Here is a 144,179-nt window from a genome sequence, read left to right as displayed (position 1 = left end):
AGAAACTTCTGTCTTGATGACCCTACTCTCCGCCCCAAGTGGAACCTATGAATCCCTGTACTGGAACTGAGGCAGTAACCGTGGTCTATCATTCTGAAGTAACAGCACTGCTGTATGAGCAAGTTCTTGGAGGATAGTCTCTGTTTGCACGCCAAAACATGAAATATATGCCTTCTTTGTTAGTAATGGCTGACTGCTTATACCATTGCTATTGTTTGGTCTTGCCTGGAGCAAAGCATTCATAAGTGGAAAAGGTGGGAGCACCATCTTTTCAGTGGTAACACCCTAGAGCAACACTTCTATGACAAAAGCTTCTTGCTCCCCAACTCCAAATGAAACTCTGGAGGATAAGGGAAGCCTATCTCCTATCCATACTTGTCTGGAATAGAGCGTCTCTAACATTGGAAAAGAGGTGGCTTAGGAACAAGTTATGTCTCACTCCCACTGACTCCCACTGTTCTGAGCAGACTCCAGTAGATAGAGTTGACTAATCATTTCTCCACTTGCTGTGTGCCATTAGGACCATTTCAAGGGCCTTTCGTTAGATGGCCCTCCCCCCCCCCCCCCCCCCCCCCCCCCCCCCCCGCTTCTACTAGCTAAATGTTTGTTTCTCCGGAGTAAGGATTTACAAGCTCTCTGTGTCTCCATTCTCGAACTACTACCAGCAATAGTTTCTGGCCTGCAATTCTAAAGGTATAACTGACAAAACTACAAATAAACATTGGATGTCATAAAGCACTACATTTTTTGTACTTTAAAACCCACTATTAAAAACTGAAAAGATAGCCTAGTTTTATACCAATGATGTAATGAGTCGCCATAAACTTAATAGTTTATAACAATAAAATTATTTTACAATTGTGTAGATTAGAACTATGACATGATCTTAGTCCATTTCAACTGAATGCATCATGCCAGATAATGTAAAGAGAATGAAGGTTTATTCAGCTCATGCATCTGGAGTGTGGGAGGTCTCAGGTCAAGGAGTGGGGTTTCTGTGGAGTCATCACAGGGAGACAGTGTCAAAAGATTAGAGGGGTACAATGTAAGATGGAGCCAAACTGGCTTCTATAATAAATACACTCTTGATGTAACCTCTAAGCTATTAATCCATTCATGTTACCAAGCCTGATGACCTATAGAAAGTCCCACCTAGTCCTGTTGCTTAATATTTCACAGTAGACAGTGAATTTGTAACTGTTTTGGTGGAGACATTAAAATGATAACAGACTGAATATATAGCTCGACTAAATTCAGTGTCAGGAGTGCCGTACTTTTCCTGGAAACGCTAGAGGATTTACTTCCATTATCTTTTTCGGCTTTAGACATCCCACATTCCTTGGCTCCTTACTCGTCTCTTGACTCCTCTTGTGTGGTCACCTCTCTTTACCACAGCCTGAATAAACTCAGTAGTTTGAAGGATTCTTGTAGTTTAAGCATTCTCCTCAGTTCAGAATCGTTAACATAATCATATGTAGAAAGTTCTTTTGCCGTGTAAACGAGCATATTCACTTGTTCCAGGGATTAGAATGTGAGTGCCTTCAACCCTAATTATCTTGTTGATAACAACCTCTGTGCCAGGAGAAAATAGTTTCAAAATATCTAGCTACAAGGAATTTGTATTCAGAATATAAATAGTTTGTTTTATAACTCAATAATAAAAAGATAGCCTATTGAAAATGGGTATAGGATTTGAACAGATACCTCTCCCCAGGAAATGAACAAATAACCACTAAACACAGGAAAAGATGCTCAGCTTCACTGTTTATAAGGGAAATGGAATTAAGTCAAAATAGCACATCATTTTCACCCCCTATAGCAATTGTAGTCAAATATATAGATGATACAAGTATTAGTGAGGATGAGAAAAGGGGGACACCCATCCTTTCAGTGGTAGCTGTTTAGTATAGAGCATTTTTAAAACAATGGGGAAAAAGTGGGTTAGGGACAAGTTGAGTCTCAAATGCCACTGACCCCAACTGTTACCACAGTTTAGTAAATATAGTTTGTTAGCCGTTTCCCCACTTTCTATATGGCATTAGGACAATTTTGGTTGGCTTTTTCATAGTTTCCACTAGCCTAATATTTGTTAGAACCTTTCTAAATGATAATAATATAAAATGGAATAGACATGTTTGAAAACACTTTGGCAATTCCTTTGCTTCCTAACATACATTGACCTATGATGTAGATATCTTCCTAGATATCATTTAAAAGAAATGAGAACACTTCCATATAGAAATTTATACATGAATGTTTTTAGCAGTGTTATTTATAATAACGAAACACTGAGGTAACCAAATGTTCATTAACTGGTAAATAGAGGAACAAAGTGTGGTATGTCCCTGTAGTAGCATACCATTTGGCAATAGAGAAAATGGAAATACCGATCTTTTCCATGTCGTGCATGAATCTTGAAAACATTAAGCTAAGTAAAAGGAACTAGGACTCGGTAGATAGTGCAGTTGGTAAAGTACTTCCTGCATAAATATGAGGACCGGAGTTTGCTCCCCAGAGCCAAGTAACAGCTATGGATGCTATAGGTGCTTGTCATCCTACTGGGAAGGCAGCCAAGTGGCTTCCTCGGCCTTGCAGGCTGGCCAGCCTCCTACTGGGGGAGCTCTAGGCCAATCAACAAAAACTGTCTCAAAAAACAAGGTTGACAGCACCTGAAGAACAGCACCTGTTGTTGACCTCTGGGCGTTCATCTCTCTCTCTCTCTCTCTCTCTCTCTCTCTCTCTCTCTCTCTCACACACACACACACACACACACACACACACACACAAATGACCATATTCTTTATGATTCTATTTAAAGGAAAAGGCAAATTTATAGAGCCATGATTTGTGGAGGTGTCTTGGGGCTGGGTACAGTAACAAAGACAGGTTATATATAAGCTGAACGTTTCTTCTTGGATCATAATAATGTTCTAAAATGAGATTTTGGTGATCATTATCATGCCACTCTGCAAAAATAGTAACAGCCATTGCATTGCATTTAAAATGAATGAATCTTTATGTTATGGCAATTTATGGTATGTAAATTTTATCTAATAAAGCTATTAACTAAAAAAAGATCAAAGAATCTTTCTCAGTCTCTCTCTTCCTCTCTATCTCTGTCTCTCCCTCTCCCTCTGATGTGTGTGTGTGTGTGTGTGTGTGTGTGTGTGTGTGTGTGTGCGCGCGCGCGCGCGCGCGTGTGTGTTTATGTATACCTTAAGGGAAATGAATGACAGGAAGGAACTTTACTGTCTTCACTTTTTCTCTGCAAGTGAGATTTCAGGAATGAAATCATTCATTTGCTCATGTACATGAATCCAGACTGGGATGGATATATATGAAAAGTTTTTTCATCTGGGCTCATACATTATAACATACATTATAGTATATTACAGTATGGTATAGTATAATGTTCATATATAATAGATGAACAGGAAAGTCAGGTGATTATTTAGGTAGAGGAGGTGATAAGTTTGGGGTTGGTACAAGGATAGATAATAGAGGGCACATATCAGCAAAGCACAGTGATACACATGACTGAAAATGTAATGAAACCATTATTTTTGTGAGAAAAGAAATAGTAATAATAAATAAAGTTTCATGTAAAGATGTAAGCCTGGGAGGTTGTTGTTATGAACATCCTGTTCTATAGGCAGGCGGGTTTCCCATGATTTTTTGCTGACTGCCTTTATCCATGAAGTACGCATGACTCATTTGTACGCTTCCGTTTCCTGGGTTAGTGGAGAACATCCACACCTTGGGGTTATGCTAAGGCTATACCGACCAGAACAAAATCACCTCTGCATGCTGCTTGCAAATAAGCTGAGGACTCTGGCTGGCCTGACGATCAAACAGGTCATTTTGCCTGAATTCTGTACACTCATGCTAGCTGAGATTTCCTATCACCCCTCGTAGCCTTGGTAGCCTCATCTCCCTGGTCTTTTATGAACATTGCTGCAGTCATCCATGCTGGTTTTTCTTTCCTCCTCAGGACTTGTGCTAAAACATCTTTTCTGCATCGCTGTAAACCCTTTCCCTCTGCTATTATTTAACTCAAGGACAGCGGAAATAGCTATACCCCAGAACCACACTTAGAAAAGAAAAAAAGGAAAAAGAAAAAGAAGCCCCAAACTTATCCCAAATCTTTCACAAAACAATCTCGTAGGGTTTTACTGTGAATTGCCATGCAATGTGGGGAATGTGAAACATGTGCTAATCAAGGCCCTTTGTATTTGGAGCCTACCTGATTTCTCTCTGCCTGCCCCAGCCATCTGGGCTAGGCTGGGCCCAGGGGAGCCACAAAGCCTCCAGCTTAGAAAATGGAGACAAATGAGGAGGCCCCAAAGGACCAAACAAAACTTGTTAGTAGTTTGTAAGTCAAAGTCACATATGCAGTGTTTAAGGCGAGGCTGAGAGGGTAGATGCTGCAAAGCCTGCAGGCCCAGCTTTGAAATTAAATACCGAGGCCGATTCACAGGGCCTCTTCTGGAAGCAGCATTTTCAGAGCTGGGCCTCGGATTGACTGGTGCCATCCGTTTTTGTAGCTCTGCTCCACGTCCCTATGGTCAGTGCCTCCTTTGCTCCTTTGAACCATCTGTCCTCACTGCCACCATGCCTTTTCCCACCTAGAGACCCGTCTTCTGGTCTATCACATCTCTCGCAGAAGAAAATCTGCACTACTTAATGGGGGAGAGGAGCCTATTCACAGTCCTGTTCATCTGTTCCTGCCTCATGTTCTGTCGCCTCTCTCTCCCTAAGGGAACCTTCCAAAAGTATTCATCATTTCCTTGAATAGGGTCCTCCTTTCTTTGAATCTGTTCGTCCTCTGTCCAGGACTGAGTACCCCTGACCTCTTCTTTTTCTCTGTATGTAAAGCCAGGTGTGTGAGCATACTGGAAAGGCACAGCAATAGGAGAGACCTCTTGAGTTATAACTGTGGTAACAGAATTGACATCCCAGTCTCACCATTTGTGAAATGACGATACAAATCCCCATGGGACAAAAGAATGGATACTGTCACTCACCATACCTGGTAAATGATGTGTACTTGGGCAGTGCTGCATATTGTAAAAGAAATAGAAACAAATATTTCTTCATCCTTGGTTGGGACTATGAGTTACCAAATGGCCAAGAAGAGAATGATGTTCTTTGCATTCTATTTGCCTAGTTGGCTTCATTGACAACCCTCACTGCTAAAGGACGTTCTGCAAGTGTTCTGTCTTGTTAAGAACAAAATTTAGCTGCCTTCTCATTTATGACCCTCGGAAATTGGAGAGGAGACAGATACCATTATAGCACCTCATTGTTGCCTTTCCCATACCCTTGTCTTAACCAGACTTGCCTCAAGCTTCAATGAGATTGTTTATCAATCTCTCTTATGTTGGCCTACCTCCTTTTTGCAACTGATACCCTGGTGTCTGTGTGTGTGTGTGTGTGTGTGTGTGTGTGTGTGTGTGTATGTGTATATGTATGAGTGCACATTTCACTGGGAGTTTCAGAAATGAAACTGTCTATGAGCAGCAGTTGGCTGTTTGACTGTTCTTAGATTAGGATGGACATACACATGTGCTGGTTTCTCATCTGGACTCTATTTCAGAAATGTACACAAGATGTCAAAAATATACCACTTGGAACAAGAGAAATATTTATTTTGAAAAATTAGGGGTAAAAGTTTCCTTACTTCAATTCCTGGTGGAATGTAAAATAACTATGTGCTGATGCTGCATTTTGACAGCATTGAGTTAGTTACCCTCAGGGTCACTGGATGAGTGGCGAATGGATACAAATGCACATAGCCTGTAACCCCCCCCCCCCACGCCTATTTAGAGTGCATTCTTGACCTGGGAATCACAGACATTGGCTTTAATGAATCAAACCATCCACTAATAACACTTCAGTAAGTGATCTTTTTTTGTATCCAGTTTTGTGCTAGACAAGAATAAGAAAGAGGAAGCAAAGAAGTCAGAGACTAATTATCAGAACACACAATGGGATAGAATAAGGCACTAATGTAATAACACAAGGAGTAAACATTTAAAAGGCAATAGGCTGAGGCTATTGAATTGGTGTCAACAAGGGAAATTTCTTGGTTGGTGATGGTGAGATCTGAGTAGGACTTTAGGAATAGTTTTGGTGTCTCTGAGTCATCTGTGTATTTTAAGTGTTCTAATTATTCTTAGTATATATTCTTAACTAATATATCTAAGTATTATTGTAGAAGTAACTATTTAAAATGGGTAGAATAATTATTGGTTTATAGGAAGTGGGAACAAGAACAATTTGAAATTATGTCTGAAATAGACTTTATAGAAGGATGAGAGGAACATGAAACCAAGATTCAGAAGGAATTCAGTTCTAATACCACTACAGTTTCCTTGTAAGTGATCTTATGGAAGTCCCTTCTTTATGATGCTCAGTTTTCCTATCTATGTATTGGAGCTATATAGTGCCAACCTTATTGATCCCATTGGTCCATCAGGTAAGAGGAAAAAGCAAGATAATTATGTGACTGTGTTTGGAATAGTAGAGAGGTTTATTCAAAACATAGTATTATGAAAGCAGTTATCTACACCGAAAATCACTCTTTTACAGCTGGAAATATGATAGCTTCAGTATTTGAATGAAAGTTTCTTAGTAGGCCTGTTTCCTACCATACTTATAGCCTGACAGCTACTACTTGAGTATGTACATTGAAGCAAAATCTGTCAGACAAGTATACACTCCACCGCCAGTATCTATGCATGCATACATGTGGGAACATGTAAGTTTGCAATGGGATAGATGATCAGAACCAGAAGAGCAATAGGTCTGGACAACTCTTGAGAGCAAAGATTATATTTAGAATTGGGAATTTGTGGAAGCATCTTTGGGCTTGCATTTAAAAATATGTACTTGTTGCCACTGTGGTAATTCAGGCTAACATCCATCTTGTGCATTCAAAGCCTTATCTGTCTTCTTTATTGTATGCTGCTAATAATCCATTCCATGCTGAATATTGCCCACTAAGGATACTTTTCAATTTACATGACATTTCCATACTGCTGAATATCTACAAGGTAATGGTTATGCTCATTCCAACTGGCCCTGAAATGCTGCTGTATTCCACTGGGATGTAACTGTCAGGACCACGACTCTTGTAAAAATTGTGCAATGCCTACAGCTGCTCTTGTGAGTTCCTTATGCCTCCAGCTGCCTTCCTCCCTATTCTTGGGCCACCTCTAGTACCCAGCTCAATTTGGGGCCTGGAGGACATTGCTCCATATGTGGACTGGACTCATTCTGCTTGGTTGGTGCTCCTGTTGTGCTGGTTCTGTCTACCTTGTGTGGTCAGTATTTTGAATATTACCTCCACATTCATGATTCATCCCATCCACACTAAATTTTTCTGGATTCATTGCTTAATACTTCTGCTCACAGATGTTAGAAACACAGACATTTTCAGACCCCAAAGCTCAGCTTGGATCCCAGTCCACAGTGGCCACTCAGTATGTGTGTTTTGCTTAACATGGTGGATATTTGTTAAGTGGAACTGTCCTGTTCAGCCCTGTTCATAATCCTTTAAATAGCTCCAGGCTTGTGGCCTTATAGTGGTAAAAGGCACTTTTCCTATCTTTATACAGATCTAATGAATGTCTTTCATGGTTTACTTGGAGGGGAAAGGACCAGGCACTTCATATTCTATCTTTGGGGAAATAGACATTCCATGAGTGTCTTGGCCACACAATGAGTGTTGAATATAAATGAGATATAAAGTCATCTCAGTGGAACTTTTCCTTACAATGCTAGAAAGGCTTTGGGACTTGGAGGTGAAAACTTTCATACTAATGTGAGCAGTTCAAGATTGCTGCCTCCTAGACAGGAGTCAGCTTGATGCCACCTAAGGTGGAGTGAGGAATACTTGTTGGAAGTGATATGAACGTAAGTGCTCTTGCCTCCTCACCCCTAGCACTGACAGGAGGGACAAGAGATTGTGGCGTTGGCATGAAGAAGACAATATTTTTCTTCTGATCTGGTCCTCAGCTTCTGCTTGTATGGATTAGCATAGTTTTAATAAGTGGTGGTTATTAAGCAGTAACTTTTTCTTAGACAGGTCTCACTCTGTAGTTCAGGCTGACCTGGAACTTACTATGTAGCCCAGGCTATCCTCAAAGTTGTGATAATTCCCAGCCTTCCACTTTAGCCTTCCAAAGGCTGGGATTATAATATAAGCATGCACTACCACCCTCTACAACTTAACCTTCATTTCAGGAACTTCTTTGACTCCCTTCTTCTGAGATCTGCCTTTGCCACCATGGGAGGATAGCCCACAGTAGCAAGCCAAACTATTAGTACTATAGAGAAGGTGAGTCTCATAGAACTAAACCCCAGCTTCAAGACATGAGATCTTCTGAGGCAATTCTGCTGGCACAGACCTATAATCCCAGCCCCTTAGGAGGCTGAGGAAGGAAGATAACAATCACATGGCCTGCCTGGGCTACAGTGCGAATGCAAGGCCAGCCTGAACCACTTAGTGGGCTGCTGACTCAAAATAACAAGTGAAGACGGGGCTGAGGTGGGTGAGGATGTAACTTAGTTGAGTGCTTGCATAGAATGCACCAGGACCTTGGTTCTATCTCTAGTCGTGTCCCCCCCCCCCCCCCCCCCCCCCCGCCTCGCTCTCACACACATGCATACAGGCTTGCACATACAAAATTATTTTGTCTTCCTTGGAAAACACTCCACAATCTCCAGGCAGGTTTCAAGTAACTAACACATGACATCTAAAGGAAGGACAGATTGACTCACCTGATCATAATGATTGATAGGAACAAGTGGGTAAATTATTGTCGTATTGTTATTGAGCTTATAGAAAGGAAATCTAACAGCTACAAAGCCTAGGAAACTCCATAAGTATCAAGACTTCCTCAGATCTGTCTTAATAGATAGGTGAACAATATAGGCACCTGGGTACTCAGAATGCCTGAGTTCATATTCCCTGAGTTTATATTAGCTGTTTCGCCTTGAGAGACTCTGTTAACTGCTCTGAGCCAATTCAGTTCTTTTTGTCAGAAATTGTAGGTCTTATTACATCTAACTTGTTTCCTAGCAGGCTGGTAATAGGTGTCTTGTAAGATAATGGAAGAACACTTGATAACCCATATAAAATGTCTTACACGTTTGAGGCCTGTTTATTATACATTTTTTTGAGACAGGGTCTCACTTTGTTGACCACACCGGCCTCAAACTTGTAAACCCCCTAGTTCGTTCCCACAAGAAGCTGGGACACAGGCTACCATACCCAGCTTATTTAAAAATTTAAAACCTTATTTTTAATTGACAAGAAGTATAATTATGATATACAACTGAATGTTTTAAAATCTGTTCATGTTGTGGAATAGCTAAATTGATCTAATGAGCATATATAGGACCTAACATACTTAGCATTTTTTTGTGGTAGAATACATGAACTCTACTCTCTCAGTGCTTGACAAATGCACTATCATTCTTATTATTTTCTTCCTCCTAGCCATCTGTTTTGAACCTCCAAGGCTCCCTGCAGCTCCTAATCAGCAGTCTACAAACGAAGCCTCCTTGGTAACTGAAGTCTCAAAATATTGATGTGCTCTGACCCTTGCAGGCAGAACAGGTTCCTCTGAAGTCACCTCATGATTGTCTGTAGCGTGTATTTTAGAAACTGCACAGGCCCATGATAACTGGTTGGGGGGTCTCTGTACCAGTTTTTCAGAGAAGATCGTTTAGTGATAGTCTCAGAGCATATCATTAAAAATTACATCTATCTGATGATGGCTATCTTAACATACGGTATATTAAATCATATTTACAAACTGTTAAAGTACATTTAAAATGGTGAGTCATCCTTAAATATACAGCAACATGTTTGTGTTTTCAAGTGCGATATTCCTGAGTATTAAGAGTTCTGTATACTGTAAAAGGGCTGCTGGCGGTGATGGGAAGACAGGTCCAATTTGTAGCCTCTGACTCCTAAAGCAAACCTCAATTATATGTTGAGGCCCAGTGACGAAGCCTTTTTTGATAGTACTGCCTTATGTAGACCCCTTTGCTGTCTTCTGTGTCCTTAAATGCTTTACTCTTAGGCTAGTCAGATATGAACCATGGAAAAGTTGGTTGTACTTTGGGGGCATATTTGCCTGTGCTATCCAGCACTCTTTTGTACAGCAGTTTCATAAAGTGCTCCTTTGAACAGCTTCTTGGACTGTATGTATACTTTTGTTGGTTTCTGGGCTTTATAAAAGCCTGAGACTGGTTATCTTAATTAGGGGTTCTATTGCTGTGAAGAGACACCATGGCCATGGCAACTCTTAAAAAGGTAAAACATTTAATTGGGGCTGGCTTACATTTTGAGAGGTTTAGTCCATTATCATGGGGGGATGTGGTGGCATGCAGGCAGATGTGGTGCTGGAGAAGGAGCTGGGAGTTCTACATCTTTATCCACAGGCAACAGGAAGTGAACTGTGACACTAGGCATAGTTTGACCATATATGAGGCCCTAAATCCCACCCCCACAGTGACACACTTCCTCCAACAAGGCCACACCTACTCCAACAAAGCCACACCTCCTAATAGTGCCACTCCCTGAGTTTATGGGGGCCAATTACATTTAAACCACCACACTGATACTCACCTGACTATTGTTGAGTTGCTTCCTGGGCCCCAAATTTTGACCATGCCTTCTTGGAGGTTACAGCCCACCTCCCTGTTGCTTTAAGCCTGCCAGAGGACTCACTAAAGCCAGAGGTGACCATTTGCAGAGGAGCATAGGCTTAGCTAAAACAGTGGAATGGTTCACCTGTCTCATATTAATTAGTGACTAAGGGAATTTTCATTAAGGGAAAGAATGTAGGGAGAATCCTTGGAGAAAGTGAACCAATAAGGAAACCGACAAGGAATGAATATGTTTTCCAAATAACAGTGTCCCTTTCCATTGAGCACCATCCCTGAGCTGCAAATGGTACTGGAACTATGGAGAAAGTTAGTGAGAGATCAAGCTAAGGTATAGACATTTTGCCCATAGGATCAAATGATTGCAGGCAGAGCTACCTCAGACCATACTCGACCATCATTTTTTGTCTTAAAATTTGTTTGGTAGTTCTTTCCAAAAGTTTCCTCCATGGATTGCCTGTTTTTGGAAGAAGTTTGCAAGCCAAGTTTGATTGAATGTAAGTTTAATCATTTGGTTTGTGGTACATACACCATAATCCAAAGGCTTGGCCCCATCTGCAAACCATTTCTAAAAAACTAAAGGTATTCAATGTCAAGATGAGGTTGATACAAAAGGCATTCATTCCATGGTTGAGACCCAGTGGAACCCCCAAGAGATAAATAAGGAGCATTTTACTCAGAGTTCCCTACTCAACAGAGCACTCCCTCATTAAGTGGCCAGCAGTTTACATGCTATTCAAACTATAACTACTCTATGAGGTGTAGACCTCGTTCTTGCTATTTTTTTAAACAGATACTTTAATAGATAAATAAACAGGTTCCAGAGAGGTAAAGTGACTTGCCCAAGGTCACACTGTTGTACTATATGAGGGAGTCAGGATTTGAAGTAGTTAGTATGTGGCACATGGGACTGTTTCTAGTAATGAAAGGTCTGTTTTATAATTAAACCAAGTGGCCTTTCGCATATTTTGCATTCATTTCTGACATTTTGTAGTGGGAAATTTCAAATATACAAAAATGGGAAGGAATTTTACATAAAATACTCAGACACCTATCACCTAGATTCTACTGTTAACATCTTACTATACTTTCCTTTAAAATACAAAATATTTTTATTCTTTGAAAGTTTCATACAACATATTTTGATCATCTTTTTATTATTTTTTTTATCATGATCACAGTTTCCTTTCCCTCCACCCTCTCCTCCCAGTTTCTTCTCTCAACCTCCCCTCTTCAGCTCCTCCCCCATCCACACCTACTCCTTTCTCTTCAGAAAGGGGCAGGCTTCCCATGTATAGCAGCCAGCCCTGATATGTTAAGTTGCACTAGGACTAGGCACTTCCTTTCTTATTGAGGCTTGAGGAGGTAACACAGTAGGAGGTGGTCCTCTGGCTCTTACAATCTTTCTGCCCCCTGTTCCATAATGTTTTCTGAGCCTTATGTGTGGAAGTTGTATTCAGTGTGTTAATTGGGAATGGGCACGTCATGGTCAGTTGATCTCTTCTTCATTTTGATCAGTTATGGCTTTCTGTAATGGTCTCTGTCTTCTGCAAAAAGAAGCTTCCTTGATGAGGGAGTGAGAGCCTCACTTATCTGTGGCTATAAAGATATGCATTTACAATACAGTTAGAAACTGTACACTTTCCTGGTTTAGGAGTGACATTAGTAGGTTCTTCTTTAAGATTCATGACCTCAACCAGCCATGGACAGCTGGCTAAGTTTTTAGTGCCAGACGTAAATTTCCTTGTATTGAGTGTACTTTGGATCCAATTAAGTGGTTGTTGGTTACCTCTGGGATACAAGTACCACTACTGCACGTTTTGGAACATCTTTCTGTGCTGGTCATTGTTGTGGTCTGTAGACTTTACAGGTGGATAGAACTATTGATTGTTTTTCTCCCTTGGCAGCTTGCATAACTTCTTCTAATACTATGTGAGGGCTAGTCCTCAGAGAGGAGGTGCCCAGGCCAAGTCCAGATCAATTTCTCTGTCTTCATCAATAGGGACTTACTTTCAATATCTGGGAAGCAATTAAGGTCAGAGCAAAAGCATATATTGTTATGTAGGTCTTTTGAATTCCCTTGACCAACAACTCGAGAGGAGGTTTCTCTTGCCTGGCACTGGAGACTTACTTTCATTATCATAGATCTGTTTACCTGTTGATTTACTCCACTTAGTAGCTTTATTATTTTCTGACATATTTCTAAGTAAGTTAAGAACTGGTCCCCACAAAAACTCCTATGTGTATTATTTACCAGTGTTCAATGTTTAGAATTCTCTCTTTTTTTGAGGCAAAATTTATATATAATGAAATAACACAAATCATAAATGTATCAAAAGAGTGAGTTTTGATATACTATGTATATGTGTACCCTAAATCTCCATTAATACATAAAATGCTACCATCACCCCAGAAATTTTCATGTGTTGATTTTTTTTTTTTTTTTTTTTTTTTTGAGACAAGGTCTCACTGTGTAACCGTGGTTGGCCTGGTATTTGCTATGAAGACCAGGCTGGCCTCTGCCTTTCATGCATTGATTTGAATTAACTATGCTATGTGACTTTTCTAACAGAAACAGCAGTTTTACTGGCAGCCAGAAGTAGTTGATTAACTCTAAGGCTGTGCTTAGATCTCTTTTTCTGTCTTTACTAACTGATACTGTAGGGGAGAACCAGGTGGCATTTAATAAGATTTGGCACTCAGTGCCCTTCACTTTGATAATTAATTTGCCCAGAAGCATTTCTTTTTCCTATTTAAGTAGACATTATGATTAAATATATCAGTTTAGATCATGATGAAACAATAATTGTTTTATTTAATTGTAATTTAATGTTAGTAGGGTTTAAGGACCGGCATTAAGTGGTTGTCCTTTTATCTATGTATGTTTCAAAGTAAAACATAATGCTGCTAAACAGAAAATATTCCTGGCTCAGTTTGTAGGGTGAGCCTTAGTTAGTATGTTCAGATTCACATTGAGGCTAATGGCTAACATATTCACAGAATGTTCAAGAGTAGTGTGTGTATGTCTGAGTAGCATTTAGATGAGAAACCCTTTGGCTTATTTGAAAAAGGACTATAAGAGCAAACAAGCTGAGTTATCCACTTGAAACCTAGCCTCTGATTACAGTTGTTCTTTAGTATCCATGAAGGATCAGTTCCAGAAATCCTCCAAATACATACCAAAAGTCTCGGGATGCCCAAAGTACTTCATATATAAAGGCATACTGTTTGCATAGGACCTGCACGTCTCCTTCTGGATACTGAGAAGCATTTCTAGTTACCCAGGACACCTAATACACGGTACATGCTGTGTAAATGATTGTTATATTGTATTATTGGGGAATAATATAAGAGGAGACATTAAGAAGAATCTTCAAACCTGAGACAGTTCTTCACTCTTTGAATTACTTTTAGCCTACAAATGGTTGAATCTGCCAATGTGAACTTTATGGAGTTTCAAGTCCAACTACAATTTGGTAAGAGTCAAATGACTCTATGATCCTCGGATTTTGAGAGACATTATAGGCTAGATTAGCAGAGATAATTGGGGCTAATCCTCATCCTTAGTGAACATGCCTGTGGCTTTCATTTTCTTGGTTAATGGCATTGTTGCTGATTGTCACTAAGCATCCCCAGGAGAATGTCTAATCCATGGATTTTTCACACTTTAGCACTCATCAAAATCACCTAGAGGAATGAAAACACACATTACTGGCCCTACCCCAGAATTTGTGACTCAGTAGACATTGGGGAGGTTGATTTCCTTTTCCAACAAACATCCAGGAGACACTAACTCGGCTGTTCTAGAGATGACTCTTTGAGAACTACTGTTGTCAGGAAGGAATGAGTTAGTAAATGAATGAATTAATGGGACTTTTTATTCCAGGTCACATTTTTCCCTTCTATAATATCCTCCAGAGCTGTTTATGAAGAGAACAGGCAAGGCCCTTGGCTTTTGCAAAGTTTTGAGTGGGGGAGGACACAGAGTAATCTATACAGGAGGAATTTCAGTTTGTACTGGGCTTTTCACAGTCCTGATCTTGTTGTAGACAAAGAAAGAATCCAGGCCCACAAACAACACAGTACAGTTTTAATTAACTCTCTCCTGTGTCAGACCCCTCAGAAAGAGATAATATGTGGCTATGGAGACCATATATCCCACATTTCCCAGGACAGCTCTGATTTCACATACTCTGTCCTTTTGTCCCTATAAATATAATTGCTAGACCATGTCCTGCTTTGGGCTCAGCAAATATTGTTCCCATATGCATGGCCTAGGGGCCCTGACAAGTCAAAAGTAAGCCTTTTCTTTTTCTTTTTTTCCCCCTTTAGATTGTGGGGCCAGAGTACAGGCTTGGCTCACAGAAATGTCTGAAAAGTTGGGTGAATTTAAACATTTGGGAGGAGCAGTAAGCTTCTTGTTGCTCTTATTTTCCACTTACGTATGGTAGTGACCCTTCTCAAGATCTTGGAATGTTACAGAGAAGAAAAGTCTAGGTACTGGTGGGGGGGGCATGTCCTGAATTTGGACTTTCAGCTGCCTCTTAGTTTTCCCCTCTACCGCTGGAAGAACCACTTCAAAGAATATTCCATAGCCGTCATTGACTGACTACTCCACTCCATCTAATATTTATCTACCTTTCCTGGCAGGAAGTTCTTTCTTCTTGCTATCATAAGACCTCTTATTACAATTTCAATTTCTCCCCCAACCCCATTTTCAATCAAACTGAGAACAGTTAGCCTTCATCCTCTAAATCCTTTAAATCCTTTATGTGCCTAAAAGTCATATTTAAACCATCCTTTCTGCGCCCAGATTTAACTGTCCTTGCAGCTCCTTTATCTTGCCTGCACACAGCTCACTTGCCAACTGTTTAATCATCTTTGCCATAGGAAAGTGACTCAGGCAATCTGGGCGAAAAGTGCAGCAAAGCCGAAAGCCAGCTTGTGCTAATAGGCATGTGAAATGTTTAGTGGAGACTATTTTCAAGCACACAATTGTGAGCAATTTAAGGTGGACTGTACATGGAACCCATTTCCTCTCGTGGCTCCCCCAACAGGGCCTCTCCTTAGCAGCTGAAATGAGTTAGCAGCAATCAGTGCAGAGTAGGAATCCTGTGGTTTTTGCCCCTCCCTCCTGCTGGTACTATGGCAGCTAGTCTCTTTAAATGAGCTTTCTCCCTCCGAGAGCCAGTAAGTGGGACTTTAGAATTGGTTAGACAAAGGATCTAGGCCTCACCTTTGCCAAAGAATAGGAGTTACTAGTGCTGAAGCTTTACTGGAAGTTTTCAAAGCAATTGAGGAGGACTGGGGTTGGTGGTGAACAGGGATGGGTGAGAACAATCAGGGCAGGAAATGATGCATCTCACCATTGGAAATTGTGTTTTTGCAAGTTTATCAGGGTTTGGTTTTGCTTTTTGTGTACTTGGCCTTTTCCTACTGTCTTAACCCAGTCAAAGTGATGACAACAGTCTGTGGCAGCTGAAGGCCAGTGGGGTTTTGAAAACAGAGGAAGGCCATTCATTACGCACTGGCATTCTTTGTTGGGCGGCTTACCTGCCCGTGGTGCGATGTGTTCCTAGGTTGCGGCGAGGTTCTAGAGGTCTGCTCTGTAGGTAGTGCTGCAGTGCGGAGCCAGGGCTCTTGGCCATCAGAATAATGTTGATCTAGCTGATGGCACTACCGGAGAAAGGGCGAGAGCCAACTGCTATTTCTTCTCATCTCTTCTCTGCTGGCTCTTCTGTTTTAATCAAATCTTTAAAACTCTTCTCATTATAACTGCTAGCCAAGCAATTTGTCTCTGCAAAACTGCAGAGGCCATTAATATGTCATGGCATACAAATGGAGGAGGAGCAGGAGGAGGAAGGGGAGAGGAGGGCCAGGGAACTGTTCGGCTTCATCCAGGCACATCCAGACAGGAACAGAAAATGTCTTGGTGTGGGGGTAGGGAGAACAGTTTGATTGAAGCATTAGCTACCTTGGCTTTGGGCCAAGGCAAATTGCCAGAGAACCATTAAACTCTGTGTAATTCCATATAATTCACAGCAGCCACAGGTAATTTGGATCAGACCTGACAAAACTTCACTATCACTTATTGTCCATTAGTGCCAAATGCACACTGCAGATATTAGATAGTCTAAGTTATATCACGGTATCCATATTTTCTAAACACCAAACCAGGAAATATGGCTTGATAAAGGAACATTTTCTGACCTGTGAATTTGCTTATATGAAAACCTTATAAAGGCAAAAACATGAAAATCACTAAGGTATAAAATTCTAAATCTACTGAGCAAATGGCCTTTAAATAAGAACTATTGGCACATGAAGTCAGATTCGTACAAACTCTCCTTCAAACATTGGAGAACCCCCCAAACACAACTTTTAGGAGTCTAAAGGAACTGGTTAAGAACTGACTCAACTTAAAACCTAGTTTATACTCATGGTCTGTATTTGCCGTTAAAATTTTCAAGAAATACTAGATTGAAGCAGTCTGTTGTAATGGCTGTCTACCTAGAATACATGTTACTTTGAATTTCCAGATGCTGGGAAGAGTTAAGTCTCCCAGTATTCATGGTTACTTTGTAAAGGCTTATATATTTGTTTCATTGATATCCCAAGGCTTGGAATGTTAAAACTAAGGAGAATCTTATTTTGGCACACAGTATTATTGCAGTGTACCTAAGTTTCCTTAAAGGCTTCAAACCTAACATTTAATCTTTGGGCAATTCATGACAAACAAGGAATGTTTACCTCAATGGTAATTATCCTGGAATATTCTGAGCCGATAACTGTGCGTGTGCATGGTGTGCGTGGTGTGCGTGGTGTGCGCGTGGTGTGTGTGTGTGTGTGTGTGTGTGTGTGTGTGTGTGTGTGTGTGTATGTGTGTGTTGGGACTATATGGAAGGAGCTCTGTAAAACGTGCATAGTCAGATCATGTTGAGCTTCTGATATACTATTTACATTGTAAGAATCATGCTTAGTCTGTCTGGCTCAGTTAATGAACATGAATAGCAGATATTAATGGTAAGTTGAAGTTTACCACAGGAGTCCCAGGAAGGAGGACTGAGATAGACAGAAGAACTAGGAGGACACTAGGGAGGACAAGGCACACTAGGCGATCACAGATGCCTTGGGGGGTGGTGAGAGAAGTGGGGGTTTAGGAGGGGTTGAATGACTTTTCTTCAGGTGAGGGATATAAAAAACACCAGAGTGATCTTCCCTGTGAAGAAAACTTTGTGCCAAGGGGTGTGGAGTCTGCCGTCAGAGGGGCTCCATTAGTATTGGGTAAGGGACAAGGCTCTACATGTGAGCTTAAGGTTAGAGAAATGCAAATAAGCAGGGACAGGAGCTAAAAAAAATATGCCTCTCTTTTTGTCTGAACTTAACCCCTAAAGCAGAAAGAATTGCTGGTTCCCCAGATCTGGACATGAAATGCCCATCAGTTTCTCCTTCTTTTTTTCCTCAAAGCTAATCTTAGCCTTAGAAAAGAAAATGATGTCTGCTGTAAGAATAATCCATGCCTTACACATCTCACTGAGCAGGAAAGAGATGGTGTGTCATTTCCCAGTCACTATGTGAACAGGAAGCTCAGAACTGACAGTGTGATGGCTCACTTGCTCCTAGATTTGCAGCTCTATGTGAAAGCAACAGCAAGTGTGGCAGTTTAATTTAAAGATAGATCTGTCCTGAGGCAAATAAAGAATATTACTGTTATTGCCTTCACACTGTACACAGATGCCCGGCTCTGCTGTCTTTCTGTGAGAGCCTTTGGCTTTGGTAGCCCAGCAGAGGATGTGAGGAGGTTAAATGATTCTTTTAGTCATCATTGTCCACTGACCAGAGGGATACACGTCGACCAGAGATTCAGATCCCTGCTGGGGAAAGGAAGGGGGCCCAGATAGGAGCAAACGATATTTTGGGTGTGGAATACAGACATCCCGCTCTGGAAAGCAGAAAGCAAGCTCCATTTCACTTCTTCCACATCTGGGGGAGCAACTCAAGTAGCTAGTAAAATGATCAAGTGGTTTCTACTGAGCAGAGCAGGCCAGTGGGTTCCACAGACAGCCTGTAATCTCTCCCCTGAAGATTACTTAATGTATTAGTCTTTTTTTCAGTTAGAAATGACTAATGCTGGGTTTGTACACTCTTTAGAAACTGTATTTGGCTTTTTTGCATAATAGGTTATGAATAATGGCTTCAGAGAACTAGCATTGAGTTATTTAGTGAGCTTGGCTTGTGAATAGTTCAGATTCCAAATAGTTAATCATATCCACTTAGATCAGAAGGTTATTTCTATTTCATTACATCCAGAAAGCTATTTTAAAATAGGTTTTGATCAAATCAATTAAAAGTTTTCATATTAACAATAGGTTGGTAGTGTAGAAATAAAGATTATATTAATCCAAGCAGTATTATTGCTATCTCTCTAAATAATCTGTTAGACTTTAAAACATATTCTTGTTTTAATTTAAACAATTCATGAATGTTGATGAATTGATATGTCAGTATAGTTTCTTTTGTTTTTTGTTGTTTTTTTTTTTTTTTTTTTTTTTTTTTTTTTGTGATCCTGGGGCTGATTCTCAGAGCCGTACATATATTACACAATTGCTCTCCTATTGAGCTATATACCTAGTCAACAGTATTTTTATGCTGGATTCTATGTAAAATAATGCTGGTCCTTACAGTCTCATAGGCATATCCTCATAGTGCTATCTTCATGTTGGAGGATATTTAGGGTTTCTGATTTATCCCAGATAGTTTTAGCCTAATATAGAGGCTCTGATCATGCACGTGTAGAGTGAACGCTAATGATAACTTCTTCTAGAAGACAGTAGGCCAAATTTTAGTATCCAGGTATATATCTTTTCTTTGGTTTCTTCTACCCCAGTCCTCTCTACTCCTTCACTACCACATCAACTTTGTAAGTTTCTTTGATCATTTATACTACTTTAGTTACAATCATACCAATAACCAAGAATCATGGGCAATCCAGTGAGAGGCCAGTAATGATGCCTGAGCAGACTTACTTATCTGTATGACTTGGCCTGCTAAGCTTAAGCTTCTAGGGATAGGTGTTAGTAATGCTGATGTGTCTGGGATAGACAAGAGGAGCAGCAGACAGTGACTCTGATAATCACTGAGGACTGATCCTGTATTTAGAATATGCCAAGATAGAAAGTGACAGGAACTGTAAGACAAAACAAAACCTTTAACCTGTACCAGTAGGTAGGTAAAGAAAATGAAGTGTTGATCCTTGTGTCTCTTTCCAACTGAAAGTATCAACCCTGGGGGCAGGTATGGATGAAAACGCTCTCAAAACAGAGAGAATTATGGAATGTATCAATTCATACAGTAAATCCCTATTATGGAAGCTGACCATTTATAAGAAGTGGTTTGTCTTGCAGAAATATAAGCTGTTTACTCTAGATAACTTTATTTTTTCTTAAAAATTAAGGACTGATTTACATACAGTAAAACATACAAGTCTCAATAAATGTTAAGAAATATATATATGTATATACATATACATATAATCAACAGTTAGATGATTATGTATACTGTTTCTAACACCCCCAGCAGATTATTCACATCTTCACAATCATAGTTAACTAATTTTCAAAATTATCATCATTTTTTTTTAGTTTCAATTATGTGTGTCTTTGTGTGAGTATATGTATATGTGTGTGAATACAGTTACCTGTGGAGGTCAGACAAAAGCATTGGATCCCCTGGAGCTGGAGTTAGAGGTAGTTGTGACCCACCTGAAGTGGGTACTGGGAACCAAACTTGGATCTTCTCTAAGAGCAGTAAGCACTCTTAACCACTGACCCATCTCTCCAGCCACCGTTGATTAGCTTTTACTGTTCCTGACTGAGTCATATTGAATCATGTAACAGACTGCACTCTTTCACTTAACACAATATGAGGTTCCTGAGAATCATGTGTTTGATTGTTATATAGTATGTTATTTTGTGTAAATATATCTACTAATGGACTTCTAGGTTGTTCCTAGTTTTCCTTTGTTGTGAATAAGCAAATTTTTATGAACACATGCATGTTTTCCTTGGGTATTCCTAGGTATATTTGGATGTAGGAGTTTCTAGAGTAGTTGTAGAATTGTGGATTCCTGCTGGCAATATTGAGAGTTCAAATTGCTTCTTATTCTTTCCAGGAGCTAGTATTTTCAGTCTTTAAATTTTTTTTGCCATTCTACAGGATATGTGGTGATATTTTTCTGTGATTTAAGATTACATTTCCATGATCAGAAGTTATACAGAACATATTTTCCTATGCTTGTTTACATACAGCTCTCTTGTTGAGCAGAGTACTTGCTCAGATATTGTGCCAGTTGTTAATTGTTTGTTGAAGATTTCAGTATTCTAAGTATATAATATATTCTAGTCTCCTTTATTTAAATGTTTTCATGCAATATATTTTGGTCATGTTTTCCCTCCCTCTACTCCTCCCAGATATTCCTCACTAGTCCTTTGTCAGATACGTGTTATGAATATTTGCCCACTTTGTGGTTTGTCTCTTTACTTTATTCAGTGTCACCTTTGATGAAATACAATTTTTGGTTTCTTTTGTGGTTTCTGACTTCTGTATCCTGACCAAGAAGCCTCTTCCCACTTCAAGGGCACAAGACATATTCCTATGTATTCCTCTACCAGCTTTATTTTGTAACTCTCTATGACCTATTTTTATCTAGTAAACGTTTTTATCTATAAAATTGTTTTCAGCATACATACCCAATACAAATAATTTTATTTATGGATAATATAATGTTCAATAACGTTCATATCAGCAAAAGACTTTAATCATAAATAAAAGGCTTGAGTTAATAAAGTGCAAACAGATCCCAGTGAGCATGCCTGCTAATAACGGAAGAGACCCTAAATTCATTCTAGTGCAATCATGTTTGTCTTTTCTTACCTAGCCCATGGAGGGAATGGGACCATCTGCGTTGGCAGGAACAAAAACCATCTCACTTTTGGTTGCTGATGCAGGGTCACTGCTTGCCCCATACTTAGCACCTAATTCCTAGAGCTGAGCTTGGCTCTGGGCTGACTGAGGTTTTGGCAAAGTTGCTGAGAATTTGACTTGGACTAATCCCTGGGGGAAATTTAATGATTCAGAGCATTGAAGTCCTTTGTTGTGAGGCTTTGTAAACTAGGTGGTGATTAAGCAGTTGGGGAAGATGGTGTTGTCCTAAGGGATAGATGATACCACGAGTCACATCAGAATTCCATTGACTCAAGATCAGCAGAGTCCTTGGGCCAGATCCCTAGGGCAACTTCTTGTAGGATTCGGTTACCTGCGTCTTAGCTGGTAAAGGGCAAGAATGACTTCTCCACTGGTGTCTTTTTCCCCACTTCAGCTATTTATGTGGATTATTGCTTGGAAATAGGACTTCTTATGTATTTTAAATTGGTTGTTTTTTAATTAACATGTATCTAAAAGACAGAGTTTTGTTTTTTGATTTGTCTTTATGGGATAACATAAGGAAGATGAAATTGGGCACAACAGAAAATTTTTCCCCTAGGCTGTTTTGGTGATTGAGAGAGGAATTTGAGAGACAAGGTAGACAGTGTGTATAAACTAGAATCAAAGTGTTGAAAGCCATGGCAAAGAGATTGCAGAGGTTTCAAAGCCCACATCTGCTCTTTGCAGGGCACCCTGATTAATTTCTCCAGGCATGAAGAGATCTTAACAGATAGCATCAGTGAAGAGGGGGAAGATCAGAAACAGTCCACATTCTGAGGTTTGCTTATGATTTCACATTAAATTTCAGAAGGAGTAAGGACTTTATCTGTCTTTGGTGAGCATATTTCTTAATAGTTGAACTTGCCAAAGCCAGTTTACCCTCATCTCTGCATTTCATTCTACTGATCTACCAAAACAGGACAGAATGCTGAACATGTGTTTGAGTGTTATTAAAAACTCGAATGTCTTTCAAAGATGAGATATTCTGTGAATGACTTTTTAGCATCTTTGAAATATATGTATCTTTGTAGGGACTAATCTTTTCTGTTTATTTGCAGAAACAATCTATCAACTAACAGATATGGTTTTTACCTTCTTAAAAAGGTGGACAAACTGGTAGAATAAGGATTATGGTCTGATAATTTGGCCAGAATCTTAGAGAATTGACCAAGAAAGTTTCGTTTGATGCCTATAATTACTTATTTTTTTAAATAGAAAGCAGAGGTAATCATAGTCACATCACATATTTACAATTGCTACATCTTCTTAATGAACTGTTGTTTCAGCTTCTAATCATGTGATAGGTTGACGTCCATCTTTTGATTCTCAGTCTATGAGTATCTTTAGTCCTGATGTTTATCTTAGAGACAAGAGCTGGTTCCATCTAGTTTTGTTTGGTTTTTGTTTTTAAGTCCAGTGAGCCTGTCTGTGTCTCCTTGTTGGTGAGTGAAGACCATTCGTAGTTAAGGCTATTACTGAGAGATGTTTACTAGTTCCTATTATTTTGATGATTACATTTCTGGTTGCCTGAATTATTGTTTTTGTTTTTGCTTTCTCATGCATTAGTGTTAGGGATTTGCTGATTTACTGTGTTGGATGGGATGGGTTCTTGCCTAGCTCTCCTTTTTTTGTTTATCCTTCTCATGAAACTAATTCTTTCCCCGTGTTTAGCATTTCTTTTGGTATCTTTTGCAGTACTAGTTTGATTGTCATGAACAGCCTTGGCTTGTGATTGTCTTGAAGTGTCCTTATTTTTCCATCAATTGTGAATGATAAATTTGCCGGATATAGCAATCTTAGCTGTTAGTTGCTTTCTGTACTTGGAATATGTCATTTCATGCTTTTCTGGCTTCAAGCATCACTGACAAGTGATCTGGTGTTACTCTGTCATTTCTGTTTTTGTTGGAGAGTTATTCTTTCCCTTCATATAGCATTTAGTATTGTTTATTTGATTTCTAATTTTTAGATTTTATTTTATTTTTAATTTAAATTTTTATTTAATTTTGAGAATTTCAAACATGAGTACTGTATTTACATCCTTTCCATCCCCCTCTTTCTTACTCCTCCCATGTTCCCCTTCTCCCTCTCTAATTATTGACATTTTCTTTAATTATTATTGTTATATATATATATATATATATATATGTAACCTATATCAATCCTCTATATCTGTCCTATCCTATTTATCATCTGTCTATATCTATCTATGGAACTGTCTAACAATCAATTATCAGGTAACTACTGAGTCTATAGAGCACTACTGATATATATATATATATATATATATATATATATATATATGTTTCTGGTTGTCTACTAAGGATAACCTATCAGGAATCTCATCCGTGGAGAACACTGATTCTCCCTTTTTCAGGCATTTTCTACAGCTCTTCATCTAGGGGTGAGTGCTTGCGAGCTTTCACCCATCTGAGTTGGCATGTTCACTGGTGTTGTCATAATGCAAGTCTTGTGTAATGTGACTTTATTGCTGAGATTTCATGGGTGCAGCTTCGCTGTCCTGTGTAGAAGACACTATCTCATCCCCTGGCTCTTACACTCTTTCCTTCATCTGTGATGTTCTCTGAGCCTTAGATATAGGGGTTGTGTGTTTTAGATTCATCAATTGGGGATGGGCACTACACCCTCAGTTATTCTCTAAATTTTGACCAATTGTGAGTTTCTGTAGTAGTCTCCATCTGCTGCAAAAAGAAAAGCTTCATTAACATTGGATGAGAGCTACACACACACACACACGCACACGCACACGCATACGCACACGCACATGCACACGCACACACACGTACACTCACTCATGGATAAGTGTTTAGAATATAGTTAGAAGTTATACTGGTTTAAGAAATTTGCAGTAGTAAGTTCTTCTCTATGGTCCATAACCTCACCAGCAACTGGTAGTTAGAAATTTACAATGCCAGGCATGAATTCTCTCCTGTGGATCAGACCATAAGTCCAATTAAATAGTTGTTGATTATCCCCAAAATATAAATGCTACTACTTATTGTACCACTGGAGACATCTTGCCATGTTGGTCATCGTTGTGGTTCATGGGCTTTACAGCTGGGTAGGAATACTGGCTGGTTTTCTAACTTGGTAGCTTACATAGCATCTTTGGATAAATTGAGAGGTAGTCTTCAGGAAGAGGCCTCCAGGTTAGCTCCAGATCGATTCCATGGATTCATAGCTTTGGTATTTTGATCATGTCCTGGAGTTCTTGATTATTGTGATCATTTTTATCTGGTTTTGTCCTCATTGGTACTTGAGTGTAGTATTTCTTTGACCTTGTACTTTATCCCTGATAGTCTTTCTTCTGCTTGGTTGAGTCTATCAATGCTGCTTTCTACTGTGTATTTTATTTGGTTGCTTGAGCTTTTTCATTTTTAACATTTCTAATTTCTTCCATCTAAAATATCAATTTCCTTGCTGACTCTTTCAAATATGTTGCTGATTTTCTCGTCCACTTTGAATTTTTCCTCTATGTTGCTGACTTTCCTCTCTAGTCTTCCTCCTCTGTATTCTTACTTTTTCCTTACTAAGAACATTAGCAAGTGTTTTTTATAAACAAATGTGCATTTTAGCTGCTGACCTGGAAGTTTAGCTGTCAAAAGGCCAAATAATCAATAGAAGAATCGGACATGGAGCTGGGAGGAGATAGAGTAGAGGGGAGAAACATTAATGAAAAACAACCCCAAAAGTCCTGATGGGTACAGAGTTAGTTATACAGCCTAATAAATAACCTGCCTCTAGAGAGTGACTAGGTTGAGGTTTTACTTCAATCAAATGTAACCTTATTTCCTTATCTGGATACGTTTGGGATCTGGGATTGTGCTAGGTAACAAAAATTCACTTGTTTCTCATCTGAACATCTTCATACTTGTACTAAAGTGGCCTCACTACACGCAATACATCTTTTCTGAGGAATACTATGCTGGTGACTGAAAAGAGATTTGGAATACAGAAAGGGCAAGCAGTTGACCTACAACTCTAGTTAAAAAACAAATAGTCCCTACCTAAATGCAGAAAATGGCAGCCAAAATAGCAATGTGAAAGCTTTGATTGCAGCATTAATTAAACATTTTAGTTTAAAAGGTTTTTTTTTTTTCCTGCTTGTGGCCTGGAATGAGCAAATATCTTTTAGATATAACTGAATATTTAACCAGAGGATCTACTTACCATCAATATATATGGAAGAGACAGCTTTCTATGGGTAGCAATAATATGGATAATTGAACTGTATGAATACAAAATATGTAGAGTTAATTAAGACTAATGTGCATCAGTGGAAAAAACCCTATTAGCATTCATTAGTTAGTCCTGTTTATGATTATTTGTTAACTGTCAGAAAGCTAAAGGCCTCATGCAAGCCAGAAAAATGAGTCATTCAGACTGTTTTTCTGAAACGCAACTATAGTACTTTACTTCAAATTTCCCCTTAATGTTGTTGTTGGTGGTGTAGTTTTTGAGACAGGGTCTCACATAGCTCAGACTGACCTTGAACTCCTGATTCTTCTGCCTTCCCTTCACATGGCTGAGTAGGTAATTTTTTAAGGCAGGCAGCAGTGTCTGTGAAGCAGTAATGCTAATGACAATGGAAACAAGAGTATAATCCAAATTAATTTCTTGAGAGTTAGTCCCTATTTGCCATTATTAGGTTGTTTTATAGTGAATGGTTGCCAGGTACTGGAAAAAGTGTGTGTGTGTGTGTGTGTGTGTGTGTGTGTGTGTGTGTGTGTGTCAGTTGGCTAGCCTGTGATTTTCAGAGGTTATTTTTTTAAATGTTGAGTTAGCAACAATATATTTGATAAATCTGTAATTTAATCAGAATTTCAATTTATTTAATGGGGTTTAAAAATCCTGAATTAGTATTTTTTTCTTTGAACTCAAAAGATTCTACCTGACAGTTCACAAAGCAATATTCTGACTTTCGTGATGTGGGCAGGGATTCAGGGAGGGAGTGTGATAAAACACTGAGAGAAAGATTCGAATGAAAAAAGTATAAATATAGCCTTGGTAAGAGTCAGCCCCCAGTGATAACTTGCTCAGAATCTTCCTTCCCCTGAGAATTGTATGATTTGATCATTCTTACTTACCATATTACCCAAAACACTTAATGTGGGTGGGCTGGATTTTTATTTAACATGATCATGTTAGTGGGCATTTAAACTTTAGACAAGATTTCCCATCTGGGGCTAGGAGCTAAGAGCTTTGTTTATTTGTGTATCTCTAGCACTCAGTGGGTTTGTTGTTTTGTACATATGAAAATACATTAAGTACTTGGGGAATAGGTTAATGATGGATGAGATGACCCCATTACTGTAGATAGAATTAATACTCTAACAGGGGGAAATCACATTTGTGGTAAGTGGGATATTATGTACAAAATTTGCTATAAACTTGGGTCTTTGGGGCCATTCTGCTTGGCTTTTGCCTATCCAAGTGGCTATTGCTTCTACTTTTGCTTGCAGAGTCCCGCAGCCTGAAAGCATCTTTGCCGAGATTACCCTGGTGATTGAGAATGCCTAAATTGTGGTGGATTAATAACACATTCCCAGTTTTTACTGACTGTCCATAGGCGAGTACTATGCTAGGAATATATTAAAGAGACAATGACTTTGTACTTACTTCATATGTTTAGAGTTGCATTCTGACCACCGAATATTGAGCTAGAGGTCGCCATCAAGGTTTTCAGCATCAACCCTCTTGTTATAATAATCAGCTAAGAACTCAGAGCTCCCAAACAAATGACATAAGCATCCCGTGAGGTGAGTGGGTTTGCTAGGCACAGTTTGCATATGAGGCAATTTGATTCTAAAGTGTTAGGTAACCGTCTCAGAATCTCACAGCTAGAAAGTAGTAGAGCCCCAGTCCAAACCCAACTTTGTCAGACTGCAAAACTGCCCAAAGGTAGAAAAGGATTTCCCAGCTTTTGATGGCACTCTGCTGGCTCTAATTTGTGTGCACAGTTTGCAGTGTCATGGGCTACTTCAGCTACACGATGGACTTCCTTCTAAGCATCACTTTCTTTTTTAGAAGTGCTGTCATCCCAGATGAACTGTTCCTTCTTTCAGGGATGAATTGCCTTATTGCTGTGTTGCCTCGTTTCTCAAGAGCTTGTTCAAGTTCTGCCTTCAGTAACCAATGGTCTATGATCAACTCCTCAGCTCCTCTTGAAGCTGAATGGAAGAATTTGCCAATGCTACTTGTGGCTACAAGGTTGGGAGAAGTCAGGAAATAAAATTCTGGGGCAGAAGTCCCCTCATGACTGCTTTCTGTTTTGTTCTCTGCAACACAGATTGAAGATGGAGGCAAGGCAGCCTTGTCCCAGAAGATGAGAACTGGCGATGAGCTGGTGAATATCAATGGCACTCCGTTGTATGGCTCCCGCCAAGAAGCCCTCATCCTTATCAAAGGCTCCTTCAGGATCCTCAAGCTGATTGTCAGGAGGTAAGGCACAGGTGCAGAGGCCATTGAAAAGTACTTGATTGATAATCTAGCCTCAATAAAGTGGCATCTCTAGCATTATCATCAAGAAGAGAGGTATTTTCTGTGAACAGAATTGTGCAGACAACTAAAGCAGAATGGACAAAGGGCTGTTGGTTCATATTTTGACACTGTCATATGCTCAGTATACCCCTTCAGATAAATGCTTCTTCCGGACTCAACTTATTCACTCTTTTGAGGACCCAGTGACTCAAAACAAGCAAAGCTTTATATAACCTAGCGGTTTTTCCTCTCTCCCCTGTCATTGTTTAACCATCACATATCTACAGAGATTTAAAAGAACTCTGCTGCCAGCCATGGTAAGCTCTCTGGATGCTATGGCGAATGCCAAGACAGAAATGTTACCTTATATAGTCTCACAGGTGAAAAAAGCATGTATGTTTCAATAAAAATTAATAATATAAAGAAGCAATAAAACGCTTCACAGAATTGTTTGTACTTGTTAAATAGATTGTTGAAACAGAAATTGTTAATTAAAGAGAAAAGAGGTCATGTCAGAATTCAGTAGGGTTACATTCAAAAGAGGAGGTAAAATTTGAGCTAAAGGGTAGGTGGGATTAGGGAAATAAACCATCAGAAATAGACAGATTTTGGCTCCCTAGCGTTACACAGGCAGAGGAAGGGCAGGGACACCATTGGGTGTGGTCACTCCAGGCTGCTGCCAAAGCATCTGCCTGCTCATGTGCCCTTTGAAAAAACGTTTTCGTTGTTTTTTGAGATTATGACATAATTACATCACTTCAGTCTTCTTTTTTCTCCCTCTAAACCCTCTCCCCTTGTTCTCTTTCCAAGTCATGGCCTCTTTTTCTGTGAATATTGTTTCTGAGAGCAGGAGAAACTGTCTTCCCTAGCGAAGAGCACACTAATCGGTTATCTAATACCAAATGGTCAGTTCTGAAAAGATAGACCTACAAACAACATTATATGAGGTTAGCAGGTTGTGTTTATGTATTTATAAACACACACACACACACACACACACACACACACACACCTTTTTATTGTGGTGCTGGGGATGGATATAAGGGCCTCCTGATGCTAGGCAAGTGCTCTCACATTTGAGCTCCACCCCCAGATCATTTCTTTCATTTTTCTGCAGTATCTCTACTTTGGGCTGCTAGAGCTCAGGCTTTTCCTTTTCGTTGGTCGGTTTCCTTTATCTTATACACATGCCTAAGTTTCTGCATCATTGTTATTATTAAAGAAATATTATCATAGTACATCATATCATATGGTTTAAATTATTTATAATATATTATTATTACAGGAAAAACGTGAATTACATTCCATGATATTTCTCCCTCTGGCTACTGCTCTTTTCCTCCTTTTGTTTCCATTCCATCTCAAAAGCAGAGTCTATCCTTAGTGCATGCACTTTTCTACCTTCTATTTAGCTTTCGAATACCTGCGGTCTGAACTTGATCTCTATAATTCAAATCGACAAAATGTGGCCTTATTCTTAAAACCAGTAGATTATTTTCAGTCTTCGTCATATATGATTTAAACTCCTATGTGAAACTCTGACTTTCAACATACTCTGTTTACTTCTTTGTGTCCTATTTTTTTGTCCATGTTGTAACCAGTTTTGTTTATGACTTGACCATCACTTTGACTGTGCCTTAAGCATTTTGTTTTCAGTATTTCTACCTTTTCTAACTTCATAATATGGAAATTATACTATGGAAAATATCACTGGTTCCTCCTCTTTCAATTTATATCTATATGTGGATGATTCTATCTCTTCTGTCCCAGACCATATAACCAATTTCCTCTTGGATATTTATATTTATTTAGATGTACCTATAGCATTTTAAGTTTAGTATGCTGTTCCAAGCCTAATACCTTATTTTCCACCAAAGCTCCCTATCTTGGTGACACTCTAGCAACCAAGTCAGAAGGAGAGCTATCATAAATTCTTCTATTGATCACATGTAACACTCAGACAATTTATCCAAACAATCGTTCCCTGAAAGAGAAATGATAACAGTTCAGGGTTACATGGGGCAGATTATATAGAATTCCATTGGTGTATTGCATGATCTAGTACCTAATATTAGCCATGCCTTTCCAGATATAGGCATCACGGTAAGTAATGCCTTGTACCATATAATAGCTATGTTATCACTGATTCCATCTTACATGAATGGAATCCAAGGCCTTGAATATGCTAGCCAAGTGCTCTCTGCTATTGATATATATCTTCACCACTTTGTATCAGTTATGATATATGTTTTAAGTAAGATTTCATGGGGGGGTCACTTGATAAGAGTTCTTGTTTAGTATCTGATGGGTTCCTGAGTGTTACTTCTTTGTTCTATTACATGGAAATTGTAATTCCTTGAATAGTGTTATTATTGTGAAGATTAAATAATACAACTTATATAAAATTCTTCTTACATAATTGTTTTTCCCTTCCAAGTACTAGCCAGACTTGATCGTGCTTAGCTTCCAAGATCAAGGTGGTTTGGCCATAGATGCATAATGCTGTATCAGGGAATCTCATTCCATTCCCTTCTCTGAGGTATAAAAAAAAGCATAACTGGAGTAGCCAAACACTGTTAGATGGGAAGTGCATTAGAGCTGTAACGTACATTGTACCCTAGTCTACAGAGTATGATTTGCTGGGAAACCAATTGGGTACGGCAAATATCTGAACAGAGAACATGGCTCTTGGTGAGATGCTGGTTGTAGAAAGACAGAGGCACTTTTACAATGTGAATATTATCAGAGAAGTTTCAAGGGATATGAGGATTTTGGGGTTTTAACCACTCATCCTCTCTTCTTTACTCCAGCGACACTGCCACTACAGAGAGTCACTTAGGAGTGGCTGTAGTTACAGCTTTGGAGATAGCAGGGACCTTTGGTTTGCATGGGCTGAAAGGTTCTGTGGCTCCCAGTACCTACATTTTCTACCCTTTTCAGCACCCCCACTTCAGCCCTTATTACTTGAGGCATTCCATGCATAATTTATGAGATGCTGCTGCCCTCTTGTGGAAAACTTCACCTTCCCTTATGGACTGCTGTGGACATGATATAGGAAGTTAGTTCCTTCTTGTTTAGTCCCAATTTCCCCTTCAGTTTATGAAAAAGGTCCGCAGCCCTACATTGCCCTTTAATGATAGTTAACTAAGTCAGAAATCCAGGTATCATTGTCAGACCTCCTCTTGCCTCACTCCCAAGGCCAAGTAAATTCAAGCCTTGACATGTCTAACCTGCTCTAAACCTCTGTTGTTTGGTCTTAATTCAATCACTCGTGTTTTCTCACCTGTACTATTTTGAGAGCCTTCCCACTGGCTTCTCAGCATTCAGTTTTATCTCGTTCCAATCAATCCATGCTCCAAAAAAGGCATCTGAGCAGGTCTATTTTCTACTTGAACAAAAATTAAAAATAAGAACCATAGAGCTGTGCTATTCTCAAAAGGTTTATTTTATATGGATAGAATATTTAACCACATTAGTGACATGATATTCATGAGCAATTTTTAATAGTTTGTTAATTATTTAAGAATTTCATTAATTGTATTTTGATCATATTCATCCTCCCCATCTATTCCCAGATCCAGACCCCAATTCCATATCCACCCAACTTTGTACCTTCATGGGTTTCTTTTTGAAAAAACATTGCTCCAAGTAGTCCTGCCTGTATACCCCTGAGTCTGAACCATTTTTGATCGATTAGGGGACATATCCTTAAAGAAAACTAACTTTCCCTTTCCAGGTAGCTATTGATTACCACTAGCTCCTCAGCTATGACTAGGACTTTGTGACTAAGTACCATTTTTAACTAAAAATCATGATATCTAAATATATAAAGAAAAACCTGTTAGCAGTAGAAAAAGAAAATTTATGAAAATGTCTGTATTGAAGACTTTGATATAACTTAGGCATGAAAACAAAGAACACCAAAATGCAAATACTTGGAAGAGTTGAAAGCATAAGTCATTCATTCTAATTAATACAATTTTAAAATGTTTCATTACTTTCAAATATTCATGTAACATCTAAAAATGATTGCATGTTATGCTGCAGAGAAAATATATGCAAATTCTTAGCAGCAGAAGTGACATTGGCTTTTGTTTCTGATGAGAATGTACAAATTTCCCAAATTTAAAAAAAAATCTTTTGCAACTTTAATATAGCAGAACACATTTATATGTAAATATCAGATCAAAGAAAAAATAGCAAACTAATAAAAATAATAGAGATGAGAGCATGACTTGTCAGAGCTTTGAGATTAGTATTCAGAAGTAAATTTATAACACTTGATATTTTATTAAAAATGAAGAATACAATTACATATCTACAAATCCAATATAATACTGATGCCAAGGGCTTGATTTGGGGGACTGGGAAGATGGATTAAATAGGTAAGCCTCTAGCAAATTTAATCAAGTAAACAAAGATGAATTATAAATAAAATTTAAATGATAAGTGACAAATAATATCATAGAAATAGTTTCTGGAATTAACTACAGATTATTATAATTATACTTTAGGAAATCTTGAAATCACAGAGAAATTTAGCATATTTACTTCAGTTTTAAATGCCAAAATAATTGAGAAGCCCTATAATGAAAGGACCTGAAACAGCAGAAACACTGAAAACAACAATAATAATTAAACGAAAATTTCCAGAAATACTTTAAGTTCACATACTTTCAATCAGTGAGTGCCTTCAAAGTTTTTGAAATAACCTAGACTCCATGACAATTTGATAGATCTGAAAATGTTGCAGATTTATTCCAGTTGTTTTTGAAGCCAGCGTCAGTTTGATACTACAACCTAATACCCTGCTCCCACACAGGATACTCTAATTATTGAGTTAGATGCAAAGTCCATAAATGTAGTTTTGAATTATAGGATGATAACAGCTCATTTTAAAAGCTAAAAGATTTTTTTTTGTGGAAAAAGGTAAAATCTTGACTCTTATACAGACTTAGAAATGAACATACATTAGTCTTTATTTAACTCTATTGACCAAATTGTAAAGTATTGAAATTAGTTTAAAGAAGTCAAAGAAGAAAAAATGTATTTTAAAAATAACACTGGACCACAATAACCAATTAGAAGCTGTACAAAGTAAGAGCTCCCACTCACACACTATCTAAACACATAAAACACTAAGGAGTACCCTTAAGAAGAAATGTGTATGACGTATAAAGGATATATATGGATGAAATTTAAAAACAAAACTTCCACTGAAAAATGTGTGCAAATACTTTTGATTATGTGAATAGCTAAAAGATATTGCATAAAGTGATTTTTAAATAGCTAATGATACAGCTCAGTGGTAGAGCATTTGTGACGCCCCAGGTTCAGTTTTCCATTCCTAGTACCACAAAGCAAAAAGCAAAGCAGAGCAAAGCAAAACTCAGTGGTAGAATGTGTACTTAGCACAAGACCCTTTGGCTTGGTGCTCAGTAGGAAAAAAAAAGTCTATTACAATAAAACTTAGAGGGGGAAGAAAAAAAATAATGGATAGAAACACATACTATAATGATAAGTTTGGGGGTTTTGTTTGTTTTTGTCAGATGTGGTGACATATACCTATAGGACCAGTACTTTTGGTTGTGATATTTGAGAGGCGGAGACAGAAGGATCAGGAGTTCAAGGCCAGCCTTAGGTATATAATGACGTCAAGACCAGCCTAGACTACAGGAGACCCTGTCTCAAAAAAACAAAACAAACAAAAACTAAGAAGTTATTTAATGAACAGTATTTTCACTTCCTCTAGTTTGGTTATTCCTCTATTCTATTGTGATATCCTTTAATTTTTTAATTTTTGAAGTTCAAAGTAGCGTTTGTCATCCTACTTTCCTTATAAATATTATCAGTTAGCCTCCAGATCATTTTTCCATTTGTGGTTTACACCTGATTTGCACCTGATTCATGCTCATCTTTTCTTTCACTCTTCTGATTATGCAAAGGATCTTTGTAGACAGAGTTTTCCCATCCCAACTGCCTGGTTTCAGAGGCTTATATATGAATAGCCTTATTCTGCCTTGCTATAGGCCAGTCTTTTTTATTAACCGATGAGAGTAATACATATTCACGGCATATAGAATGATTATCCCACAGCAGACCTTGCCACCTCCTCACTTTTGAGACAGGGTCTTATCCAGCGTGGTCTTGAACTCATGATTGTCCTGCCTCAGCCTCGAAGACCCTGGAATTACAAGCATGTAGCACCATGCTTAAGCTCTTGTAAGCATTTGAGTCAGCAATTATTTATTTAATGTCAGGCTTTTCCTGGAGTCTGTGAATTCAATCATGAAAACCTATAGTCTGTCTTGACCGGAGTTCCTCAGTCACTGAACACAGAATATAATTTGTGACTATTATTTCAGTTTTTCTAAGGAAGATGCGTAGATCCATTAGAGAAAAATTAATTAATCATACAATAGATGTTTTAGAGCTGGTACTCATTAGTGAGCATCACTTAGGAACTTGTTACAAATGCATTTTATTGGATGTCATATTAGGCCTACTAATCAAAAACTCTTGAGTAGTGGGAGCTATTCCAGTTATGAATTTTACTAAAGTTTCTAAATGAAAAGCCAGCAGTTTGGGAGCCACTACCTGGAGGCATCAGGGCTCAATTCTCCAGAATCCCTAGAGAAGAACTCAATACAACTCTGTAGTAACAACTTCTTCTCCATCTACTTTTCTCATACACCATTCTCTTCATTCCCATTCTTTTACATTACCAAAGCCTCAGTTTCATTTTCTCCTATGCTGTTGACCTCCCTTTGACCACCCTGGCTTGTAGTTTGCTTATCCACTCATCTAATCTGAGCTATTACATTCACTCATTATTTCAACTACCACCTCAGTGCTAATGAGTATATTTCTAATTCTCATCTCCCCTAAAATTCAGATTCATATATTCGGAAGACCAGTAAGAATCACTACTGGAAAATCTAACAGGAAATTCAAATATGTATAAATCTGAACTCATTATCTAGCCCCTTACACTCCCCCACTGCCAATAGTAGTTGATACATCTGAGTGGGAAACCCAGCAGTCATTCTCGACTGTAACTGAGAGCTGTTTGCCCTTTAGACCGTCCAAGGATCTTTATTCTTCTTTGCATTTTCTCTGTGACCACCCTAGTTCAGTCCCTCCTTATCTCTTCTCCAAACTGTCTCAAATCTGTCTGCCAAGGTATTGTTAGCACAGAGGCAAATCCAGAATATAGATTCAATTATATATCTGTCTGCTGCTGAAAACTTCTCAGTGACCTTCCTTGCCCAGTGGGCAGTAAGAAGAGTGAGCCATTTATCCCCATCTCTGCTTATACCTGCAACTTCATCAAGTATACCTTGTTGTTTATTTATTCTGTAACAATGAAGTTTTCAGGAATATCATGCTGATTATCAACTCTATGATTCTTCACTTTCTGCTTCTTAACAGAACTGGTAATTTCAATTTCATTCTCTAGATTCCTTCCTAGTAGCATTCACAAGCTTGAAATTACAGCCTCGGGGAGCCCATTTCTAGGATACCTTCTTTGACACCTTGGGTTGATTCAAGTAGCCCTTTCCTGCTCCTATAGAATTCTAATCATTATCACAATGCATTGAAAGAATCTGCTAATGTATTTTTCCTACAAGATTATACCAGAGTTTGGCAAGCCAGTCTAGCCTACCACATGTTTAATATAGCCTGCTAACTGAGTATTATTTATTTGTATTATTTGTTATTTTTATTATTTAAATATTTCATATATGTATATGATATGTCTTGATCATAACCACCACTCACTTTTCCCTCCAGCCGCCTGGTTTGGACCCCATCATCATATCTCCTTTGAAATTTCATATTTTCCTTCCTTTATTTTAACCCAGAGTCCAATTAGTGCTTTCTATATGTACATGGGTATGAGATCATACACTAGGGCATAAGGAACCTGCCTACCAGTGGCCACGCCTCCAACTCCCCAAAGAAAAGTGACTATCCATCTCCTAGCAGCCATCAGCTGCTAATAGGTCCTCCCAGCTTGGGGTGGGGCCTCTGGGAGCCCCTTCCCCTTCTATATTGGAAGTTTTAGCTGACTTGATCTTATGCAGATCTTGTGCGGATAACCATAGCTGCTGAGTTCATCTATGCAACAGCCATATCATGCCCAGAGGCCAGCGTTTCACAGTCTATCTACTCATCCTCTGGCTCTTAGATTTTTTTTCTGCCCCTCTTTTTCAATGTTTCCTCTTCCTTGGGGACTGGGAAATTGTTGATATAGGTATTCTATCTATGGTTGATCATACACAGATTTTTTTTCTCAGCATTTTCAACAGTAATGAATCGCTGCATTAACTATGGGCCATGCAATAAGAAGTTTCTCTGACCAAGGTTAAAACTAGCACAAATCTATGGATATAAACACAAATATTTAAAAGACAGAATGGTAACATGACCATTTAGAAAAACAGTATTATTAGGTTCTGCCCAAAGGCCCGTTACTTCTCTACCCATGGGTTTTCACCATGTATACATTACCTGGCATGAATTCCCTCCTGTGGGGAAGCTGAAAATCTAATCCTGAGTGTCATTAGTTACTTACCATAAATAGTCTCACAACTATGACACCATTGCACACATCTTGCCTAGTACATCAGTATTGTACCAGGACTGTATAAAATCATTAATATCTTTTCTCCCCCAGCAGCCTGCATAGCACCTTCCAGAACTATAGAAGCTAGCCAACAGTTCAAGACTGATTTTCTGTGTCCTGCAACAGAAGTGTGTGATGCCTTCAGTAATATGGTGGTGTTATCTAGTTATAAAGGGTAACCTAAAGCAAATAGTAATAGCCTATATTGTTTGGGGTGCCTCTGGGGCCTCCTTGACCAATAAATCATAGGCAAGTATAACCCATGTGGTTCAGAAATTTTTCTCACCCTGGACTACAAGAACCATGAAGGGTGAGGAAAGTCTTTATTCATTGTTGTATCTTTATCATGTAGTGTTATTCATAGCCACTTTCCTATATCAGGCTGTGTGCAATATTGTCTTAGGGTTTTTATTGCTATGAAGAGACACCATGACCACGGCAACTCTTATAAAAGTAAACATTTAATTGGGTGGCTTACAGTTAAGAGGTTCAGTCCAATATCATCATAGTAGGACATGGCAGTGTGCAGGCAGACATGGTATTGGATAAGTAGCTGAGAGTTCTACATCTTACACAGGCAACAGGAAGTGGTCTGTCTCACTGAAGGTGGCTTGAGCATATATAAGACCTCAAAGCATGCCTTCACAGTGACACACTTCCTCCAAAAAGACCACACCTACTCCAACAAGGCCACACTTCTTGATAGTGCCACTCCCTTTAGGGGCCATTTTCTTTCAAACCACCACAAGTGTGTGTGTGTGTGTGTGTGTGTGTGTGTGTGTGTGTGTGTGTGTACATGTATGCACACACGCACATGTGTGTATAAATACACACACACACATATATATATATATATATATATATATATATATATATATATATCCCTGAGTCTTTCCTACTTCCCTATAGTAGGATGTAGAAAAAAATTCCTCAGTCTACCTTAGTTTATAAAACTTAAATATAAAAGTGGACATGTATATCACACCCCGGTTCCAAAGGCTCAGGGACCATTGTGGAAGAGGAGGCAGAAAGTTTGTAAGGCAGAGGTCAGGTTGGGCATGAGCAGAACAAAACAGTATCTCTGGATATGACAGGATCACTGCACTCCTGAGCTCTCAGCAACTGTGTTTGCTTGCACAGTTGCTGCATGGAGTCAAGTCAGTCCACCTTCCAGTATGGAGTGAGGAGGGACTCAGGAGGCCCCACCCTGGCTGAGGAGCTATTGACAGTTGATGGCTTCTGGGGAAGGTAGAATCAGTTTTCTTTAAGGGTGTGGCTCTGGATAGGTCGACCCTGATGATACCTCACCCAAAGGAATATAGCAGCAAAAAATTGGATTCAATGGGTTTTATAAAAAAAAAAAAAAAAAAAAGAAGAAGATAAGAATTTAGGAGGGGTAGTGGAATGGAGGGTGAATCTGGGAGGAATGGGAGTAACATGATCAAACATTGCATGCAAGTATGAAATCCTTAATTAATAAAAATATTATAGTTTAGAAAATGAATACAAAATATTTATTTATACTTGTATAAATATTTAGTATCTTGCCCTTTATAAGTAAATTTGCAGGTCTCTGGCATAAATCATTTTCAGAAAAAGGCAGAAACTCCATACAATGGTTAAAAAACTAAAAGGTTTTATGCATGACAGGCAATCAATGCCACTGAGCAACAGACTCTCCCATCCTTTGTGTCTGCTGTGTTGTTCCTCAATCTAGAAAGTTTCTACCCTTCTTTGCTAAACCACAGACTGGCCATGCACCAGAAGGAAGGCCCAGTCAGAAGAGCTGTGTAGTTAGAACTACCCGCAATCACTGCTTTCCATAAGTCTGCTGTACTGTCCTCCATAACTCTGTGAAACTCAAAATGATGAAGCTACAGCTTCTGTCTACCAGTATGTCTTTCTTTCTAATGTTTTTGGAGTTTTTCACATTTGCTACCTTCTCTAGGGAGCCTTCCTGCACTTGAGAGAAACAACTCCTTCCTGTACTTAAAGTAAGCTTGGGATTCTATCCTTTACCTTAACTTCTTCCCTTGCCAGTTCTTTTTTTTAATGAAATGGTCTACTTCCAAGACCTCTTCTGGATATAGAAGACTGGCAGATCCTTCTCCCAGCTTTTACTTCTTCCTGAGCTCCAGATTTCCATTCCAAGATGTGCATTACCGCTGTCCTGATACTTCATTTTGTGTGTGTATGTGTGTGTGTGTTTGTGTGTGTGTGTGTGTGTGTGTGTGTGTGTGTGTGTGGCATCATTCCCATCTCTATAAGTCAGGCTCACAACTATAGAGTCTCTTTAATTTCTTTTTTACCCCCCAAGTCCTTTCTGAGCTCTCTCTGCAGTGTTTCTAATATCCATGTCATCCATCTCCTTCGTCTTCTTCCTACTACTGCCTGGGACTCATTACCTCTTATCTGGATGCCCTCCAACCCATTCTTTGCACTTCTGCCAAATTAATCTTCCTAAAGTACATCTCTGTATTTATTTCAATCAGCAATAATTGTGCTTCGGGTAAACCTCATGAGTTATGAGATCTCTATTGTGCCAGCCTGGGTCAAGTAATTCCCTTTCTCAAATATGCCCCAATTGTCTCCAGAAATAATACAAGTACTCTGTCCTAGCGTTTATGACCCTCTGTAGCTGGATCTACATGACTTTTTTCTATCTTATCTTCCTGAAACCCAAAAGAGTGTAACTTTCTTTTGCACATTCTTTACCTGGGTTATAGCTCTTACTGTCTTCTTCTTGGGAACTACTTCTTTAATTCCTATTCTCCATTGTTCAGATATTGTCAACCCATTATTTTTTGTTGTCCTGTTTCTTTTTCTCCTAATTCTACAAACCTCCATTGGCTCCCCCATTTTGAAAATATATATTCACTGTTAAATGTATTAAACTGATTAAATTTTGCCTCCAAACCCTGATAAAAACCCATGTCTTTGTGTACCTCCTTAAACATAAATAGTTAACAATGAAGCCAGTCTTCTCCACTATGATTTCTATGTTTAATTGGTCAAGTTCTGATCATTTTTATCTACTGAAAATTTCTATTTCCTTTTTCTTGTTTGTGTACTCAACATCTTAACATATTACCTATTTCCAGTCTTGTTATTCTCTTTACCTCCTGAATATAACCTCTGTGCTACAACCAGAGTCATCTTTTAGAATGTAAATCTAGTTACAGACCCATTACTTGTCAACAACACTCAAAGTTGCCCATTGTGTTCAGAATAAAATCCAAACTCTCTCACATGGTTGAACAGTCCTCTTAAGAAACAATTCTCATTCTATGTATCTCCACCTTCTGTGCAAAAACTTGCATTCAGTTACAACCACTTTCAACTGTTTGTACTTCTCCAACTCTAACATCATTTCTCACATCTCTTTGCCTTTTCACATCTTGCGCCTTTGGCTGAGAATCATGACTGTTCCCTTCTTTACTTTGCTTTGCTTACTTTTACTTAACACTTAAAAACTGATCCAAGCTTTGCCAATTCTGAGCTTTCCTTAGCCAGTGCAGCCTTGAAATGTATTATGTTTTCTCACATAGACAACACCTCTGGTTTCCTCTATCTATCTAGGACTGTGACAGAATGCTTGCTCGTATGTTTTCCCATGTAAATTTTGGGCAAAATCTATAAGATTATCATTCTTGAATCTTCAGCATGCCACCCTAGTATCTAGCCGAATTACATGTTGAGTACCTACTGTATAACTGAGTGAGTTGAACATGTGTGCCAAGCAATGACAAGGAGAGTCACTGTTGTGAAAAGTAGAAGCTAAGAATATCAGGGGTGTTGGGTTGCTAGGTATCCAAATACTTGAAAGTTGATGTTGTGAATTCAGTAAAGGAAAGATATATGAATCAAAAATGAGTCCAAAATTTCATAACAGGCTAGATGAAGTTATAAGACATTAATTTCAAACATAATTACATGAAGTTGAATTTATTCAGTAGTGAGCATTGCACTCGATACTTTATGTTTGTTATATTAAAAGAAAGGAAAATAATTTAATTTTGAAGATGTAGGGTTGGAACCATATAAGATTTCCAAGTAGAAATCATGATTGCCACTTGTAACTATGGTTCTAGGATATAGGAAAAAAAAGTTTGTATTCAGTAATTATATGGGAAGTTATTAGAATAGATGGTAATTGAAGCTACTGAGATGGATGGGATTTTCCAGAAACAGAAGTAAAAAAATAAATGGAAGAGGTCTAGGTGCTTAATGTTTGGTGACATATATTCATTAGCTAAGCACAGGAAGAAGATCCTCTCATTAATTAATATGAGAAGAATTACTAGACACATACTCCATCTATGCCAAGTACTCTTGTGGGAACTAAGGACATAGCACTGAAAAACTAATCTTTCTTCACAATCTGACATTCCGATGGGGATGGATAAACAATTATCACAGAGAAGCAAATATATACCTAATAGTTAGTGATAGGTGCTGTGAAGGAAAATAAAGAAATGTACGAGCACAGAAATGGGTATGATAGAGATATTCTAGAAGCAACAGGGATAGATGCGACTTTAACTATGTCAGGAATGGTCCTTCTGCAGGTGTGCGTGTGTGTGTGTGTGTGTGTGTGTGTGTGTGTGTGCGCGCGCGCGCGCATGTGTATATACATGTATGTGCATGTGTATATACATGTATGTACACATATACATCATGAAGGCTATAGTTTAAAATTGGGTGACTTCCTTTACCATTATCCATCTTATTTTTTTGAGATAGGGTCTAACACTGAACCCAGAACTCACCAAATGGTTAGACAGTCTGGCCAGAGAGCTTTAGGCATTCATGTGTTTCCACCTGTACACTAGAATTATAGAGACATGCCACCACACTGACTTTTACATGTTCCTAGTGATCTGAACTCAGGTTCTCATGTTTGCATGCTTGGCACTTTACCAACTGAGACATCTTGCCAGCCTCCATGTGAAGACTTGTAAATAAAGAATTAAATGATGAAAAAGATGCAGCTCTATGAAAATCTGGGGATAAGAGCATTGTAAGGCAGAAGAATGTCAAGTATAAAGACCTTTAGATGTAGAAAAACATAATATCACCAAAGCTTAAAAAACAAATGAACAGCCGGGCGGTGGTGGCGCACGCCTTTAATCCCAGCACTCGGGAGGCAGAGCCAGGTGGATCTCTGTGAGTTCGGGGCCAGTCTGGGCTACCAAGTGAGCTCCAGGAAAGGCGCAAAGCTACGCAGAGAAACCCTGTCTCGAAAAACAAAAAAACAAAACAAACAAACAAAAAACAAATGAACAAACAAAACAACAAAAAATTGAAATTAGACTTTAGTAACCAAGTAAATGAAACATGAAGAAAGTTGAAATTGAAGAGGTAATCAGAAACACACTTGCATAAGGACTTAGAGGTTCCTGTAAGAATTCTAAATATAGGTCTGGAGAGATGGCTCAGCAGTTAAAAACACTGGCTGCCCTTCCAGAGGTCCTGAGTTCAATTCCCAACACCCACATAGTGGCTCACAACCATTTATAATGGGACTTGATGTCCTCTTTTGTCATGCATGCACACATGCAAATACGGCACTCATATACATAAGTAAATAAATCTTAAAAAAGTTCTAAATGTGCTATAATTGGAGGGGGAAGTTATTGAAGGATTCCAAACAGGACAGTGATAAGATTGGTTTTCAACTTAGAGATGATCATTATGGCTACTGTGTGGAAGGAGACGGAGCAATTGCGGTGATTCAGGTAGGAGATGGTGATGGCGTAACTTAAAGTTTACTCAGAGAGATGGCAAAAATTAGTAAGTACGATTTAAGATTTGTTTCAGAGGACTTGCCAATAGGTGAAGTATGAGTTGAACAGAGTTATGGCAGAGAATGAATAGGCAAGGAATTAAAAAGTTCCTTAGTTTAGGCTTGAATAACTGGATGGTACCAATTACTAAGGCAGAAAAGACTGGAGATATTGGAACCAAGTTTGATGGGTGTGGGAAAAAGTCAAACTAATTGAATTTTATGCATATTAAATTTGATGTGTCTACTGAGATATGCTAATATTAAATGATAGAGGAGTCTAGAATTAAGCTCATGAAATAGGTCAAAATTGGATATCCAAATTTTGGACTTATCTCCAATCACTAAAGATTTTAGACTAGATCGTATTGCTAATGGGGGTTAAATATAAACAGCAAAGTCGAGGCATTATTGCTCATCCCTGAGATTATGAAGTCCTTAGGTAGGATGAAAAGGATTAGCAAAAGAGGAAGTTGAGAAGTGGCCAGCGAGGTGCTAGAAAAAACTTACAGCAGTATTCAATAGTTCTAATGAGGATGCTGATTTAAAAAAAAAGAAAGGAGAGTGCTCAGATGTGTCAAATGTTGGTGAGGCACAAATTCTGAGAATTTACTATTGATTTTGGCAACATAGAAGTAATTAGCAACTTTGACAATGGAATCTAAAGTCAGAGCCCTAAATTGATTGTTTGCTAAAATACTGGGAGCTAAAGAAATTAAGTATTAGCTTAAGGGGCAGTTGGAGCAAATATATAAAAAATTTTGTCAATTATTAAAATTATTAAATTGCTCATTTCATGAAGAGAGAAGTTGTCTTTTAAATCACAAACATAAAATATCTAACTGCTAATGAGACTGATTTAGTGGAGATAAATTGATGTCCTAGAAAGGAAGAAATAATCACAGCAGTAAGATTTTTAGGCATATTAGAACAGAAGTAGAAAAAAACTTTGGTAAAAATAAGCAGAATTCACCTGCTGCATGAAGAGGCAAGGAAAGGTAAATTGGTGACATGATAAAGAGAGATTTCTCTATATTCATTGCTTCTAGTTCTTAATCAAATATAAGGGGATCCCATCAGCCTAGAGTGAGGAGAGAAAAGAGCTTTAAAATGATCGAGATGTAGGAAGAGGACTAGAAGAGTGTCATGCAAACCAAGGGAGTAGGAAGGAGCAGCCCGTCAATCACTACTGTCAAGTCAGACATTGCAGTCAAGTTAGATGAATACCGAAAAATAAGACTACTGAGTTGCATAATTCAGAGGTTATTAGTTGGCTTTGGCAGAAAAGCTTTCATTAACACGTTAGGAGCAGGTTCAGTTTCAATGAAAAGTGAATGGGCTGAATATGTAGCTTAGTGGTATAGCACTTCCCTAATATCCACAAAACTGTCAGTTCCATTTCTAGCACCCTCTCCAAAAACAAAACAAAACAACAAAAACAGTGAGTTGAAGGTGAAGAATTATACATGTAGATAGTTTTTGTGGTATAGAAGGTGTTAGGTATTGGGCATGATTGGTGAACTGTACCACTGAGCTCCATCCCAGCTCATCAATCCTTTTAGAAGTGAAAAGTGGCAAAGGTAGGTGCTGAGAGGAATCTGCTTGTGTCATCTATTAGTCTGAATGAATTTCCTGAGGAAGAATGACATACCAAAGTCATACAGTCTTTTTATAGTATCTTGGCCAAGATATGATGTTGCTGGTTTCCAACAAATGTTGAATATGAGAATGAATTAAAAAAAATTCACAAATTCTGTGCCCACATAGAATCAACAGAATCTCCTACTGTGTCCTTTGAGAAAACTGTCTGTTGTGCCTCCTTCCATAGCGTGTGTTTAGAAAAAGATCTCTAAAGACATGCTCCTGTACCACTGAAGAGCAAAACAGTGGAAAAGCAGTGGAGGTGCCAAGGGTACTTCCAATACAGCCTGGGGCCTCAAGAAAAGATAGACAGCAGGAAGGCTAACACAAGAACTGCAAGGCAGTAGTTGGCATTGCTCTGCCTAGAGTGGCAAATACTGGTACCCAGAAGTTGTATTAAATTACAGTTTCCTCTAAGGGTAGCTTAGCAGCCATAGTGCAGAGAAGAGGGAAGTGTGTATAATAGACTTTTAGCTATATTTGAAGGATATAAATTCATCAACAAAATAGGAAATGCATGAAATGAGTTCAGCGTAGATCAGATCACAGCTAGATGAAATTAAGACAAAGGTTGTTTAAGCTAACTATCAGAGAAACTGAATATTGACGGCAAAAAATACTGCATTGTGGGTTAAACTTTGAAAAGAAATACTGGAACTCTGCCACTGAGTCATTTTAATTATTAACAATTAGACAGGACAATGTCATTGAAAATAATGTAGCATAATACAAGGAGTGGTTTTGCTCTGTTCCCAGAGGAGTAGACTGGATGTGACCTAATAGCTTTTTCCTACACTAATTTGGCTGATTGTGTCAGAGAAAAAAAAAAAAACAGTTTGATCATTTTGTTTGTTTCCCTTCTGTTGAATGACTCACACTTGACCACGGGCATACATAGAAAGAATTCCCATTGATAGGAAGATAACAGAATCTATAATAGGAGTCCAGTAGATTGAAAGAGAGAACTCCCCAAAACTTGAAAAATTAGTTAGAGCCTTGAGTTATTCACCACTCATCTCCAAGATACGGTTCCAATACCTGGATGACAGCATTTGATGATGGAATGATTAGATAAAAGTTGATGAATTGATGAATGCTACCTTGGGAGAGAACACCTAGGAATACAGGTGTAAAATGGCAATGAACTGATAGGTTAGATGTGTTCTCTTTCTGAGTCAACTTCTGGTTTCATTTTCAATGATTTCTTCTGAGGGTGAAATTAAAGAATTCAGATAATGTACTTGGAATCCAGCATCTTAAGATGCACTGCCTTTTTCACCTCTTATTTTTTCTAGCCCATCTCCCCACATAAGTCAAAGTTTCTGTTTGCTTTATCACACTAAGAAGAAAGTAAATTATGCTTTCCTCTTAAAAGTCACAGATATTGATATTAAAATCAGCTTAGCTTAACATTAACCAATTACTGCAATCAATTTTAGAGTAATATTTCTTTTATTTTTTGAGATTATAATATAATTACACTATTCCCCTTTCCTTTTCCTCTCCCAAATTCTCCTAATACCCTTCCATGCTCTCTCAAATTTGTGGCCTCCTTTTTCATTAACTGTTGTTACATGCATACATATATGTATATAAACACTACCAGGAATGGTGGTCTTCCACCTCGTTTTTATCAATCAATGACAGTGTTCTCCTGGCAACATATTTTCATTCTTGGAATTTGTTCAGTATCCAAAATACCCCAGTCTGCCTCTTTCAGTGATTAACTCTCCTTCACACCACAGCTGATAAGCTAGCGGTTCCCCTAGCCATGGCTGTTGGCACTAACCAGTGGGAAGTCCAGATTTACCTGTTGGACTGCCTTGCTCTCAAATTTCCTCCTTCTGTTATTTTTGTCCTCACCCACCAGACAGAATTTCTAGAAGAAAAAAAAAAGAATAGCCTCATTAAGGAAGTGACAGCCCTAAGTACAAAAACTTGGATTTTCTCTCTTTCCTTAAGCAAGAGACACTTTCAGCCTTTTTCTCTTGCATGTCTTCTATTCCGTCCACTTGGGAGCCTTTAAAGATACAGCTAGGGGACACCACTTACAATAACCAGACTTAATTAGTATTGCAGGCCAACTCACTTCCTTTAACAACAGTGCCCAACACATTTTTTTCCTCTGAAATGTTTCATTTTCCCAGAGGCTCATATCCCTTGCATAGAACAGAATGTTTTGAAAAACAGTTGAACAGCTTTTTATCAGAGAGGTAAGTGGTCCTATCACAACTATAAAGCTGAGTGCAGAAAATGTGGTGAGCAATCATGAAAGCACTATAAAATTATCAATGGCTAGAAAAGCCATTCAAATGAAAGCTTTGTAAATGAATCAAGATTATTCAACCTGAAGAGATAATGTTTTCAGATCCTTAGAAAAGGTAGACACTTGCTCAAATGGTTTAACAAACAGAAAGCAAAAAACTCCAACCTACTACATGTTCTAACCATAGGGAGTTTTGCCTTACAAAATGGGTAAGCTAGCTCTATGATGCTTTCTTTTAAGAAACTGTCTCACTGTGTAGTCTAGGCTCATCTTAAAATCACAATTTTCTTTCTCTCTCTTTTTATCTGAGTGCTAGGATTCCAGAGTTGCACCACCCTGCTCAATTTGTTCTTCACGTATTTGTTTTGTAAGACAGGAAGAAGTGATTTATGAGCTGCTTTTAAGTACTGCAAATATTCTCTAGGAAAAAAAGTATGCTTCTTTAGAATGCCGGGAATTGATTCCTATGGCTTCCGCTATTCACCCATTTTTCCTCGTCAACAGTAAGGCCTCCCACCCGTCTCTTTATTCTCAACAAATCTTCTTTTCTTTAAACTCAATACCAGAAACACAGTTCAGTGATACATACAAGAGACTTTGGTTTCTTTTTCTGTTAAAGACAGAAGAAATAGCAACATTTGTAGAAGGAGAGATTTTAGCCAGATCTTCTAGGGGACTTCTAAATCACTTTGTGTAGTCAGTGATTATGCACTAAGGAAAGCTATGGAATTTTCTTTACTGACTTCAGCAAATTATTTCCTCCCCGGGGAAGTCTTACTGAGACAGAAGAGAAGGGAGTTGGCAGCAATGGCAGAGAAATGAATGAACTACAGCCTTTCCATCTCTTCTTATTTAAGCCAGAGTTCTCTAAATGTTGATACATTGACGAAACTACTTTTGTGAAAACTGACTGGCAAGGAGTCAGAAAAAAATTCTGGACTTTATCAATTTATCAAATGTTTTGTCGAAGACACACACACATCAGACAGACAGACAGTCAGAGAGAGGGGGGATATCCTACACTTTTGTCCTTTGAGTGTAAAACATAAGTTACTACTATAGCTTCAACTACCTGAATGCTAATGCATCTTGCATTTACATCTCTAGCCTCAAACTCTTTTCTTTTATCATCAACAGTATATTTCTAGTTTTCTTACCATATATATATATATATATATATATATATATATATATATATTGCATAGGAACCTCAAATACAGTATATTTCCCTCCTTTCCTCCTTTCATGGTCTTGGTCATAGTCAGATCATCCAGTGGTTTTGAATTCTCCCTTCTCTCAGCTACTTCATCTTTATCATGTCAATAACAAAATCCTATTAATACTACCTCGAATACGTTTTCTTTTAAATGTCATTCTTCTAGTCTCTTTCAACATCTTACCCACGCACCCAGAGCTGTCTGCTCAGCACTCTGCCTTTGCAGATGCTACTCTCTTTGCTTCGAATGTTCTCCTGCCCCTCCTTTGACTAGTAAAGTCCCTACTCTGTTAAAGAACCATCGTTTATCACCAGTCATCATTCCCACAGGACATAAAATGATTCTCCTTTGTGTTCTTACCGCATAGCTGCCAGTCTGGGCATCCTTCTGCCCTGTAAATTGTGAGCTCCTTGGAGGCAGGGAATGCACTTTCCTCATCATAGTCTATGGTAAATATTACTACAATAACGAATTACATTAGTTTAAAATAATCCAAGTTTATCAATTCCTTTAATGATCTTGATATTTGGTTTCAAATCTAAAGATGATTTGATCTTATTTTTTCTAAAAATTTATAGCTTTGCACCTACATAAAATCTTTGACCCATTTTAAATATGCATGTGTGTCTATGTGATATGTGTGTGCATGTGCATGAGTCTTGAGATTCATTTTTAGGTATATAGTTGTATAATTGTTACAGTGCCATTTCCTGAAAAGGCTACCTTTCATCCATTGAATTGCTTTGTTTTTAAGATTTATTATTATTTTATCATCATCATCATCATCGTCGTTATTGTTGTTGTCGTCGTCATCATCATCATCATCATCATCATCGTGTCTGTGTGTGTGTGTGTGTGTGTGTGTGTGTGTGTGTGTGTGTGTGCATGCATGCATGCAGATACCCATGTAGATACCTATGGAGGCCAGAAGAGGGTATGGGATACTATGGAGATGCAGTTATACAGACAGTTGGGAGCTATCTGATAATGTTACTGGACACTGAGCTTGGGTCCTCTGGAAGGACAGCAAGAGTCATCTCTCCAGCCCCTTTTGAATTGATTTTGCAACTTTCTCAGAAATAAGTTTGGTATATCTAAGGGGTCTATTTATGACGTTTCTGTTGGTTCCAGTTGTGGAAGAGTATATAAGTCTCCACAATACGACTCAGCCTTGATTACTGAAATATAATTCTTAAAATTTGGTAGATAGACTCTATAAAACTACTGATGAAATTTCAATACAAATTTCATTAAATGTACAAAAATTTGAGGAAAATTGCCTTTTTTTTTAAAACTACATTAAAACTTCTAACCGAGGAACACAATGTCTCTATTTATTTGGATCTGTGATGATTTTGTAGTTTTCAGCATACACATCCTATATAATTCTGTTAGATTTATACTTAAGTATTTTATTTTGGGCAGCAAGAGTAAATAAATTTTAAATTTGTTTCTGCATGTCTGATCTTAGTGCTCAAAATATCATTACTTTTAAAATGTTGTAGACTTCAACCTGCTGAATTTATTAGTTCTCTGAGTTTTCTTTGTTTATTTGAGATTCCTTGAGATTTTTTAACACATCCTCTTTAAATAGGAACAGTTTTTCCTGTCTAGTTTGAGTGGGTTTCATCATTTTTTTACTATCTTATTGTGTCTTTTTACAGTCCAGCAGTATTGAGGAAGAGTGGGTTTCCCTTGTTTCTGATCATAAGGCAAAGCAGCCAACCTTTTATTACGTATGATATTAAAGGCAGAGTTTATACAAATGTTCTTCAGCATATAATGAAACTCCATCTTTTATTTTTTACATTATTATTATTACTTTTATGTTGAGATTATTATGTAATTATACCATTTCCCCTTCCATTTCCTCCCTCTAAACCCTCCTTGCTCTCTTTCAGATTCATGGCCTTTTTTTTCATTAATTGATCTGCATGTATATTCCTAAATACATAAGTACAGCCTGATCAGTCTGTATAATGTTACTTGTAGTTAGCATGCAAAGGAACAAGTTTTCTTATGGCATTTTTGAGTATACTTAGTTTGAATTTGGTTTTCCCCTCCCCTGTCTCCTTTACCCCCTGACCCACTTATACCTGTCTACCCCCTGTCATCCTGTTCCAATATTCATGTCACATGCATTGGATAAACCTCTCCACTCTTCTTCCATAAAACCTGTTTTTTCCTGCTCATGGGCCCTTTAAATTTGCTTTATTCCATGTTTGCTGAAGGTTGTCGGAAATGGATGTTGAATTTATCAAATGCATTTCAGTTCATGACTACAATAGATCCTTTGAGTTTTCTTCAGTCTATTTGATGCAGCATAACATACTGACTGGTTTTTAAGCATGTAGCTGATTTTGCATCACAGGAATAAGTTTTTCCTGAATATATATAATTCTCTTTGTACATTAAAGAATACTGTTTCATAAGGATTTTTTGTGTCATTCATTGTTCATGAAGTCTAGGGTTTATGTTTTGTGTCTAGTCTTTACATCTAGGCAATTCTCACTTCATGAAGTGAATTGGGAAGAGTTCTTTTCCTGTTCATTTCTCAGGAGGATTTTATATATAACTAGTGCTAATATTTTCTTAGGTGACTCACATTCTTTCTCTCTCATTTTTATTTTCTTTGTAGATAGTCTTAATATATAGTACAGAATGGCCTGAAACTTGCTACATAGCCCAGGTTGGCCTCAAATTCCTGTTTTCCTGTGTCTGCCTACTGGAATTTTTTATTTTAGTTTCATTGATTGTTGCTCTTACATTTTTTGTTTTGTTTTCATCCTTCTGCTTACATTTTCCCTAACACAGTAATTTATGACAATAAATTTCCTCAAAGTATTGATTTAACTGTGCCTCACAAATTTTAATCTGCTGTATTATTATTTTCATTTAGTTAATGTAATATGTGATTGCTTGGGAAAGTTCTACTTTGACTCATATATTTCTTATGATATGTTGCTTAGTTTCCAGTTGTTTTTTATTGCTAATTTATAATTAGATTTCATTGTAATAGAAAAATGTACTTATGTTTGATTTGAAATCTTTAAAATTGTTGATTTGTCTTATGGAACAAGATATAATCTGTTTCAGTATATGTCTCATGAGTACTTGAAAACAGTCTGCATTCTTTTGTTATGTAATGGTTCCTATAAATCTCAATTAGATTTTGTTGGTAAATGGTATGATCAAATCCTACTGTTTCTTTACTTATTTTATCTTTTCTCTATTCATTCTTCATAGATGGGCATAGAAATCTCTAAATACTATAAAACTGTGGATTGATCTGTTTCTCCTTTCTGTGTTATTTCTCTTATCCTCACATTGGCATCCTATGAAAATAAAACAGTTCTGTAATGTGAACTAATGGAGAACTTGAATTATGTTAGCAACCAAAAGCATCAAAATGTAGAAATAACTCCATTTTTTACCAAGATGTTAGCAATCACCATTCAAGTAAAGACTCCATAGGTCGCTTATTCAACTATCTTAACAAGAATTTTTAAAAGTGAAAACTTTTCAATCCCATTTTTTCCAGTTCTTCTTCTTAAAATATATGTAGTTACAATTTTTGTAATTTTTTGGTGAACTGATACAAATGCACAATTAGAGATATCTTGCCATGCTGATCATTGTTGTACTTCAGAGGCATCATAGCTAGGCATCATTAATATTTTTAAGAATATCAACTGGGCGGTGGTGGCACATGCCTTTAATCCCACCACTCGGGAGGCAGAGGCAGGTGGATCTCTGTGAGTTCGAGGCCAGCCTGGTCTACAGAGTGAGATCCAGGACAGGCACTGAGACTACACACAGAAACCCTGTCTTGAAAATACAAAACGAAACAAAACAAAAAGAATATCTTTTCATATGGATTGTTAGTGGCTAATATGTGTGTGTAGTAAAATATATACCATTTATTAGTTTGTTGCTTTTATTTTACAGTGTTGTCTAAGGTATGAAATTTTATCTCTATATATGCCGTTATGTTTCCTTGTTTATAATAAAATTATTTATTTCTTGTACATATATATGTATATATTGTCATGTTGTTTCTTCCTGATATCCAAGATTTCCTGGCCATTTCCTTTCTGATTAGAGAGCTTCTTTGAATCATTCTTTTAGAATCAACCTTCCAGCAATTAGCTTTTCTTCATCCGAAAATGTCTTTTGTAAAATATAGAAAGTTTCAGCTGTTTGTGTGTGTGTGTGTGTTTGTGTGTGTGTGTGTGTGTGTGTATACCAAAACTCATCAGCCATATTTTTTCAAGGGTATTTTCAGCCCTCTTCTCCCTTTTTCTCCCTCTAGTCGACTGTTATTATGAATGTTAGCTCTTTCATGACAGTCCCAAAGAGTCCTGAGGCTGTCCCCATTTTGTAGTCAATTTTCTTTTTGTTGTTCATATTGGGTAATTTCTAATGCTATCTTAAATTTTAATTGATTTCTTTTTTGTTGCCTCTGAAAGTGCTTCTGAGAATATTTAAGGATTTTTATTTTCTTTTTAAGTTCTAAAATTTCCATTTGACGGTTCTTTATATTTATATGTCTTTGTCAAGACATGCCATTTCTTGGCAGAGATGTTCTTACTTGTCACTCACTTCATGCATACCTGTAATTACTCACTGAAGTATCTTTATGATGGATGCTTTTGTTATACACTTCTAACATGTCTTACAGTTTAGTGTTGGTACCTATTATCTTTTTGTGTTGTTGCTCAAAATCTTCCTGGTTCATAGCATGATGACTGATTTTCCATTGAAATGCATACTTTGGAGGATTCTATTAGAGATTATGATTACATTTGAACTTTCTATTTTAGATGGTTTCCTCTGATATCACCATTTCAGAGGATAGGGTCGATGCCACATGCAGGCAGAAGTCCAGGCTCTCCTCTTGACCTCTTAACACCCAAGGAAGGGAGTACTTTATTCATGCTAGACTTCTCAAACTTCCCTTCTTGCTTTCTGTGTGCCCTCCTCTAATACCACCTCAGCAGGAAGAAGGACAGGCTCCTTGCTCTTGACATGTTGAGGCAGATAACCCCATTTTCTGGAACACTCATCAATACTGTGGATAGATGAAGGATTGTTACCACCTAGTATGTACGGAAGTCCTGATTCTGTATGTAGCCTTGATTGCCAATGCCTGGGTAGTGGGTGGGGTGAGGATTGAATTACTTGTTTAAAAGTATCTAGAGTGGAAATCTAAGCTTCTCATTCAACCTTTGTTAACATGAGAAAAGACAGAGCCACAGATTTCCTGTGGTGTTTGTCTGGGGCAAAGTAGATATTTTTCTCAACGTTCTATGTCTTGCTAGAATTCTCTTCTTTTAAGTAATGGGAATGGACATCTGTTAGGAGTGATTTTGCCCATGCCCACTATTGGACTCCACAGAGCAAAAAGAAAACCCAGGAAATTTGACAACTGTGCCCTAACACTCAACCTTTCATAAGTGGGTTACCTGCTTCGTGTAATGAAAATCATCTTCATTACATTAAGACCCTTCAGATTAGATTTCTTGCTTTGGTTTTTACAGTGGGATTTAAATTTTTACAATGATTTTTTAAATTTAAAATACTGTTTTTTCACCTGGGCAGTGGTGATGCACACCATTAATCTCAGCACTTGGGAGGTAAAGGCAGGTGAATCTCTGTGAGTTCGAGGCCAGGCTGGTTTACAGAGAGTTCCAGGACAGCCAAGGCTATCCAGAGAAACCCTGTCTCAAAAAACTAAAAAAAAAAAAGTTCTTCATTAGGTATATGCTTCCAAATATTTTCTCTTAATGAATGGTATCAGAGAAAGTTAGACAAGAGTGTTTTAATGATTGTTTTACTTATATATAATATCAAAAAATAGGAAAATTCATCTCCATTTTCCCAGAGCAAGAGTCTTGATAATATTTTAGTACCACCCCTTAAGAATTAGATGCATGATTTCCATATTCATTTTATACATTCAGAAATTAAAAGAAAATTTTAATTAAGAAATCATTTCTTCACAAAAATAGCTAAATGAACCAAACCTTAAACATTGAAAGTGTTTTTTTTTAAGTAAATGGAAGAAGCATATAACCCCTAAAGATGTCGAGTATGCTTCCTTATAATTTAACAGCTTCTTTAAGCCCAAACCTTATGAGCCCAAACCTTGATGAGCCTGCCAACTCTGGATCTTAGAGCAAGTGTCAAGATCCCTTTGGGGAATTTGTCTCTGAGCTACCAGCTTTTTGGACTTCAGGCCAGTTTCTATTTTGAGTGAAAGCACCAATCTAGCAAGAGTGCATTGATTGCTTTCCAGCTAATCAAAGGGAAAGCATTAGTTGGCTGTTCTGGCATCTCCATGCAGCTAAAAATGATTATGTCTCTGGCTCCTAATGCAGCAATATATTCTTAATATATTCTTCCCCCTTTTTCCTGTAATGAGGATGCAGAATATTTTTCAATTTTCCTAAGTATAAAGTTAATGTATATCTTTGAATGGTCTTTGAGAAGTTACACAGGGTAAGTTGATTTTTTTCCTCTAGGGAAAGAACATAAAAATCAAGTTCCCTTCTCATTATCTAAGTATCATATGCAGCAGTTTCCATATAGCACGGGTTCTTTATATGAGGTTGTCCCTCATATAAAGTCAAGAGACTTCCTAAGGTCCCTGAGACTGTTGGAGAGAATGGAATACTTTGGAAAAAGTTCAGACTAGTTTTGATGCATACAGGTTATAGAAGATTAAGAAATTTTCATTTGTAATTTCTGTCTCTCTGTTTCTGTCTCTATCTCTCTGTCTCTGTCTCTCTCCTCTTTCCTTGTCTCCCTCTCTCCCTCTGTCTCCCTCATCCTGCCTGTTCTGGTTAGGGTTTCTATTGCTCTGATGAAACACCATAACCAAAAGCTGGGGACAAAAGGGCTTATTTGGCTTACACTTCCACATTGTAGTCCATCATTCAAGGAAATCAGGGAAGAGACTCACACAGGGTAAGAACTTGGAGGCAGGAGCTGCTGCAGAGGCCACGTAGGGGTTCTGCCTACTGGCTTGTTCACCATGGCTTGCTCAGCCTGCTTTCTTATAGACTCAGGACCAACAGTCCAGGGGTGTCACCACCCACCATGGGCTGGGCAATCCTCCATCAATCACTAATTAAGAAAATGACTCACATGCTTGCCTAAAACCCAATTTTAAAAAATTCACTTATTTTTATTTAATGTGCATTGGTGTTTTGCCATGGGTGTCAGGTCCCCTGAAACTGGAGTTACAGACAGTTGTGAGCTGCCATGTGGGTGCTGGGAATTGAACTCAGGACCTCTGGAAGAGCAGCCCGAGCTGTTAACCACTACGCCATCTCTCCAGCACCCACTTACAACCCAATTTTATGGAGGAATTTTCTCAGTTGAGGTTCCCTTTTCTCTAGTGACTATAGCTTATGTCAAGTTAACATAAAACTAGCCAGCACACTGCCCCCACACCTCTCATTTTCTGTGTATATGTGATTTTTTGTTACTTTGTCTTTTCTGGAAAGGTTGAAGGTTTAATATTGGAAAGTTTAAGGAAGAATAGGAGAATATATTCATGAAGCAATGGGGAGAATGATTAATCTTTTATATATGATTCAGAAGAGCCATTATAATGAATCTTCCAGAACAGGAAGAATTACGAGAAGCCCCAGAAAACCTTCATCATAAAAATTTCTGTATCATATAAACACTGATATTGGCCATTAGTTTGTCACAGCTGGACTAAGAAGTAGCTTTGTATTACCTATGAATTATATCCAAGGACAGGAAATGTTTGCTTTGTCAGAGACCTTGTAACATCATAGAACACAATAATGAAAGCTTAACCAAGGCTCAGAATGAATGTTACTTGTCTAAGGCCATACAGCTAATAACTGTTAGAGTTAAGATTCAAATCTATGACCTTTGTGTGTACCCATCTCTTCCACCCTTATATAGACATTGCTGAAATTCTAGTTACCAAGACTATTCTAATTCTGTAACTCATTGAAATTATGCTACATCAGTCCGTAACCAACAGTTGGTTTAAAGTTATTGAAAATTTTGTCCTTAACCAGTTGAATGTAGAATGAAAGATTTTCCCAAGGAACTTTCCCATGTAATATTAATGAAAATTGGCCAGAACTCAGATCACTTTAAATTTAATAGGCTCTCTGTAAATGTTAGCTCTGTCTCTCTATTCTTCCACTTAATATGGATCAGTTACAATACTAGTAGCTCTCAAGTACATCATGTTATTTGATTGTCATGCCTGTCTTTTGAGTGATAGGGATGAATGCCTCCCTGATTTACAAGTGAGGAGATTAGTTCCAAAGGAATGGATGAGATGACATGTCCACTCCCTTGCAGCCAAATGTGTCTGGCTTCATATCTACTATGTTCTTTGTAGCCACATCAGTTGGTACTTATCTACTTCTGTCTCTGTAATGTTTTCAAAAATGCTACATTGAATATTTAGCTGAGTTCTCCAGAAATCCTTGTATCAATTTACAAATCCTTAGGCTGTGCATGTATTCTCACTTGCCTCACTCTGTGAAGGTTATCCTCAGCAGCAGCCTTGTATGAGCCCAGAGTGAAAGTGTAAATTAGTCTGAGGTGCTAATTGATTCCTTGTGTGTTACTCAGGCTTTGGCTTTGTCGTGACCCAGAGTGCTCTTCTCCACAGCAGAATGAACCGAGTTAATTGACTTTTGGATGGGTTAGAGTTGAGGTTCTAGGCAAGAGACTACTTAACAACTGAACCAGTATGATTGCTGGTGCTTACATTAGAAGACATCTGTTGGGTGAAGGCATTTTCTTTTTCTGACCAGAGGCTAAGTCAGCCTCAGTCAGTAGCAAAATCTTATTACTTATGTTCTGCATTTCTGTTGTATCTTTGGGATGTGTTCTGTTTAATAATGTGTGCAATAGGAGATACTGAAAACATGCTTTTTTAATATAGTCATTTCTCCCAATAGATTTAGATTGCCTCCAAAGAATGTGTTTGTGTACATGTGTATATTTTAGACCAGGTATCATTGGAAAAATTGACATCTTATCATTTGTGGGTTATTGCTTCGGTGGAACATAATCTCTCTTAAGTGATATGTCTAATATGTATCATAAAAAGTTAATTCACATTCTATGTGCATGTTTTCATTTCAGGTGCCTTTACTAGAGAAATGTATTCCAGTAGATTGGTTTGCAGAGTTTCTAAATAATAAATAATAAATGCCAATAAAGGAAAACACTTAAATTGTGCATATTTCAGAGCCAATTAATTACATGTTGATTAACCTTATGTACTTTTGTCATAATTCTTCCTATTATCATTTTCTATGGATGTCAAACAGCAATTTATTTTGGAGCACAAGATTCAAGATTCATAATTATGAGTGTTAATACAGCACTCAGTGGCATCTCATCTCCCTTTGTCTATTTCAGGAACACAAATATACTTTTTCTTTATAATCATAGTAACTGTACTTATATGCTAAACTTAAGATAGAAATATGTACATTGGTAACCTATTTCTTAATTTGAGTTTTATATCAAATGTATAAATATAACGTTTATAATTCAACTAATAACAATGGAGATCTGGTTTTTCTTACTTAAAAACAGTATAATGTTTTTATTTATCTATCTATGTATCTATGTATCTATCTACCTATTTATTTATTTATTTTATATGCCAACCACAGATCCCCCTCTCATCCTTCCTCTAACTCCCCCCCACCATTACCCCCACCCCTCATCCTCTCCTCCAACAGGGTAAGTTCTCACATGGGGGGACAGCTAAGTCTGGTACATTCACTTGAGACAGGACCAAGCCCCTTTCTGCTTTATCAGGGGTGAACAAGGTATCTGACCATAGGTAATGGGATCCAGAAAGCCAGCTCATGGACCAGGGACCAAGTCTGATCCCACTGCCAGGGGCCCTTCAAACAGAACCAGCTACACAACTGTCTCCCATATGCAGAAGGTCTAGTCGGGTCCCATGCAGGCTCCACAGCTGTTGGTCTAAAGTTTGTGATTTCCTACGAGCTTGGTTCAGTTGCCTCTGTAGATTTCCCCACCATGATCTTGACCCCCCTTGCTCATATAATCTCTCTTCCCTTTCTTCGACTGGACTCCTGGAGCTCAGCCTGGTGTTTGGTTGTGAATTTCTGCATCTGCTTCCAGCAGTTAGTGGATGAAGGCTCTATGATGACAGTTAGGGTACACACTGATCTGATTACCAGGATAGTCCAGTTCAGGCACCTTCTCCACTATTGCTAGTAGTCTAAGATGGGGTCATCCTTGTGGATTCCTGGGAATTTCACCAGCACCAGATTTTTTCCTTACTCCATGATGTCTCCCTCTATCAAGATATCTCATTCATTGCTCTCCCACTCCATCCCACCCCCAGCTCAACCATCTCATTCCCTCATGTTCTCATCCTCCATCTCCTACCCTCTCTTGCCTACCCCCATCCTCCGGTTTACTCATCAGGATCTCCTCTGTTTCCCCTTCCCAAGGTGATCTGTACATCTCCCTTAGGATAGAAATATGTTCATTGGTCACCTATTTTCTTAATTTGAGTTTTATATCAAATGTATAAAAATAATGTTCATAATTCAACTAATAACAATGGAGATCTGGTTAAAAGTAAAAATGAATGAAAGGAATCTATGTTTTGTGAACTGGAGCAATGAACTTGGGTTTTAAATATAGTCTATAAGTACTAAATAGAAATAGAAATACTGTGGAAGTCTTTAAACATCACATAGTCTTGCCTTTATGGCAGTTAAAAGCAATGCTTCTCAGGCTGGGCAGTGGTGGCGCACGCCTTTAATCCCAGCACTTGGGAGGCAGAGGCAGGCAGTTCTCTGTGAGTTTGAGTCCAGCCTGGTCTACAGAGTGAGATCCAGGTCAGCCAGTACTACACAGGGAAAACCTGTCTCAAAACCAAACCAAAACAACAACAACAACAACAACAACAAACAACAACAACAACAACAAAAAAAATGCTTCTCACCTGACAGGTATCTGGTAAGCAATAAATAGGCACTTCATGAAAGAGTGCTAGACCAGTTTCTGATAATGAGCATGTATATCCTATTGCATTTGTGATTAAAAACAAATTTCTAAAAATTAATTCATAAAAGATCTCTACATCAAGTTCTCATCACATGATTTCTATTTATAAGCCATTTTTGAGTACTTAGCATGTATTTTAAACAGTGTGGTAGGGAACAGGTAGGAAGAGTATGTCCTAGCCCTATATTCTAGTTAAAAGAGATATAATATATATAGCTGATATGAATGGGAGGGAAGTAAGAGAGGGTGGTGGGAGAGAATATTCTGATTAATTATATTCGTTATCAATATATTATTATTCATTATATAATATATTCTTTATATATAATGATTAATCTGAATGAATCTGATAATGTATCAAATTATCAAATAACAGGTACTTGGAAGACAGCTTAGTTTCTAAGTGTACTTACTGCTTCTAGAGGACCTAGGTTCAGGTCCCAGCTTTTAAGTTGGGTGGCTCATAGCAACGTCTAATTCTAGTCTCAGGGGATCCAATGCCTCTGACCTTGTCAGACACTAGCACACACACAAGCAAGAAAAAAAGAAAAGTTCAAAGAACAAACAATAGAAAATAAAATGGCTGAGCAAAGAAGTTGGTGTTTATTGAGATGAATAATACCTGTACCAAGTAATTTCAAATATTTGAGGAAGAAAACTGCTATGTTTGAAGAAAAAAAAAACTCAAGGATATTGGTTTGAAGGTTTGTGTGAATGTGTAAAGATAGGCTGGAGAGTAATCTAGATTTGAGGAATATTAAGGAGGTCAAGCCCATGTAAAATTAGAGAGAAGTGACAAGAAACTTTGAACAATCTATAGGAGACTCACAGAAGGAACTTTTCCTTAGTTGGCAGTGGGAGGCCATGAATGAAATTGGCACTTGTAGAATATTGGAATGAATTTGATTGGATGTAGGCTGGTCATGTATCGTGATTCCTTATACAGAGAGAGGAATAGTGAATATTGTACTGGGCAAGATGAATTAGTAAGGGGATTAAAACCACCACCTGGTAACTAATTCAGTGTAAGTGCTAAAGAAAAAGAGCAATAAACAGTGACTTCGGAGTTATAGTCAGTTCTTTAAGGGTTTAAAACAAAAACAATCAAAAACATAAATTAGGAAGTTGTAAGGTTGGTGTGTGTGTGTGTGTATGTGTGTCTGTCTGCTGTCTGTGTGTCTGTATCTGTGTTTGGATGGGGGGATGGATGGGTGAATGGAGAGAGAGATTCAACTGGAAACTGGGGAAAGTATATAGCAGTTGTGTGGTGTTTTGGTGAGAGACTAGAAATAGATTGTCCTCCACCCACCAAGATAAATTAATCTGAATCTCACTTAAATCTGTTCAGATGGTTCTTTCATTCTTAAAATACAATCTTCTTAAAATTTCATATTCTTCCATCTACTAATATCTTTTCCTTCACAGTGAAACCTCTTTAACTCTCAAAAATGTTCTTAGATTTCATATTCTTACAACTAATAATGTCTTTTTCTTCACAATGAAACCTCTTTAAGAACTCTCAAAAAATGTTCTTAGATTAATTGTCTCATTTTCTCACTTCCCATTTTTCTCATTATCCCAATCACACTCTTACACTTCAACACTCTTCTCTCTGTATCTTCTCTGTGTAGTTAGTTCCAAGATTGATAAAATCATCAAGATTATCTTTGTTTTCCAATGAATATTTTTCATCAGTTTATTAAAGTAGGGGAAGGAACTTTACCACTTTTATATATTAGAACTGTGATCAGGTCATCTATCAATTGGATGACCTTCAGCAAGTTATTTAATCACAATTTATCTATAAAATGAAGACATTCTACCTTATAGAATTATACAATAAATAACACACTACACATAAACCATTTAGAAACAGTACTTGATTATTCGTTTCTTCATTGCAACAATGAATACTTTTGAACACTTTCTGGAAAATTCTTCCATTTAATTATTACAAGAATTCTTTCTCGTTGTTTCCCTCCCTTTTTTACCTTGAACCTTTTTTCCTTTAATTTGTCTCTAAGCCGCTGTGTGGCCCAAAGTAATGACCCTAAAGCTTAAGTGCACATTTGATTCTACCAGATGATTATGAAATGCATTTTGCCACTCTCTTCTCTCCAGAATTTCTGATTCATAGAGGCTCAATAAGTTCTCAGGTGATGGTAATGTTACTGATCTAAGAATAGAACCTTAAAAACTATTAGGGTTCATCACAGACCCAGTCCTAATCTATGAACTCATGCCCACTGATGATTCCTAGAATTGTATATCCAAATTATGACTTTTAACCTCATGTTGTCTCCAAAACACATCACAATCAAGCATGCCCTAGCTGATTCTAAAACATGTATATGAGATTTGTCAAGAACAGTCTAGAGAGAAAAGGAATAATAATGGAGAACAGGACTAGTCTTGTTGAAATATATTATAAAACTATAATAATTAAAATACTTTGATACTGGTATGTGAAGAAACAGATTAATAGACCATAATTGAGTCTGGGATTTCATTCAGAAATGTCATTTAGCATAGTCATCTTTCTGTGTCTAGAATTTCCACAATTATAGGTTCAACCAATCACAGATCAAAAATATTCAGGAAAAAGATTGCATCCATACTGAACGGGCTTTTTTTCTTTGCCACGATTCTTACAATAATATTGTCAAATGACTATTTGCGTGCATCTCAAACTATATTAGATAATATGTTTAATCCAGAGATGTTTTAAAGTATCTAGTAAGATGTATATAGGTTACATGGAAATACTATACCATTTTATGTAGAAGACTTGAACATCTATGGATTTTGGTACCCTAGAGCCAATCTTTCATGAATACTCAGGGACAAATGTATATGACTTTTAGTATATGAATTTATTTTGTAATACTAAAGACATTTTAAAGCAAAATACAAAACTTGGGAGTCATAAGGGAGAGAAGCTTATATTTGACCTTGCAATATTAAAATTTAAAGCACTACAAAAATATGTAAGTAAAGAGCAAATATTTTAAAAAAGAGGGAAAGATTTTGTATTTTCTCCAAAGTATATGGTAAGCAGCTGTTCTCTTTAAACATGAAGAACTCTTGAAAATAAAAGTGTGCACAAAAAAATCTTACAGAGGAAAAAGCAGCAGATGAGGCAGTTCAAATCAAAAGAAATTTGGCTTATAAATATAAACGGACTGATATTCCACCACTTTCATAATTTTTTAAGACAAGATCTCACACTACAGTGTAGGCTTTCCTGGAACTCATTATAATTAAAGAAATACAGATTAAGGAACAAGATAGAACTTTCATATATCAGACTCTGGCAGAACTCTGAGAATTTAATATATAGTTTTGGCAAGAATGCCAAGAAATATACACTCTAATACTTTACTATTCAAAACGTGGGCCTTAGACCAGCAACATCTGCATCAAAGGAGAGCTTGTTAGCAAAGCAGCTTCGTTTCAGACCTACTCAAGCAGAATGTGCATTTTAAAGAGCTCCTGAGATGACGCACTTGACAATTTAAAGGGCAGCATGGCGCTAACAAACTGTTGGTGGAAGTGCAAATTGCTGAAGCTCTTTGGACTTTTTTTTAAAATTTAACATTTTATTGATTCTTTGTGGATTTCACATCATGCATCTCAATCCCACTCATCGCCCCATCCCTTTGCATCTGCCCTCTGCCCTTACAACTTTCTCCCACAAGATAAAATTAAAAAGAAAAATCTCATTTTGGAAGCTGTAGTGTGACAAGTACATCTTTACTTGTAAGTGTTCATTGCAATGAGTCAGTGGTCTGGTTCGAGGCCTCTGGTTTCTGCTACACTGTCGATACTGGGCCCTCACTGTGACTCCTCTTGGATATCTTATTATTGACTTGTGCCATAGAGATCCTGTAGCTTTGGATCTGTAGGACTGACCCCTTCAGATGCTCCAACATATCATAGATGGGGTGGTTGTTGGGATGGACCAACTCATAGCTCTGGTTCTAGGCCTGGGTGGTTGCTGGGTTGGTCAGCCTGTCAGCTCTCTGTTATCCTCACCACCAAGGTGAGCTCTCCAGCACCAACCTAGCTAGCTCAACCTATGCAGTAAGCAGCAAGAGGCAGGGCCAGTTCTGCTCTCACAGCTCACCCACACCTACACCACCAGGGCCAGCTCTACTGTGTTGCCCAGGTGAGGAACAAGGATCGCTCTCCCAAGTTCTGTAGCTGGTAAGAGGCAGGGCCAGCTCTTTTGCTATGGTGACATCAGGGTAGCTACAGGTGGTGAGGGGTGGGGTGGGAGGCTTTTCTCCCTCATCCTTGCTGCCACATGACAGACAAGGGGTGCAGAGCTAGCTCTCCCACTCTCATGGCCTGAAGGCAGGCTCACCCTTGCCTCCACCAGCAGGATCAGCTCTGCTGTACTGCCCAGGAGAGGTGCAGGGCCTGCTCTCCCAAGAACTAGAGCTGGTGAGGGGCAGAACTAGCTCTTCCACTCTCATGACCCATTCTCCCACCTGCTACAGGCTGTGTGGGGTGGAGAGGGGAGCATCTCTCTCTCCCTCATGCCACCATATGGCAAATGAGGGGCAGGGCCAGATATCCCACACTCATATTCTTGGGACAGCTCACCTGCACTCCTGTCAACAGAGTCAGCTCTACTGTGCTGCCCAGGCAGGGTGCAGGGCCCACTTTCCCAAGTGCTGCCACTGATTGGGGGGGGTTACAGGGTCAGCTCTCTCATCTGCAGCAGGTAGCAAAGGGAAAGGGGAGACTTCTTTGGATTTTAACAGACTTTTCTTACCCAACTCACATAAGATCCAGAGTTCTATGTGCAGAACTTTGTCTAAAATATGTGATTAGATATACATTTGATGAAATACAAAGATATTCATTGCATTAGCAAAAAGTTAGAAATTACCTTGGTATTCATTATTTGTGTGGTATGGAAATTTCAATTAAATACTACAGTTATTAAAATTTTTGAAAAAGTATTTTAATATATGAAATTATCTCCAAGATATATTGTCAAATACAAACAGCGATATTTCAAGCAGTATTATAATATGCTTTCTGTGTTCCATTATTGTAATTCTCATTTTAGAGATAATGTAAGTGAAGAGGGGCTGTTAAACAGTGGAGCCAAGGCTGCATAGTTAAAGATGGTGGATACAACTCTAGATACTCTGGTTCTAGAGCTTCTGTTTTTTATTGGGAGTGAGGAGGTTACCCAGTGTGGCCATGAATTTACCATCCTCCCTCCTTAGCTTTCCAAGTTGCTGGGACTAGTGTGTGCCACCATATCCACCTGAAATTATGCTCTTAATCTTGTATCACATTGCTGCTTTGGTGAATACATTTTTGAAGGAGTGTGGGAGGCTCTTGTTTTATTATATGCATCTTATTACAATTTGGATGATTTGCCATCTATAAGTATTGCTTTTAAAAATCAGGATATTTTACAAAGCATCTGATCTAGAACCACAGTTTCTTTGCTGATACTGGTGACAGGTTGAATACTAAGAAGTCTGGTACTCATTCTGGGCTTGCTTCTTCTTTGCCCTAACATTTATGGTCAGGTACTATTTTAGTCTATTTCTTGTGCTATAATAAATATCATATAGGGGATTATTGACAAAGAAAATAAATTTATTTTTTATAGTTCTCAAGGTGGGGATTTCTTCTGTTAAAGGGCTACCTCAGATGAAATGAAAGTCTTGCTGGTAGTACTCTGTAAGGTATTGATCATTACATTCCAAAATAGAGTAAGCCTTGTAGTTTAAATCCCTATTTTATAAATAGATTGATGAAATCATTATGGTTCTCCATGCCTGTATCTAATCCTAACTTCCTCTGAAAGACCCTACTTCCAAATACCAACAAAATATTAATTTGAGGATTGAGTGCCAAATTTTTAAAAAAAATATTTTATTTTTATTTGCATATGGGGGAGGGTGGGTGCTCACAGAGTCCAGAGGAGGACACAAAATCCTCTGGAGCTAGACTACAGATGGTTGTGAACCATTTGATGTGGATATTAGGTATAGAACTCTGCAAGAGCAGCAAGTGCTCATAACAACTTAGCAGCTATCAGTTGCAAATAGCTTCTTGGTTAGGGGTGGGACTTTATGCCTACTTCTTCTTCTGAAATTTTGTCTAGCTTGAATTTGTACAGGTCTTGTGCATGCTATCATATAAATCTTCTGTAGAGTTATAAGGTTCTCACTGAAGGTCCTCAGAAGTCTGTAGGAAGATCACAATGTTCTACAGGTGATCCATACATAGTAGAGCCTGGGGTCACAACAGAAGTAGGTGATACTAACTGGTGGGGGTGCTCAGGACAGCAGGCAGGGGAGAAGTCATGTTGGGGATGGGGCCCTTACCTGGGGATAATACACAGGATGCTTGGTCCTTAGCTGATGGATAAAGAAGATCTTAAAGGAAATTATAAGAATGTATGAAGATAATACAATAAGATCTATGATTGCTCACATTTACTCTACTGTGTGTGTTTATGTTTTCTGTTGTATACAAAGTATAGATATACCAGCAAATGTAGGCTCTACATATGAGAGAAACTACGTGATATTTGTTTTTCTTTCACTTTCTAGTTTCATTCAGGTTATTGTCTCCCATTTTCTGTTAGTCTTTTCCCTCCTCCAAATAGTCTCCCTCTTACTTTAGTGTGTGTGTGTGTGTGTGTGTGTGTGTGTGTGTGTGTGTGTGTGTGTGTGTTAGTCTAGATTCCACACTTGACAATCTGATATTTGTCTTTCTGAATATGGCTTATTTACTTACTGTAGTGGTCTCAAGTTATATCTATGTCCCCACAATAAATGTTTATTCTCTTGATATCTAGTTTTCCCTGCACGATGAGGCTGATTTTCCTTCGTGTTTGCTTTTGGTACCTCTGTCAAATCTCATGGATGCAGCTGCATGGGTTTACTTCTGCAACCTGTTTTATTATGTTAGTCGATTTATCTATTTCTGTGCAATGCTTTTGCTGTTTGTGTTACTAGATCTCTGTAGTGTGACTTGAACCAGGTATTTGACTTCTTCCTTTCTTATTTATATCCCATTAATTTCTTTCTCTTGCCCATTTTGCACTAATATTTCAAGCATCTATACAGAATAAGACTGGAGAGAGTGGGCATCCACCCTCTGTCTGTCTGTCTCTCTGTCTCTCTCTCTCTTAAAAATGATTTCTGGTTTTCCTCACTTAGTATAATGTTGTCTATAGGTTTATTATATCTAGCCTTAATGTATTGAGGTATGTTTCTTCTATTTTTAGCTTCTTTAGGACTTTTATCATGAAGGAATATTAGACATTATTAGAGACCTTTTTTGTATCTTTTGAGATAATAATTTCACTTTTTCCTGTATGTGTTTGTTACAACATTTACTTATGTATATTATCCTTATATCCCTGGTATACAACCTGAGTCATGATATGTAATGTCTTTAACATGTCATTTATTTAGTTTTCAAGTATTTACTGAGAATTTTTGTGTCTGTGTTCATAATGGCACGTGGTCCATAGTTTTCTTTTTGTTGTAATGTTCTTATATTGCAGGAAAATGCTGGCTTCATAGAATAACTTCCTGTTTGGGGAAACAGCATTAGTATTCCTTAAAGGTTTTGCAGATCTGAAAAAGAGCAAGGAGTGTACATGGGAGGGTTTGGAGAGAGAAGAAGGAAATAATGCCATTAAAATATCAAAAATAAAGAAATATTTTTAAAGTTCTAGAAAAACAAAGTATCAGCAGTGCAGTCCTGGGGATTTTTGTTGTTATTTGAGATTCCTATAAGAAAGTAGACTTTTTTTTTCCAGACAGGATCTCACTATGTATCCCTGGTTTGTCTGAAGCTTAAGAAATTCCTGCGAAAGTATGTGTCATCATGGAGACCTAAGTTAGATCTTAAATGTTCTCATCACACATACACACGCGCGCACACGCACATGCACACACACACACTACCTATGTTGTGTAATAAGTATATTAATGATCATAATTTACACATCACTTAATGCTTGCATATGTAAATCATCATGTATACCATAAATGTGTAAAAGCTATCTTTGTCTACTGAATTTTATAATGCTGCAAAAAGAAAAAAGAATCACAGAAATGAACTATAAGTTTATAAATACTTCAGACTGCAAAAATTCCCAGGAGTTTACACGGAATGTGGTTCAGCCAGGCGAGGCCTCCTAGGGAAGGCTCATATATGGAAATTGCTTGTCAGCCCATATGTCCCTCTGACAAAAACAGTTGTGACCCAGAAATTGCTTTTGTAGTTTTGAAACCTTCTTCATCATAGAAAAGTTCATTCCTACCCCCAGAGGCCGAGAACTTTTCAAGCAGCTGTTGTCTGTTATGTATTTAGCCCTGACAGCAGAAGGGAGGCTCTCAGCCTACCTTAGAGGGCACCATTCCACATCTGTCTAAGCAGCAGGAGCCAGGGGCCATCAGCAGTACTTTGAACAGGAATTGGAATATTTGTTCCAGAATATATGGTTGAGTAAAGGCTCTCAAGCTTGAACATGCATACATGTACCAGAATTACATCGAGAGCTTGTAGAAACACGGCTTAGTGCCCTCCTCCCAGTTCCTCATTCAGAAGTTCTGAAGTAGGGCCTTGGAAGCTTAAGAAATTCCTTTCTTAATTTATTATAGGTTTATTATTTATTTATAAGAATAAACTAAGAAAGAAATTGTCTTTCTGATACAATTCCAGGAGATGCTAATGCTGGTGTCTTAGAAAAACTTCTGAAAATTGCTGTTAATGGGTAAAACACTTTAGAAACTTGGCTAGAAGACTTATGTTCAAGACTTACTCTAAGTCTCTAAAACCTGTTTCTTCTTTTCTAAAGTAGTATTTATGAGGTCATTGTGAGGGTCTCATGTGGTCATGTTTATAAAAGTTCTTTATTGACTACAAATACTGTATACAAGTATTAGCTACTGGACAGCTTTGCACCTGGTCCTTGATGCAGACTTTCTGTATCTGTTCTTCAACCCACTGAGCATGGCCCTGATAGTGACCTCAGTGTAATACCTCATTTTTCTGTTGCTTTGCCTCCCCTAAAATTTTCTCCTTATTCTTCCAGCCATGATCTGATCTTACAGCAACTACCAGTTCTCAGTGCTAGAACCATTAGTAAAAACTTGTCAGATGATGTACCTGAGTAATAGGGCCAGTGCTTTGCATATATGAGGCCCCCCAAATAAAATGGACCTGTGAAAGATAACGTGGTTTTAATTTTTTTAATTTATTTATTTTACAACCCGACCACAGTCTCTTCTCCTTCCTCTCCTCCCAGTCCATTCCCTCCCTATCCCCCAAATCACCCTTCATCCATATTCACTCAGAAAGGGGCAAACCTTCCATGGGCATCAGCAAAGCATGTCATCTCAAGCTGCCCTAAGACCAAGCACCTCCCCCTGTATTTAGGCTGGGTAAGGCAATCCAGCATGAGGAATAGGTTCCCAAGAGCCAGCCAAAGCACCAGGGACAGTCCCTGCTTCCATTGCCAGGAATCTGACAAATAGACCAAGCTGCACAGCTGTCTCATATATGCAGAAGGCCTAGGTCAGTCCCATGTAGGCTCCCTTGTTGTTGGTTCAGACTCTGAGTTCCCATGAGCCAGGTTAGCTGTTTCTGTGAGTTTTTTTGTGATGTTCCCTGACGCCCCTGGTTCCTCCTACAATCCCTCCTCCCTCTCTTCAGCAGGACTCCCCGAGCTCAGCCCAATATTTGGCCATGGGTCACTAGTTGAAGGCTTTCCAATGACAACCAGGGTAGTCACCAATCTAATCATAGGGGATGGGCAATTCAGGCTACATATCCATAATTGCTACGAGTCTTAGCTGGGGCATCCTTGTAGTCTCATGGGAGTTTCCCTTGCATCAGGCTTCTACCCAACCCCATAAAGCCCCCCTTTCCAGTCATCTCTTTCAGCACTCTCCCCCACCACCCCACTCCTCAACCTAGTCTCTCAAGTTCCCATGCCCATTTACCTCCAGTCTACCCAGGAAATCTCCTCTATTTCCCCTTACCAGGGAGATCCATGTGTCCTCACTTGGGCCCTCCTTGTTATCCCTAGCTTCTCTGGGTCTGTGGTTTGTAACCTGGTTATCTTTTACAGCTAATCTCTACTTATGAGTGAGTATATACCATATTTGTCTTTCTGGGTCTGGGTTACCTCACTCAGGATGATTTTTTTCTAGTTTCATCCATTTGCCTGCAAATTTCATGATGTCATTGTTTTAAAAGCTGAGTAATACTCCATTGTGTAAATATACCATATTTTCTTTATCCATTCTTCCATTGAGGGGCATCTAGGTTGTTTCCAGGTTCTGGCTATTGCACATAACACTGCTATGAACATAGTTGAGCAAATGTCCTTGTAGTATGATTGAGCATTCTTTGAGCATGTGTCCAAGTTTGGTATAGCTGGGTCTTGTGGTAGATTGATTCCCAATTTTCTGAGAAATTGCCATATTGATTTCCAAGTGGCTATACAAATATATAGCAATGGAGGAATATTCCCCTTGCTCCACATCCTCTCTAGCATAAGCTGTCATTTGTGGTTTTGATCTTAGCCATTCTGACAGGTGTAAGATAGACTGTCAGAGTCATTCTGATATATATTTCCCTGATGGCCAAGGATGATGAATATTTCAAGTGTTTCTCAGCCATTTGAGATTCTTCTGTTGAGAATTCTCAGTTTAGCACTGTACTCCATTTTTTAATTGGATTATTTGATTTTTTTGATGTTTAGTTTCTTGAGTTCTTTATGAATTTTAGAGATCGGTCCTCTGCCAGATGTGGGGTTATTGAAGATCTTTTCCCATTCTGTAGGCTGCTGTTTTGCCCTATTGACAGTGTCCTTTACCTTACAGAAGGTTTTTGGTTTCAGGAGGTCCCATTTATTAATTGTCGATCTTAGTGAATGTGCTATTGGTATCCTGTTCAGGAAGTTCTCTTCTATGCCAGTGCACTCAATACTATTCCCCAATTTCCCTTCTATCAGGTTCAGTGTAACTGGATTTGTGTTGAGGTCTTTGATCCACTTGGACTTGAGTTTTGTGCAGGGTGATAGGTAAGGATCTACTTGCATTCTTCTACACACTGACATCCAGTTATGCCAGCATTATTTGTTGAAGATGCTTTCTTTTCTCCATTGTATAGTTTTGGCTTCTTCGTCAAAAACCAAATGCCAATAGGTGTATGGATTTATGTCTGCACACAGTGGAATAAGCCTAGTTACAAAACAACAATAGAAACCACAAAAATATACATTGTCATGGAAATTGAACAATATCCTACTGAATAGTGAATGGATAATTGAAGAAATAACAAAGAAATTTAAAATTTACTACAGTTGAATGAAAATGTAAAAACAACACACTCAGATATACAGGATACAATGAAGATAGTCCTAAGCAGAAAGTGTGTGGGGAAACTGAAGTTGGGATGTATTGTATGAGAGAAGAATTTTTAAAAAATCTGAGAGAACCCAAATAAACAACTTCATGACAATAGCTGAACAATGTTGTCTAGACATGCCAGGGCAGTCATACACATGATTTCACAGGAGCACAAGACCTGTGCAAATCAAACCAGCCAAAAGTATAGCATGGATGTGCTAGGAGGCGACAAATTTTCACCTCTAGGTAAAGAGCTATTTGCAATTGTTGGCTGCTGAGAGAGAATAAATTTTCTTTAGGGATGTAGCCCCTAAGATGCTATCCCATGCCCCAGTAGGTGGTCCTACCTCCATACATATATGGGCAGCACCAAGTGGGCTCAGTGGGTTTAAAAAAAAAGAGCACATGAAATTTAGAGGGAATAATGGTGGGTAGAAAGGGGGAGGAATTGGAGGAGAAGGAATAGGGAATGGGCGATGTATATGATCACAGCATATTATATACATGTAGGATATTTTCAAACAATAAAAAGAATTTTGAAAAATTAAATTGTATACACACACACACACACACACATACACACATACACACACTTGTATTCCCCCATTTGATTGAGTCTTTAATAATAAAGGGTATCTGGATCACCAGGCTCCAATGTCCCCCAGCCAGCTATCTAGTAGGGAAAGGTGTTCAGAGCTCTGTGTCCCTCCATCGTGAGCAAGGCTTTCCCCTTCTCTGCCAGATAAACAAGCCACGTATTGTTCTGCACTGCTCTGACCCCCCTCCACCAATCTGTAGGCTTCTCTTCCTGCCTAGTGGGTCAGGATATGCTTGGGCTTCTTCATGTGTAGAAGGTGGAATGTACTATTTGTAGGGTGGCTAAAAGAGCCACAGAAAGTAAACAGAGCTAATCAAGGTCACTCTTTTGTGCTTCTCCTTATCCAAACACTTTCAGAAGAGGAAAGAGTCCACATTGCATTAGGACCCAGACTACAATCCCAAATAATAGGGGTCACATTTTCTTCTTGCCCTGGGTGGGAAAGAGCCATGGTTCCCTTTTTGATTGTCGTCTCCTATCCACTGTCTTTAAAGGGGTTTACTGAACCAAGAACAAAGGCAGGAGGTGCTGTAAAAATATATTGACTCCGCAGCTGACTAGGGTAGCTGGAGATTAGCTCCTTCCAGAATTATTCTGTTTCCCTCCCCTCACAACCATCTTTAAAAGGACTCTTTTGGGAAACATCTTCTGAATGATCTGCCACTTCTCCCTGCACATATCTACTATCCTCCTACCCCAGGCTGAGTTCTTGTCCTCTCAGTTCTTAAAAAAAGAAGTGCCTTGCTCCAAGCACAGGAGATAATATCATATTATTGGCTACTCTATTCAGCTAAGCAACCATTATCGCTCACCATATTCTATAACCTCTAGAAAATTCCAAACTGGCCAACTATTGCTTAAGTTCTTATCTTACCTTCCCTTGCCCAAGGATTTCTCTGACTATGTGCCCACCTGCTAATCATCTCATCTGGGGACTATCCGACCTTCCTATCCTCACTGCCTCCCTTAGCCAATGCCAAGAATATGCTTCTACCTTTACTCACCATCCTCAGCTTCAGCTGGCCTACTATAGGCTCTGACTGTCGTCAAAATAGTTGCTCTTTATTTTGCTCAGACCTGGGGCTCAACAAGCATCATCAGATAAGCACTTGCATAGGCCAGCGCTGCTGAATGAAAAGAGGAAGATATTTGGCAACAGAAGAGAATGAAAGACTCTAGGCACCCAAGCCTGAGTATTAAAGTGAGAATAGATTGTTTTTTCCTTGCAGTTTTTCCCCTTTGGAACAGCAATTATTTGCCAGTATGCTGCTACTTATGTCCTTATCACAGGAGCAGGAACAGGATCACTCTAAAGCTCTGTAGAAAGTCATCGCCTTGTCCCTGTTCTAAATCCACTAAATCAGAGTCTGCTACCCCATGACCCATATGCCCAGTGAAGGTTGACAAGTGCTGATTGAGAGTACTAAGTCTGGCTTTGAGCCTTCTCTTAACTGAACCTTTCTCATCCATCCCTGTTTGGACTAAAACTGGTTTTCATACTACTAATAGCACTGTGTTCATTGTACTCTTTGGTTAAGCTTAATATTAATAACACATATATACCATTTATGAAGTGCCTGCTACCTGCCAGTTGCACTGTATACACAAAGAATTTGAAATTTTGTGACATTCACTAGGCCAGGAAAGTCTATTTGAAGTGAAGTCAAGGTTTCAAGTCAGATCCATATTCCCTATAAACTTAGCCTTACAATAGTGCTTTTATAAATCGATAAACTTCTGTGAGGTACAGAGGAATGCAAGAGGAAGGGACTAATTTCCCCTGAGAGGAAAGGCCCTAGCATACTTTTTGTCTTGAGGGAGCTTGCATAAGCCCTCATGGGGGCCATAAATTACCGGAATTGAAGCCAGAGGCCAAGGGAAATTGTAGTAGAGATCAAGTTAATTATGACGGGAAAGCCCTAGCTTGACATCCCTAAGAAAAATTAAATTCTGATACCTGGGCCTGGGCTTAGGGGTATAACATATTTGTGATAGAATGTTCTAGGTTCTGGGCAGCATACTGGTCAGTAAGGATATTAGTATGAACATTAGGCTTGGTTCTTCCGCCTCTACAATATGTTATGCCATAGGTACAAGGATCACTCGTGACAACTGAGTTCATGTTGATTTTTCACAGAAGGGATGGTTGCCAGAGTTGAGAGTAAATTAATGGCCGATCCAGGGATGCTCCCAAGGGCCACCATTCTAGCATTGCTCCTTTTCTGGCATTGGAGTGTTTGGTGTGAAATTAAGTTTTCTTTGGAAAGGAACAGATGCTCGGTTGCCTCTTGAAAGTAAAAGACTGGAATATTTGTAAACTTTTCTATCTCAGAAGGACCTTTACCTTGAAAAATGTCTAAGTCAGTGGTCCCCAGCTTTATAGTACCATTTCTCTGGACCTGGAGGCTGCTAAACCAGGCTGGGCTCTCCTTTCTTGGGGCCCTGAGGACCTGCGGAGATGGCTGGGTGGGGTCAACTCAGTCCAGGAAGTGCAGGAATTCTTTTAAGTGTATGCATCTGGGGTGTTTTTCTCTCTCACTTACGTGTATTTTTAAAAATTCTTTTTAGACACCCGCTTTATCTTTCCCAAACATCATTTCCTTGCTCCTTTCCTGAGTTCTAGCAGTGGCCAGGGGCCCAGCTTCCTTATTGGTCTCTGAGCTGTGGATGGGATGGGCCAGGGCACTGAGGAGGTAGGAGTCAGGAACGGGGTGGGGGTGGGTGTAGGGAGTGTTGCTGCTGGAACTGCCTTTCCTCCTTCTCTTTGCCACTAGGGCGCTGGCTGGTTCCTGGAGTAGCGTCTTAACTCTTATCCAGCCCTTGACACTGGCTGACACTCCCTAAGGCTGTGGCCACAGAAAAACCCAAGCAGGCTGATAGCTGTGGCCTGCCATCCACATGAACTGCTTGGATGACACTTAGGATCTTGGGCTGCTGGCCTCACACCCAGGGAGGTCTTAAGTGGAGGGCTGATCGTCCCCAGCTAAAAGAAGACACTGCAGTAGTTGATGTTGAGACTGTGAACTAGCTGGATACTCCAATCTCTCCTAAGACACCTCTCCTCTCCCATGGTAGGTACAGCCACAGTTTCCAACTTTTTCCTCCTCCTGCTGTCTTTCTTTGGTGTCTTGGTTTTGTTTTGTTCCTAAGACAGGCGTTTGATGATAATGAGTTATAGAATATGTTCAGTCATAGTGCCTACCCTAACTTTAGGGAAAAGGATGAGAGTTCTAGTCATCCCTGTATTGGAGAGGGGCTGTATAATTGATGCCTTGGCTTGTCTTATACTACTTACCTCCCATCCTCCCCCTTCTCCACTGAAGGGGATAGTTTTAAATCTAGAACCACCGAGACTTCCTTTTTCTTACTGTTTCTTGAGGTATGGTTATGTCAAGTCTTAGGTATATAAACTTTATGAGACAGAACCCTTGGGGCAGAAGGTGTCACATGGTATTCTAGAAAAAGTTGGAAGACCTGTTTCATTTTTTCCTTCAAATTTTTTACTCATATGCGAGTGTTTGTGTACCAAGGCATGCTTGCGGCAGTCAGAAGGCAACTTTGTGTCTTTGGCTCTCCCCTTCTACCTTTATGTAGGTTCTGGAGATTGAACTTAGGTTATCTGGCTTGTGTGACAAATGCTATACTTACTGAACCACCTTGCTAGTCCCAGATCTGAGTTTTGATCCTAGTTCTAACCATAGATCTGCTTGCTAGCTAATGTGTTCCTGGCAAATAATTTCAGCTTTCTGTACCCCTCTTTCTTCATTGATGAAGTGGGGCCAATAATAGTTCTTACACATGACAGTGAATTGATGATTAAACCAGCCAATACGTATGAGGTACTTCGTACCTGACATAGCTTCAGTGTTCAGTAGAGGCTCCTGTTGTATTTTTTTTTTGTAAGTTTATAAGATGTCTGTATCAAGCACTATGCTAATCAATTCCACACATGGAACTGCATCATTTATACCAGACCATAGCTCATGAGAAATAGATGGTCATCATCCCATTTTACTTATAAAGAATATATAAATATACAACTCAAGTTCCGATGGTATATTAGAGTACTTGTCTAGCATACAAGCCCAGTCCCCTTGCCCCAAGTAAAAATCTATACCTCAAAAAATGCCTTGGGCAAGTATACACAACTAGGGGTTGAATACAAGTGTGGGCTGAGTCTAGGGCAGTTCACAAATGATAATAGACCAGGCACTGGGCTTATAGGGTGTTTCTTCTCTTTCTTAAACTAAGAATAATGGGACTCAGTCTGGCTCCCGTTCTCTCTGCTGAGATTTCCTTCCTCCCAGTCTTTCTTTCTTTTTTTTTCTAGTGTCTCCAGAGCCCATCCTCCCTTCCTCTATCTCCTCTTGGATTATTTTCTGGAGAAACTTTCGAGACCAAGGGGTCTTTATCAGTTGCTGTTTGAAGTGTGGCAGCGGAGCAGTGCCGCAAAACCTTGACAGAAGTTTCTCAGGCACACTTGGTTGGAAGTGCCCTGAGCCATCTAAAAGGACAAGTTGAGCTAATAGCCCATATTGTACTCCATGGTATTTACTGACCACTTGGTAAAGCACTGGACTATTTACAGGATGCTATGAGACAACTTCTCATACCCACAATAGCATAGGCAGGGGAGAATGCTGCTTCTAATTCCCATAATAACCTAGCCAGATGAGAAGCACTTTTCCGTTTCTCAAGAAAACAGTAGCTCAAATGGCTTGACTCTTAGAGTCAGACATGTAAAATGCTAGAGTTTTTCTTCTCATAGCTTACTGGCTTAATATAATTAGTAGGACAAAGCTAATATGCACGAAATGCTGATAAGCAATACAAAATAGCATATTATGATGGGCTAAATTATGAGGGCTACATTACTTAAGACAGGCTCCCTGGAGGATATGACTCTAGCAGTACATATTTATTTACTTTAATTTGTACAATATTTAGAGCCTCATGTCCACAAAGATGCGCAAGTTAATGACCATTGAGAATATCTCCTTTTTACTGCTATGGAAATGATAGTTCTGAGAAGTTGTCACTTGTTGACAGCAACAAAAGCTAGTAAGTGAGAGAGTTGGGATTCAAATCAAAGCAGTCCAATCACTGGGATAAATTATACTAGAAAATGAACAACAGTAAAGCAGAGTTGGAAAAGAACAGAGCTAGCTACAGAGTGTGGTTCGAGCAGGGAGATCAAGATATGGTGTGATGCAGCTTATAAAGACTTTGAAAGTCCGATCCAGTTCATATTTGAAGCAGGACAGAGTAAGAAATGGAGATTTAGTGGTAGAGAATGCCACTCCTATTCTGTTCTTATTTAACCTGGTAGTATCTAAAAGCCATGGATGGAAATAGAACAAGAATATACTCTTTGGCAAGTGGACATAATACTTTAGACACACTGTTGAGGGCATGGACTAGAATTGAAAGGTAGTAGCAGTGGATTCTAGAAGGAGAATTGTGACTCTATAAAGGTAACAAAATGGAGGAGAGAGGGAGGAAAGTAAGGGAAGGAGGGTAGATAGATGGAGGGGGCAAACAAGCCAATGATACCTCATAAAAGAATAGTTAAAAGAACAAATAGTAGGTTACATAATTGGGAAGATCAATGCTTACTAGTTTGCATTTTGGACTCAGAAGAAGCTCAGAAATCCTGGATATGGAAAGAAGGACCCAAAATAGCATAGGTTTCCTCTTTCATACTACAGTCTCAGTACTTAGAAACATCAGACATAATAGATTTATACAGACCTAATAGTACACATTCCTCCAACTGGGAAATGCTTGGTAAGTCCTTTTTAACCACATGACTACTGGGTGAGAGTAGCAGCAGAGGTCTCCCAAAACCACAGCTTTGGGTGTGATATTTCCAGCCAAACACAGGGCAAGTGCTTTCTGGGTCCTTCAGCCTTCTTGCTGTGTACTCAGTGTTCCATCACAGAACAATGTGATGATAAGGATGGGGCCTCGCCACAAATTATAGCCACTACTGCTGATCTATAGCCCTGATGTTTGACAAGTAACTTTCTCTGCCCTTCTTTCTATATCTTTCATTGTCTGTGTCTGGCCTATTGTCACTCAGTCTTATGCCTCCAGCAAAGCCTGCTCCTCAGGACTACCTTTTTAGGCTTTGACCTTGTGCTGTCTGAATCTTCAGAATTTTTGCATTTCCAGAGAGGCTACAATCCTCCCTCTTGACTCTGCATGCTATTGCTCATGGGAGGAAGAGAATTTATTTATCCCACTGGATATCAAGCTTTCTGACAACAGGAGTTTCTGTACCATCAGTGCCCAATATGGGCATATGAATAAATGAGTAAATAATCTATCATCTAAACATCTCTTCACTATCTACTTAATTAGTGTTTGTTTGTCCCACGGTGTCATTCATCTGTCTAGCATCCACTGTATATTTCTATAAGCTTTCTCACAGTGTCTTCCCTTCTGACATTTGTTTCTGTCTGTCATCACTTCCTGTCTGTTGCATCTGCCTGGCCCTTCTGTGCCCTCTCCCGATATTCTTCCCCCTGCTCTCTCATCTATATGTCTTCCTTCTCCTGATTCTATTCACCCTAATCAGTCATCTCTTTATCTCCTAGTTCTACCACGTCCTGGGTTATCTCTCTGATATGTAGGGTGGCATCTGATCATGTGAAGTGTGCCAGTTGACATGGATGGTCTTGTATAAGAAAGCCAATGTAAGAGTTGCAGTTGTAGGCTTTAGCCCCAGACAGACCCTCTGGTTCTATTGGAGGCCTTCACCTCAGACCTATTTCCAGTCATTTGCCCCTGGTATGCTAAACAGCCAATCTCTTCTGTCACCCTAGCCTGTCACCACTTTGTTCTTTTTCTCCTCACAAGAGTTTGGAATCTTTGCCATGACTTTGCCTGCAGGTTCAAGTATCACACTTATGTGTGCCTGTGTCCATCTTAACCTTCAGTCTTTAGGGCCATTTTATGATACTTTATTTCAATTAGTTCTGTCTCTTTCATGAATCAGCACGCTCTCAGGGGTATACACTATATTTGACTCCATAACTACATGTATTTTAGAAGGCATATAGTAAACATACAATAAATACTTATAGAATTAGAATTAATGAAAATTTGACTGGCTCAAGCATCTCAACCACTTACCTCCTTTTGTAGAGAAAAATGGGAAGATTGGTCATATTAATATTTTCCCCTCAAAGACAAGTGCAGGTAGGCTTGCTATTCATTGGTCAGCAGCTCTTATGTAGTTCACAAATAATATTGAGCATCTACTGTGTGTTTACCCGTTAACAGGAGAGTTTCTCTCCAGGTCCTGCCAAGCCCCTGCAGTCCCACAGCCCACTTATAAAATAATCACTCAGATGCTTATATTACTTATAAACTGTATGGCCTAATGGCTCAGGCTTCTTGCTATCTGTTCTTATATCTTAAATTAACCCATTTCTATTAATCTATTAATAAGTTGCCACATGGCTCATGGCTTACCAGTATTTTAACATCTGCTTCTTATCGTGGCAGCTGGCAGCATCTCTCTGCCTCAGCCTTCCACTTCCCAGAATTCTCCTCTCTCTTTGTCCCACCTATACTTTCTGTCTGGCTACTGGCCAACAGCATTTTATCAATCAATCATAGCAACATTTACCATTAATGTACATACTTGAATATGTTTTTGTTTGTTTGCTTTGTTTTTTCAAAACAGAGTTTCTCTATGTAACAGTCATGGCTGTCTTGGAACTCACTCTATAGACCAGGCTGGCCTCAAACTCAGAGATCTGCCTGGCTCTGCCTCCCAAGTACTGGGATTAAAGGCACATACCACCATCGCCCAGTGATACTTGGATATGCTTATGAACTAAACATTTCTATTGAAGCTGGCATTTTATGTCTTCAGGAATCATCCATTGGATGAAGGAAATTTGAGTAGGGGAACTAAGGAGAACACTTAGATGTCTACATGAACTCCTTGGAAGATAATCTAGCTCATTGAATGGAAGGAGGGGGTAGGGACGGAAGTCACTTGGGAAGTGATTTCAGCACTGACTTCCTGGCTCTTTCTTGCTGTAGGAGAAACATCCCTGTCAGTAGACCGCACTCATGGCATGTGGCCAAGCTATTGGAGGGGTGCCCTGAAGCGGCCACCAACATGCATTTCCCTTCTGAAGCTTTCAGCTTGTCTTGGCATTCTGGTTGCAACACAAGGTAAGTCTGGAGGATGGACAGCCTCAAGGTAGGCTGGAGGTTGGATAGCCTGATCACTCTCCTCCTCTCATCATCTGCTGGATGTTTTAGAGCTGAAATGGTATAACAGAAAAATAGCATGGCTATCTAGAGTCCCTGGGCTCTTATCTAATTATATGACTAACAGGCCAGCACCATGACTTTGAGTCTGCATCTTTATTTCTTGATAGTGTTTCCTTGAGATGCCTCTTTTGAATCACAAAAATAACCACTCTGCCCTGATTCTCATCCTATTTCACTAGTATTCTTTCTCAGATTCTTTTCTTGATTCCTGTGGGAGGTGGTCTTCTCTATCTGTAGTCACTCACTCGGAATCTCCTCTAGCGTCCATTGGTTCTATCGCAGAGCAGAAATCTCCAAAGCAGGGACCTCCCCAAGTCACAGGGTCTAGCTCAATGCAAGGAGCTTGGTATTGTCCATTTTTATTGAAATAACTATTCAAGCAACAAACCATTTGTTGTTCGGTTTTATTTTTTCTTTCTCCACAGTCAGAAAGCTAGCCAAAGTGTAGTCCTCGGCTATATTGTCCCTTCAATAATCAGATCCCCACTCTAAGAGTGGACTTTTGGATTTTTGTTGTGGGGCTCAAGGAGGCTAAGGGGTGACTTTTCCCTAATTTGTTTTTGTTTTTGTTTTGGTATTGGAAGCCAGGGACTCATGGCAGAGGCAGTTTTGTTCTAGAAGAATACACAGAAATATGTTCTAGATCTGGCTCGTGTGTGTGTGTGTGTGTGTGTGTGTGTGTGTGTGTGTGTGTGTGTGTTCTAGCAGAAAGGTGAATAGCAGATTCCCTTGTCAACAAGAAATGAATGTATTACTAGCTCAAAACCAAGTGGGCATGCAATGAGCAAGAATAAGGGGAGACTGCTCTGGAGGTTTCATGAGCTGTTGTTACAGCTCAGCTGTGGCTTGCTTTCTGAGCTGTGGCCTTTCTGAGAGCAACCTGCAGCCTCTGAGATTCTAGTCAAAGAGAGTTAATGGCATGCATTTCTTGGCTCAGTCTGGCTATGTGTTTGGGAAATGGTACTTAACATTCAAAATTCCGTCTCAGCCTTGGTCTTCCTGGAGTGCTTTTGCTATTGGTAGATAAGGGAAGTATGGGTGAGCAAAGCCCACTCATAGATCATTCCTAGCAGTAGAAAGGACATTGATAACAATGACAACTGAGAGCAGCTACTGCCGTGTAGTAAGCCCTTGGTAGATGCCTGGGCTCTGACAAGGGCTCTTTGTGTCTTATCTGATTTCATCTACACAGCAACACTAGCAGAGGGTTTACTATTTTTTTTCTCAATTGAAAGTGTTATCAGAGAGGAGCTAAGACTTTAGATTGAGAAAGTCCTAGGTTCCAATTGCAGTTCAACTTCATCAGCTTGCCAAAATAGTCAGTTTGCTTTACTTCATGAGTTATAAAATGAAGAAAATCATCTTACTTGGGCTTCAAATGGAAGACTGTAAACGGCCTCAGTAAATAATCAAAATTTGTCTTATCAAGAAAAATAGTAGGTTCTGAGGATGTAGCCCAATTAACAGAGCCCTTCCCTAGCATGTTCCAAGCCCTCCGTCCTACCACCAGCACTACAAATAAAGTGATATGGAATTTCCAGAATAAAAGAACATTTAAACTCCCTGACTGTGCCACTGGTTAGAGTTTGTAAAAATTGTCTTCTCAAAGTCACTTCCCTCTGTGGAACTTGTTTCATTGACACTAGTGGCTTTCAAAAGTGTGATGAGGCCCAGTGGCCTGTTATAACAAGCCCACCATGTGATTGGGATGCACACTCAGGGTTAAGAATCCCTGGTTTATGAAATGGTCTGGCTGAAGTCAAATCAGTCCCATAGGTCTCCTCTCTGATGTTAATGTTTCCCACTGTCTCTCCTGGTAGAGAACCATACACTAACCCAACAATGACTACTCAGAAGCAACTTCAGACTCACTGTTAGCAGTGACGTAGTGCGTGGTCCCCATGGCACTCCCCATTCTTTGGGGGTGTTTGCTCATCGTTCCTCTGTATGAAATCCTGTCTCTCTTTTGTCATGTTTCTGTGGCATCCCTGCATCAGTCTTCTTTCCCTGTCCTCTCCCTTTGCCTCATTCTCCCTTTCCTCCCTTTCGTTTGTAACATGGGTGGCTCTGGCCAAAGCAGGAACAGTGCCAGATTGCTTAGCTAACTTACGCATGTCCCTTGTGTTTTACAGTGACGTGTGTGTGCAGTGGTGTCCCCTCTCCCGGCACTGCAGCACTGAGAGAAGCAGCTCGATTGGCAGCATGGAGAGCCTGGAACAGCCAGGCCAAGCTACCTACGAGGGCCACCTCTTACCTATTGACCAGAACATGTACCCCAGCCAGCGTGACTCAGCCTACAGCTCCTTCTCAGCTAGCTCAAATGCCTCGGACTGTGCCCTTTCCCTTAGACCAGAGGAACCACCCTCCACAGACTGTGTCATGCCAGGCCCAGGGCCAACTAAAGCCACTGATGGCCGACCTAATGTATCCGAGACCTCAGGAAGTAGCCACAGTACCAGTGGGGGCCATGTGACCTCCACTTCCCAGGAATCGTCCTGCCCAGAGGAGAGCCAGCACTCAGGACCTGCCAAGACGGTTCAAGGTCCGCCAGAGCCTCCAGTGAGGCGGGACAGCCTTCAGGCCTCCAGAGCCCAAATCCTCACTGGAGAGCAGCGCCGTGCATCTGAACCTGTGGACTCCTTGCAACAGAAGGAGAAACAAGGCTTAGAGACAGTGCTGCCTACCAGGAACCCTAACCAGTTCTGCTGCATTAGTGGGCAAGACCAAGTGACAGGTGAGGGCCACCAGAACTGTGAGCTCAGCCAGCCTTCTGAATCCAGTCAGGAGGACTCTGAGCATCTACTGAGAGATGGCTCCTCCAAAGCTCTTGATTCCCCAAAAACCTATGACAAGGGTTCCAGCAGAGAGTCCAGCCTGCTCAAGGAGGCACCAGCAGGTTTGGCTAGCACTGTGCCCTTTGGTGCCATTCCACACCTCCAAGGCACCACAGAGCATCGCCATAGTGCTCCTGAACAGCTCTTGGCGTCCCACCTGCAGCAGGTGCGCCTTGATTCCAGAGGCAGCAAGGGGACGGAGTTGCCAGCTGGGCAGGATGGGCACCAGTGGACTGTGTCCCCTTTGCATAACAACCCTAAGGGTAAGAAAAGTCCCATGGGAGACACTCAGGAGCAGCCTGGCAAAGAAAGGAAGACCAGGCCCATAGATGAAAAGCTGATGGGTTCAGTACACCAGAGCCAAAGTGGTGCTCTACTTGGAGAGGTTGATGGACACCCACCAGAACGAACTTACTCAGACCCAAACAGAGCAAACAGAACAGGCAGTGACTTGGCTAGCCAGCAGCCCTCTGCCGCTTGCTCCTCTATTCAACAAGCCAGAGAGTTCTTTTCAACTTCTAAAGTTACTGGTCACATGGAAGCAACTGAAGAAGGTGACAGTGAGCCCAAAGAATGTGGCCAATTGGGTGGTAGAAGAAGTGGGGGCCCCCGGGGCCGCTCCATCCAAAACCGGCGGAAGAGTGAGAGGTTTGCTACCAATCTTCGTAATGAAATTCAAAGGAGGAAAGCCCAGCTCCAGAAAAGTAAGGGACCATTGTCACAATTGTGTGACACGAAGGAGCCAGTGCAAGAGACACAAGAGTCTCCAGAAAGCCCTCCACCTTCTGCTTCTAACTCTGCTCTTCCGTCTTCATACAAAAAAGTCCCTAGCCCGGGAGAGAAGCCCTTCAACAAAAGCATGATTCTCAGGGCTAGGTCTTCAGAATGCCTCAGCCAAGCCTCTGAGAGCTCCAAAGCTAGGGTAGGCTTAGAGGGAAGGATAAGCCCCGGCCAGAGGTCTGGCCAGTCTTCTTTGGGCCTGAACACCTGGTGGAAGGCATCCGATTCATCCTCTTTAGACACTGACAAAGCAAATGCTCCCCAGGGGGTCTGTGGAGGTCAGTGGAGATGGTCGCCTGAATATAGGCCACAGCCACTATCCACAGAAGGTCCTTCCAGCCCAGATGACAACAAGGAATTGAAGACACCTGCTGCTCAAGCTGGGGAGGAAGCCATCCTCTTGCCATTTGAAGACAGACGAAAGTTCTTTGAAGAGAGCAGTAAATCTTTGTCTACATCTCATTTGCCAGGCTTAACCACTCATAGCAATAAGACTTTTACCCAAAGACTTAAACCTATAGACCAGAACTTCCAGTCAGTGAGCTATAGAGAATTGAGATGCCATCCCCTGGACCAATCATATCATTCCACAGAGCAGCCATACCATGCTGCAGACCAGTCATATCATTCCATGTCACCACTTCAGTCAGAAACGCCCACTTACCCAGAATGCTTTGCTAACAAAGGCCTAGAAAATTCCCTGTGCTGTAAGCCACTGCACTGTGGGGATTTTGATTACCACAGGACCTGTTCCTATTCTTGCAATGTTCAGGGAACTGTAATGCATGATCCTTGCATTTATTGTTCTGGAGAAATCTGCCCTGCATTGCTAAAGAGAAATTTGTTGCCAAACTGCCTCAACTGCAGATGCCACCACCACCAATGCATTCGGTGTACAGCCTGCTATCATAATCCTCAGCATAGTGCCCTTGAGGACAGCAGCCTGGCACCCAGCAATGCTTGGAAATCCAGGAAGGCAGCAGCAATACAGGTGAGGACTTGGTTTGTGGGTGAGTGAAATTCATCATTCGAAAGGATAATTCCAATTCATTACAATGATGCAGCCCCTTCTCTACACTCAGCCATCAGAATTGCCATATACCTGTGCAGCTGTAGAGGTTGGGGAAAGTAATTTTTGCTCCTTAAAATGAACAGAACTGGAATTTGTTCTAACTTTAAAATTAGTATCTGAGTGACCTTAAGCAAACCATGAACCAATTATAATTTCAAGTTATATAATTTTTAAAGGGAAAATATATTCACTTATAAAACAGCTAGCACTAATAAAAATTCAAAGATAGGCTCCACATAAAAGCTAGAACATGTACCACTTGTCTTCTTGAGTCTGACTTACTTTGCTTGATGTAATATTTTTTTTAGTTCTGCCCATTTTTCTGCAAATGTCATGATTTATTCTTGTCTTTATGACTAAACAAAATTATATTATGTATAGTTTCCAAAGAGCTCTAAGTCTTAACCACAGATATACTTGCACACCCATGGTTATCACTATAGTACTTACATCAGTTAAGGAATAGAACCAGCCTAGATGTCCATCAACAGGTGAATGGATAACATGGCTCTTCTGTTGGAAAGAAGGTGGAAAACAGTGTTTGCCAGTATGTATTCGCACAGAAGTTGAAGGGAACATGGCGTGGAAGTACATTAAGTAGCTTGCTATGGATTAGATTTACATGAGTGTATTCATCAACAATCAACAAATGTACTTTAATATTTATACATGTCATAGGAAACACATTTTGCCTAAAATAGTATAAGCAAATGATAAACTTTAACATGCATACTGAAGTATTCTTGCAGTATATTCATGTATACAAATTATTTTACCTTTCCCACATATGCATCTTACACATATCTTGGTTTACATATGCCTAAGATTCCAATAGGCTTTGAAGCTACAGAAAACAATATTGTTTTCTGAATATTAAGTTAAAATACTTTGTTACTTGTACATATAAATACAGTTGAATTTTGTATATTGGCTTCATATCCTATAGCCTTGCTGAACTCACTGATGAATTCTAGTACCTATTAGGTAGGTTATAGAAAATATTGCACATAGGAGGTCCCATCATCTGGGAATAGAAGGAATTTTGTATGTTTTTTTCATGTTCTGCATGCTCTTTCCTGGGGAAGCGAGCCTAACTGCTTTTCCTAGGCTCTGCAGTACAGTGTTCCGAAGGAATGCTGAGACCAGCACTGTTGCTCTGTTTTCACTGCTTCCCTGTGAAGTCTGGTGGCTACAGTCTTGTAGTAATTATTGTTCTGTACTTGGCCTTCAGCTGGTTGAGAAATGCCCTTTTAGTCTTAGCTTCACAGGAGCTCTTTTTAAAAAAAAAAAATTAAAAATGGATTTTGGGTTCTTTCAAATGTTTTCCTATTTCTATCAAGATGCCTACACTTTTAATTTTTGTTTAAATTTATAATGGGTTATAATGATTGGATTTTAAAATAAGTATCCACCTAGCATTTCCATGATAAACCCCACTTGGTCATAATGTAGTAACATTTTTTTTACGCTGCTAGATCTGATTTATTAGCATTTTGTTAAGGCCCTTTGAACCTACATTTTTTGCAGATTTTAGCCTGTATTATAAAATCTTTGTTTTTTAAACTTGGTAATGCTAGCTAAATGAGGTGGGAAGAAGTTCCCACTCTTCTATTCTCAGGAAGAATTTGTACAACAGTGTTGTTATTTCTTCTTTAAACATGTGATAAAATTTATCACTGAAGTAATTTGGGCCTGAATTGTCCTTGTGAGAATGTTTGAACCTGCACATTAATTTCCCTAATAGAAACAGAGTTATTGAGATTATCTGTTTCTTCTTGAGTGAGCTTTGGTAGCTTGTGGCTTTTAAGGAATTACTCTACGTTATCTAAGTGTTTACATTTATGCAGATAAAATTGTTGGGACCTACTTTAAAGGGCATCTGAGAATTTAAGATGTACTGGTTGACGAATAGAGGAGTAAACAGGTACATGATAAGGTGAATACAGCAAAAATGTTAATTGTAGCATCTAGATAGGATACATGGGTGTTCACTGTAAACTGCTTTCCTCTTTTTGATATGTTTGAAAATATTCCCAATGTTGAAAAAAGAGAAAAGGAAATATAGATAATGCCTGAAAGGCATTGAAGCTGAAACTAGACTAACTGGGTTTAAATTCCTTCCCCAGAATTTAGAGTGCCTAATCTTGCCCATCTAAAAAATGAAGGCAATAACAGCACTGCTTCATAAGTTGGATTAGATGGCGAGCATGTGCAAGGCCTTTAGAACAGTGACTGCCAGACAGTAATCATCTTATAAGTAAGCTATTTTAAGATGAAGGGAAATTTGGCTTAGCTTGAGAATCTTAGCTGAAAGAAGTACTCATAAGCAAGTAATAGGGAAAGGGGGTTGAAGGTGAGTGGAAAGAGGGGAGAGGATGACAACAGGGGTGTCATCTCAGGACCAGCACCTCCGCAAGTGAAGGAAGTTCAATTGACAGATAGCAGCAGCTGCCTGTAGCAATATAGGCAAGCTGTGCCTATGTCATACCTCTCCTTTTATACTTGGAGGAGGGACACATTGGGCTCCTAATAGCTGTTAGACTGGCCAAGCACATCTGCTTAGACACTAGGTTTTCAGGTATGTGGATGGCTATGTATGTAGGAACGTGCCGTTTCTACCCTTGTCACGGGAATCCTGTATTCTTGACCCTGTGAGACATATAGCATGGGTTTAGACACTCTAGCTCTGGCGACTAAGGTGGTTGCTGTGGTTACTATCTGAAGAAAGGCTAAGAGCCTGCTCTTTCTGCCATGAAGAAGGCTGGAGAGCTAACTAGCTCTGATTCAGTGATCTCTAGAGAATTGAAATCAGCATATACTTATATCACACATATTTTAGGCCAATTCATTTTACATACTCTCCAGATGATTTCACTTAGCACTTACATGAGACAGCTAAGGAACCCGAGTCTCAGAGAGATCACCCAGCTCATAAGGTGCAGAGCCAGGATGTGAACAACATGAAAATATCTTGTATGGGGCTGTCCACTAGATTCTGGGTGCTTTAGATGTATCAATGCATTGAATTTTCTAGCAATCAAGAAATAGGTACCCTTGTCATGAATATGCTACCACATAGCATGTACCATATATTTATGGTATAATGTATATAAACAATATATATATATATATATACATGTATAGCATGTAGTATCAATGTAAACATAAGCACATATGTTTAGCACATGTATGTTTATCATGTATAGCATATATGTGTGTATGTATGTATAATATAGCAGAGTTAAAGGGGAGTGTGGGCCATCCATTTGGTGAAGGGCAGATGTGGAACCTGAAGCTCTGCTTTTAGCTGCAGAGGCTGTGTTCTGGAATATGTGCTACCCGCCTCTCCATAAGTAGATTGCAAAGCCTAGGCCTTCTCCCATGTAGCAAACAGGATGGCTTCTAGCACTATCACTTTCGCCAAAACAGCAAGTCCTGCTATAATCCTCAACTGCTCTACCTGTTGTGAATATTGCTTCTTTGGTTCAAAGAACAGAGACCAGTTTCCAGATACTAAGCGGCTCAGGCAAAAAGTAAAGTAATACTGAGAATCTCGAAAGGTCAGTGGGTGGAGGGCTTTGTCTGCTTTACCCACTGCTATTCTCTAAGCACCTCCACAGGACGAGACAGAACATGGACAGGAAATCCTGGCTCGTGCTCTGGCTGAACACATTATGGTGCCTTTGTGGACAGTGACATCTCACAAACGTGTCAAGGCAGACAGAAGTCTGAAGTACAAATTGTTAGAATTGCTCAGATGTGCCTCAAACAAAGACTGCTGTCTGGTTTTGTGAAAGCTGGAATCAGAAATACTCCCCACCTCTTTCATACTAACATCCAAATGAAGTGTTCTTTGAGGCAGAGTCTGTGGCGTTCAGGCTGCTCTTGTACACTCAAGCAGTCTTCCTGCGACAGACCCACAAGTGCTATGACTACAGAGCCTTCTATATGCCCTGCACTGTCCGGGCATTCTCTACGCATCTCCTTTGATCCTCACTGACGATCTGTATTTGCCAAATAGCAAACTGAGGTTCAAAGTGGTGACAGCATGTCCCTCACATAGGACAGATAATAAATGTCTTAGCCAGTATAACTGACACCGAAAAACCTATAACATTCTGCTTCAGCAGGTGTTTGACCCCAAAAGAGAGGCCTGCTGGGGCTAAGGCAATAAACCTTGGAAAAGGCTAATAATAGCAGTATTGGAACAAAATGAATTTAGAAGATCAGTGTGGCTTAGGAAAAAAAAAATGCCTTCTCTTGGGCTAAGCTCTGAGTCTCCAGGTGGTGGGTGCTAAATGCAAAACCAGGAGGAATCTGAAAAGCAAACATGCATTCAGGTTCTGGCTCTAGTAAGAAGAAAGGGAAATTTTTACAAATGGCATGTATGGCTGAGCAATTCAGGAAAATACATCCAAGGGAGACAATCTACTTCTATAATGTGTGAACGACGGCACCCAACACTCGATCTCCCTGAGATGAGCTCATGTCAGCCCTTGTCTGAAGAAGCGGGCAGAGGATGAGGGTAGCTGACCTCTCTGTTCCACCTTTTCCAGCCCTAGGAGAGGGATTCTGCCCTCAAACCCCCTCGAGGTCAGTGCTTCCAAGAAGATTCTTTCAAAATTGGAAGCAGCAGCAGGAGAAATGAACAGGTTCATGCAGTAGGACAAAGCAGAAGCCCTCCAACCCTCACTGCAATCAGGAGCTAGAGCAAACAGCAGACATGCTAAACTGGTTTGGGGCGTGGTTTGGGAGGGGAGCGGAGCAAGAGGGAAATTCAACATTCTTAGCCCAGTGTCCAGGTCCCTGAGTGCTTTCTGGGTATCTGCATGACTGCAGTAGCTCAGCAGGCTTCCCCAAAGAAAGGCAGCCTTCCAAGTGTACGTTTCTGTAGCCTATCTGGGAGAGTCCATGTTACCAGCCAAGGTACCTACCTGGCCAGGCTGCTATTTTTGAAACTATCTGGATACTTGGCTGTTCAAAGTTCCCTAACTTACCAGAATTTTCCTTTGCAGGAATTTCCTGGGGACAAGTGGAAGGCTATAACAGGCAACAGGAAAACTAGCCATTCGGGGAGGTAAGTGACTGCTCAGGCAGTTGGGGTGCTTTTATGCTTCTGAGGCTTCTTTCGGAGGTGCTATTATGGCTTTGGGTTTGCTTGTCTTTGACAAAACTGGTCTGCTTTTCACACAAGGACTTGTTGCCATACATGTAATCCAATGTGCTGCCTACACCCCCATCTGAATACAGACCCGGTGGATTGTGAGGGCATTTTAGAATAGTCAGCAGTGTTGTGAAGGCTTGTCTGTCTGAGGCAGCCCTGTCTAGGTGTACCCGAGGACATAGAGAATGAGACTGTGCTGAAATGAGGGGAAGGGCATGCACTGTGCCTGCCTTCCCAGTGGCCACAAGCCGTTGGAGTCAACAGAGAGGAGGGATGTTCTCTTTGTCCAAAATTGTTGGAAGTACCTACTTCTTGGGTTCTGCCACCACACTTTTAGTAGGACTGGTTGAGAACTTACGGGTCATGAGAACAGATTATGCTGGTCATAGGTTACAACTGCTGGAGAAAGACACATACAGCTTGGAAAAAAGAACTGCTTTGCTCAGGGTGGAACATCTAACTCCTGTAATTGTGGATCACAGTCATGTTCCCTAGAGATGGTGGTGGTTCTAGGTGAATCAGAGGTATGGATAGTCACTTTCTTCTGGAATGCTCTTGCCTAGTCAGATCTTTTTTGTACAACATTTTGATATGCTCTGTCAGCCAGGTTTTTCTTAGGCCAAATAGTAAAAGAGGATTCTCAGTAATTTTGAGTCTTATTGGCATCTCCAGAATAAAGCAGAAGATAGAAAAGGCGGCTCCAAGCAGTGCCTCTGTTCTCCAAGTGAAGGCACTAACACGGTCTGCTGGCCCTTAAATAGTCCAGAATTCTTTTAGGTGGGCTGTATTATGCTCCATCATTTTTATTCAAATACAATTAGGTCATTTCACCTTTCCCTTTCTTCCCTCCAGCTTCCCCATGCCCTCCACTCATTCTGTCTCAAATTTATGGCCTATTTTTCTTGGATTATTATTGACACACCCACATACGTACACATAAATATATAAATGCAACCTACTGAGTCCATTTAGTGTTGCCTGCATGTATATGATTTTAGGCATGACTGTTTGGTATTGGATAACCAATTAGGAGTTCCTCCCTGGGAACACCGATTAGAAGCTTCTTTGATGAGGGAAAGAGCTACAGTTACCTGTGATGGCAACCAACAGCTGTCTCATTGGACTTAAGGCCAACTCAACAAGAGGAAAATCATACCAGAAACCTAGTCAGCTACCCAGTTGTGGGTCTTAGAGGAAAACCTACTAAAGCCTACTACTTAGAGGAAAAGCCACTCTGTTTAACTGACATAATTCCTAACTGCATTCTAAATACTAGCCCCATGATTTGATAGCATAATTGGGAATTATTTTGGCTTTTTTTTATTCCAAAGTCTGGGGAAATTACTCATTTTCTCCTGCCATGGGAAAGGGGATGATGCCCAGTATTTATGAGTCAGCTATAATTCAGTCACTGGGATGGATCATTTACTCTCCATAGTAGTTCTCAAGCTGCCTAGTTTATAGATGAGGTCCAGAGAACTTATATAGTTTCACTCATGTCACAGATAGCAAATGCTCATGTCAGCTTTCAGACAGTCTGATCCCAGAGTTCCTTCCCTTACCCCCATTTCACCGGCTTCAATTTGGGTCCATAAATGACAGCCTGCAAATAGATCCCTCAACATAGTGTTTCAGGGGTCTAAGTCTCAAGCAGAGATTCTACAGGATTCCATGGCTGGACTTATTAAGTGGTGTTTATCATCTGCTTGCCAAAAGAGGAAATAGAATCTGTTCACCACGACATGGTTGAAAGGACACAGAAACAATAATGCTAACATTTTCCTGTATTTTTTCCTTTCTTTTTATTTTCTTCACACTGGGGAAGGAATCTATGGTCTTGTGCACACTAAGCAAGTGTTTCACCATAGAACAGTGAATACCCCGAGGCAGTAAATAACTCAGTTACATGTTGTAGGCACCATGGAAGACATTTTTCTAAGTCTTTATTTCTCACTGTGAGGTTGTAGAGTAGGTATAATCAGTGTAGGCGTAGTTCCTTCTACGTTTAATACAGAGAGGCAATGGAGGTACACCCAAACACATTCATTTGCCTGAAGCCCCTCAGCTGGTAATTAGCCCCAAGTAGTCTTGCTTCAGAAACAGTATTTTACAGCTCACCAGTCTCCAAAATGCTTCTCCTACTCACTCATCAGTGAGTCTTAGGAAAAGCTTAGCATGTGCACTGCCATTTGCTTAGCACTGTGGGAGATACTAGTAAGAGAGCAGTGAGAAATGGTGTCTGCCCACAGCTTGAGCAGAAAATAGTAGCCCACACAGAGTTCAGCAGCAGTAATACTACATTACTACTTGCAAAACAACCTGTATGCTATGCGTTTAGTTGCACTACTTAGGGCAGAACTTCCTAACAATTCCAGCAGGTAGGCATTGGACCAGGGTGTTGAATCTCAGAGTTGAGTGTGCAACAGAAACATCTGAAGAGCTTGTTCAAACATGAGAGCCCATTGGAATCTGCCCCTTAAAATTGAATTTTATAGGTGTGAAGTAGGGCTTAAAATCGACGTTTCCAACTGCTCCTTGGATGATGCTGGCACTGCCAGTCCTGGGAGCACACATTGAGAACTGCTAACTCAGATAAAGGATGTGAGAGTCAGAGAGGGTGAGTTCTCCACTCAAGGTCTCATAGCTGGTAAGGGGACCAGCTCAGCTTTTAAGCCAGCTTTTTCTTACAAAAGTGTCTAAAAGAACATGAAGCTTAAACAAGAAAGCCCTGAAACAAGGCCCCATTACATGATAAGTATTGTGTTTTGGATCAGTTCATGGAAGGAAAAGAAAACTGGAGGCTGAAAGTGGGAGGAGCGGAGACTAAGTGAGGTGTCCTATTACTAAAGAAAGCCTTGGAGTTGATACTACCCAAGTTGAAATCCATATTCATGTGCTTCCTCCTTCCTCTCTCCCCTTCACTGACTCTTCCTTCTTATCTCTTATCTCTGTCACTATCTTTATCTCTTCCTATTTGTAAGATAGGATAAGAGCAACAACATCAAATGTTTATGAGAAACCGTTCCAAACACAGCTTAACACTAGAAATGTTAGTTGTGATACTGAGAAGGAGAAAGTCATGGCTCATGCTCAGCAGTAAGAGCAGAGAAGTATAACTAATGGAGCTTTAGACCAGGATGGGTAGGCCTGGAGAACTAGAATGGATGATGAACATGAGAGTCAATCGTGTTCACCTGTCATCAGTGAGTACCAAGTTCCAGTTAGACAGCAGCGTGAAGCTCTGATGTGTGGCCTGTGATGTGGTGACTACAGATAGCAGTGATGAACTGTATGTACACTTGAAAAGGCCATAAGGGGATTTTGAACATTTTGCCATAAAGAAACGATAAATATTTGAAAGAGAGGTATTTACCCTGATTTAATCATTATTCATTGTATACATGTATCAATCAATACCTGATACCCCACTAATAAGTACCACTTTAGAATTATATATAATATATATAAATATATATATATACATATATCAATTAAAAGTAAATTCAGATGGGGTATAAATGAGGAGAATGGGGCTTGAAAAAGATGGCTAAAATTCATTATATAAATGAAGTTTTCAAACAAAAATTCAAAAAAAAAATTGACAGGTAAGTGACTTGATAAATGTGGCATTTTAGGCAACTTGGCAGTATTTGAAATCTAGATGAGTTGGAGGGTAACCAAGTGCGGCAGTCATCCAGAAGTTACAATGTGTGTTTGGACTAGGCTGTGGAGGTGCAATTGAAATACAGTATAAAAGATAAATATGTGTGATCTTTTGGGAGAAAAAATAATTGTTTATTATGGAAACAGTATTACAGAAAATTAAGCACAAGAAAAAATAGCCTTGTCTCTACCACCTTATTGCTCCAATTTCCTGTTTGCTTTCTCTATAGGTGTGGAGATTATTTCTGGCATGGTTATAATAACTATGCAAATGAGCTTTTGTATCCTGATACACTAAGCATTATTTGATAAATAATTTTTATTCAAGCCTCCTCAGTAATTATAATCTTAATGGCTATATAATATTTCATCTATTTATTGTATACTAATTTGTTTAATCAATCCTAAATTGTTGAATAATCGGGGTGTTTTCAATGTCTTATTATTATAAAAAATTATCTAGAACAGTTTGAATATCTATAGATTTTTTTTCTCATTTTAAATTATCTCATTAAAGCAATTACCTGAAACAATTATTAAAGAAACTACTATCTGGAGTTTGGATTACTAGTTCACAGTATATGAACATTTTTATGATCCTTCACAGATTTAAAAAATGACTTTCCTTAGGGGGCATTTTACATTACCACCTGAAATATACTAGAACAGTTCTTTGCACCAAATTTTGCCATCATTGAAAATTTTCTTTTTCTGACATAACAGTTAAACCTGTTAATTTGCTTATCTTGATCATCCTAGTTTGAATATTTTTCATGTGTTTATTCAGTGTCATTATTGCTTCTCATGTGAATGTTCAGATTATTTGCTAAAAACTATAAAGTATCTTTTGAAGAACAAGTAGAGAAAACTGTTTCTAGAGCTTGGAACACAGGAGATAATTAAAACTAGCTGAGCCCTGGTGACGTGGGAAGTTACTGACATAGATGGGACAGTCTCTGTCAGTAGAAAGGGAGCCGGTTTAGAGAAGATGGTACCTTACAACTGGTATATATTAGAGGTGGAAGGTAATGAGGTCTACTAGCAGATTCTTCAGAGGATGCTTGCCAAACACTCAGACAGGGAAAAATGAGGAGAAGAAAGTGGTAAAGCAGGATCAAGTGGCCAAAGTGCTAGAAGAAAAATGTCTCAGTGTACTGTCATCATGGAAGACAGCATTAATGGCTTTGACAGTTTGCAATCATATGTGTCCCTCAGGAAAGCAAATTTAGCAAAATATTGGATATAGGAAATAGATGGCATGATTGCTTGTAAGGGAGTTCTACAAGGAAGAAATGAAAACATCATTCATTCATTATTATATCATTATTTTCATATTCCAAGTGTACAGTTTGGGTGTGTTTAGTAGGTAATGTATAATCTTTACCACAATCTAATTTTAGAATGTTTCTGCCATCCTGCAATAGTCTCTCATGTCTATTTGCAGCAGTCACTTACCATTCCCATTTTCAACCTCAAGCAATTGCTAATTTGTTTCTTGCATTCATAGATTTGCTTTTTTCTGTTTACCTCATTCAGGAGAAATCACATTAAACATGTGCTTTTGTATCTCATGTCTTTTAATTAGGATGATGTTTTAGCCATTCATCCACATGGAAGCATATTTCAGTACTTAATTTTTCTTTATTGCCAAATAACAGGAGTAGATCACATTTTCTTTACCCAGTCATCTACTGTAGTTGGTTGTTTTTAGTCTTCTGTTTGGGATGCTCACCACCCAGCTCCCAAATAAATACATGGAGATTTATTCTTACTTATGAATGCTTGGCCTTAGCTTGGCTTGTTTCTAGCCAGCTTTCCTTAACTTAAATTATCCCCATCTACCTTTTGCCTCTGGGATTTTATCTTTTTCAATTCTATATACCTCCCTCTACTTCTACTCTGTGGCTTGCTGTGTAGCTGGGTGGGTGACCCCTGACCTCCTCCTCTCCTCCTTTTCTTACTTCTATCGTCTCTTCCCAGATTTCTCCTCCTATTTATTCTCTCTGCCTGCCAGCCCCACCTACCCCTTTCTCCTGCCTGGCTATCCGCCATTCAGCTCTTTATTAGACCAATCAGGTGTTTTAGACACAGTAACACAGCTTCACAGAGTTAAACATAGAAGAATGCAACACATCTTTGCATCATTAAACAAATGTTCCACAGCTAAACAAATGTAACACATCTTCAACTAATATTCCACAACAATCTACCAATAGACATTTTAATCGTTTCTACCTTTCTTTTGTTACAAATATTATTTCTATAAACATTCATATATAATTTTCTAGGTAGGTATGATTTCAGTTCGCCTTAGCATATACTTAGGAGTAGAATTGCTGGTCTATATGGTAACTTTATGTTGAACTTTTTGAAGAATTGCCTGTTTCTCAAAATGGCTGTACTGTTTTACATTTCTACCAGCAATATGGGAGAGGGCCACTCCCTTTTCGCTAGTTTTTAATTATTATCATTATTTTACTCTGTGATTAAAATGTTTAGAAAGATTTTAACACTGAAATGTTTTCAAAGAAAATGGCTAGGGAGAAGAAGAGAAATTAAAGACACTTTAATTTAGTGGTCTCCAAACATGGTCACAGGCCCAGCAACCTCAATGTCATCCAAGAATTTCTTAAAAATGAAAATCAAAGGCCCTACCCAGACCTAATGAATTAGAAAATGGCCAGCAGTGTGTGTTTTATTGAGCCCTCCATGCAATTGTGATACCTGCTAAGTTTTGAAAGCCAGTCATTTAAGTGATGGTTTGGTAGAGATCTCAGAAACTAAATTAGGTTTAAAATAGAAAGGAGAGATGAACAGAAAGGAAAAGAATGTCCGTGTCAATGCTGAAAATGAAAGAAGCAGATCACAGTTAAGTCTCTCAGGCAACTATGTAAACCAGTCTGGGTATTCATCAAAAACTTGCAAACATAACTACCATATGGCCCAGTTTTACCATAACTGGGTATATGCCTGAAGGACTCAGCATGCCACAGAGATGTTTGCACACCCATGTTGCTGTACTAGTCACAATCGTCAAGACAGGGAATCAGCCTAGATGGTTATCAGCAGGTAAATAGAAAAAAAATGTGCATGCACACACATGAGAAAAAGAGAGAGACAGATAGACAGACAGATGGATGGACAGAGACAGAGAAGGGAGTTTTGGAGTTTTATTCAGCCATAAAGGAGGAAAAGGTTATACCATTTGTAGAAAAGTGAACAGAACTGTAGATCATAGTTTTAAATGAAGCAAATCAGATTCAGAAAGACAATTATGTTTTATCTCATGTTGAACATACATATGTGCTCATGTATGTATGTATATATGACATGAAATTAGGATGTTGTGCAGAGAGAGGAAGGCATTGAATGTAGGGGTAAGGGGGGATGAGAGGGTACAGTGAAGAGAAAAACAAAACACCTCATTTCCTCTCATATGAGGAGTCTACAGTTATCAATATATAAATAGATATGAAAATAGCTGGAGTAGGGGTATGAGAGAGACCAGTGGTGAGGGACTAGAAAGGATGTGATAATAGAGGGTGGTTATGAGGAAACTACAATTACACACATACATGGAATGCCATAATGAAATACATTATTTTATATGCTAACTTTAAAAATTAGTAAGGTACAGTAAAGGGATTTTTCCCAGGTAAGATAAGAAGGACTAGAAAAGATTCAGTGAGGAAATGACATTTACAAGGAAAAATCCTGATGGAGTTCCTCCCCCCACTCTGCCTTAGTACCACACACATACACTTTCATATTTATTATGTCATTTCTGTCACAACTGCAATGATGGGTGTAGGTGGGAAAATCAAAAGTATAATCTTCAGCTACTTTCTCTGCCTAGAAGCAAAGCAGATAATTCTAGGTAGTTACATTCTTAGTTGTCTCTCTCCGTTGTTATTTGGTTTGCATGCAGAGAGAATGCAAACTCATTTTGATATTAGTGGGAGGGGGAAATTATGAGTAGATCTAGTGGAAGAAAAAGTTACATAATTGTAGGTATTTAAAAGTCAGCAGACATTCTTTTCTGGATTATCTCCCTTGGATTTCTGTACTTGTGATTGCCTACCTTGATCATTCCATTTTTCCCCTTTGTGGGTAACTTCAGAATATGTATTTATTATATACACAGCCATAGTTAACCCCCCAAAATGCCTTATTTTTTCCCAATTCATTATTGAGGAATCTAATACTCCGGAAGAAATTAAAACTAAGGAAAGAGATCATTTTACTATTGACAAGCAGGGCCCTGGTAGCTAATATTTATTGGGTGCTTACTATTTTTCAGACCCATTTTGCATAAATTATTTTATTTATCACTTATAGTGATCTTGTGTGATTGTTACTATTTATGACATAGTTTTGCCAATGAGAAAACTGACTCAGAGAAGATTAAAATCACATCCCAAGGTCAGGCAGGCATCTTATTCCAGAGCCCATTACTTCTAGGTTACATTGTATTTGACAAAATTAGAGCTCTGTGTAGTAGTTCCAGCTCTCTGCTGATGGTTCTGCTCTCTTCTTTCCTTTGACCTAGTCTACCTGGAGGTGGGTGTGGGGGGCATCCGTAATTCAGGACATGCTTCCTGTTTTCTGCCAGTAGAAGAAAATGGATAGTGGAATCTGATTGCATAAGGAATAGTACATTTTTTCAGGAAGACCTTACAGGTAAGACTGAAACATTTAGAAGCATGTAGGACTTGTTAGAAGTATGACAGAGTGAGTATTGAAGGTGTTGAAATATGGGTGATAATGCAACATTGGGTACACAACACTTAATCAAGGAAATTTATAATATTCTAATGAAAGAAATAAAACCAGAAATGAATACATATCTGCAATCTGCTTCAGCTTGCAAAGACTATACAAATCTCCCTAATTAATATTCATATATAATATACTACAATTAGAATCTTCATGGGGGTACATTTTAGAACTTGTCAAATCCATAGTGAAATGAATCTGGGAGAAGACATTAGCTAGAATGATAGTAGGCTTGCCCTCTCAGATTTAAGAGATAGTAGACTTGCACTCTCAGACTTAAAGTCCTGTCTTAATGTGGCAATTATCAAATACATGATAGCTGATTTAAAATGTTAAAGTTTAAAATGGATTCTATGGACAAACAAGCTAATTTGAAAATATGGAACACACTGGAAGCAACCTAAAGCTTGTTTTAAAAATCAATTTAAGAAATTTAAGGTGTTTGCATGAAGGATGATTAACTTACAGATATACCTTACTTAGATCCATAGCAGATCCTAGCCAGAAGGTAAACCATTGGAACAGCTTATTTTTTTCTGGCTGAGGATGCAAGATAAATCTGTGTCTATTAAGTTGAAGATGTCACTGGAAACAAGATGGATGGGTTGAAATATATAAAAAAAAAAAGGAAAAAACTTTGTACATAAAATGTAATAAAAAGCTAAACCTCAGAATGAGGGGAGTGCCTGGGAACAACTTTATTGATAACAGTTGCTTGTCTAAAATATATGAAGAATGAATACAGATGGAGAGGGTTAGTTTGAAGATTTAGCTTCTTACATGGGCAAAGAAAATAAGTAGGCATTTTACTTTACACAGGTGGAAATAAAGGCTGCAAAATCATTCCATGGAAAACTATAACCTCTGTAGCAATTAAAGAATATAAATAAAAATCAATTTCAAGGTATTATAGCCTTCTTATTAAACTGTCAACAGTTTACATAAATGATAAGTGAAATTATAAAATCCTGCCTAGGCAAGGCATGAGCAAACAGTATTATTTTTCTAGAAGCAGTATATATTGGTTCAGTTATCCTAGAGGACAATCTGAAAATATGTGACAAGAATACATTACTTATCATACTCTGGCCTAATACACCTTTTAAGGAATAATCCAAAAGATAAAATTAATTTCTTGAAAAAATATTCATACTATTGGCTACTTGTTATCATTGAAAAGGCTTATCAATGTATTATATCATCAATGATGGAACTAGAATAGAACAGCCACTAACAATGACAGATATACAAATACTGAATTTTTCAAAGAAATGGGGATTTGTAATTATGTTAGCCCCAGAAAGCTTAACACCAAACCACGTATTGAATTTGAAAGAAAAATCAGGAAAGAATGTGATCAAATATAACTAGCTTAACTTGAAAGCACATAGTGTTCTTTGGGTATGTGTCAAAATGTTGGAATTTATAATAAAAAATTAAAAAAAAAAAGAAAATCTGAAAAAGTAGCAGACCATATCGGTTTTATTTAGTTCTGGGAAGTTTGAGATCAAAGGCTTTAGAAAAATCCCTGTTTATCAATGACAGACTGGTTCTCACCGGCCATGCTTGACCGCACTGCTGGCTACAATTTGGTTTGCTAGAATTCTCCATCAGTCAGCACTTCTGCTTATTTAAATCCATGAGAACTTTGACATCTAAAGGGATACCTAATCAGACCTTCCTGAACCTCCACATAATGTCACCACTTCCATGACGCAGTATCCTGCCCCACCCATACATGCCCATAAATATCATATCTGACTCATCCTCCTCATTTTCTTAAGGACTTTTCATCCTATAGGGAAGTGAAAGAGAAACACACATTCTGTCTACCAGTGTGTAACTTCTGTATATGTGGTACCTTGACAAGTAGCAGCTAGAGTCTTCGGGGAGGGGGTGGGAAACTAAGCTTTACTGTTGACAGCCCCATCAAAGCAAGGGCTTCTCTATCTCCTTGAACAGCAGTGTGTTTTCACCTCTTGGGGACCCAGAGAAGGCCTGGAGTAAGTTCTGGCACTTGGCATTTGCTGTTATCCACTGGAAGTTTCCGTGAGCTCAGGGACAGGGAGAGATGACCACAGCAAGCTCTCTGGGTCCTTTCTCCTTCATAGCCTCCTTGTGTCTTGTTTCCTGGATCTTGGAAATGTTTTCTCTAGTAAAAACCTGGGAGTGGCTGTTTCTCTTGGAGCAGTCTTATCTCTTGGCTGGGCAGGGAAGGGAAAGGCAAGATGGACTGGCCCCGTGTGCTCTTGCTCCTATGATCCTGGAATGCCAAGCTATTGTGGTAAGTTTAAAAATAAAATTTCCAAACAAGGAAACTTCAAAAGACTGAAGGAAGAGGCAGGAGGAGGTTTTTCCGCCTCTGACAGAACTGCTCTTCATTTTCAGTTCGATCCCCCTAACATTTTTAACAAAGGAGTAAAATGTATTTGTCCGAAGAAAAGGCAACCTGTCCTAAGAAACGAGAACAGCCCAGGCTTTGGCAGGCAGTTTGCTTTTGTTTTTGAGCTAGAGCCGTATAGCCTCCTCCCTGGTGTCAACCAAGTTTTTTCATCTCCATTTTCATGCTTCCTCGTTTTCCTTCAGTGAGGAGCTGAAGTCTTCATAGGTACCCGGAGGCAAAGGGAGCACTCTACCCTAGCAACCCTTGCTTCAGTGGAACTGCTCCTCCTTGGAGCAGGAGAAGATACACTCTAGTCTGGACGCTCTTCTTTCTTCTTTGTTAAGAAAATAGTTTGTCCTTTTTAGCCTAAGGATTCCCAGCTACAAACTGGATAATGTCACCTAATTTGTTGGGTATTGAGAAAATCAATTAAAATACATGAACATGCCGAAAACAGTGCCTGATATATGTTGAGAAGCAAGAAACTATACTATAGTTCTGCCCATTGGTGAAGACTCCTGCCTTCTAGGCAGAAAATCCTTATTTGGTCCCAAAGCACAGTTACAGATTTCTATATACGTTATAAGGCCTCTACAGGTCAATATCCCTGGCTTGTGCTTAACATAATTCAGTGGAAATCTGTTAGACCACTGTGCTGCAGCCATGCTCTATGATACTAATCAAATGTACTATTCTATCCCTTTCTCTAGCCATACCCAGGAAGGCAGTAGAGCACCACAGACAATATTGGAGAAACACTTGGGTTTGAATTCTAGCAGATTTTCAAAATCTAGTTACATAAATCAAAGAGTGCATGGCTTCGAACAAGATATGTAACCCATCTTAGTCTCAGTAAACTACTTACCTTACAAAGCCTTCCTGAAGGTTAACTATATTAAAAAGCACAGAAATGCTTTGGGATACATAAGAAGATTCCCAGTAGATGCCGATTATCCTTTTTAGAGTGAAGTCCAGCATATAGTTGGGCAAAGTGCACAATCCAAGCCTGTCACAGCTGTCATCTTTAGCTCTGCTCCTGCTTTATATCAAGGAAGTTGGGCAATGTTGCCTGCTCTTTAATGTTCAACCTTGCTCAACAGTCAAGAAACCAGAACTAGGCTCAGCTCAGGCAAATGGCTGCATAGCCAAGAGGTCCTAGTTTGCCAAAGACTTTAACTGTAGACTCACTCACTCCCTTTTCATCCAGCAAAAAGGAAGAGATGAAAAAAAGCAAGTTAGCCACTAGTAGGTCCACCACGCTCCAGTGGAAGACTACACATCCAAGAATATTTGAGCCGCACATGTTAGCTTGAAGGTTTCTTTAGTGACACAAAGTTGAGTGGGAATAAAATGGGGTGTCAATCTGGAAAAAATTGGGGGAGAGATGAAAATATGATCAGCAGTAGACTCCCTGGTATTGTATTTCTCACAGCCTTTCCTCCCTCTTCAGGAGTTGTGATGAGGGTGTATCTGTTGGGGCTCCCCATGATCTGTTGATCTCTGCATTGTGTCCAGTTGTAGTTTTCTGTGATGGTCTCCACTTGCTGTAAAGAGAGGCTAATTTTGATGAGGGGTGGTAACTATGTTTATCTGTTAGGTATATGGATAAGATTTAGACTACAGTAAGGAATTACACTGGTCTAGCTAGATCATAGAAAAGAGGCTTTCGGGTCAGATCCAGCTTGAACATCCAATTCCTGTATCCTAAGTGTGTGGTGTCTGCAGCAATAGGGTCCCACCCTTAAGCCCTGATAGAGAACCAAGGGCTACATTGATAATCTATATTGTTTTGGGAGTCACTTGGACTACTCTGGGCAACCATTCAAAGTAGGTTTCTCGTGCTTGGTACTACGGTTTTTGTTAGTCTGTGATTCTTATAGGGAACACTGTCAGCCCAAGTGGCTTAACTTCCTTTAACACAGACACACACACAGACAGACAGACAGACAGACAGACAGACAGACAGACAGACACACACACACACACACACACACAGAGTGTATAATTTTAGGTAGATATAAAATAATATGATTACTTTAGGCTTTATCAAACAAACTTCATGTTGTATGTTCCACATTCTTTCTTCTCCTTCTGGATTGATCTCCTTCCCTTCTCCCCAGCTGTAGCTTCCCCAATTATTTCATTTCTGATTTTATATCACCTTCTTCTTGCTATTCCCTTCCCAAGCCCCTTCCCCACCTGTGATCCATTTATTATGCTTTCCTGGTTTCTCCTCTTACTCTACCTTGTACACTCACATCTGAGGATCTAGAGCTAGGAATTGCCAATAGGAGAGAACATGTAGCTTTTGTCTCTTTTGGTCTGGGTTACCTCATTCATTTACCATCATTTACCTACAGTGTTCATTTTTCTTTACAGCTGAATAGTACTTCACAATGTGTATGTACCATACTTTCATTATTCATTCATTGGTTGAAGGGCATTTAGGTTGTTTCTGTTTCTATTGTTACCTCTTGTGGGTAAGGTGGCAGTGAACACGGCTAAGCATGTTCTCTATAGTAGAGTATCTAATCCTTTGTGTGACTGCCAAAGAGTGGTATAGCTGGGTCATGGTAGGTTTATTTTTAGCTTTTTGGGAATTTTCCACACTGATTTCCATAGTAGCTGAACCAGTTTGCAATCCCAGGAGCAGTGAATTAGTGTTCCCCTTTTCCCAATTCTCCTCCAGCATTTGTTGTGAGTTGTTTTGTTGATCTTTGCCATTCTGGCTGGGCTAAGATAAAATATCAAAGTTGTTTTTATTTTCATTTCCCTAATTACTGGGGATGCTAAGCATTTTTTGAGATATGTCTTAACCATTTTTTCTTCTTTTGAGAACTCTTTGTTCAGGTCCTAGGTCCATTTTTAGAATGGGTCATTTGTTTGAGGTTTTGTTTTTTGTTTTTTTTTTTTTTTTTTTTAGTTCTTTGTACATTTTGGATATTAATCCTCTGTCAGATGTATAGATGGCAAAGATTCTCTCCTATTCTGTTGTCTTCCAGTTGATTGTTTCCTTAGCTGTACAGAAGCTTTTTAGTTTTATGAAGTCCCACTTGGTCAGTTGTTGACCTTAATTCCTTGGCTAATGGAGTCTTGTTCAGAAAGTGCTTTTCTACACCCATATCTTATAGGGTTCTGCCTATGTTTTATTCTAGCAGTTTTAGTGTTTCAGGTTTCAAATTGATGTCTTTGATCCACTTGGACCTAATGTTTGTGCTGAATGATAGATAGGGGGTCTAATATCATCCTTCTGCATGAGGACATCAGTTTTGCCTGCACTGTTTGTTGAAAATGTATTTTCTTCAGTGTATGATTTTGCCTCCTTGTCAGCTATCAAATGTCTATAGCTACGAATATTCATGTATGGGCTTTATGTTTTATTCTGGTACTCCACATGTCTATTTTTATAACATTACCATATTGTTATTTATTACTATAGTTCTATGATATTGAAGTCTGGAATAGCAATCCCTCAGTACTGTTCTTTTTACTCAGAATTACTTTGACTATCTGGGTTCTTTTATGGTTCCATATGAATTTTAGGATTTTTTTTCTGTGAAGATTATTGTGGGTATTTTGATTGGGATTGCAGTGAATCTGTAAAATGCTTTTGGTAGGATGGTCATTTTCACAATATTAATTCTACCAATCTGTGAACATGGGCTATCTTTCCATTTTGTAGTGTCTTTCTCAATCTCTTTCTTCAGAAGTTTAAAGTTTTCATTGTAGAAGTCCTTCATCTTCTTAGTTAAGTTTATTCCATGATATTTTATTGCATTTAATCTCAAAGGCAATTTTGTTGTCTTTAATTTAAAAAGTCTAATAAAAATTTTAAAGCAAGTTTGGGTTTAAGAGTAGTATGAAGAGTCAAAAGACTAGGTATACAAACATGTCTACTTTGGTTACTAACTAATTACTTCAGCCATCCTTGTCTCATTTAATCCCCCTGATAATCAACATAAAAATCAGTTGGAAGAAAAGTGCATGCCTTTTGAGGGTCCTCCAGTTGTACAAATTTGTGGTATCATAATCCTCTCTGGGAGACACTGGGCTCCAACCAGGCTACTTACTGGAAATTGTTAAGAGTACAAACCAATCCTACTATGAAAGGAACTGGGCTTCTAATATTTGATGTGCAGAGAGCCATTCTGAGCATCAAAGAGCCACTTACATCAGAGGGGAAGAAGCAGATATGCTTCTAGAAAGTGGAAGGAATACCCACAATAATGAAGTCATTATGACCAGTATGTGTACAAGTCACTCTGTCAACAGTCTCACCAAATATTGCTGTGCATGATCAATGAGAAGAAAATCTTACATAGTCCCTGCTATGTGAAGGACTATGTAAAAATAGTTCTAATAGTTGAAGAAAATGGTGAAAGCAGTTACACCTTTGGGGAAACCACTGCATTGTATGAGGTCTAGATTGGAAATTAAGGTGGTGAAGTGGGAGAGATGCAGGGACAGGAAGTAGGAATTGACAACTCAGTGTATATGATGAGGGATAGGGTCAGCATGAATAGTTTCAAATCCAAGCTGATTGGAACAATAGATGTATCCCCAAACAACAATAACCTTCCTATGCTTTACCCTGGCTTCTTGCTTATATACTGTGATTCTAGAAGCACTTGTTGAGACTCCCTTGAGTTAGCTGTTTAAAATTTAGGTTCCTGGGACCCACCACAGGGATTGAAATCCCAATTTCTAGGGACAAGGCCCTATACATTTGCATGTAAACAATCTCCCCAGATAATCTTGATTAGGATTCACCTTGATTAAGGACTGCTGTCCAAGGCTAGTGGAGTCCAACTTTTGGATCATGTCCCAGAAAGAAGTTCTGTCTGTACCTCTGACATAGGCTGTCATTATAGTTTATTCATAAATCTCTTGTATTTATTAATTTCTTAATATTTATATTTTGATACTTAAAATCGTGGTAAGTGTAAATATAAGTGAAGTATTATGGAGCCTAATACTAGAGGCTTAAAAAAAAACAATGAAATGACCTAGACAAAAACAAAACAGTTAGGTTGTTAGGGTCCAGTGTGAAAAAGTAGTACCAAGTGTTTTAAAGTGTAGCTACAGTAGAAAAATGACTTAGTTTTTCTGAAAATACAGACTTCTCCATCACAATGAAGGAGAAGGGACCCACGAAAATACCAAGGCGTTTATCAATATCTCACCAGTCAGCAGGCATTAGGTACCAAGTATTGGGAAATGGATAGGTTTTTATTTTGGCTCAGTTTTGAAGGTTCCCACAAGTGACCACCGGCTCCATTGCTTTGCACCTGTACTTGATATCTAGAGAACATAGTAGAGAAGGCTTGTTCATCTCATTTTTGGGTGTAAAACTAAATAGAAGAGCCCTGCAGTTTCCTCTGAGGGAACATGCCCAAAGACCTAAGCCTTCCAACTGGTTCCTACCTCTAAATATTTTTACCAGCTCCTAATAGCACCAAACTTGTAAACAAGCCTAGGGGGGGCCCATTCCAGATCCATACCATAGCAAGTAGGAAGTAGCATCTTGTGGAAGCACCTTGTTTTTTGAGATGTGTAGCTAAGGAAGGCCTTCACCAGACTTAAAGGCTAATCACAGCAGAGATGCTCCATCTACCTCATTAGAAGTGCCATAGCAGATATCAGCCCAGTAATAAAGTTAGAAAGCATTATGTGGTTGATAAAATTGATAATATATATTAGCCTACATCACTTCAAAAACTATGGAATTTAGTATGTTTGCTCTGCAAACACAGCCATAAACTAATACACATGTACACACCTCAATTAGATTATAGAGAAGTTGGAAGCTACTTTCTGATTTACTATTATTTATTGCTCCCTTTGCTTAGTGACTTTGCCCTTGGGGCTAAAGGACAATAGATGAGTTTTTATTTTATCATAGTCATAAAGAAATTACCAAGTACCTGCTGTGCATAGATACCATACTGGTTACTGATGCTATGTGGTAGTGAACATGACATGGCTTTCACCTTGATAATGAAGGAAAGAGAATGGGATGTAAAGGCAACAGAATATATACAGACAAGGAATATAGGAAGTGTTAGAGTGGCAGGATCTTTAAGGACCCTTATCAAACACAGTAAGGGGTCTGTTTTCTGAATACTTTAAGCTCCAGGCAGGGAAGTGTATAATGTCAATTTTATGCCTTATGTTCAATTTGAATGTTGCTAATTATTTTGGATTTCCATGCTCACTTTTTATAGATGTATATTGATTATACGTAGAATAGACTTAATAAAGAATATTACTTCCAAGCATATCATATACTTGCTCTCACATTAGAAGGACCTTACTTTGATCCATCAATACAGCACCTCATCAAACACTTAGACATTCCTTATGTACCAAAAAACTAGTGTCTATTTATTATATATACCTGATTTTATATCTTGCCTTTTTACTTTTATGATAGTTCTATAGATTTTTGTGTAAATTGAATACAGATCTATTGAATTACTTTGAGCAGCTACATAGTACTCCATATTTAGCTCTTCTTATTTTACTTTAATTCCTATAGGAAGGTATTTAAAATATTTCCATCCTTGTGATTATACACAAAGCTATAATGAATATCCTTATGTAATCCAACAGGTTTCATGTTAAAATACAAACATATAATATATATATATAATATAGAAATATGTAAAAATCCTTAGAAATTGAATTGCTGGGTCAAAGGATAATCGATGTTGACTCTTCTTTCTTTAAAAATGGCTTTTGAAAAAATGACACTAATTTATACTTCCAACAGTATGTGAGATCACCTATTTTTCCTATACCCTTATAAATTCTTTAATTTTCATTTTAAAATGGTTCATTATCATTTGTATATAGTTATAAGTTTACATGTGCTTGAGCATTTTCTGTTAGGTTGGGAAGACATCCTCCTTTTGCTATGAACTGCATACCTTTTCTCCTCTGTTGTGTTGCTGGTTTCTATTGTGGATTAGTAAGTATACTTCATACATACATAAAGCAAACAGTTTTTCTCAGTATATCATCACCTTTTCATTTTGTCTCTGATATTTTTCTTATCATGAATTTTTAATTTGGGGGAAATCAAAATTAAGTATCACCTCTGTTTGATTACATCTATATTTAGTGACTTACATTAGAATTAAAGTTTTGCTTGTGTTTTCTGTTTTCCTGTAGAATTTATCATAATGTCTTTTTTACATTTGAAATTTTATACATATATATATATATATATATATATATATATATATATATGAACTTTATTGGAAAGAGGGATATGAAGGTTTAACCTTATCACTGGTGACTATCTTATTTGTTCCAAAACTGTATGCAAATGAGTCATCTTTCCTAGCTTAGGTTATAATGAGCTAACTTCACATGTGTTTGAACCAGTTTAGCATTCTATGGGTTTTGTCATTTTTATTGCTTGTTTAAATATTTAGAGAGAGAGTCTTGCTTTGTAACCCAGGTTGGCCTTGGACTCCTGGAAATCCACCTTCCTCAGCCTCCTTCCCAAATGCTGAGATTACAGGTGCTACACTTCCAACCAGTATTCTATATTTTATACCATGAATCCACTTTCTGTTTGTCAGACTGCCTTATTCACTGTAACTTCAGGGCATATTTCACAGTTGGTAAGACTCCTTCTCCCTCACAACTCTTTGCTACTGTTCATGGTAATCACTACAATTTTATTGTCCCAAATAATATTTAGAAGAATCTTTCAAAAATCCCATCTGCTGGTAATTTTATTGGACTCATTAAGTTTTTATATTAATTTGGGTAAACTTGATGTCTTTACAGTGTATGTCTTTTCATTTATGTACATATTGTTTTATGTCCCTCAATAGCGTTTTTAAAGTTTTCTGCATATAAGTCCCAGATATTTCTTGCTTAAGTTTATTCATAGTTTATCTTTTTAATTGCTATGCCAATTATGATCTTGCCCTCCATTATATTTTCTAATTGTTGCATGCATAATTTTGGTTGCATGCAACCAAAAGTTGTTGGTTTCTATATATTCATTTTATACCTTGATACCTAACTGAATTTTCTTACTGTTGGTATTACATTTTCAATTATCATGAATTTTCAGATAAATTATATCATCAATGCATAATACCACCTTCCACTGATTACATGTTCATCATGTCAAATCTCATATCAGCATTTTCATAACAATATTAAGTACTAGTGGGCAGTTTCTCTTGTTCCCAATTTTCATAGGAATGTCTCTACTGTTTTGCTGAGCTGGGGTTGTAGCTCAGTGATAAAGCACTTGCCTAACATGCATGAAGCCCTGGGTATAACAATGATAACTTTATAGAACTAGTTACATTTTTCTGCTAGTTGCTTTTTAACTCTAGAAAGGTTTGATAATTGTAATCAAATATGTTTTAGGATCAGGGAAACTGTTTTATAACATTTGTCTTTTGATTTATTAGTATTGTCAATTATATGAATAGATTTTCTAATACTAAATGAGATTTTAATTTCTAAGATGAGCATCCAAGTTTATGGTATAGTCTTTTTTTTTTAACATCCTCCTAGATTCTCTTCACTAATACTTTAAGTTTACATATATAAAGTCTTAGATGAGACTTGTCTCTACTGTTTGTTTCTATATTTCATAGTTGTTGGAATTGGGTCTCTTGTATCTTATCTAGATTTCAGAGTCTAGAAAGTATACATAATATTAGTGGTGTATGTTTCTCGAAGGTTGGCAGAACAGCACAAAACTGTGTGATTCTGTACTTTTGTTTAAGTCCTTTGATTTTTTTTTTTCTGTGATAACTAATGAGTATAGTCTCTTTTCCAATCAGTCAGTGTTGGTAGTTGGTGGTTTCTTAAGAAATTGCCCTTAGTTTTCCAAATGGTTATATCAAACGATATTCTTACTGTTTTCATTTATTCAGTATCCATACTTATTTCACCATTCGTAACATTGCATTTATATATTTTACAAATTGAATTCTGCAATTTTTTTTGCTATTTCAAAAGTCTTTATTTTTACTTGGCCTAGGACTTGGGAGGGGCTCCAGGGTGGTTACAAAGCTGCCTAGTTGGCTTAAGATGTTCAGGTGAAGGTCCTGAGGCTGGCCAGTGCAGAGCAGAAGAGGGAGCCCCTTGGAAGGCAAGGCCTTCTAGTCATGCTTGAGAGTGAGCCTCTCAAAGAGGTCTTCACCCAGGGATGGCTAAGCACACCAGTCTGTGCTGGCTGTGGCCCAGCCACCCTGCAGAGTTTCATCAGGTGGTTCCGTCTTCTTGATGAGCTTCACCTCCTCATCCAGGAAGTGGTTTTCCAGGAAGTCACAGAGGTGAGGATCTGTGCAAGCAGAAGCCAGGGAATGAAGATCTAAGAGAGCCTGGTTCAGGTTCTTCTCTAGGGCCAAGGCAGCTTTCATGGCCTCCTGGGCTTTACCCCACTCATCCTGAGATGGCTTCTGCACATCCTGGAAGAATGTGCGGCTCCCACAATCGTTCCGCATCTTGAGGAGCTGCTGGACGCCCTCGCGCTTCTCCCCGGCCAATTTGCAGAAGTGGCGTACACCCTCCAGAGCCATGCCACCCCAATCAAAATAGTAGCCCAGAGAGAGGTAGGTAGGTATAGGAGGCCCACAGGTGCAAGTTGATCAGGCGGTTCACTGCAGTCTCCACTTCGGTGTAGTAGTTCCGATGACCCTGGGGAGGTCATAGCTGATACATAGTGTGCAGTTAACAGCGAAGAGATGGTGCTGGCTGGTTCTCGGAGCCAAAGGCAGCTGGGAGATGGTCCCAGAGACTGCGACTGGAGAGACTGAAAAGCGGATGGAAGCTAACATGAGGGAGTCCCTTGGGTCTGTTCCGTCTAAACACTGTTAAAGCAAGACACAGACACACGGGCTCTCCGAGGCGCTGCTCTGTCTCTGCAATTTAGTTTTGATTCATGACTTAAAGCTATAAAGTATGAGAAATTTTTATCTTGTTTGTTAGCAAGATAGAACAATTGGGAGTATTCTATTTGATTAGTAAATGGTTTATCAATTTTACTATTTCATTTTTTCTTTTTAAAATTTAATTTCTTGGTTGTAGATTTCTGCATCTGCTTCTATCAGTTACTGGATGAAGGTTCTATGTTGACTCCCATGGGAGGCCTTACCCTTTCTGAATGGAGACAGAGGAGGAGGGGATGGGGAGAGTAGAAGGGAGGTGGGGAGAGGTAATGAGAGGAGAGGAAGGAGGGGAAACTGTGTTTGGTATGTAAAATAAATTTAAAATTAAATAAAGAATACTCCCTAAAAAATAAATAAAATTTAATTTCTTTTGAGATTATAATTCTATCATTTCCCCTTCCTTTTCCCCCTCCAAACTCTTCCATATACCCCTCCATTTTTATCTTTCATTATTATTTATAGCATTTATTTTCTACTATATTCATTTCTGCTACTTGTTTTAATATTTTCTGCTTTGTTTGGATCAGTTTTTAGATTCTCTTTTTAAGAATTTGTCAATTGAGTACTTAATTTGTTTATTTTACTTTGGCATTATCTTTTCTTCCTTTTATTGGAAATAGATTCTTCTCTCACACAATATATCCTGATTATAGTTGCCCCTCCCTCTACTCCTCCTAGTTCCTCCTGACTTTTCCTCTCTTTCTGTCTCTCATTAGAAAAGAATAGGCCATTAAGGGATAATAATAGAATATAACAAAATAAAATAAATAAAATATAGTAAGATAAAACAAAACTTTCATATAGAAGTTGAACAAGACAAACCAACACAAGGAAAAAGCCCAAGAGAAGGCACGAGAGTCAGGAGAAAGCACACACCTGAATCCCATACAAACACTAAACTGGAAGCCATAATAAACACACGGAGGACCTGGTGCAGACTATGCATGCTGCTCTAGTCTCTGTGAGTTCATATGGGCTTTGCTCATGTTGATTCGGAGGGCCTTGCTCTCCTGGTGTCCTCCATCCCCTCTGGCTCTCACACTTTCTGCCTCCTCTCCTGTGGGGCTCCCTGAGCTCTGAGGGGAGGGATTTGATGGAGGCATCCCATTTAGGGCTGAGTGTTCCAAGGTCATCTTTTAATGTAAGTGTTGAGAGCTATAAATTTTCCTTGAACTACCACTTTAGTGAAGTATGTCCTCTGGCTTCTGATGGTTTCTAGATATCCTGTTTCAGATTTCTTCTTTTATCTAAAGTGGAAAAGTTTTCCTGTTTGTTTTCTATATACTATACATTTTCATCTTTCATGTTTGGAATTAATTTCCAGTATTACTGAATTATGATTAGAGCATGTGGTCTGTATTGCCTCTGGCTCAATATATAGGCAATTAAAAAATATTCACTGGGGTCCTGAAAAGAAAGTATAGCCTTTGTTAGAGTTTTCTCTTATTTTAATTTTAGTTGTAAGTTGAAACAGTCTTAAATTTGTTTCTGACTTTATTTGTTTGACTTTACATTACCTACAGTTTTCTTATGATGTTTGATTCTATGTTTATTTTTTTACATAAAGATTCAGGGCTTCTGGGTATAACAAGATATGCTAGTTCTTATGTGGCTGACAAAGGAAGATTTCAAGTTTAAAGCCAGCCTGGACTATATAACATGACTCTGTCTCTCATACACATACACACACATAGGCTGGGACAGATATATATTTATATGTATATATGCATGTGCTCGCACCTAAAGAGCGAGGGGGGAGAAAGAGAAAGATTTAGTGTAATTAGAACTATATCATATATCGAAATTGTTAGCATTATGGTATTTTGGGAGAGGATGGAATACAAAGTAGAATCAGAGTAATTAAGACTAATAAATAGGATCATCAGGAAGGCCCTCTCTACCTGATATATATCTTCCATTCTTTTGCTGTCTACTCACTACTTTTAGTTTTTATTTTATTCCTTGAGACGCTATGCTGAATTGGATAATTTGTGCTTTAGGAGTCTACAGGTAGTCTAAAACCCACATGAGAAGAGTGAAGATATTTGGGTATGAATTTCTGATTCATGTAGGAACTAGTGATGAAGGGAATGATGTTTTGTTTCCATTTTCTCTAAGCTTAGTTAGCATTATGTGTACTGTTATTTTTAAAGAAATAGTCTCAGCCATCGTCATGACTGTTGAATGCATAGTCTCTCTGCTGATCTAATTGAACCCTGGGAATTTCCTGGCAGTAGACAGGACTCAGCATGATGTTGATTGCTCACAGGCTACCATAGGAAACAAGATCATAAGTTTAAAAAGTTTACCTCTTTATAATCAGCTGAAAAGATGTCATTTCATTTTGATAAATCTTACCATGTGGAAGTTTGACATTTTATAAATAGTCAAAGTACCTAGACTTTGTCTTTGGAGATTATCTTTTATAACTTAAAAGAATATTATTTTTCCTAGGAGAGATCATATTTTAAATTTCATTTTTTCTTATTTATACAAATATATAACATATAGAATATTCAGTATATATTCACATATATAGCACCGATCAAAAGTTGTCTCAAAAATTTACTGAATAATTTTTATCTCCTTGTTTTATATAGATGATGTTTTTATAGTCTACTTTATTCCTTATCTTTATTTGAGACGGGATATCTCTAATATATATAGTCCTGGGTATCTTGGAATTCACTATGTAAACCAGGCTGGCCTCAGACTCACAGAGACCCACCTGTTTCTGCCTCCTGCATGCTGGAATTAAAGGTGTGTGCCACCATGCCTGGCTAGTTTGCCTTATTTCTAAATTTACTGATTGGTTCTGTTAACCTATAAGATACTTGTACTTACAATTGTCTTATAAGATGTTTAACCTTTATATATATTTATTTTTAATTTAAATATATTTTGATTATATTCTTCCCCTCTCCCAACTTCTTCCAGGTCCTCTTCTCCTCTCTACCCACCCAACTTTAAGTTCTTTCTCAAAAAAAAAAAAAACAAAAAAAAACAAAAACAAAAACAAAACAAAACAAAAAAAAAAAAACCAAGCAAAAACTCAATACAACAACAAAACCCCTCAAAATAAAGAAAACCAAATAAAATCAAGCTACCCCCTCCCAACAAAAAACAAACTGTAGCTAAATGAAATCACACAACTGTGGAGTCCATTACATGCTGGTCAACTGCCTCAACCATGAGGCCTCCCCTAAGAGTAGTTGATATACCCAGTGCCACTTTATGGAGAAAACTGATTTTCTCTCTTCCAGTGGGTATAAGTGACAGTTCAATTGTTAGCCTTTACACTAGTGCCTAGATTTACATTCATTCATTCGTTCATTCATTGATTTTAATATAACAAAATAGAATATAATAAGATAAAACAAAACCATCCTATCAAAGTTGGACAAGACAAACCAACAGAAGGAAAAGAGCCCAAGAGAAGGCACAAGAGTCAGATACCCACTCATTCTCACACTCTGGAATCTCATAAAAACCCTAAACTGGAAGCCATATTTATATACACAGAGGACCTGGTGCAGGGTACCCGTCTAGGCCCTGTGCTTGCTGCTTCTACCTCTGTGAGTTCACATTTGTTCACGTTATTAATCCTTCTTTACCCTATCCTCAATTTTTTGGTAACAGAATAGTCTATCCACTTTTGAAAATTTTCAGAAAAGCCTGTAATTTAATGGTTCTTTTTGAAATTTCAGGTTGTAATGTATCAGAAGGAAATATTTTTAACCAAAAGTGACAGATACTTGTGAACAGCTTATTTAGTATTTTTATTACACATGTAAGAACAGAGAAGTTATATGGAATTCATTTATAATCTATCTTGCATCAAATAGGCAGTAGGAAAATGGAAGTGAGGAGTGAGACAAGAAAAATTCATGAACTTTTGATAGTAAAGTATTAAATTGTGCTGATTCTGGGTAGTAAGTGGGAATGTGGATGTTCATTATGGAAATCGCTGTATATTTGTAAACACTAGAAATTTTTCATAGTAAAAAAAGAGCAAGAAATCATCAACTAAAGCAGGAAAACCAGGATTGTGAGCCCTAGACTGTTGCATATCCAGTCTGAGTGCCATAAACAGACTGAGGTGCTATGTGTGTATTTAGACTTTGGCTAAACAATTCAAGTTCAAATCCTAGCTCTACCACATAACCTTTATAACCCTGGACAAGTTATTTATCCTGACTATGTCTCAGTTTCCAAAACTATAAAATCCAAACTATAAGAACTCCTAGGTTTATTGTAAGGAGCAAATAACTTTGAACATGGGAAAACCTTGAAAGTGCTATGGTTCTCAACCTGTGGGTCATGACCCCTTTGGGGGTCTGCATATCAGATTTACATTATGATTTATAGCAGTGGCAAATTTACAGTTATGAAATAGTAATGAAATAATTTCATGGTTGGGTATCACCACAACATGTATTAAAGGGTCTGTCTTAAAGGGTTGCAGCATTTGGAAGGGTGAGAAGCACTCCTCTAGTGTTTAGTACTTAGCTTATGCACAAAAAGTGTCATTGTCTCCATTATTATATTGTTATCACCATGGCCATTACATTTACTGCAGATATTAGAATTTTGTAGCCATTTTAACTTTGCAGAAATTATGTCATCCAAAATATGGGCCCATCCACCTCATGCTTGTCTTGGTCAACGCTTATCTGCTGTTTTGCAGGGAAATGGCTCATTCTAAGGCCAGCTTTTCATGGTCTACTCCCTTCCATCCTTGCCTTGAGAACCCAGCACTGGACTTGTCAAACTACCGAGCAATCTCTTCTCTTGACCTTCTTGGAGACGTCAAACTTGCCTTGAACAAAGCAGAGGAGTCTTCAGTTTATGAAGATGGGAGTTCTGTTGCCTCCATGCCCCGCCCACTGCGAAGCCGAGCCTTCTCAGAGAGTCACATCAGCTTAGAGCCTCAAAACACCCAGGCCTGGGGGAAGCCTCAGAGGGAACCATTTACTAAAAGCAATGAGACTCAGCCAGAGCTCCTTGGGGCCCGAAAGAAGGCTTTTCCTCCCCCTCGTCCTCCTCCTCCCAACTGGGAAAAATATAGGCTCTTCCGTGCAGCCCAGCAGCAGCAGCAGCAGCAGCAGCAGCAGCAGCTGCAGCAGCTGCAGCTGCAACAGCAGAAGCAGAAGCAACAGCAGCAACAGAGGTGTGATGAAGAAGAAGAGGAAGTAGAGGAGGAGAAGGAGCAAGAGCGGGAGGAGGAGGGAGAAAAAGAGGAAGACCTACCACCCCAGTATTTTAGTTCAGAAACCACTGGTTCCCGTGCCCCTAATCCAGATGAGGGCCTGGAGCAGCCACAGCCCCTGAAGATGGGCCACCTGGAGGCCTCAAGGCAGGGTTCACAGCGTCTCCTAGAGCAAGAGACCTTTGCTCTGCATCCCAGTGGTTTTGTGCCTCCAGTAAGGGGCCACATTGGAGCCCAGCCTGAGAAAGCTCAACCTCCTTGCTATTATGGTGCTCATGGACTGTGGAGGACAACTGAGCAGCAGGAAGCTACTGTGACCCCAAAGTAAGTGTTTGCAAAAGACATTGGGTCCCAGAAAGCAGCCAGCAGCATGAATTGGATTTCACCCCTACTACTTAGCAACTGTCTAACCATGATCCTCACTTTTCTTACCTAGAAAACAGGCATGATAATGTACCTGTTCTACCTAGTTCTGACTGTTAAGATAGTGCATGTAAAGGACATAAATAGACACTTGGTACAAGTAGGTACTCAGGAAATGGAGTTCAAGGTTTTATCCTTATCATTAGGAAAATACGCTGTTGCTTCTCTGTGTATCTTTAAGGTATACATTAATATCTGACCCCCCGATCATGAAAGCATAAAGCGTCCTTTGCCTGTCCTACCTAGGCCTTTTCTGAAACCTCGCTCCTGTCTGCTCTAACAAAGTAGCCTGGGCATCTGAATTCTTCCCTCAATCCCAGAAGAAAGGTGTGGCTGGAGCTAGGTACTTGTGGCCTGATAATTCCTTGCAACAGCTAAGGGCATTCTTTGTCTCCTCCACTTTCTCCACCCTCTTGTTTTGCTGCTGCTTCACATTTGCTTTGCCAGACAGGAGGCAGTCGTTGACAGGGTGAGCTGGCTGGGCTGAGAGATCAAAACAGGATTGCGAACTGCCATTGACTTCTATGTCAATGCTCATCTGTGCACCCCAGTGTGTGTCTGTCCTTTTCGCTCCCGAACCGAAGCACCATGATCTCCATTGCTCAGTGCCTGGCTTCTTAGCTCTGCCTCCCCTCCTTCAGAGCTCCACTGGGGATGAGCAGACAGGTGTCCCCTAATTGCTTTCTTTAAATCTTTTTATAGCAGGATCTTGCCTGGGAGGAGCTGCTATTAGAAGTACCTTGTTTATGTGACTTTTATGGACAGGCTAATCGTGTTACTTGGTTATCTGGAGCTGATTGAGCAGTTCTCTGAGGTGCCATAAGGAAAGCATTTATAAAGCCCAGCTCCTGGGCTCTGTGAGAAGCCCTTAGCAGACCACATGTGGCGACTTCTCAAGCTGCCTTATTGCAACTGGAAAATGTGTTGCAGAAACTAGCTGTGTTGTGCTTGTTATGTATTACAGCTGGGAGATTGAAAGGTTACCTGGCAGATAGTAGGCACTGAACTAATATTTCAAAAGGCTAAATAGATAATCAAATAAGTTTTCAATTAAGCACTTTCTATGTGCCAGACACTGCCTGGCATTTAATGTACATTATTTAAGTTATTCTTCCCAACATCCCTGTTGGCCATTATCATCCCCATCTGACAAATGAGGTAGCTGAAGTTGAGCAAAATAAGAGACTAATTAATTCAGTATTGTGCAGCAAAGACTCAAATCCAGATCTGTCTGCCTCTAAATCCAGGCATCTGCAGCTGCTGCAGCAGCCTTGTCCTCGTCTTCCACGTCGTCCTCGTCGTCCACGTCCTCATCCTTGTCCTCCTCACCCTTCCCTCCTCACCCTTCCCCTCCTCGTCTTCTTCCTCCTCTTCTTCTCCTCATTCTGCAACCTCTCTCACAAAGGCTTATTCTTCCAGTTGGCTGGGGCTTTACAGCATTATCCTCTCTCTTAGAGGGTAATGTGTGCCAGAAGTAGCAGTTCTAGGCTATGGACTTCCTGCCTTTAGGAACCTTTATTGTCCTGACACCTGGGCCACTGAGAAAGAAATCACTATTGCTAAACATCAGATGACCTGCTCCAGCCATTGGTTTGTGATGAATTATAGGCTGCAAGGGAATGCATTCATTTGCATACAGCCTTGGCTTCTAGTTGCAAAAAATCAATTCTAAATGTTCCTTCAGATGATAAAGATTTAAGGAAGAGCATCATTTCCATAGTAGCTGAAGTTTCCCACCTGTTTATGATATGCTGAGCATGATTTTAAGTATTTTCATGGACAGATAATTCCTGGCATGTGATGTACTCTTTGTTAGGGTTTACAATGATGCAAAAGCAACATGCACTTAGCAGTATTGGCATTTTAAGGTGAGGGAGTGTTGACCTTTTCCCAAGCTAGCAAGAGTCTGTACAATAACCTTTAGTGGTGCTGGGAAGCAGCAGAGGCAGTCAGCCCTTCAGTGAGAGAGAAGCCACTGACACTCGACAGTGTGCTGGGCTACTAAGTTGTGGAGTTTGGGAGGTCAGGTGTAGTGGAAGTATTTTAAATTTCGGAAGGGTTGATTAGGGTCTTGATTTAGTCTCCCCCAACAAACCTAAGGAAGAGTTGTAATTCCGCCCCTCCACCTTCCGAAGAGAAAAGTGAAGCTAAGGAAGGAAGTGTAACTGTCTCACAAGATCACAGACAGTCTAACACATTGCCCACAGTGTCATTTCAGTACCGCGGGTCCTGAAGTCGATTCTTTTCAGACCTGAGGACAGTACAAGATAGATAGTGTTGAGGCCAGCAGACATGTAAGGTTTGCAATGCGAGATGCAATAAAGACATCCAAAGTTCAGCCGTGCTAAGCCACAGTATATCTTTACCACAAATTTACTTTTTAGTTACAAATTCTTAACACATATGGAGGGAAGTCATGGAAATTAACAAGTGTTGCTCCAGGCTAATAACCGATGCTAGAATACATCTAGTTTGCTTTGCAAACTCTAAGCACATTCTCTCAATGCTCAATGGAAGGTTCTGATCTTACATTTAATGTTTACTTTCCAATTCAGATTAGTTTCCTATAGATTCCTTGTAATCACTTACCTGTTCATGAGGGTAATGAGGAAAAGTACCCTAGAGCACAGTGCTTAATATGATCTACTGTAACACGGTGTAGGGCTGTATCTGCTGAGGAACTGACTTTCCATGTAGCACATTAGTTTTGATCATTACAGTTTCTGACTCAGCATTGATGTGTACCATTCTTAAAAATTCTTAAAAATAGGAGTTCTCAAAGTTCATGTCTTTGCATTCCCTCCAGAATATTCTCTCTTCTCTGATATCAAAGGCATAGTCCAGCTCAAAAGTCCTTTATAAATAGGGGGTTTGTAGAGTATCAAGTTGTTCGTTTGTCACTATCACATAATATAAAGGATAAAAGCACAAATGTGGAGTCAGGTTGCCAAAGGAGAAAACATTGGTGTATAGCTTATTGGCTGATGACCTGGGGAATATAATTTTACCTCTTGGTTCTTCATGTTTCCTGTCTGTAAAGTAGTTATGATGAGCATTCAGTTGTGAGTGTCCATATGTGCACATGTGTGTGCTATGCACATGTGTGTTACCTGTCTTGGGACAGTTTCTGGGGTATAGCAAGCACTGCATATATAGATTAGTATCATAGTTCCAAGCTTGAAACCCTCCATGTAAAATAAATGTCTCTAGAATGAGGATTATTGGCATGCCCAGGTTGCCTTTGTGTGATGAATTAAGAGACAGCATAGCATGAATCAGTAAATAGCTGTGGAGCTTTTTTAGCTATTATATTTGACCTTTATCTAAGAGCTACAAATAGCTGCAAAAATGACTAATGAGTTTCTCCTATTTTCCTTTTCAAACAGCTAGAGGTTAGGAAGGGCTAGAGACACAGACAGGTGGATGGTAGGAGTAGCTGCTAGGCAAAGGGAATATGTGTGTGTGTGTGTACATATATGTATACACATATACATACATAAATACACACACATACATATATATGTATATATATATGTATATATGTGTGTGTATATATATAGAGAGAGAGGGGGGGGAGAGGACTTTGCCCTTGCATAAACCCTGGGCAGAATTGTTCACTCCTCCATTACTGAAACCTGACATTATAGCCTTCACTTCGCCCTTTTCCCACTAGACAAGAAGCTTTATTGTCAGAAGAGTACAAATCCAAGCCAGGGTAGAGTCAGAACAATTTCTATCCTGGGGAGAAATTCTCTTCCACTGGCTGGGGCTCTGAGAAGCCTTCAGTGAACCCAAGGCAACGGGGTCTGCTGCTATACCGGTCAAGCCCTGGTTGTCACTGGTTTCATCCTCCTCATTTGGTTCTGCAACCATGCAAGAGGCTGGGGCCAGTGAGAATATTCTGGAAGTGGGGCCAGTGAGAATATTCTGGAAGTGGAGGGATGCTGTCCATTCTCAGGCCAAAGGGTTGCCCTACAAGAGGCAGTATCAGAGAGCTCATGAGAGATAAGATGGGCTGTGACAAATTTTTGGCAGGGATGCAAATCCCAGCCTTCAAAATGGTGATCATGGCTGAGGTCACACTTTGCTATGGGACATCTACAGTGGAGTGGCCATTTCAAGCAGGGGTGGCATCAGGATAAAAGATAAGAGTATGAGGAAAGCCACGGGGTACCTTTGTAAGCAAGCAGGTCAGGTAGAGCTGGGCTGAGTAGGCTCTATGCTTAGGTAGAGGCCTAGAGGAACACATTTCTCTGCTGCGCAGTCCCTCCCCTGAGGTCATTAACTAAGGAGAATCATTTATCATCAGAAGCCCACAACTTTGAGGTCTTGTAAGTTCTTCTATATTTTAATAGGGTGTTAATGACTGAGCCAAATGATAAAAACATCCTATGAGCTACTAAGGGCAGGGACATAGAGGGACATGGAAATAGGCTTCTACATTCTTAAAGTTTGCCTTTATTTGCCTTTTAGATAGCCTCCATGTGACCTGTTCATGTTTGAACAGTGCCTTCTGGTCCATTTTATAATAGCTAAGGAAAGTGGTGCCATATGTAATAGGTAGAGAAAACCAAGGAAGGAGAAACATCAGTGGTCTCTCAACAAAAGTGCTCAAATGGTCACCTTTTGTTTCCACAGACAAGAGTTTCAGCACTTCTCACCTCCTCCAGGGGCCCCAGGAGTCCCTACCTCTTACTCAGCCTATTATAATATCTCTGTGGCCAAGGCAGAACTGCTGAATAAGTTAAAAGAGCAGCCTGAGATGGCAGAGGCCGGCCTGGGAGAGGAGGGAGTTGACTATGAACTGGCTCAAAAAAAGGTAAGGAAATCCCAGAGATTTCTAGCATTTAGCTGTGTCTGAAGGACAACTAGCCCTTCCACACCCTCAGCATGCCTGTCAGTCCTGTATTTTAGTATGGAAATCAAACAGCTCTCCTCCGTCTAGTCTCTAATCAACAGTAGAAGCACTCATCATTATCTCTCTGATCCTTAGAACCATCTTGCTTTGGAGGGTGTGTGTGTGTGTGTGTGTGTGTGTGTGTGTGTGTGTGTGTGTGTGTGTGTCCCTACCTACCCGCCAGTCTGTCTGTCTGTCACTGGGGATTGAACCCAGGACTTTATGTGTGCTACACTGATGCTCAACCTGAGTCTCAGTGGAAATTTTTGAAGCATTTGGGATCAAAACTAGGGCCTAGCATGTGTTAGAAAAGCACTTTGCACTGAGCTGCATCCCCAACCAACCTCCTTCCCTTCCACCCTCCCTCCCTGCCTCCCCCACCCCACTTTCTTTCTTTTGTAGTGCTAGGGCTGAACCCAGAGCCTTGCCCTTGCCAGGCCAGAGTTTTAGCACTGAGTTACAGCCCTAGCCCTGCAAGGTAAGTGTTATTATTGCCCCCACTCTTTTAACCAGTTAGAGGAACTACTTTTTCCAAGGCTACATACTAAATAACGGGTCCTGGACTCAAGGCAGGACTGGGTTTCTGCTTTCCCATACTGTCCTTTTGAATTAAGCAATCTAACTCACTGCCTAAGGCACATCAGAGCTCTGGCCAATGGTAGTGCCATTAATTTGTATTCTCTGTAAGTTTCTGGGAGAGAGAACAGACTGACTAAGGAGAAATTATAGGCTGGCAGACTATTATTTATTTGCAATGATGGTCAATTATCTCTTGAAAATACAAAATAGGTAAATGGGGATGTTGTTGTTGTTGTTCCAAGCCTCCCTTTCTTCCTCTAAGTACCAGTAGCCTAGTTTTTTAATCAAGTTCCTGGAATCATTTTACCCACCCCTTGCACTTACCTATTTTATTTCATAAGCAAATAGAGTTGTCATAGCAACCTCAAAGGCCCAATTTACCATTTTGTGGACATGTGAACTCAATGTAAATTGCTCTTCTGCCCATATTTCTCTTTCAGGACATGACCTGTAGGAAAACATAAAGCCATTTTCAGAAGCCCTCCTTCCAATTTTCCATCTGAAGCAAAATGTCAGGGAAATAATTGGACCATGGAAGTGTCAAATGTTATTGATCCAGATGCTCTTCCTTGGAGTCTATGTTTCTTGAACATGGCAGAGTGGCTCCTTGCTTATTCAAGGCCTGGCCTTTCCAGGGACAAACATAATGAAAGTCTAGCCAAGGGAAGAGAGATGACTGGAAATGGCAAAGAACAGAATAACAGAGAGTGATTTGCAATGACCGTGGGTGGGGCAGGGCAGTGTTTGTGTGTAAGGAAGAAAGGAGAGGAAGGTCATCAATTTGCAGTGTTCCAGAAAAACAGCTCAGCTCTGGCTGAGCCTGTGATGACTCGCCAGTTTCATACAGTGCATACAGTATGCCTTCCCCAGGCTAAAGAGTCAGGTTATATAGCCCAGGTCCTGCAAAGTAAAGCGTTCCCTCCATTTCCATTCTCCCTCAGTCCCCAGAGGTCGGCATCTGGGTGAGGAAGTGAGAATCCAAGTGGGTCATCCTTTGACACTGACATCGGCTTTTGTATGAGAGAGTGGAAGGTGACAAAATCATCAAGAAGATTTTGAAACCTCGTTATGTTTCCTCTTTCCTGTCACTGGGCTCCCAGTTCTCAGTGGATTTGGTGATCATCCCCACATTTCCAAGCACAAACATGATGATTTCCTGACAACAGGCATTGGTCACCTTCAACATTTCCAAATGAGCTATCAGAAAGGAACACTCCAAGTCTACACATCCCAGAAGCCTAAACTTGAATAATAATAAATCAATAATAAATAAATCAGGAGCTTACTTCCTGTGTACAAGACACTATCCTAAGTCTGTATTAGTTCACTTAATTCTCATTACCACTCTGATATGGGTGCTATTGTTCTCCTGCTTTTTTCCTGTAGAGCAGTTGAAGCACAGAGAGGTTGAGTAAATATGTTAGCAGGTCAGACCACTACTTTATGGCAGGTCTGATATTCAAAACAGTCTGTTGCTAGAGTTCATGATCTTAAGCACAATGCAATACTGGCTACAAAGGCTGTAGGCAACCCAGGATAGCATCATGCCATTCTTCCTCCCTCTCCTCTCCTCTCCTCTCCTCTCCTCTCCTCTCCTCTCCTCTCCTCTCCTCTCCTCTCCTCTCCTCTCCTCTCCTCTCCTCTCCTCTCCCCTCCCTCCCCTCCCCTCCCCTCCCCTCCCCTCCCCTCCCCTCCCCTCCCCTCCCCCCCTCCCCCCTCCCCCTCCCCCCCCCTCCCCTCCCCTCTCTTCCTCCTCCTCCTCCTCCTCCTCCTCCTCCTCCTCCTCCTCCTCCTCTTCTTCTTCTTCTTCTTCTTCTTCTCTCTCTCTCTCTCTCTCTCTCTCTCTCTCTCTCTCTCTCTCTCTTACTGGCTTGTTCTCACTCTGTCTTGCTTCCTGGATCACTCTCCCTCGCTCTGGTATATGTCTGTACCAGGATGTGTATGTGTGCACACATATGTGTGTGCATGTGTATATGGAAGCTGGAGGACAACACTGGGTTTCTTCTTCAGTTGCTTCTTACCTTAGTCTTTATAAGAAAGTTGCTCTCACTAAACTTGGAGCTTAGTGGTTGGCTAGACTGACTCATCAATGAACTCTGGGGGTCCTTCTGTCTCTATCATCCCCCAATGCTGGGGTTGCAGACACATTCTGCTGTGCCTGGCTTCTTATGATCCTCATGTGTGCATGCAAGCCCTTCAACCACTGACACATCTCAACAGCCCCTAGACATGTATTCCTGAATTCCTTATAATAATATTAATAATAATGCTTATGATAATGAAAGCACAAATAAATGTGCATTGGGCATTTACTGTCTCAGACACAGTAGTCAATAGTTTGCTTCTGTGATCATATTTACTATAAATTGTCACAGCACCCTGGACAAAGGTAGACTAGATGAAGAAGTAAACTTTGTATCTGAAGTTTCAGAGTTTTTAGAAGACATTATTCATATCCAGGGGTTTATATGACTGCAAAATTCCACTCAGTCTACTCATTGCCTTCCTGTGAGTGTAGTCACACAACTGATTACTGCTATAAATGGGAGGAATAGGCTATGGTGCTTAATCTTGTCAAGTTGATTAGATTGATAGGTGCCTAGAGGCTGCAAAGCATGCCTTTGGGAGTTCTGTGAGGCATTTCCACAGAAGATTAACTAAAACATGCCCAGAATGCGGATGGCACCATCCTATAGACTGGGGGCCCAGATGCAATAAAGGGGTGAGGGTGGGAAAACCTATAGTACAGGCTTTCACTCTCTGCTCCTGGCTGCCACAATGAATGGAAGCATCTGAGACTGTGAGCCAAAGAACATCGTTCTTCTCTTAGTCCTTTAAGTTGTTTTGCATGGACACTTCATCACACAGAAAACAAAACCTAACACATAGGCAGTACTTCCCTTGAGACACTGATAATGAACAGTGAAGGATTGAACTCACACACATGAAATAGAATTAACAAATTAAAATTACACTGTGTCTTAGTCACTGTTCTATTGCTGTGAAGAGACCATGGCCACTCTTATAAAGGAAAGCATTTCATTGGGACTGGCTTCCAGTTTCAGAGGTTTAATCCATTATCATCATGGTGGGCAGCATGGCAGCGCACAGGCAGACATTGCTGCTAACAGTTCTAATCTGGATCCAGAGGCAGTAGGAAGACAGAGAGACTGGGTCTGGCTTGAGCTTCTGAAACCTCAAAGCCCACCCTGAGTGACACATTTCCTCCAACAAGGCCACACCTACTCCAACAAGGCCACGCCTTCTAATCCCTCTCAAGTAGTGTCACTCGCTAATGACCCAAGCATTCAAATATATGAACCTTTAGAGGCCATTCCTATTCAAACCACCTCACGCTGTAATGTTCTGATTCTAAAAGTTTTGTTTTGTTTGTGGTTTTTCTGTTTGCTTGTTTGCAGTTCTAGGCATGGAAATAAGCACCTTATATATGCTAATGAAGCACTATACTACTGAGCTATACCCCTAGGGTAAAATACTTCAAAGCTCAAAAAGAAAGATACCATTGAGAGAAGACTTCTAGAAGCGGTTTTCCTATAGGAAGGGTAGGGGCAAAGCTGGGCCTTAGAGAAAGAAACAGAATACCCCCCCCCACCCCCGTACAGAGAAACTGAGCAAGTGGAACTACAGAATCAATTCAGACAGGCAAGAATGAGGGCTGTGGATACAGTGGAGCGGAGAGCTAAACCTGAATGGTTATGAGGTGGAGGTAATGGGTCATATTGAACAATAGTAATAACGATGGCCTACTTTTTATTGACACCTTCTGTGCTAAGTCTTTTTAATTATTATTGAATAATTGCCACTCAGTATAATGGACACAACACTTTACCTACAATCCTTCTACAAAGAGAGAAAGTGAAGCTCAATTAAGTCAAATCATTCAAGATCCTGCAGATAGAAATTGGAAGAGCTAGAAGTCAAGCACAGTCATTGTCACTGCAGAATTTTCATTCTCATCCAAAGGCCTCAAAAGTGATCCAAGGGGACAAGGGCCTAGCACACTGTCATGAGCACCAAAGGAGAGCATAGAAAGTGATTAGCAAATATCTGATGACAATTCTTTCCAATCTAGGGCCTCAGAAGCTCTCTAGTTCTCATTTATTATAGTCTCAGTTGCATTTTGCAAATGTGGCTGGGTCCATGGGTACCACTTTCCTAATACCAGGAACTCTGGTGGTGACATGGAAATTCCTACCAAACAGGGAAGGAAGGTACCTATTCAGAAAACTGGAATTGCTTATCACTTGCTCAGGTTGCACTCTATCTCTTCCCTCTCTCCTTCCTGTCTTTCCTTGCCCTACCCCTCCTTTCCTCCCCCTTCCATTTTTAGTCTGGTCCTTTAGACAAGGTCTCAGTATGTAGGCCAGGTTGTAATCCTCTTGCCTTCACCTCCCAAGTGCCAGGATGCCGGCATGTATTCTCCTAAGCCCAAATCTGTTTCTGTTGAAGGCCATGCTCATCCTTTGTCTTCTATTTAACTCTCTTAGATTCAGCTCATTGAAAGCATTGGTCGGAAACTTTCTGTCCTGAGGGAGGCCCAGCGAGGGCTCCAGGATGACATCAATGCCAATGCTGCCCTTGGAGAGGAGGTAGAGGCCAACTTAAAAGCGGTCTGCAAATCCAATGAGTTGGAAAAGTATCATTTGTTTATTGGGGACCTGGACAAAGTGGTCAACCTGTTGCTGTCACTCTCTGGACGACTGGCCCGGGTAGAGAATGCTCTCAACAGCATCGATTCAGAGACCAACCAGGAGAAGGTACAGATGTTGTCTCTGAGGGTGTAGATGGGAGAAATGCCTCTTTAGCTTTTAATGGAGACAGGAAACAGCATTAAGAGTGAGAGCACTGGCTTTTTAGTGCCCTGAAAATTTGGTTCTGCATGTTAGCTGTGTGACTCTAAAGCAGCTTACTTAGCTTTACTCCGTCTTAGTTGCTTCATTTACAAAATGAAATAAGCGTGCAACCTGTTTCATGGGTTTTCTGTGATGGTTGAGATAATCCGAGTTAATTGCATAAAATAGTGTCTGAAACAGAGTAAATATGGAATCAGTGCTAGCTGCTAGTGCTGGTGATTGATAGTGATGGTAGTGATAGGGGTGGGAGTGGTAGCAGAAGCAGAAACAGCAGCAGGAACAGGAACAGCAGCAACAACAGCAGCCAATTTGCCTCTGATCCCCCTTAGAATTGCAAAGAGACCCTCAGTTTTGCACGTTATTTCATTATTCTGTAATCATATTTGAATTCAACTCCATTACCTTCCCCTGTACAAGTAGCTTTGATCCACCGTAAGAGGTCCATACACCTGCACACACAAATACACACCCCCAGGCATGACTTAGTCCCAAAGAGACACCATACAGAAGGCATCACCACAATGATATTTGTTCAGCAAATGGAAGGGACTTAGATCAGCTTTGTGAGAGGCTTCCTCAATGCCAAACCAAGTGGTGGTCCATGGTTTAAAGATAGCCTTAGAGATGGAGAGATGTGATTGCACACCTCCTATCCAAAAGTGCTGTCATGCTTGTCTTTCTGCAGCTACAGGCAAGGGAGGTTTGTGTGTGAACGAGTACTTTGGAGCAGGAAATCAAGGGCTGGTTAATTAGCAGAATGTATAGCTGCTCTGGAGCTGCTTCCTTGGTAGAAGACTGCTGTGCAGATGCCTGGGGACTGGGATAGCCTTTAATTGGTCCTCTGCTTCCCCAGGTGGTGCTGATGGAGAAGAAGAAGCAGCTGACAAACCAGTTGGCAGATGCCAAGGAGCTGAAGGAGCACGTGGACCACAGGGAGAAGCTGGTGTTCGGTCTGGTCTCTCGATACCTGCCTCAGGACCAGCTCCAAGATTACCAGCACTTTGTGAAGATGAAATCTGCTCTCATCATTGAACAGAGAGAGCTGGACGAGAAGATTAAACTTGGGGAAGAGCAGCTGAAATGCCTCAAAGAGAGCCTGCACTTGGGGCCCAACAATTTCTAATTCCACTGGTGCCACTGCACCCCTGCCTATCCCCAATGGAAAGTGCTTTCAATCTTCAGTAGCAGTTTGCTAGCTGACTATATAGAAATTACTTAGCAGATGGTTGCAGCCATCTACCTTGGCCAGCCATCGAGGAGAGCCTGGGAAGGCCTTAAGCTTCTGCCTCGCAGAGCTGAAGCAAGGTCTGGTTGTACTGCCATGTGCTCGTTCCCAGTGAGTGGGAACCCATAGAACCAATGAAGTGCCTTCATCTCTGTACTAGGACACCAAAGACATCACAAACTCAATGTTCCCCCTTGCCACACTACCCTCTTAATGTTCAGAGCGAAACTGCCTGTGCAGTTTCCCTCTTCCCTCAGGCTAGTGGCCTAGCTTAGCCATTGTCCAAGCAGATTTGCTTGACTTGAATGCATTCACCTAACACCAGCATCAGGCCCTCCCCCAAACTTCGCAGCAGGAGACAGAAGAAGAGATTGCATAGAAGGAGAGCAAATGTTGGGTATACCCCCGTACTCATCCTCCCCTCCAGTAAAACCCCAGCTTAAACAAAGTGGTTCCATGTCTACCCTCCCCGACAGCAAGCTGACAGTGTTTTACTATGGCCTTCCTGCCATAACATGATGGACCTACTACTTTAATTGTATCTGGCCTGGATATCACTAGGAGTCGAATGCCAGGGCTTCACTCTTTGAGCCTCTAATATCTCTATTGCAGCTGACTTCAGGATATAGCTTTATTATTGGGGGAGAGGATTCTTATTATATTTCAAATGATCTTTGATTTTATTTAATTTTATGTTTTTTTTTCTTTTTTAACTAATGAGGCAAGAAGAAATAAGTTAGGGAGGGGGGTGTTAGCCAGAAGGAAAACATTTTGTGTAGACAGCCTGAGTCCACTGTGGCTAAGTAAGCAAGTGCCGAGGCAGTGAATTCTTCCTACCATAGCTTCAAGGACCTAAGAAAGCTCTCCCCCTTGAACCCAGAGCCCCCCTGCCATAGCTTACCTATGTGCTTCCTTGAGGTCTAGATGGCCGTAACATTTCTGAGTACAGTTCACTGTTTTCTCACTGCGTTTTGAAACTAGAAATTTTAGGATGCAGGAATGAATGAAGGAGAATGTGGAAGGCACTCTTCTAACAACTGCTTTCTCAGTGGCTAGCCTCAAGGAAACAAAACTAGAAGAGTACTTTCAGCCAGGGCCAGGCTCCAGAGAAAATTATGATCCATCCAGGATCTAGACAGACAGTATCCCTCCTTATCTTCTTGGCCTATGTACTAAAGCATCCCCCTCAGGTGGATGCCTGAGATCTCGGATAGTTCCAAACCCTGTATATACTACAATTGTTAATCTCATCACTGAGGGGACTAATAAGTGACTAAAGAGAGGTAGCCTATATAGCATGGATACACTGGATAGATAGGTGATTCATAATCCATGTGGAATGGAGCAAAGTTTTATCACACTACTCAGAATGGCACATAATTTACAACTTATCAGTTGTTTATGATATTACATTTAGTATTTTCAAACCATGGTTGATCATGAGAACTGAAACTATGAAAAGTAAAACCACAGATTAATGTACAAAACACTAAAGCTGTTGCTTTTGCCAAGACTTTACATTTGTAGCCATCTTCTGTCCTGGAACAGCATTCAGGAGGGCAATAGCAAGAGGGGAATCACCACCAAACTGCCCTTTTATCTAGCTCAATCTTATGTTCCTTACTAACTGGGTGCAGTCCTTGATGTTGTCCCCCATCAATACAGCAGAAGTCCAAGACAACCAAGCCCTGGCATCACCACATGTTACTGCTGAGTTCCTCAGGGTCCTTGGAGGTTCATTGTAACTACAGTGTTTCCTCATCCAACCAAAGAATTTGCCAAGGAACTGCACTGCTGCTCCAGATACTGGTCACTGTCTTCCATTTTCGCCACATTGTGTCTGACAGTTTTTGGAGACTCTTGGCCAGCAGGGTATTCTAAAGGGGTGGCAACCTTGTCTGTGGCTCTCTGGGTATGCTTTAATAGTACTGCTGCCTCCACAAGAACCACTTTTACCATATCAGTACTGCCTTTCTCCCCTCAAGTAGAAGATTACAAATTATTTTAAACATAACCCCGAAGTCTATACTGAGCAGCAAAGCTCTGTAGCCCCTATTATATGCTGTGTTGTGCAGTGCTGTGCTGTGTTGTGCGATGATGTGCAGTGCTGTGAAGAGCTATGCTGTGCTATGAAGTGTTGTGCAGTGCTATGGTGTGCAGTGCTGTGCAGTGCCATGGTGTGCAGTGCTGTGCAGTGCCGTGCTGTGCAGTGCTGTGCAGTGCCATGGTGTGCAGTGCTGTGCAGTGCCATGGTGTGCAGTGCTGTGCAGTGCAGTGCTGTGCAGTGCCATGGTGTGCAGTGCCATGGTGTGCAGTGCCATGGTGTGCAGTGCTGTGCAGTGCCATGGTGTGCAGTGTTGTGCAGTGCCATGGTGTGCAGTGCTGTGCAGTGCCATGGTGTGCAGTGCTGTGCAGTGCCATGGTGTGCAGTGCTGTGCAGTGCCATGGTGTGCAATGCAATGGTGTGCTGTGCAGTGCGATGGTGTGCAGTGCTGTGAGGTGCTGTGCTGTGCAGTGCTATGGTGTGCTGTGTTATGCTGTTATGTTCTGTGCTATTCTGTTCAGGATGGCTGAGAGTTTACCCAAAGGAAAATTGGGAAAGGTGAGGAAATACTTGTAGTAAAGGCCACACTTGCCTTACCTTCTTTTAATAATGGGCCCTAGGACAATCAATAAAGAAGTTCAAATGTCTTGTATTAGGATAATGAGAGTTATATGTTCTGTCATTCAGAGATGTGTGAGAGTTATGTATTTTATCCTTTGAAGATGTTTTTGGCAAGGAGCAGTCATTGTGCTGGATATGATGGCCATAGGCTGGATATTTGTAGCCTTTGTTATGTTTATTATACCTGAAGTATATGATTACCAAAAATGCTATTAACTGTGGTTTGTGTTTGTTTGTTTGTTGTTTAGCATCATTGGAGGAGGAACCCAAGGCCTTATGTTTATGTATACTGGGCAAGTGCTGTATCACTGGGCTACAGCCATAGCCTAAATTCTCATTTTGTCACTCATCCCACCTCAAAATAGTTGGTAGAGTTGGATTCAGAACTCAGTTGGCTGGGTTTCAAAAGGATTTGAAAGATAACCTCAAAAATATACCAAGTAGCAAAGATCAATAGACTGAACCCACACTGGCATGCCCTACTCCTGCTGTGGCATTTCCATAGTGAGGAACATCACTGCAAAGTGCCAGTACTATTTGGCATGGGATAGCTCTCTCTGGTCTTGGTTTCTGGGATCAGCCATCTTCCAAGGTCCAGGAAAAGATAGCAGCGTGAAAGTGGGTCAAAAGATTGGCACCCCCCACCCAAAGGTCTTCCACTCTTTCCCTTCAAATACTTACAGAAGCCTCACTAGAAAGCAGGGTGGATTGAAGGGAGTCAATGCAGGATTACTATCATACAACTATTTCCTCCATCCCCAGGGCTCTAGATAATTGACTCTCCTCAAGTCCCATGATTGAAGACTCAGCCAAGATGTAGAAGTAAATACCCAAGTAGAATCTAAGAGAATGAGATAGATATACTGGAATTAAAGCCCTAAAAAGGGAGACATTGGATGCACAGGAAAAGAGAATAAAAACATAAAAATTCTCTTTCAAGATTGGGTTCATATTTCTGTTGCCACTTAACCTCATGTGCCAAAAAAGCTGCCTAAAGAGTACCAGGACTGCATCCTCAACTCCAGCCTCCCTGAAGGTGCTGCTTTTCAAGTAGCAAACCTCAGATGGAAGAACTTGGGTAGACTGCCAGCTATTTCTACCCATGTGGAACTTGGCAGCTCCCTCTCTTTGCCAGAGGAGCTGTGTATACCAATATTCATTCTGTGGCAGAATATTGTATTATTTGAAGATTAACTCCTTAGAAGGGGGTGAGGCATGGGGCAGTGTATATAGATAAAGAATCAGTGTTTGCTGTACAATTTCGGGGAGTTGTCTATCCCATGTACTGCTATTATTTTTCTGAATCTTACTGTTTCTGCATTTGTGTCCTCCACCACTCCCCTCTTGGCTGACATTGATATGCCTGCCATATTGTCACCAAGGGTCGTTCTTCAATAAAAGGTGCTAAGGACAACAGGAATTGTCTCTTATGTTTTGCTTATAAATATATAAATCCTCTAGTATTCTGATGAAAAATAGTAGAAAGGAATGTGGTTACTTATCTATAGTCTTCCCTATACAGCTATATGGCCAGAGCTTTATCCATATTTTTTAACTTACAGCCTGACACCCTAGGGATGGTAGTAATACTGCAGAATTCATTATCACCAGTAAAACAACAGGGTCTGCCATAGCCTTCTTAGGGGAATAGCTTTAGACATCTATTCATACTACTACTACTGAAGGATAAAAACAATCACCAATCTTACCCAGCTGTGAATTCTGCCACCTACAGTAACAACTGGCCTGACAAAACAATCCACCTGGTGAAATAGTGGCACAAATATCATACCCTGCCCTCTGCTACCCTGCCCTCCAATCTTATCGATAAAATGGGAAAATGATCTACTGGAGGTATTATAATTTGGAATGAATTTTAATTTGAAAATAATAAATAAAAGCTCCTAAGTCTATACTGAGGCATTGTTAGAAAGGCAGAATTCCAGGTCCCATCCCAAATCCTGTGACAACAGCCTGACTTGTAATTAAATTCCTGGGAGATTCATGTGTTTAATATTAAATTTTGGAAGCAGAAGCACTAATATGTCACCAACATACCCAGGAAGAGTAACTATTTTATAGTTTTGATTCTATGCTTATCCTACATATATATTTGCTTTTCTCATATTGCTCACAGCTGTCCAAATAGGGTTTCCAGATGCATGGTTTATCTTTTAGCTCATTTTGAGCTGCTATAACAATATACCCGAGACTGGGTAATCTATAGTAAGTTAAAATGCACTAGCTTATAGTTCTAGAAGCTTAAAAGTCCAAGGTAAAGGGTCCAGCACCTGGTGAGAGCCTTTTGTCTGTACCTTATGACAGAAGGGGAGGGTGCGAGAAAACGAGATCCAACTCGGAGCTTAAGACCTTTTAGAATCAGTAGCAACACAACCTTGAGGGTGGAGGCCTTATGGTCTAACTGCCTCCCATTCTGCTCATATCACTGTTGCAGTAAGGATTAAGTTTTCAAAACATTCCTTTTGGAAACACAAACTATAGCAATATACAGAATCAAAGGAGCAATCTGAAAAGGAAATTAAAATTAAAATTGAATTGAATAATTCCTGACTTGCTATTACAAAGATATGATAAATGTTTGAGGTGATGGCTTTACCAGTTACCTCGTCTGATTTATACACTGTTAATATATAGAAATGTCATACTGTATTCCCAGAAATATGTACAACTATTGTGAGTAGATTCTAAATAGAAAATAAATGGGTTAAAGGGGGAAATAATTTGGTTAACTGTAGCGTAGAAAAGAATAAAATACTTAAAAATATGTTCACAAAAATGTGAGACTTTTCCATTAAAAACAATAAAATATTGATAAAAGAAATTGGGAAAGCTCTAAACAGGAAAATACCCATATTCATGCTTCATAAGACATACTAATGTAGTAATATTTTATTTGTGCTCTAACAAATAAAACTTGCCTGGGGATCAAAGGAAAAAGCCAGACACTATATTAAGCATAGAGATCAGGCAGTGGTAGCACACACCTTTAATCCTATCATTCAGGAAGCAGAGATTCATCCAGATCTCTGTGAGTTCAAGGCCACACTGGGAACAGAGCCAGGCATGGTGGCACATGCCTTTAATCCCAGCACTAGTTAACCATAGAGGTCTGTACAGACAGACAGGAAGTGATGGAAATGGGTGGAAAGAGGGAGTGATGTAGCTGGGAGGAGAGAGGAAGTAAGATGGCAGGGACAGAAATGTATATAAGGTTTGATTATACAGGAAGTAGCTCTCTTGGGCTGAGGATTTCCTAGTGGTGAGACATTGTGGCTGGCTTGCTTTATTCCTCTGATCTTTCAGTTTTCACCCCAATATCTGGCTTTGTGTTTTTTTATTAATAAGTCCGCTTAACAATTTGTGTTGCATACTATCACTAAGATGATTATATACCTCAAACTGATTTACAAATTCAACATAATTCTTATGAAAATTCATACTGATTTATTTGCCTAAATTACAGTATCATCTTAAAATTCATACAGAATTGCACAGCTCAGAAAAGCCAAAACTAGCTTTAAAGGAAACAAAGTATAGGACTTAGAATTTCAAATTTCAAAATTTATTGCAAATCAACAGTAAAGAAGATAATTATTTAGAAGAAGTACAGGAACATACATTCAAATAAATGGAAATAAAGAGAATTAAAACCTTCAAAATTATGGTAATTTTCAACAAGGGCACTGAGTCAGAAAAGGAGGGAAAAAGGATGTGGCTCTGTAGGTAATGTGCTTACAAGCATGAGGACCTGAGTTCAGATCCCACCATAAGTGTAAAACCAGGGTGATATGAGACATGTCTGTATCCCCAGTGCTGAAAGTTGAAGACATGCAGATCTCTGGAGGTCACTGGCCAGCCTGCCTCTAGCCAAAACAGTGAGCTTCAGGTCTACTGAACAGACTTTGTCTCAAAAAGGTAGGTGCAGAGCAATAAAGGAAATATCATCATGAGTTGACCTCTGGCCTCCACAGGTTCCCACACACGTGCACATATGCTTTCATAAACCACGTACATAAAATTTATACAGAACTATTTTTCTAGAAATGGTGTTGATATAGCTGGGTGTCTACATAGAAAACATGACCTTGGACAAAAGACATTGCTCCAAAGAATATGGATGTCTTAATCTGCTTGAATTTCTGTAACTTAATACCATTACACAGAATACATTGAGTTTCTTCTATTCTGGAGCACAGGAAGTCCATAGCCAGCACTAAATGGACTTAGTGGGTTATCAAGAAACAGAGGAGTAGAACAGGGAGGAGGAATGAAGTTAGGAAGGGAGATGCAGATACAAGGAGAGTTGGAAGGGGAATGGGAAATATGATCATGTACTAATAAATGCTACAACAGGGATGAACCTTCAACATTTTTTATACTAATGAAAAGAAACCAAAAGCAAAGGACCACATTCTATGATTCAATTTATTCAAAATACTCAAATAGGTAAATCTATATAAGCAAAGGATGTATTAGTGGTTTCATGGCCTAAAAGACCAAGGGGGATGAGGAATGATTGATAAGGAGCATGTCATTGCTTTGGAGGACAATAGAAATATCTTAAAATTAGAATATCATCATGGCTGTATGACTCTTCCAATGTACTAGCAAGCTATTGAATTATAAGTTTTAACTTTTGTTAATCACATGGTCCATGGATCATTTCTATAATTTTTATAGAAAATATTCTTTTTTTCACCAGTCTCACTCCCATTAACAAACTCTAATTAGCATGGTGCCAAGCATAGAGTTCATTCCTGGACAGATCATAGGACTTCTGCAGACCATGATTTCCTTCCTTCACCCTGCTCTGCACACCAGATAAAGATTTCCCTGGACTTGCAGTTAAAATATTTCCAGGCTCAGGGGTTTCTCATAGAAAGAAGTTCTAATAAGCAATCCTGCCATTATCAATATTCCCCATCCTGGAGTAAAGTATAGGCTACTTGTAAGATGAGTGCATATAAGCTGAAGAAAATGCCCCATTCTGAATAGAAGGGAAATGACTACCTAATTTGCATGCTGTCTTCTTGGACTCCAATTTGAGGAAAGTTGTGTGAAAGCCTATTCTCTTCAAGCCCATCGTCTGATGTGGAGTCCCTTATCCCATGTTAGATATTTTCACACATCTTTTATCTATCCAAATATTCATTTAAAAAAATCTTCAATCTTTAAAATTGCCCTATGATTTTTGAAAATTTTAATTTTGAAATAGAAGTTTAGAGTTGTATCAGCATGTTTTGTTATTTGTAAATTACATGAAGGGAACTGTGTGGTATGATTTATTCATCCATTTAAAAGTGGGAAAGCTAGACGTCTCCATTCTTGTGAAGCTTCTGTTCTAATGAAACCGATCAATCAATCAATCAATTATTGCATAGTACTTTATATATACACACACAAGACAAGTTTGTGTTGCTGCTGGCATGAGACTGTGAGACTAGAAATCCCAGTGTGACTCTGTTTCTGTGCTTTCAGAATCTTTAAGCTTTCTTAGGTCTATATGGCTTAGTGCCCCACATTGGGCACCATTTGTAGTCAGAAGGTTTCTCTGGTCCCACCTGGCCTGCAGTCCCACAGCTGCTTATAAAATAATTACTCAGAGGCTTATATTAATTACTAATTGCATGGCATATGGCAGGCTTCTCACTTGCTAGCTCCTATAACTTAAAATAATCGATTTCTATAAGTTGCCACGTGGCTTTGTGACTTACCGGTACTTTCACATCTTGCTTCTCCTTGTGATGGCTGGTGTCTCTTCGCTGCCTGTCCTCTTTTTCCTGTCTCTGTCCTGGATTTCCCACATGCCTCTAAGCTGCCTTGCCTTAGGCCAAAGCAGTCCATTTATTAACCAATGGGAACAACACATATTCACTCACAGAAAGACATCCCCCAGCACTTCCCCTTTTCTATCTAATCAAAAAGGAATGTTTTAGTTTTAATATAGTAAAATTATATATAACAAATAGTTATCACTAGAATAGACAATCATTTTTACCTTGTTTTGGTGACATAAAGCCAATTATTTATTTTCACAGCTGTAAACAATTCACTAAGTTCATGGATCTCTGTTATTAAATTAAGTAGAATATTTTACATTAATTGTCAGCAGAGAATAATGGTACATGAACATGAGAATATAAATATCTCTTCAAAATACTGATTTAATTTCCTTAGGTTATCTAGTTATTAAATCATTGGATCACATCATGTTCATACTTTTAATTTTCAGAGAACTTTCTTACTGTTTTCTAATTTACTGTTGATCTCATGCACCTTCTCAGTACGAATGTGTAAGGATTCTCTTTTCTGTACACACTGAGAAACATTTTTTCTTATCTTTCTTAAAAACATAATTTCTTTATTGACTCTGGGAATTTCACATCATGCACCCCAATTCTGCTCACCTCCTAGTCCCTCCGTATCCTTCCCTCTCCCTGAAGTGCCCCCAACGAAGATTAAAAACTAACAATAAACACAAAGAGAAAAAAGAATAAAAACAACAACAATAAAAAAAACCTTCTTCACGTCTCCATCTTTCCTGCCTCTCCAATACCTCTTCGTTGGTCCTGGTGGCATTGTGAGCACAGTGCATCACACCTATCAGCTTTACTTGCAAATGTTCGTTGCAATGAGTCACTCACTGGTCTTGTTCAAGGCCTCTGGTTTCTGGTACACCATCATCACTCACCTATAGCAGGAATCTTAAAGGTTCTTATTGATAAAATCAGACCTGGGCCAGGTATTGGGGTGAACTGGAAGATCAGAGAACCAAAACAAGCCACAGCTAACCTCACCTGGCCAACTTCTCAGCTGGAAGCCTCTGTGTCCTCATATCCGAATGGCTCTCAGCTGAACTGTGCTGCTCAAAACCTAAAAGCTTGAATGCTTAACCAACCAAATGCTTAACCAGGCCAAATGCTTCTAGTTTCTGGTCCTCACACCTTATATACCTTTCTTTTCTCCTTTCTACCACCACTCCTTGGGATCAAAGGCTCACTTTCTGGGATTAAAGGCATGATGAGTCACCATGCCTGGCTGTATCCTTGAACACATGGATTTCTGCCTCTGGAATGCTAGGATTAAAGGCGTGTGCTACCACTGCCTATCCTCTATGTTTAATACTGTGGCTGTTCTGTCTCTGACCCCAGATAAGTTTATTAGGGTGCACAATATTTTGGGGAACACAATACCACCACACTCACCGGAACTCATTTCAGGCCTCCTGCAGCCTCCCGAGTCATGGATATCTTGAAGCCATCATTCCACAGGACCAGTCCCTGCACGAGCTCCAGCAGGTCCTAGATGGGGTAGATGTTATGATGGGCCAACCCCAGGCCCGGCTGTGGGCCTGGGTGGTAGTTGAGCTGGTCAGTCCAGGCCACTGGGACCACTCACCTCAGGTGGGCGGAGCCAGCTCCCCAATGCCCATGCTATCAGCATAGTTCTTCCTCGCCCATGGTGAGCAGTAGGCCATTTCTCCTGAGGTGGGGGCAGCTCTCCCATAAGGGTCAGGGCCAGCTCTCTTGCTACAGTGTCCAGTGAGGAGCAGGGCCAGCTTTCCCAGCGTCAGCAAAAGTCAGAGTCATTTCAGCATGGCCCTCTGATTCCATCAGACATGGCTCCCATGGCCCCCTGAGGTGACTTGGGCCACAGACATCAACACAGACCCCAGCTGCAACAGGACCATGAACTCAGACATGGTCCTCAGCAGCAGCTTTGGCCTGGATTACATCCTGACTCTGGGTGGAAGCACAGGCCACTGAGATCAGGGTGGCTCTGGTTGCATGGCTCCTGGACACCAACAAGGCCACAGGTTGCAACCATAACCATGGACTTCCCTGTAATTTTTTGTGGCAACACAGACCACAGGCATGGTCCTCAGCAGCAGCCAGATTTGCATGACACCATTGCCTCATGTGGCAGTGCAGGCCATTCAGATCAGCACAGCCCCAGCATCAGCGTGGTCCTCAGACACTAATTTGGCCCCGGATCTTGGGCATTCATGTGGCCTTTGATGGTAACAAGAACCTTGGGCATCAACATTGACCCTGGCTGCAGTAGAGTCATGGACCCAGACATAACCCTCAGCTGCAGCTGTGGCCCAGATGTCACCACGGCTTTGGGTAGCAGCCAGGCCACTCAGATCTTCATGGGCTGGCTGCAGCATGTCCCTTGGCCAACAACATGGACTCAGATGGCTGACCTGACCCCGGCATCCACATGGCCCTCAGTGGAAACATGGGCCACGGACTTCAACACAGACTCTGGCTGCAGTGGGACCATGTTTTCTTGTCTTTTTGACAACAACTCTTTATGACAATATGAATGAACCTGAAGGGTATCATCTTAAGCGAAACATGAGATGAAAAATGCTGCATGATCTCATGTATATGCAGACTCTAAACCTGCTTAACATAGAACCTGAGTAGAATGGTGGTTATTAGGGACAGGGACATGAGGAGGATACTAAGGGTGAAAGCTATGGTAATGAGGGTAGGATGCGAGTCTAGATGTCTAATATACAGCAGGAGGACTATGATTAGCAACACTACATTGCATACTGGAAAGCTGCTAAGAACATAAGTTTTAGGATGCTTTTTCCATGAAATAAAAAAGATAACTTGGAAAAAATGGGCATTTTACTAGTGTGGCCATCATTAACCTCTTCACTATATAAACATATATCAAAATATCATGTTGTTCTTAAGTATATACAAGGTTTTGTAGAGATATTCACCTTTTCACCAAATACAAATCATTATGAGAATTTTAAATGCCTATCGAAGGGATGACACATTATTACTGAAGAACATAATTTGAGCAAGGTTGAGTTCCACTACTTTAAAAAGAAACCTAACTTACATCACATGGGAACGTTGCCTTTCTGTGGGTTGTTCAGTCATGGGCAAAGGCTAACTGCAAGGCTGTGATCAAAACCCCCTCCTTTCAGGTAGTGTAAGATGCCATGCTCCATCTGTCACTTTCAGGTCTCAGTTTCAGAATTGTGGCCCTCCATCTTGGAGCAGCTCACCGTCCTTAACTGAGTACAGACGCAACGTGTCTTTGAATGCTCATTTCCCCCCAAGCTATTCATTTCCTATCTTAAAAGGATAATTAATGGAATTCACCTCCTTCAGCACTAAGTTGATTGTATTTTTGCTGAGGAAATAATTTGGGAAAAGGCCATGAATGAAGAATCTTCCTGACTTTAAAATGCCTTGGGTTAAATGTGAATAAATCAAAGTGCTTAAAAACTATACAGTCTCTGCCCTGATATCTTTCATTTATCAGTTTGGTAAATGTGAAAGAGCAGACTAAACTCGTTAGTACATAGAACAAATGACTTCTAATTGAGAAAAATCCTTATTTGAGCTAAGCTTAAAAGGATATTGTTACAAAGACTTATAAATGACTATATATTTAAAGACTTTTTGCAAATATAGAAACATTACTTATCTTCTAGAAAAGTAGGTAAGAGTAAAAAGAGGGAGAGAAAACTAATGAGATTGTGAATAAATCAGATAATGCTTTCTATTTTGGACAGAATTTGGTCATGCTCCCACATGCTGGTAGCTATTTTCTTTATCAAATAAGCTTGTCATAAGAATCAAACAATTAATAAAATCTTTTATGAACAATTCTATATTTCGCGAAGTGTAACCTGGTATGGAAGCAATCTCAGAGTCTTCTGGAACTTGCTGGAATGATACTCAGAACACATATCTGCCACTGCTTCTGCCACACTATGCAACTCATGTTCCTCTCGGTTCAGTGAAAGGGGTAGAGTGTGGATGTTAAATGGGTAACCCCTGCCTTCATCCAGACTCTGAGAATAAGAATAAGTGCTGTGCACAGCACTATGCTCCCATCTGGTACTCAAACAGCCCACCAACCCAACCTCTTCCAGTTGCTCTTGCTGCTCATAGAACGAAGTTCTAAGTCCTTATATGATTTGTCTTCTTTGGATGTCTCTGGCTCAGACTCTTGACAGCTTCCACACTCATCCTAAGCTCAAGCTCACTCTGCAAATGAATCCTACAGCCTCGTTGCTCCGTGCTTTCTCTATCTGAAAAGTTCTCCTTCACTTAGGTTTCCCCCACTTAGCTAAATCCACTTTATACTACAGTATCAACTCATATTTTAACTCATTCACAAGTAGTCCTTCATAATGCTAATAACACTGTATGCAATTCTGATGTGCTGTTTATACTTCCTGTCTCTCCCTTTAGACTGTAGGCTTTTAGAGAGCAGAAACTAATTTGTACCACTAGTACTTAGGACAGTGGTCCTAGCTCCTCTGAAAGGCCCATAATAAATATTTCAGAACTACAGGCTTCCTGAAGCCTTTCTTGTGGGTTTTAAATTTTTGGAGGCAATTTCACATGGCTTTATCCTTGTCAAAAAAATTATCAAATGTTACAGTTTCTTTCCTTTGATTCCAAGTCTCTCTTTCTTTCTCTCTCTCTCCCTCCCTCCCTTCCTCCTTCTCTCTCAATCTCTCCCTCTTTCTCTAGTTCATCCATACATCTGTACCCAGGGTATGGCTTATCTTCCATAGCAAAATAACTTCCAAATGTATATCTGCAATTTCTGGCTATTATGAATAGAGCAGCAATGAACATGGATGAGCAAGTGTCTATGTCGTAACATGTAGACTCTGAGTATATATGCCCAAGAGAGGTATAGCTGGATCTTGTGATAGATCAATTTGCAGATTCCTAAGAACCTCCATAGTGATTTCCATAGTGGCCGTACAACTTTGCACTCCCACCAGCAATAGATAAGTGGTACCATTTTTCCTGCATCCTCAAGAGCATGTGCTGTCATTTGTTTTATTGATTCTAGCCATTCTGACTGGGGTAAGATGAAATCTCAAAGTAGTTTTCATTTACAATTCCTCAATGGCTATGGATGTTGAACATTTTTAAAATGTTCCTCAGACATTTGTGTTCCATCTTCTGAGAACTCAGTTTAATTATATCCTGTTTTTAATTGGGATATTTGTTTTCTTGATGTCTAGTTTTTTAGTTCTTTGCGTATTCTAGATTCTGTCATACATGTAATTAGCAAAGATGTTTTCTCATTCTGTAGTCTGCCACTTTGTTTTAATGATGGTGTCCAATGCCTCAGAGAATATTTTTAGCTTCATAAGGTCCCATTTATTGATTGTTGATCTTAGTGCCTATTCGATTGGTATTCAGTTCACAAAGTCCTTTCTTTTGACAATAAGTTCAAGGCACTCTTCTGTTAGGTTTGAGATAGCTGGTCTTATATTGAGGGCCTCGATCCATTTGGAGTTCAGGGTGATAGATATGGATCTATTTTCATTCTTCTACAGGCAGCCATCTAGTTTGACCAGCACCATTTGGTGTAGATGCTGTCTTCTTTTCAGTGTTTCCTTTTAGGTTCTTTGTAAAAAATCAGGTGTCCATAGGATTGTGGAGCTATGTTCAGATCTTCAAGTCTATCCCATTGATCCACATGTGTGTTTGTATGCCAATACCATGCTGTTTTTATTACTATACATCTGTAATACATCTTGAAATTGAGGGTGGTGATACCTCTAGCAGCTCTTTTATTATTCAGGATTGTTTTAGCTATTCTGGATTTTTTGTGTTTCCATATGAAGTTTTAAGAATATTTTTCACTCTCTGTGAAGAACTATGTTGGAATTTTGATGGGACTTTCATTAAATCTATAGATTTCTTTTGGTAGGATGGCCATTTTCATAATATTAATCCTACCAACCCACAAGCACAGGAAACCTTTCTATCTTCTGATGTCTTCTTCAATTTCTTCCTTCAATGTCTTAAAGTGTTGATTATATAAGTATTTCATTTGCTTGGTTAGAATTAGTCCAAAGTACTATTATTTTTATTTTTTCCTTTTAACTTTTTCTTTCTTTCTTTCTTTCTTTCTTTCTTTCTTTCTTTCTTTCTTTCTTTCTTTCTTTCTTTCTTTCTTTCTTTCTTTTTCTTTTTCTTTTTTTTTTGTTTTTTCGAGGCAGGGTTTGTCTGTAGCTTTGGAGCCTGTCCTGGACTAGGTCTGTAGCCCAGGCTGGCCTCGAACTCACAGAGATCTGCCTGCCTCTGCCTCCTGAGTGCTGGGATTACAGACGTGCGCCACTACCGCCCGGCCTTCAACTTTTTAAATTATAATTTAATTACAGTAGCTCTCCCTTCTCTTTCTTCCCCCCAAGATCCCGCCATATACCCTTCCCTGCTCTCCTTGAAATTCAGTCTCTTTTTTAATAACTGTTATTGCATGTATATATGTATATATTTGCACATATATGTCTAATTATAACCTGTTCAGTATATATATGTACACACACACACACACACACACACACATATATATATATACACCATTTCCCCAATTTATTTCTCAGTCTGTATATAAGAAGGCTACTAATTTTTGTGTACAAATTTTATATCTTCTTACTTTGCTGAAAGTGTTTAGCAGATGCAGAATTTTCCTGGTTTAGTGGGAGAGTCACTAATGTATAAAATCACACCAAGCAAGCATACTTTGACATCTTCCTTTTCTATTTATATTCCCCTGGTCTCCTCCGGTTTTCTAATTACTCTAGCCAAGACTTCAAGTACTATATGGAATAGGGATGAAGAGAGTGAACAATCTTGTCTTGTTCCTGATTTAGTGGAATTGCTTTGAGTTTCTCTCCATTTACGTTTATGATGACCATAGGCTTGCTGTAGATTAACTTCATTATGTTGATGTATGTCCCTTGTATCCCTAGTCTCTCTAGGACTTTTATCATGAAGGGGTGTTGGATTTTGTCAAAGATCTTTTCTGTAACTAATGAGAGGATCACTTTTTTTTTTCTTTTAGTCTATTGGCATCACCATGCCTAGCTATAATTTTCTTTTTTTAATTGAGTCTTTTTTTGTGTGGTTTCTGTAACAGGGTAATAGTAGCTTCATAAAAAAGCATTTAGAAATGTCCCCTCCATTTATTTTTGTGGAGTAATTTGAGGAGGATTGGCATTAGTGCCTCTTTGCAGGTCTGGTAGAATTCGATGTCAAACCATCTGGTACTTGGGGGGTCCCTGCAAATGCCAGGGCCAGTCTGTGAGAGGCAAGAAGGAAATCCAGTTCAACACTATGCCCTTGTCAGTGCTGAATCAAATTTCTAAAGTCTGACACCAGGCAGTTTATATTTTAGGCATTTAAATACTGTACAGTTTAAGGGAAAAAACTTTCTGGTAACAATTATCTCAATTTCATGTGCACAATAATGCTTAAGGCAAAGTGCATGTGACCTCTTCCATAAAGATGGTTTCCATAGCTTAAGAGCCTAGGGTCTGGTGTGGTCTTTGTCACCAAGCTATAAAGTACCTATGACATCTTGTGTGAGGATGTGTTCTATTGACTCAGAAGCAATGCTCAAGATAAAGGTCTAGGGAGTAGGAGTCTGGGATAAACATAGCAGTCTAGGGCAGCAGTTCTCTCTCAACCGGTAGGTCGAGACCCCTTTGGGGTTGAACAATGCTTTCACAGGGGTTACCTAAGATGATAAAACATAGATATTTACATTATGATTCATATGAGTAGCAAAATTATAGTTATGAAGCAGCAACAAAAATAATTTTATGGCCAGGTGGCAGTGAGATTCATGACAGGCACCAAAACTACACAGAGAAACCCTGTCTTGAAAAACCAATGAAGTAATAATAATAATAATAATAATAATAAAAATAAAATTTTATGGTTGAGGGTCACCACAACATGAGGAACTGTAATAAAGGGACCCAGCAATAGGAAAATTGAGAACCACTAGCCTAGGTGATTGGGTACATGTAATGTTTTGATTATTATGTATCATGGGAGTTCCTTTTTTGGTCCCATCTATTTGGTATTTTGTATGCCTCCTGTACCTTGATAGGCATCTCTTTCTTTAGATTGAGGAAATTTTCTTCTATTATTTTGTTTAAAATATTTTCTGTGCCTTTGATCTGGGTTTCTTTTTTTTTCCCTCATATACCTATTATTTTTAGGTTTGATTGCTTCATAGTGTCCCAGATTTCCTGTATGTTTTATGCCAGGAGTTTTTTCAGATTTGATGTTTTCTTGGACTGAGCTATCCATTTCTTCTACCTTGTCTTTGATGCCTGAGATTCTCTCTTCCATTTCCTTTCAGTCTGTTGGTGAGACTTGCCTCTGAGCTTTTGGTTCCACTTTCTGAGTTTTTCATTATGAATTTTCTTTCAGTTTGACTTTTCTTGAGTGATTTTATTATTATTTAAATTCAACTCTCATTTCTCAAATTGTTTTCATTATTTCATCCAGTTGCTTGTATTTTTATGATTTTCATGAAGGTATTTGTTTATATCCTTTAAGGTCCTTGAATATATTCATAATTACAACTTTGAAATTCTTGTATTGTGTTTCAGCTAACCTGCCTTTCACAGGACCTGTCACAGTAGGCTTCAGGGGGAGGCACATTGCCTTGGTTACTCATCTTGTGTTTTTGTGCTGGCATCTAGGCCTCTGGAATTATGAGGTTTGAGGTGTTTCTTAGAATAGCTACTTGGCCATGGCCTTTGTTGAGTGGATATGTCATTCTTTGTTTGCTGTTACTCCAACATGGGT

General features: G+C 39.5%; 3 protein-coding genes across 4 annotated transcripts; 2 read left to right on the top strand and 1 right to left on the bottom strand.

The window, feature by feature from the left end:
* Positions 1 to 27,132: 27,132 nt before the first annotated feature.
* On the top strand, positions 27,133 to 129,064 carry Shroom4 (shroom family member 4). Of its 2 annotated transcripts, none has more exons than XM_028894037.2 (8): positions 27,133 to 28,122; positions 78,834 to 78,968; positions 81,203 to 83,675; positions 88,772 to 88,833; positions 114,359 to 115,204; positions 119,942 to 120,122; positions 125,288 to 125,557; positions 126,507 to 129,064. In XM_028894037.2, exons 1-8 carry the CDS (start codon positions 28,007 to 28,009, stop codon positions 126,774 to 126,776), a joined length of 4,353 nt encoding a protein of 1,450 aa, XP_028749870.2. In that variant the 5' UTR covers positions 27,133 to 28,006; the 3' UTR covers positions 126,777 to 129,064. The 2 variants fall into 2 exon arrangements, with proteins under 2 accessions (XP_028749870.2, XP_028749872.1); XM_028894039.2 differs by lacking the exon at positions 27,133 to 28,122 and adding an exon at positions 73,526 to 73,846.
* Positions 108,845 to 109,279, bottom strand: LOC114710010 (ferritin light chain-like). The gene has a single exon (XM_037199260.1). The coding sequence runs from the start codon at positions 109,225 to 109,227 to the stop codon at positions 108,934 to 108,936; it is 294 nt and encodes a 97-aa protein (XP_037055155.1). The 5' UTR covers positions 109,228 to 109,279; the 3' UTR covers positions 108,845 to 108,933.
* LOC114709999 (keratin-associated protein 16-1-like) lies at positions 129,028 to 137,582 on the top strand. Its single transcript, XM_028894025.1, has 2 exons — positions 129,028 to 129,480; positions 137,430 to 137,582. Exons 1-2 carry the CDS (start codon positions 129,028 to 129,030, stop codon positions 137,580 to 137,582), a joined length of 606 nt encoding a protein of 201 aa, XP_028749858.1.
* Positions 137,583 to 144,179: the final 6,597 nt, after the last annotated feature.

The sequence above is a fragment of the Peromyscus leucopus genome, chromosome X, assembly GCF_004664715.2.
Source record: "Peromyscus leucopus breed LL Stock chromosome X, UCI_PerLeu_2.1, whole genome shotgun sequence".
Lineage (NCBI taxonomy): Eukaryota > Metazoa > Chordata > Mammalia > Rodentia > Cricetidae > Peromyscus > Peromyscus leucopus.
Note: the sequence above shows the minus strand (reverse complement) of the source record. Positions and strands in the feature narration are given on the sequence as shown.

Coding starts and splice junctions, on each gene's coding strand:
- Shroom4 (XM_028894037.2), top strand. CDS start 28,007: ATGAGAACTGGCGATGAGCTGGTGAATATCAATGGCACTCCGTTGTAT. Junction 28,123..78,833: donor CTCAAGCTGATTGTCAGGAG/GTAAGGCACAGG, acceptor TTCTTGCTGTAG/GAGAAACATCCCTGTCAGTA. Junction 120,123..125,287: donor ATGAACTGGCTCAAAAAAAG/GTAAGGAAATCC, acceptor TAACTCTCTTAG/ATTCAGCTCATTGAAAGCAT.
- LOC114710010 (XM_037199260.1), bottom strand. CDS start 109,227: ATGCGGAACGATTGTGGGAGCCGCACATTCTTCCAGGATGTGCAGAAG.
- LOC114709999 (XM_028894025.1), top strand. CDS start 129,028: ATGGTGTGCAGTGCTGTGCAGTGCCATGGTGTGCAGTGCTGTGCAGTG. Junction 129,481..137,429: donor CCAAAGGAAAATTGGGAAAG/GTGAGGAAATAC, acceptor GTGGCAACACAG/ACCACAGGCATGGTCCTCAG.